Source organism: Gopherus flavomarginatus, chromosome 2, assembly GCF_025201925.1.
Source record: "Gopherus flavomarginatus isolate rGopFla2 chromosome 2, rGopFla2.mat.asm, whole genome shotgun sequence".
Taxonomy (NCBI): Eukaryota; Metazoa; Chordata; order Testudines; family Testudinidae; genus Gopherus; species Gopherus flavomarginatus.
In genome coordinates, this window is record NC_066618.1 from 112287879 (window position 1) to 112431722 (window position 143844).

Genomic DNA, 143844 nt, shown 5'->3' on the forward strand with positions numbered 1-143844 from the left:
TATATTTTAAAATTATGTTTTTCATTGAACAGGGTTAAGTTGGAAACTACATGGAATAGCCTCAGCTCTTATAGATCCAGGTGGGAAGCAAAGAAAAATATCTTTTCAGTTCTGATTTCTTCAGAGCTGGTTTGCTTAGTGACTCTCAATTTACTTCTGGGATTTTCCTGTTCTTAGATTGCTTTTGGGCTCTCATTTCTGCTTTTTCCTCCAGAAACCAGAAATTTTGTTTCACTACAGTGACTTCTTTCTCTTTTTTAGATTATGGTTTTGTATTGTAGTGCACAACATGCAAAGACTGGTCCTGGGATCTGCCTATTTGAGAAACTGACTCTCTCTCTCCCCTAGCCTGGTTGTCACAGCTACTGTCATCAAAGTTGCTCAAGACAGAGCTATTTCAGTAGAGAAACAGGGAGTTGCTGGCCACTTTCTATGAAGGAGACTCAATGCTGGAACTCACTCGCCAGACTGAAATAGCCTGTAACAGCTGAATTTGCCAGCATGCTGCAAGACCCATCTCTTTACCCAGGCTTTTTTTTGGGGGTGGGGTGGAAGGGAGTGGTAAGGGCTGGAATTTACTAGTTAGGGAAAGTACTGTTTGAGATTGATTTGGAGTTCTCTGGTGTGGGGATGAGCAGAAGCAACTGGCTTTATCTTTTATACCAGGGTCCTTTTAATGATAAAAAGATATTTTTATAAATGGAAAAAAATTGTAAAAATTAACAGTTTTTATAAATAATTGCTGAATTTAAGGAAATAAAACTGGTCTTGAGGTAGGCATGAAGCTTTCATTCAGCTCTTTCTAATAAAAACAAAATTCAGCTTCCATACTGAGTAACACACATCCTACTTACCAAATGATACCTCCTAGATGCAAGCAGATATCCTATCTGATCAACATCTGGCAGCACAAAGCATTTGTCTGATAAATGCCATAGGAAATTCTCATTTACAACACACACATATACACACACACACACACACACACACAGAGTAGCATTAATTAGTTGATCAATTACTGACAGCACTAATGGGAAAATAACTTGTTCTAGGTATGGCTAAAGCATAATTGGCAAAGCATTTTTCAATTTTCCCAGCTGAGAAGTATTTGCAAAATGTAATTTTGAAGTTATGAAAGTTTTTTTGTTCTAGCTGGAAACTTTTTTTTAAGATGATCAGGACTATTAAGTTAAATCATGCATTTGCTTGCTAGGGACTGGAGGGAATTGGGGGGAAGAGAAACCTTGAGAAAATGAGTGAAACCAGACCCCAATCAGGCCTTATCTTGCAATTAGGCCTTTCCCCACTCCTGCATAGGGGTGGTGGTTTCTTAATATCAAATATTATTTTCAGTGATTTAACAATCCCAGAAATGTACTAGAACTAAAAGTATTTGGATAATCTTTGGATATGTGTCTGAACTTAGTAGGGACCTGCAAAACTTTCAGAATTTGGTCATTGTTAACTTAATCCCTATGGTCAGGGTTACAGTAGAAGTGAAAATAGTGATTCCCACTCTGTACCTCCAACTAGGACAGGGTTGATATATTTTCAATTACAAAGGAAGAGGTCAAAGTTTGGGGTGGGGTGAGGAGAGTGCTTGTGATGCTCTGTACCTCAGGGGGACACCCTACACCCTCATGTTCATCTTTATAAAATGATTGTGTGGTATCCAGTGCAAAGTTTGTCATGTTGGGCGTCTTCGGAAGGCTCAAGATGCACTGAGCATGGTTGTTATAATAAGGTTATAATAATTGTTACAGTAATGTTATAGTAAGGTTATAGGTTGTAATATCATGTATACAGTTATGAGGCTGAAAATGTATCCTCATGGCCTAAAACAAGCCCATGCAAAACCTCTCCAAGAACAGATAGGCAGTTCACACCTCATCAGGGCATGGATGGGACAAACCCAGGCCAGCCTCACAGGAACAATCTACACTGGTTTAGGCAGGAACAGAAGAGTCTGTTAGACCCTCGAGGGTCAGTTTGGAACTGTGATGAGGTAATACTCACCTGACTCTGAAGGGAGGGTGAGGGGAAAAAGCCAAGAGGAAAGAAAGGACATGATAAAAGGGAGTGACATTTTGCCATGCTCTCTCTCTTCCACCTACATCTACAGACACACCACCACCACCAAGAGACTGAAGTGCTGATAAAAGGAAAGAGCCTGACTGAAAAATAACCAGCCAGCCTGTGGTGAGAAGCATCTAAATTTGCAAGGACATTGAAAGTGTTAAGATCAGCTTAGAATGTGTTTTGCTTTTATTTCATTTGACCAAATCTGACTTGTTATGCTTTGACTTATAATACTTAAGATCTTTCTTTATAGCTAATAAATGTGTTTATTCTACCTGAAGCAGTGCATTTGGTTTGAAGTGTGTCAGAGGATCCCCTTGGGATAACAAGCCTGGTGCATATCAATTTCTTTGTTAAATTGATGAACTCATAAGTTTGCAGCATCCAGCAGGCATAACTGGACATTGCAAGATGGAGGTTCCTAGGGTTGTTTCTGGGAATGGATATATTGGCTAGTGTCATTCGCTTGCAAATAGTTGGGAGCAGCTTACATGCCAGAGGCTGTGCATGAACAGCCCAGGAGTGAGGGTTCTCACAGCACAGCAGGGTAAGGATGGCTCCCAGAGTCAAGGATTGGAGTGGTCTAGCAGATCACTGGTCCAGACAACACCAGAGGCGAGCATCACAGTGCTGTCTGCTTTCATCAGAATATCTGGTGTTTTTCATAGAATCATAGTATATTAGGGTTGGAAGAGACCTCAGGAGGTCATCTAGTCCAACCCCCTGCTCAAAGCAGGACCAACCCCAACTAAATCATCCCAGCCAAGGCTTTGTCAAGCCAGGTCTTAAAAACCTCTAAGAATAGAGATTTCACCACCTCCCTAGGTAACCCATTCCAGTGCTTCACCACTCTCCTAGTGAAATAGTTTTTCCTTATATCCAACCTAGACCTCCCCCACTGCAACTTGAGACCATTGCTCCTTATTCTGTCATCTGCCACCACTGAGAACAGGCAGGCTCCATCCTCTTTGGAACCCCCATTCAGGTAGTTGAAGGCTGCTATCAAATCCCCCCTCGCTCTTCTCTTCTGCAGGCTAAATAAGCCCAGTTCCCTTAGCCTTGAAGCAAACTTTCTCTCAAACCCAAGCTCCATTCTGGCAGCAGTGCCAGTTAAGAACAGACCATCAGGTGGAGAGTGCTAAGTACTTATACCATGATAGCAGATAATGAGGACAGACTCATCAGTATGAGGACATTAGGTGACCATACACTGGATTCTCAGGGTTGTTATGGGTTAAAATGAGCCACTTAACATAATGACACAAGAGATCTAAACTTAGGAAAATTATCCCTGATGTGCGGTTGTCCCTGCTATACACAGCCAGCTTCAGGTTTCAAAAACATTGATAGCAGCCATTGGGAAAAACTTCAGGTCATTTTCAGTGCAAGTCATGCAGCAACTGAGAGAAAACATTGAGTGCTTGGGGTCAGCCAAATTTCCTGATGATATCAAATGAAAGCTGCTGGCATGAACCTAGTACCTATGAGCCCAGTAGAACTGATGGAGCCCAAGGCTGCTGGAGCCCATCATTTGTTAAACAAACAAAACAAGCAGTTCTGGCAATCGATACCTCACTATCCTGCCAGGCTCTTCTGACGCCATTTCATATTCATAATGCCCAAATGACTTTGACATGCTATCTAGCGTATCCATGACAGGAAGGGTTGCTGAAATCACAGTTGTTGACTGTGAGCAACTTAAGGCTTGCCCTAACAGGCAACATTGGATACTATATATGGTGGTTGCATTTTGAGAACCCCAAAGCTTAAAAGCATTGTTTCATTTTATTCAAATATGTATCCAGGTCTTTTTCGCTGGCAATCTGTTTTATCCATAAGTAATGCTAGAATTTTGGAGGATTATGCACAAATACAATGCTGATCAATCTTTTATAAAATGCTCTGAATAATGTAGAAATAGCAAAAGTGAGAAAAGTCAGATGAACTGTATGTCACCATTCAGTATTTATCAGACGGGGAGAGATTTTGAATTACTACTGACCAGTCTTGATTCAGACTAGCAATCTGTAAGTAAATACTCTGTATCCCTACCTGTTTTTATTTGAATATTTTGAATGGGTTTTATTCTCCACTGTGCCTACGACTGCTCAGTAAAAGGAAGGCTGACAGACAGCCAGTCGCAGCTGCTTGATTCTCAGCCAAATCTCGGTGTTGCAGGCCCTAAATAACGATTGGAGGATTAATGTGAGTGAAGTAGTAATAAAATAATAATGAAATAAACTAAAGGTGCAGGGAGCAGCTTTAGTTTATACCACTGATGTAAGGTCCCTCAGGGATACACACCCCTGTGACACACAGTGACTGGGGCAGGCAGGCAGCAGCAGAGCTGGTGAAGGAGGTACTCAAGCTTCCGCCACCAGTTTTACGCCAGTGGAGATTCCCCAGACAAAGAAAAACCCAGACCTCAATGTTTTACCAGTTTGAATCTTTAATACATTCTAATTTCTTGGTCAACATTAAAGAGGTTTCTACCAGAAAACAACATAACTGCCATCTGCTTCATGTGGGTCAGTAAATCACACATGTGCACTGTTTAAAAATGCTGTATTTAGTAGTATTAAGAATGTGAATTTATCCCAACATTTTGAAAATACTGTAAGAGATTTCAGCACACAGTGCCAAACAGTGACAGAAGGAAGTTGCATAACTAAAGCACTGTGTAGCGCTTTGTAATTTTGTATAATGTTCTGACTTCTGAGTGATTTTGTCTGATATATGTCTGTAAAATTATAACATATTATGACATTCATCAGTCACAGAGACATATAGTAAAATCTATAGACACAAAGCAAATTTGTTAGCTGACCTGTTAGGATTTCCATTAACTTTCAGCAGTAAAATGCAAGTCACTTAGTTCTTACTCATTCAAAACTTTATTGACCTCAAAGGCTCTTTGATTTCATGATCAAGGGCCCAAACTTGGGAGATCCTGAATGCCCTTAACTCTAAGGCTATGTCTACACTACAGCTTATGTCGGCATAATTTATGTTACTCAGGGGGATGAATAAATCCATCCCCCTAAGTGACATAAGTTATGTCAACATAAGCGCCAGTGGGGAGAGTGATATGTCGGCGAAAGAGCTTCTCTCACTGACACAGATTCTGATCTGGAAAGAAAGTCCCAGCATGCAGCTTTCTATACAGCTCAGTTTTCTGAAAGATGCACGCATCACGCACCTTCCCTGACCACCCTGCATTTATGTCAGTAAAACAGCCACGGTGATCCACCAATGCCTGCAAGACGATGGAGAAATAGCCCTTTCGGTTGATCTACTCTGTTGCAAGATGGTTTGGGGCCAAAATTGGGATAAGCATTCCATCTATTGCTCCAACGCAGTTAGGGAATCCGGTTGCCTCAAAGCCATCAATTATTTCCTGTACATTATACTCCTGAAGGAATTCTGCACCTAAAAATTATGCACCAAAAAATTAAAAATTCTGCACACAATATTTTAAAATTCTGCATATTTTATTTGTTAAAATAACACAATGTAATCACGCCAGTTTCAATTATTCTGATAATTTATTTCAAAATATTTGTCAGTAATTTTGTACGTAATACAGACCAAAAAGAGAGTCTGGTAATTTTTTTTGGCAAATAGATTCCTTACTAGGCATATTAGTACAGAACTTTGAATAATTAATTTAAAATATAATACCAAACTGTATTCCCTGCACCTGTCAGAATCAGTGCAAAGGCTTGGGGGAGTCAGGGGACACAGAGGAGCTGAGGAACTTGGAATGAACCTGGAGGGTTGTTGGGTGTTGGTGGGAGAAGTATGCAACAGGTTTTTTGGGAGGGCAGGATAGTTAGAGAGTTCAGAAGTCTCCCGCATGCAGACCCTTGTTGACCCCAAGCCTCTCTCATTCAGTCAGGCACATCTGCCCCTCTCCCAGCCACCTCCCCATCCTCCTGGTTCTCTGTAGCCGCCTTTCCCATCTCCATGAGGCCTTGCATCCCCACTCCCATTCAGCCCTTGGCTCAATGCTGTCACCTCATTAGCTCCTGAGCCTGTGCCCCAGTCTGCCCCCCACTAGACATTCTGAACCCCAGTCTGTGACCCTCCAGCAGTCCCGTGTGCCCCACTCTGTCTGTCCTAACCTGGCTCCTCAGGCAGAGTGCTGTGATGAGCTTCTACTTCTGGGGGAATTCTGTGTCATTGTGTATGCACAGAATTTTTTTCCCCAAAGAAAATACATTGTCCCAGAAGTGCTGCAGTTCCACCTTTTGCCCACCAGAGGCTGCTGTGTCACCAGAACAGCTGGCTGCGTTCATGCTGTTGGCTGTTCTGGTGACACAGCAGCCTCTGGTGGGCGAAAGGCAGAACTACAGCACTTCTTGGGCAGAATGTATTTTCTGCAGGAAAAAAAATAAAATTCTGCAAGGCACATGAATTCTGTGCATGCACAGTGGTGCAGAATTCCCCCAGGAGTAACATTACTGAAAGTCACAGTCCTTCATAACAGGAGGCTATTAATGGCCCAGCACATTTGCATCACTGCAAACCCCATAGTGAACTTTCCAACTCCAAAGTGATTCGCGACTGACCGGTAGCAGTCTGGAGTTGCCAGCTTCCACACAGCAATCACCACTCACTTTTCCTCAGTGAGAGCAGCTCTCCTTCTAGTGTTCTTGCACCACAGTGCTGGGGTAAAATCCTCACACTGTTCTAGGAAGATGGATTTTCACATCCAAAAATTCTGTCACCACTTCTCATCACTCCATACCTGCATCATGATGCAATCTCACCACTCAGTGCTTGTGTTGCTAGCCCAGTAACAATGGTCCACTGTGTGCAGCTGTTCCATGAATGCCAGCAGCAATCTTGAATTATTTGTTTCCATGGCAGACAGCAGGGCAGGCATCTCGGATTCACTCTCTGTTTTGCAGCTCATGGAATACTGCAGGACCAGTCACATTGTGTTGTGTATTTAGACATAACCCCCAGAAATCAAACTTTAAAGAAAGGCTACACCTTTTTTTTAGAAATTGCACAATTTAGAAGGCAAGTTCATTATTTTTTTGGAACTGAATCATGATTTTTGAACAATAGCAGCCACCAACACAAGAAAGACTGGATGTTTCAAAGGTACTCCAAACGGAGGTAGATCTACTTGCTCTACCACTTGCGTTGAAAAAAATCGACATTTGGAGAATTTCAGCCATCTGTACTTAAAATGTTGCTAGTTGGGTGGTGATGATGATAAAAATTGGCTACATAAGAAAATAGTTCTATAACCTTTAACTAAAAAAAAACATACTAGGATTGCCATCTACACACGGCAGCATTTCTTTGACGTACAGTAGTGCAAACAAACACAGGAAAGCTGAACTCAGCTTCTGGCTTCTCAGTTGGGGTACAGTTTCCTGGAGAGTAGTGACTCTGAAAAGACTTTAGGGTCATGGAAGATAACAAACTGAACATAAACTCCCAGTGCCAGTGTGATTATTGGGTTGATAAACAATTGATCATTGAGCAGAGCAGGGTGTGATGCTATCCTGGCATTACTGAGATCGTTACAGGTATACTGGATCCAGATTTAGTGTCCAGGATTTAAAAAAGATGTTAAAAAATTCAAAAGGTTTTAAGAAAGAGTTATAAGAAAGATACAAGTCTGGAAGATATGCTCTTATAGTGCAAGATTTGAGGAGCTCAGTCAATTCAATTTATTGATAAGAAGATTAAAGTATGACTTAAACTCAGTCTATAAGGTTCTACACTTAGAAGAGAGCTCTGATATCAATGGGTTCTTTGATTTAGCAAACAAAATCATAACAGGATCCAATGGCTGGAAGCTGAACATTTTAAACCGGAAATCAGACACAATTTTTAACTGTGGCAGTAATTAGTCACTGCAATAGTTTACCAAGTAATGTTGTAGATTCTCCATCAACTGAAATCTTTAAATTAAGATAGGATGTCTAAAAGATATGCTATTATTCAACCACAGGAAATTGGACTTGATGCAAGAATTATTTGGTAAAATTCCATAGTCTATGTTGCTCTAGTGTTCAGACTAGATTAGCATAAAGATTTTCTGACCTTAAAATCTACGCAACATTGCCACTGACTTCCTTGAGCATTATGCACATTATCTGACTACAGAATTTGATCCGATGATAATAGTGAGTGTGCACTATCTGGAGAATGTACTTCTCCACATTTAAAATAATAGGCTATAAAACAGATTCTTATTTCAGTTAATAGAATTGCTTTGAATTTTACTCCAGTGTAACTTAGATCGGAATCTGAGAGTATCCTATTGATTGATACACAGATCTCCACTTGATGCTGGGCTAAGAACTTCCATGAAGAAAAGTATGTTTCCACTTCGAAGTTGTAGAAATTTACCCGTTAATCCAAAGGCAAATCTCATCACCTAAATATAATCCAAAAGAGGGGAAGGATATGCAAACAAGCACACCAAGCATTCCTATCTTTAGCCTCTATACTTTTATTATAGGTGATGCTGGTAGTACAACTTATTATTAAGGCTATATTTACACTTAAAATGCTACAGCTGCATTGCTGTAGCACATCAGTGTAAACACTCATTATAGTGATGGGAGGGATTCTCCTGTCACTGTAGTTAATTCACCTACACAACAGGCAGTAACTACGTCAATGGAAGAATTCTTCTGTTGACCTAGTGTTGGCTAACCAAAGGTTGGCTTGGCATAGCCACATCTCTCAGGGGTGTGGATTTTGTAGCTATGCTGATGTAAGCTTTCAGTGTAGGACCAACCCTAAGATTGCCTTACTTGTCCCATTATAAGACCCTGTTTTTAGTTGCTTATATCATTATCAAACTTTAATTGTTTGTGCTGAAATTTTCCATGCTAGATGTTTGCCTCAGGCTGATATTAATTTATTTTAATTTCAGTCAAAACAGTTTGGCTGTTTCTAAGAATGAGGCTAGGGAAAAATACATTGTCATGTCCATGTTAAAAAATTCTGTTGACCTTTGTTTTTCAGAAGCTTTAGTGGTCCCATGCTTTGCAGCAGGGACTTGAAATGTGGCAAAGGGCGGCCTTTGAGTCAGGGATGTGCATTTTGCTGATCCCATGAAAATCTGCCCAAATATGCCCAAACTATAAGCCTTTGAAAAATCACAGCTTGCACATTCTCAGTATAGACTTGTTAGAGCTTCACAGTTAAATTTCCCAAAGATTCCACTAGCACAGAGTATGCTCCAGCCTGGGGCTGCAGTGGGCTGAGGACTATTCCTGGAATAGCAGCTCTTGATAGCTGAGGATTGGGGCTGGGACCAGGCACAGGTGCCAACTTTCTTCTTTCCAGGTGGCTGCTCCACCCCGGCTCCTCCTCAAAGCCCTCCACCCAAGGCCACGCCCCAGCTCTTCCTGCCTTGGCTTCATTCCCTCCCCTCAGTGCCTCCTGCCTGCCACCAAACAGCCGATGAGCACCCACTATTTTTCTCCATGAGTGCTCCAGTCCCAGAGCACCTACAGAGTTGGTGCCTATGGAGTCAGATACTGGGAGTCAGAGTAGGGAAACTATTCTCTTCTGTGCTCTCAATGACCTCCCTGCTCATGCCCAGGGAGTGAGAAGGAGGAGGAGGCCTCATACAAACAGAGGGGACAAGAGCCAGACCTAGGGGGACAGGGTGAGTAGACTGGGATAAGAAGCCTGTGTGAGGAGACTGGAAGCTGTGTGGGAGGGGTGAAGAGGGAAACTGGGACTGAGAGTGGGCAAGGAGGCTGAGGGAGACTGAGATGGGGAACCAAAACAGGAGACTAGGACAGGCTGGGCAAGGGAACTAGGTCTGGGATGAGAGGCCTAAGGATTGACAACTGGGACTGAGTAGGTGAGGAGAATAGGACTGAGATGAAGAATCATAGGTAGGGAAGAGAGAGGTCTGGAGGGGACGGGGTCATGTTGGAATGGAACCCATTATTACAGACTCACCATTTCTCTGCTGTCAGCAAATAGCTGTGAAACCCACTGGCAAAGTGTTCCATCTCCTGCTAGTGCTGGTCCACATAGAGGATGACAATCTACTACTGCTATCAGTTACACCATTGGCTTAACTGGCAAAGCTTAGTGCAGTGGATTGAAAGGTCCGAACCCTGCTGATGAACCATGCGGGTGTTAATGTGATGCCACATGATGGAATTTGTTGTTGTTTTTTTAAACATAGGAAATTACACACAAGAACCCACATTAAAAGAACATTAATAAGATTGCAAAGTCAAGCAATCAAAAGCTAGGAAATGCTAGAATGATGGTTGCCAGTGCAGCCTTAATTCAGTTCTGTTGTGTGTATGCATTATAATATAGTCTTTAGTTACATGATCACATGTGTAATTATGTATATAACTATACTGTTTGTACTGAAAAAGTACTATGGAAATATACCAGATTAGCACCCTCCAGCAATAAATAAGAAGCCAAATTCTTCTGTCAGTTATACTGGTTCTAATCAGTGCAGTTACTCTGGATGTTCATCATTGTAATGGAGAGTAAAATTTGGACCAAGCTGTTCAGTAAATAATTTTTAATGACTTTTTTGTTTTTAAAAAAAAATTGGTCTCATTTACCTTGTGCACGACCAGAACTGAGTAATCCTGCAGCAAAAGAAAATAGATGGGAATGAAACTATTGCAGCCACATCTAAACCACTAGTGACACCTAGTTTTCATCAAGAAGGTAGGCAGCTACAGTATTACTTCTTTAACAACTCTGAGGTCTTTGGCAATGTTCTGTTTAATGTGTTTATAAAATATGAGAGCAATGTTTATTGACACTTGAGCTAGATTCAGCAATGGGTTTTACTGGCTGAGGGTGTAAATCACAGAGCCTCTGGCGACATCAAAGTGCCCAGCTAAATCCCAGCTCTAGCACAGGCTCCTGTTAGTGTAGCCTTTCAAGTGGATGGAACTAGTGGGTCATCCTGGATCCCTCTCTCAGCAGGATTTCTCTAGCCCCCTTAACATTGCACTACCCATGGAAGCCACGGGGGTGAATAAGTAATGAAAACACTGCCTGTCCTTCCTAGAGGTGAATCTTCCTTGAGAGACAGTGGCCCCTGCTGGAGCAGGGAGGTGAATCAGCCCATTTGCTGTTGTTAAATTCAAGCTTAAACTTGCATTTTCCAGAAGTTCTCAATAGGATTTCCTTATGGTGCCTTGATGCTTTAAAGGGTGTTTACTTCTTTAAAATGCTAACATTATTTATTACTAGGAATGTGCTTTATTATTTTTATGCTATGGATAAAAGCTGTACACACTCCAGGGCATATATTAATGGCCTATTAATACACTATTCAGAATGTTAAAATTCATCTAAAGCTTCATGCCTCTCAACACACCTGAGTTAATACATACCCCTGAGTGTCTTATTGCCTAGTTACAGCTCTCCCTTCACTCAAAAAACCTGGAACTTTATTACATCCATATATCAATCACAGTGCATGTTTATATAGTATGATTTGAGTGAATAGTTTAATGATGAAAGGGCAGGATGTACTTAACTGGCTCTGGCTGTTCGCCTGACTCTTAGGAGAAAAGGAAGGTTTTATGCAAACAACCTTATATGTCCTGCTACAAGAGAGTCAGAGAAAGGATGAAACCCTAGTGAAGATTCTAGACTGTGCAAACTATTCTTTTGCTTTGAACAATTGTGACAATCTGGATGGCTCCAGAAAGAGTTGATCTTAATATGAAATGAAGCAATTTATTTCCGTCTTTAGTTAATTAAATTAAAACGTAAAGTGCTTGAAGTCAGGAATATATACAAAAAAAGTCTTTGTCTCCAGCATACAGCTTGGATAGATGGCTTCAATATGGACTTTTCCTTCCGTTTAAGCTTTCTTCTGCTGTCTATCCTTAGGCTGATTTGGTATTTTATTTTTAGTCTGTGCCTGGGATACAGCCTCCCTGTATTCAACAGTAAATGGAATTTAATTCTTCTCCAGAATAGCTAATCTAGATGAATCCCATCTTTTGAGGTCAGGAGTTAATTTGGGGTTCCATTTTCAAAGCCTCCCTTTTGTGTTTGTAGTACAAGATATGGACAAAAGAACTTATCCAACTTTGTATAATTTTGAACAAGTCAATTAATCTCTCTGTGCTTCAGTTTCCTCATTTGCTACATTGGGAAAATGCCTGTCTACAAGATATATTCTTGTTTATAATGTCCTTTGAGATTCCAGAATGAAAGGTGCTAAGAAATACCAAGTATTATTAATTATCACTATAGTTATTTACTCACTAACTGTTACTTCCCTCCGTCTACATACCTTCTTGTCTTCTACCTACTGCTTGGAGGTGAGGTATTGACAAAACTATACTTCAGCTCCCTCTTCTATTCAGTCTTGTGAGTGGAACTGTCTTGTGAGTTGTCAGTCTCTTTTTCTATAGATGTTTACAAAGGTTCAGCTGTAACTTCAGAATAACTCCCTAATAGGCAGCATGAATTAAGAGTTAACTACTGAATTAGTATTTATCAATTTCCTACTTCCTGTATATCTATCCATTCAATCTGTTTCACCTGAGTAGTCACTTCTGAATTATGCCAACAGTGTCCTCTGCTGTACATAATAAAAATGACAGCATTCTTTTCAGATCTCATTTCACCCATGCTGACTCAAAACACAAATAATCAGTGATGAATTGGATCTCCAAGTTTAAATTCTGCCACCAAAATGAAAGAAGGGTTGGGATGATTTCCCTGGCTTTTGTGAAGCTAGACCTCCCATTTCTGAATCTTGCTACCTCATCCTTGCTCAAGGTTACTTATTCCTGGGGTTCAGAGAAATATTTCTGAAGAGCTAACATTTTCTCTTGGGAATGGACCAGATTGTCCCAAGAAACGTATTTTAGAAATATTCCCCAGGGAAGGATACCCAGGAGTGTGTTCTCTGCAATCCCCTTTGCAAGTGCCCACATCCCACTAGCGATCCATGGTATTTAGCATGGGGAAGGGGAAGGGGGAAATGTGAGAGTTTTCAAGAATCTTAAATATGTTTGTTGCTGCAAGGTTATTGCTGTTTGCTTATTCATGACAGAAGGCTAGTTCTGGGTATAGTTTATTTCAGGGATTCTCAGTGGTGAGCTGGAGCTGGTTCCCACCAGTTCCCAAGAACTGGTTGCTAAAATTAGACCTCTGTGGAGAACCGGTTGTTAAAGGGCCAAGTGTGGGCAAAGAACCCCAGTCCGTGGGCCGGACCATCCTGTTGCTACCAGGACTCCCAGCTGGGGAGGCTGAGGATCCCCCAGCCCCTCCCCTGCTTCCCCCCAGCTGCAGTGTGGCCAGCTACCGGCACCAGCTGGGCAGCTCAACTGAGCTCCGGAGTCATCCTGCTGCCACTTTGTGAGCGGCCCAGCAAGGTTGGGGGGCTGCTGCAAGGTCCAGGGCTGGCTAGGGAGGGGCCAAGTGGGGCAATTGGCCCGGGCCCTGCAGGGGCCCCTGACCCCATGAGGATGTCTTCCCTGGGCCCTCCCCGACTTCTCCCACCTCGCAAAGCTGCAGCATGGACAGCAGCTGGGCAGCTCAGCTGAGCACTGGGCTGCCAGCAAGGTAAAAGGGGGGGGGAAGTGGGGCAATTTGCCCTGGTCCCTTGAGGCTGTCTCCCCGTGGCCGCTTCTGCAGACCTGCAGCATGGCCAGCAGCTGGGCAGCTCAGCTGAGCTCCTGAGTCGTCCTACTGCTTTGAGCTGCCGGCAAGGTAGGGGTGTGTGGGGGAGGCAAGTGGGGCAATTTGCCTCAGGCCCTGCAGGGGCCCCCGGCCCCATGAGTATGTCTCCTCCTGACCCCTCCCCCGCTTCACCCCCCTTAAATCAGAACTTTTTATAGGAAACCAGTTGTTAAGATTTTGGCAGCTCATCACCGGAGGTTCTCAAACTTCATTGCAACTCCCTTCTGACAACAAAAATTACTACAGGATCCCAGGATGGGAGACCATAGCCTGAGCCTGCCCAAGCCCTGCCATCCCAGGTGTGTATGTGGCAGGGGGGACAAAGCCAAAGCCCTAAACAGGGGGCCTGTAACCTGAGCCCCAGGACCATTCCTAGCCATTTGGGTGCCCTATGCAGCCCCCCTGAGGGCAGGCCATGTAGGGACCCAGGCTTCCCCCTCCCCAGGGTCTGGGAGGCAGGAGCTGTGGGGAGGCACTTTTGGGGGTCCCACAGGCCCAGAGTGGCCTGGGGGATTAGTGGGAGGCCAGGAGCAGCCCGCTCCACTTCCCTCGCCCCGGCCCCAGCTGTGTCTCTTGGGGGCAAGGGGCTTGGGGGAAAGAATCCCCCACTCACCAGCAGTAGCAGGAAGTGAAGCAGCTCGGTCCCAGCCCGCTCTGCTCTACTCCACCGGCTCCCAGTCGCAGCGCTCTGCTTCCCAATGCCTGTGAGAGCCGGGGACGGTCCTTTCTGTAACCTGAGCAACATGGATGGGGCTGGGTTAAGGGAAGCAGAGCAGGCTGGGGCCACATCTCTCTGCTTCCTGCTGCCAGTGAGTGTGGGGGGCAATTCTTTCCCCACACTTACCAGTGGTGAGAAGCAGAGCACCGTGGCTGGGAGCTGGCGGAGTAGAGCGGGCTGGGGCCAGGTTGCTCTGCTTCCTGCCGCTGCTGGTGAGGGCGGGGTCACTTGGGGAAGAGGTGGAATGGGGATGGAGCAGGGAGAAGGGTAAGAGGGAGGGTGGAGGGAGTCGTCCAGGGCCCCACACCCCTCTAGGGATGGCCCTGCCCCTTGCAGGGGGGGCCTCCCGAGGGATAGGGCTGGTTGCTGGGACTGGTGCTGCCGTGTATGCAGCACACAGGGAATTATATTATGACATGGTGGCAGCGGTTCTATTGTTTATAAGTTGAAAGACCCTGTAACTGTTTACCATCTAAAGTGAAGAGATAAACCTTTTACTTTTTCTTTTTTTATTAAAAGCTTTGCTTTAAAAAAAAAAGAAGTAAAAGGTTTATCTCTGCACTTTAGATGGTAAACCGTTACAGGGTCTTTCAACTTATAAACAATAGAAAGAAACTTTCTCCAGCAGAAACACAATTTAAGCTACTTCCAGCAAGTACACATATGCAAATGAAAAAGAAAACAAATTAAAAGGCTATGACCGCCTTTTCTACTTACAATTCTGAACAGATAAGAGACTGTAGCAGGGAGATTGGCAGAAACCTGATTACACCTCTAGCCCAGTCCAGGACTCAGAGAGAACAAAGCCAAACCCAAAACCCACAAACAAAGGCTTCCCTCTGAGAGATTTGAAAGTAGCTTGTCTTCTGATTGGTCCTCTGGTCAGGTGTTTGCAGGTCATTGTTTGTTAACCCTTTATAGGTGAAAGAGACATTAACCCTTAGCTATCTGTTTATGACAACCTGGAACTGGGAAAAGCCTTTCTGATGTGGTACTACATATGATTTTATGAAAATATGCTGATGAGTGTGAATATAATGTAACTGGAATATGCTTCACGCAAAAGGTCTCTTGTAAGGTATCATTACAAAGTTTATAATCTACTGCGTGTGGTCATCCTGTTTGTATAACTGTATCATTCTTGTATCTGAAATTAGAAATATGAAATGTAACTCTGAGGTCCTATTGTAATTATGCAAAATGTGGGCCACTAATGGTAGTTTGGAATCTTCATGGCTCCCATCAACTAGGGCAATTGGTTGTAAATGGCTCTGTTTACTTGCAAGCCTTCCTATGAGTCAGGCTGGGAAGAATGAAGGCTTGGGGTCTCACTGTACATGTGACCATGTCACCTGATACTGGAATCCATCTTAAACCTGGTGCTTTTCCATTTAGAAGGAGGGGTGGGACCCAGAGAGGCAAAAGATTCCCACCTTAATGTGGATATGGAAGTGGATATTACTGCAACTGAGGTAGAGGCCGTACTTGAACAGCTTGATGGGTCGAAGTCGGAGGGCCCGGACAATCTCCACCCGAGGATATTAAAGGAACTGGCGCGTGAAATTGCGAGCCCGTTAGCGAGAATTTTTAAGCAATCGATAATCTCGGGTGTTGTGCCGTATGACTGGAGGATTGCTAATGTAGTTCCTATTTTTAAGAAAGGGAAAAAGAGTGATCCGGGTAATTATAGGCCTGTTAGCTTGACGTCTGTAGTATGTAAGGTCTTGGAAAAAATTTTAAGGGAGAAAGTAGTTAAGGACATAGAGGTCAATGGTAATTGGGACGAACTGCAACACGGATTTACTAAAGGTAGATCGTGCCAAACCAATCTGATCTCCTTCTTTGAGAAGGTGACGGATTACTTAGATAAAGGAAATGCGGTAGATATAATTTACCTAGATTTCAGTAAGGCGTTCGACACGGTTCCGCACGGGGAGCTGTTAGTTAAATTGGAAAAGCTGGGAGTGAATATGAAAGTTGTAAGGTGGATAAGGAACTGGTTAAAGGGGAGACTCCAGAGGGTCGTATTGAAAGGTGAACTGTCGGACTGGAAGGAGGTCACCAGTGGAGTCCCTCAAGGATCGGTCTTGGGACCGATCTTATTTAACCTTTTTATTACTGACCTTAGCACAAAGAGCGGGAATGTGCTAATAAAGTTCGCGGATGACACAAAGCTGGGGGGTATTGCTAACACGGAGAAGGACAGGGATGCTATTCAAGAAGATCTGAACCACCTTGTAAACTGGAGTAATAGAAATAGGATGAAATACAATAGTGAAAAGTGCAAGGTCATGCATTTAGGAATTAATAATAAGAACTTTGGATATACGTTGGGGGCGCATCAGTTGGAAGCGACGGAGGAAGAGAAGGACCTTGGGGTACTGGTTGATAGCAGGATGACTATGAGTCGCCAATGTGATACGGCTGTTAAAAAAGCAAATGCGATTTTGGGATGCATCAGGCGGGGTATTTCCTGCAAGGATAAGGAGGTGTTAGTACCGTTGTATACGGCGTTGGTGAGACCCCATCTGGAATACTGTGTGCAGTTCTGGTGTCCCATGTTCAAGAAGGATGAATTCAAACTGGAACAGGTTCAGAGACGGGCTACGAGGATGATCCGAGGAATGGAAAAACTGCCTTATGAAAGGAGACTCAAAGAGCTTGGCTTGTTTAGCCTGGCCAAAAGAAGGCTGAGGGGGGATATGCTCGCCCTATATAAATATATCAAGGGGGTTAACGTTAGGGAGGGAGAGGAATTATTTAAGTTTAGTACTAATGTAGCCACGAGGACGAATGGGTATAAACTGGATATTAGGAAGTTTAGACTTGAAATTAGACGAAGGTTTCTGACCATTAGGGGAGTGAAGTTCTGGAATAGCCTTCCGAGGGAAGTAGTAGGGGCAAAAGACTTTCCTGGCTTTAAGACAAAGCTTGATAAGTATATGGAGGGGATGTTATGATAGGATCGTCAATTTGGGCAATTGATCTTGAATTACCACCAGACAGGTCTGCTCAATGGTCTGCGGGGAGATGTTGCATGCGATGGGTACTGAGTTGCTGCGGAGAACTCCTTCTTGGGTGCTGGCTGGTGACTCTTGCCCACATGCTCAGGGTTTAGCTGATCGCCATATTTGGGGTCGGGAAGGAATTTTCCTCCAGGGCGGATTGGCAGGTGCCCTGGAGGTTTTTCGCCTTCCCCTGCAGCGTGGGGCACGGGTCGCTTGCTGGTGGTGTCTCTGCAGCTTGAGGTCTTCAAACCATTTTTGAGGATTTCAATAACTCGGTCCTGGGATAGGGGTTGTATAAAATTGGATGGGTGGGGTTCTGTGGCCTGCCTTGTGCAGGAGGTCAGACTAGATGATCAGATTGGTCCCTTCTGACCTATGAGTCTATGAGTCTAAAGCTATATAAGGGGTGGAACCGAACAAAGGAGGTTCCAGTCATGAGAAATCCCCTAGTTACCACCTGACCTGGAGCTAACAAGAACTGTACCAGGGGAAAGGATTGGACCCAGACTAGGAGCAGTCCAGTTTGTGAAAGAAGCTTATTGGAACATCTCTGAGGATGAGATTTTTATCTGTAATCAGTTTCTTAATGTATTAGGCTTAGGCTTGCAAGTTTTTGTTTTATTTTGCTTGGTGGCTTACTTTGTTCTGTCTGTTATTACTTGGAACCACTTAAATCCCACTTTTTTATATTTAATAAAATCACTTTTGCTTATTAAGCCAGAGTAATTAATTAAAATGGGGTTGAGCAAACAGCTGTGCATATCTCTCTATCAGTATTATAGAGGGCAGACAATTTATGAGTTTACCCTGTATATGTTTTATACAGAGTAAAATGAATATATTTGGGGTTTAGGCTCCCAGATTGACTGAATACTGGGTGATGGGAAAGTCCCGGTTAACTGAGAAAACTCTGGGCTAAGTGAATCTTAGTTTCTGTGCACTGCAGGGAGGCGTGGTTCAACCTCTCATCTGAGCTGTAGTTGACTGGAGTGTTTAATTCAGCAAGATGGGAGTGGAGGGAAACCTTCTCTGGCAGGAGGGTTTGCTCTCACTGGTATCCCAGCACATCTAGTGACAGTTTCTGTGACCGAACCCATTACAACCTTAACAGGGATTTCTTTAGAAAGACTATGGTTGAAAAGGATACTCTGAAGTAGAAGTAGGGAGAGGTTATGGAATCAGAGTTACAATCCAATGAAGTGCTGCTTGCCTATCCAAGGGTTCTAACCATTACATTTGAGCACTGCTGTCTCTCTTAGGTAAATCACATGGAAAAAATGTTGGCTGTGCTTGTTGCCTTAATTAAATCTCTCCTAGTCCAAGAATTCCCAATGTTGTCCCATAATTCGGGCAATACTTGCAAGTGAGGAAGACCTATCATATAAATTTTCTCTCTGCTGTAGTCAGCCAAGAAAAATCAAAGTGTAGCCCTGAGTGCTGCAGGGCTATTGCTATATTCAAAATGTGGAGTACTGCTTTAAACAATAACAGCTAGGAACTACTCATCCAAGGAGCTCTGCCTCATATCAGATCAGTTAAGAGCTAAAAATCTAAAATATAATTATAATTCTGACTGTTTCAGCCCCATGTGATTCATTTCGTTTGCTCCTCCTCGTTCCCTACTTTTTAATCACTGCACACCAGCTATTGGAAAAGATTCAGGAACTTGCCCCAGAACCAAGTGAAAAACATGATCCTGTTCTAGAACTTATTTGATTCCTGTAGCATCTCCATCAACTTCAAAAATTTTAACTCATAATTCAAACCCTGGTGCGAGAGAAATATGTGAAAATGTTGGGGAAATCTGTGGGAGTTTAAAAAAAGTTTTGGGGAAAAAACATGGTAGGTTTCTCAAAAATTGTTTTTCTCAATACCTCATAAATGCTCCTTATTCTGATGCAAGCAAGAGTCACTAGCTAGCACCTTTCAGGGAAGGTAGGGTTGCAGCACTGCCACCTCACACAAGAATCATGAATACAAGTACGATTCTGTGGCTTTCCGGGACCTCCATGACTACTTCTGCAGCAGCAGGCCTGGAACAGCTGTCAGCACCGGGGCTGCTGGAGCAGCGGCCAGGATTGCATCAGCCCTGTGCAGAAGCAGTGGTGGGGCTGGAGTAGTTGCCAGAGGTCAGCCCTAGCAGCGCTCCAACTGTTAGTCCTCCCTGTTTTACTTAAAAAAAAAAAAAAAAAATGCAAGGACAGGTTGTGAGCTTCCATGAATTTTTGATTGTTGTCCATGAGCTGTCCCTGACTCTTACTAAAACTTCCTCAAGACAGAAACTTAACCTTAATTATGAGTAACAAAATATGGCTGGAGCCAGTCTCTGAATGACCTGAGAAGCTCCAAACCTCTCATAAATTTCAGTTGTGGGGACACCCTCTGATTGGTGACTCTTCTCCAGAAGGCAAGCAATTGAGGAAGAATGGGGGGGGAGGGATAGCTCAGTGGTTTGAACATTGGCCTGCTAAACCCAGAATTGTGAGCTCAATCCTTGAGGGGGCCATTTAGGGATCTGGGGCAAAAATCTGTCTGGGGATGGTCCTGTTTTGAGCAGGGGTTGGACTAGATGACCTCCTGAGGTCCCTTCCAAGCCTGACAGTCTATAACAGTTAATCAGAGCTGCTGTAGGAAGCAGACAGCACTCCCCTTCCCTGACAGAAACTAAGAGGACTTTAGGTAATGAGGGAGAGGGAGCAGCTGATACTACTTTTACAGGACAGGGTGGGGGGAGAAAGATCCCCATAGGTTAGGGCAGCCTCCTCTCATTCTGTGAATAATGGGTCAGTCTGCTCTCTGCTTCGTCCTCCTCCTGACACTACCAGGCCTGCAAATGAGAATGAAGAGTCCCTCCAGTTGACCTCATCAGAACCTGGAATGGATGAGAAGAGGACCCTGCTTCATCTGTCTCTGTCTCCCCCCACCATCTGGGAATGGATGAGGAAGACCCCCTGGTGCTGCACTATTGAATCAATTGCACCTCCCCCAGGAGCTACAGCAGTGGAGGCAGAATTGATGTAGGAGTGAAGGGATCAGGGTTTTGGGATACAGAATTATGTGAGGAGCTATGTAATTAACTTCTTGGACAGGGGATGGCAGCTGTGGGGCTTGAGGTGCAGACTTAAATAATTAGAATTTTAAGGTATGAGAAGCTGGAGGCTCCATGCCAACAGACAGCCATGGAGCACCCCTGTAGTGGGAGTCTAGATCACCTGAAAATCAATACATTTGGGAGAACAGGAGGCAACACTAATTGTCACAGACATATGCTGAGGTGGGTATGGGGCATTCAAAAAACAGGAGAGCCCAAAAGACAAGCCAAAACCCTAATTTATTTTCAAAAAAATCCCATGACTTTTGGGCTACTCATATCATTTTGGGGGTGTGGGCTCCGACACGATGGTTTTTAACTTTCAGGTTAGCAGTAGGTCGGGCGCTTGTTCTGTGTCAAAGGCTGCAGAAAATGGCTCTTGGAGGGCTGGCAACTGCCAAGGAGGGCCAGGTATGACGTCAACAATGTAAATAATCCACGAGGCAGGTCCAAATGTTCAGACACCCCCGTGCTCCCTGATCCAACTCACCAGCGTCTCAACGTTTCGTATCAAACGCGCCCCCTCCCCCCACAGTCGGTGTGCGCAGGGAGGCTGCTGCCCAGGCCTGGGGGGGGGGGCGGGGGTGAAGCTGCAGCTCCGGACGCGACAGAGAACACACGTGCCCCACACGGGTCAGACTCTCCCTGTGCCCTCGCGCTTTGGGCTCCTCCTCTCCCCGGGCAAGGGCGGGGCTTTATCTTTCACCCGGATGTCAGAAGGTCGCACCACCCCCCCCCCCCCCCGCTCCGGACCCGCCCCGGTAGTGACGTGTGGAGGCGGGGCGGAGAGAATCGGGCTCTGGACCGCCGCCATTTTGGTTTCGTGGGGCCGGGGCCGGTGGGTTGGTCGGGCGCGGGCCCTGCCGGGCGGGCGGGGCGGGATGGCGGCGTTCTCGGAGGCGGCGCTGGAGCGGAAGCTCTCGGAGCTCAGTAACTCCCAGCAGAGCGTGCAGACGCTGAGCCTCTGGCTCATCCACCACCGCAAGCACTCGGGGCTCATCGTCACCGTCTGGGAGCGGGAGCTGCGCAAAGGTGAGGTCGGCACCGGGCAGGCCGGGTCCGCCCTACGCTGCTGGCTCGCCCCGGCCTGGGGCTCACCCCTCCCCCGGCACCGGCGGGCGAGCGGAGCCTCGGGGGCAAGCAGGAGCCCTGAGGGCCTTGCTCTGCCGGTGGGGCTGGGGCTGAGGCTGAGGGGGCGGCCGCTCTGTGCCTTCTCCGCCTCGCTGCCCCACCCCCCGGAGGGCTGCATCGCCGGCTCCTCGCGGCCTTTCCTCGGTGACCCGCCGCCTCCGCTGCCGGGAAAACAGCGCGTTGTGTGGGGAGCAGGCCCGGGGTAGGAGCTGCGGCTCTGCCACGGGCTTGGCAGCGATCCCGGCCCTAGCGCGCTGCGGGAAGAAGAGTCCCGCAGGTGGGTCCCCGGGGATGCGCTGTGCCAGGGTCAGTGTTTCTAGCCGTGCGGTGCCTTGCCTGGCGCGGAGACTTCGTCTAACAGCGTCAGCGGGTTTTTCTCTTTTCAGAGAGCATTAGCGGGGAGGACTAATGAAAGGGACACCGTCAACTTTACAAATAACGGTTTTTTAACCTGTGATGGTTTTAGTGGTACTGGAGATCAGTATAACAAAAGCTAGAGATTCGTTTCCCTTTTCGCTGTTTACTTTCAGTTTTGGACATTGTTTTGTGTATAATCAGTTTTGCACTGTAGTAGGCAAATTGCTGTTTGTGGCTCTTTCAGAGCAGTAGCCTGGAGTAAATACGTTAAATAGAAACGTGATGTGTAAACGACGAAAATGGGCAGGAGGACTCAGATGAGTGTGAGAACTAAAGCTTTGTTTACCTGGCTTTGAAAACTGACTATATTTCAGACTGACATTTTTCAACTTTGAGGTTGTCTCCTTGGTAATAGGTGTTCATCCTTAATTTAATATTTCCTAGCAAAGAAAATGTAGACTTTCTGCTGCAATGACAGGAGCTGGCCTATCTGCCATAGTACTAGAAGTCACCTTAGCTGATAACTTGCTCTGCCTGGCAACTTTTCCCTTCACTCTTCCCATAGCTACCTTTACACAGCAGAGACATTTAGGGATTTGAACAGGAAGAGTTTAGGGGTGAGTTTTTCATTGGAGAGGAGAAGCTGATAGGCAGCAGCCCACCAAAATGGACAGGACAAATTTGGCTGACCTACAAATGTGGGCTTAAAATTAAATAGGATTAAGTTAAAAGGAAAACTTTAGTATTAGTATCTTATAATTATTTTAGCCTGTATTGAAACAGTATGTAAGTTTTAACATCTTACATTACGCTTTCATGTGTTTTGTATTAGCAACATTTAAAAATACATTTTGATTTAAAATACATTTTAGTTCACTTCTTGCAGAAAATGGTTCTCTTTTGAACTTTGAAATCACTAGACTGAACAGCGTAAGTAGAACTGAAAAACAAACTCAAAACTTTTGGATTTTGGGTAGAAACCATGGAATGTCAGAATGCACAAACTGAAGAGTTAATTGTCTACTACACAGATATGTAGGTTTCACTATTTTATCTAAGTTATTTTGTAAAGGAAAAGTAACTTCCCTAGAACAACACTGTCTCTGGAGCAGTTTGTCTTGTTTTGAAAATCAGTGCGTGGGTTTTCTCCTACGTGTCTAAAAAACAAAAATCCTAAACACACCCCAAATAAATTATTTAAGATCACTGTTTTGAATGACCGAGAAGTTTGATGAACAGCTGATGTAGGAGCCTTTTTAATTGGTTTTATTTTCTGTCTTCATCAACATACATATGAGTTTGAGGGTATAAGGCAGTCACTCTAGTACCATCCGTATATTGCTGATATCCAGCTCTTTAATTCCTTATCAAGTTCAGATAGTATAGTTAAGGCTATGTTTTAGTCACAAATATTTTTAGTAAAAGTCATGGACAAGTCACGTACCATAAACAAAAAATCATGTGGTTTTGTGCACCACACCATACCTGTCCATGGCTTTTACTAAAAATACCTGCTGTGACTAAAATTTGGGTGGGTCTGGAGGTGCTGGGGGAGGGGGTTGGCCGGGACGCCCGTTGGAGGGGGATGGTGGGGTGCTGGGCTGCGGCCTGGGACCCCCGCGGTGAGGGAGGGTTGGCGCGGCTGGTAGTGGCTTCCTACATGGCTCTGCGTCCCTGCAGCTCCTAGGAGGCAGGGGCCAGGGCAGGAACTGCTTCTGCCACAAGTGTTGGTTGCTGAAATTCCCCCAGCATCAATTGCTGCAGAAGTCTCAGAGGTCACGGAATCCGTGCAACTCATAGCCTTGGGTATAAGTTGCTTGACTAGGGAAATGGATGAAAAATAGATGGTTGAAACTCAGTCTGTCAGTGGTTTCAATCTTCTTTGATCATACCCCCCCTTTATGTCTGTAGTAGTTTTATGCACCACACCATACAAGTTTTTATACTGATTAAAAAAAAATCGATATGTAACTCACTAAATATTAAATATAGTAAGGCATTGATTCAAACATAGCAAACAATCCATTATAATAAAAGCAAAACTGCGATTGTGGTTGATGCTCACAATTAAATGTGGACACCACATTGTAGCAAATTAATGTATAGATGGCAACAACTTTGTATAATTCTATGCAAGCTTAAACAAATCCGTCAAAGTACACAGTGCCCTCTGAGAATCTGTATGGAGGAATCAACGTTGCTAATTATTCATTGCTGTGGGTAAAGTGTGTGCAGTAAGTCTCCCCCTCTCCCCGGCCGCTTTCTCTAAGGCTTCTCATACCTCTCCCAGAATACATTCCACGCTTTGACAACCTCGGCTCTAGGTAAATGAAGGTAGTGTTAATTGTCAGGATGAAGCACTCTGAAGAATCGACAGCAGTGTTTGCTGGTAACATCTGTCTCCAGTTGTCAAAGTTGTGCTCTCTTGGGGGAAGAGGATCTGCATGGGGTTCTTAGCAGAAATACTATTATTTTTATCTTCACCTGAATCAAGATTTGGCTACAGTGTTGCATGCCTTTGCCACCTCAGACTAAGATGGTGCAATGCTTCTGACATGTGGCAGTCCAGCTCCTGTCTGTCCCTGCTGGCAGGTATATGGGATATTGGGGAGCAATTACCACACAAGTGGGGTGCCAATTAATTTCTTTATTAAAGGAAAAAGGAAGTGGTGGGAATTTAACAATGAAATACGATGGGATGGGGTGTATAGGGTGTTTACAATAGACCATGATGGGGGGGTTCTTATTGAACAGTGTAGGGAGTTCTAACAGTGGGGTACAGTAAGTGGGGTTCAGCACAATGGGGTACAGTACAGTCAATAAGCGTATCAAAAAGAAATGCAAAATGGTCAACAATTTTAGATAGAATATATTAAGTGGTTGGTGGCCTTATACACAATGTAACACAATGGTATCAGTGCAAATACAAAGTATATTAGAAAAGTGGAAGCAACCAATGGGGTGTTAGAATTACAAGTAAAATGTGAATATAAGTGAATTTATGCAATGTAACGGTATAAAAGAAAAGTAATAACTTAATTTGTGAGGCTAGGATAGCAGATAATCTGTCAAGGAGCAGGAGGGGGGAGGGGAGTGAATGATTAGTGGCAACTGATGAGAGTGCGGCTGGAAGCAGCGAGGGACTCTGAAGCCCTGCAAGGTAAGGACAATGGAGCAGTGTGATGGTGATCTTCGGTAGGGGAGGGGCAGCGGAGAAGTGTAAAGAAGGGCTAGAGAGAGGTTTAAGCAACAAGTAGACACCAAAAACAAGGGGTAAAAAAAGCGGCAAAGGGTTTGGGAAGTTTCACAGGGGGAGAAGCAGCAAGGAGTTCGGGAGGTTCGGAGGGTGATGCAGAAACAGCCGGGGTGGGGGGAGCAGCAAGGAGTTGGGCAGTTCGGAGAGAGTGCAGATGCGGGGGAAAAAACAGCAAAGGGTTGTAACAGGGAGACACGGAGAAGCACACAGAGGGGAAGGTTGGAGCAGGGGAAAAACCAGACATGAATTCAAGCAGCAAAAACCCTATCTGTAGACACGGAGAAGTACACAGAAGGGGAGATTGGAGTGGGGGGAAAACGGACATGAATTCAAGCAGCAAAAACCTTGTCCATAGACACGGTGAAGTACACGGGAGGAGGAGGGGATTGGAGCGGTGGAAAAACAGACACGGGAAAGTTCAGGGAGAGATCGGGACAGCGGGAAGACAAATTTTAAGCCGCAAAAACCTTATCTATCTTAACCAACGACTAGGCAAAACAACAAATATCACAATTCTAAGCAAAACTATAACAAGCAACTATACGGAGCAACAAAACAGTAAACTATAACAAGGCAGGTGAACTTACAAGCTCTACAATCTTAACAAACTATGACTTATTAAACTAAAGAAACAAAACCTATGGTGCACCTTATGCTATGGGGAAGTCACAGAGGGCAGAGTGGTATGTGCCCAGGATACAGCTCCCAAGGAAGCCAAGGGATGGTGGCTGAAGCCAAGGGATACAGCTGAAAGCAGGGAGCCCCGAGGCAAAGCCCACAGGAGCAGAGCTTAGCAGCGGTACAAACTTATTTTTAGCAGCAAAGCGCTGTGGAGTTTAAGAGAGGTTTTAAGACACAGACCAAGGTTTAGCTTGAGTCTGTGTGCTGGGGAAACAGAGCCAGCGGCTAAAATAATAAAATAAAAGTAGGGAAAGTTTCACAGAGGGATTCTTACCAGTCCCCAAGGCAGCAGCAAGAACATCAGAAGGCTCGGTACAGTCTCAATAATCAGGAGATCTCTCAGGTAGCAATTCGTTCTTCGTGGGGGGGTTTTCAAAAAACGGGAGTACACTCAAAAAATAAAACGAGAGCGGAGAAAGGACCCCCCGGAACCCCTGGCTGATCAGACCAGGCAGCAATGCAGGAACCTTTCTGATGTTTGTTTCAAAAATGTCTGTTTTTAAAGGCAAACTCAGGCAGTTTCCCGCCAGTAATCCTGATAGGCTCCCTCTGTCACAGGGGAGGAGGCACAGGGAAAAGCCAGGCAGGTGAGCACAGAAACATGTCTGGGCAGAGTTCTGTGCAATAGGTGACTCAAAAGCACGTGAGGCCTATGACTTATGCCCAGGATCTTAAAAACACAGTAGGTCTTGCAGCTCTGGACATTGCCTGCCCTACACCAAGCCCAGGTTCAACGAGGTGATAACAGGACTAACCCTTTGAACAAGGCAGTGGTCCCATTTAGCATGCAGCACAAGTGGCCCTCCCTTTGAGAAGGGCAGTGACCCTGGTAACCAACTCAACAGCCAGGGCAGGGCGGCCAGGAGGAGGAGAACAAAAACAAAATGGAGTATGGGGACAGCTGTGAGAAACAAAATGGAACAGACACTGTCTAAGAAAAAAAACACTGAGATCACTTCATGCTGCTCTGTCCATTTCGAGGCCCTGGTCCTCATTTTTTAAGCTATAGAAATTGCCTTTTGTTCCACATCCCAAGCTGCATTTGAGGATGCTGTGGCTGACAAACCCCAACCCTCTATCTTAACTATTTGTCTGTGGTCACCACAGTACTTGAAAGCTTCACAAAAGTTGTAACTTATATTTCAGTAGTGTCTAGAAACCCCAGCCAGGATCTGGGCCTCATTGTGATAGATGCAGTACTATGCATAGACAGTCCCTAACTCCAGTAGTTTTCACTCTAAATGAACAATATAGGCAAAGAGTGGGAGGGAAACAAGCACAGAGCAAAGTGACTTGCCCAAGGTGAAACTGTAGGTCCCTGATAGAACCAGGAATAGAATCTAGGTCTCAGGAGACCTAGTTCAGTGCCTTTTTTATCAAACCACATGAATACATCTGCCCAATTCCCCCACCCTGTGAGATAAAGAATTAATAATAACTTCATTTTAGAGAGTAGGTGATTTTGCCAGTGTTACGTAGGAATTCTGTGGCAGAATTAAAAATTGAACCTTTATCTCCTGAGTCCCAAACCAGTGCCTTTAACCATAATGCCATCTTTCATCTCATAATTCATTCTTGTGGAAGGCCCTTAAGAGTGGAATATGCCATCACTAGGGATAAGCTGAGCAACCTTAAGAGCACAATATAATGCAAGACTAACTTCTCTGGAGCCTTTCACTTAACTAATGAGTGGAATGGCCACGGATGTGTGTCCTGGACAACAATTTGCCTAGTTTTTAATCTTAAATGGCTTCGGTATTAAGGATAGGAGCTCTAGACCCTTGTTCCTCTTTGTCAGTGGCCCCTGTATTTCTAAAATTGTGTAATGGGAACTAGACACTATGTTGAAATTGGGGTCAGGAGGTGGTATTTAGACATGCATATACTATTTACTGTCTGGATAAATTAACATATTCTAAGAAGTCTATTCTTCTGGAGCCTAATCCCATGAGATTCTGGTTCTGACAGTGAACTCTTGCAGTTTGCTTTCAAAACTAGCAAAATGAGTGACAGAATACAAACTTCTGGAATGTGAAAACAAACTTTTCAACATGTCTTTTTTTTGGGTTACAATTAGCTAAAATTCTCATTTTATAATTTTTTGTCCTCTTAAAACTTGATATTAAAGCATAGATCTTTTCTTTAATGTTTTGGATTTTATTTTTAGCTTATTCCTATTTTTTTTTTCCTTCAGACCCCTTGTCCAGAGTACCTTAGGTAAATTTTTACCTCACTTGCTTTTTGTTAATTATGTAAAGATGGTTACAGTAATAGGAGTTGTTCAATTCTATGATGCAGCATTTTTTCTTGCCCTCTTTCTCCAGTCACCAATAAGGAATGATTCTTTAGATCATGCTTTTAAGAGTACAGAAACAAATGGTATCAGAAAGATTTTTTTTTCTGTGCTGATGGCTACAGTAACGTAAGGGGAAATGGCTGATCAAGCTGAATTGAGGTAATTCTGAAGTAATCTCCCATCTCTAGTTTCATGTTCTTAATAGTCTTTGGACTGAAATTTTTGATTAGAATAACTTTGTACAGTTGCAGAAGAGTAATCATTTTTAGTTTTTATTTTAGTTTTTATTTCACTTTGTCTAGATATGTGTGTACATAAATTCAAAGGAAAACTATTAAAATGGAATCTGAATTTTTCATGCAATTATATTTGTAACATTTAGAAGTATGTAAATTAGAATTATTTCAGAATAGGATGCTGAATTCGCTGCAGTCTTATGGCATGTAATGACTTTTTTACTTTTATTTGTCTTAGTTGTAGCCAGCAGCAGGACAGTAGGATTTGTCGATGAATTTACAGTCCCTTAGTGTAAACAGCATCTGAGTTTTTTGTAATCATGCATTACAGTTCATAAACTGTGATATTTGGACCTTTCTCCTCAGGTTTATATAACAGACTTTTTACTAATGTTTCTTGACTGTAACTAATGAAAATATTAAATGTGTATATCGTAGAATTCATCACTCTGTGAAATTACAGATACTGTGGGTTGACAGTAGACTTCTGGCATCTGTCATATGATGAATAGTCATCAGATGAGTCTGCTCATTAGAGACTTTCTTTTAAAGGTTGGTTGGAACATACATGCTGAATGTGTTCCACTCATTTTCTTTTTGTTTTTTAGCTAACCTATGAGATAATATGCACATACATATAATTCTTAAATTTTAGAATTTTTTTCATAACTGTCATTTAGTTCATGCTCTGGGTATGTGCTAGCATATTGATGAAAATATTTTTATATTAATGAAAAGAGGTTATAGCAATTTGAAGCATGACACCGTTATTATTCAGAGATAAGAATCTACAGTGATTAGAGCCCAACTATAATTTTAATAGCATTGTCATGAGATTGAGTTGAGATTGACCCATCTAGGTTTGTAGCTGTTTCTTCAATGCATGTTCAGGGTACCTCAGCCTCTTGACGTGACAGTGTCATGATGCATTGTATTGACTCCAAACTGTGGCTTGCTTTTTTTGGTAAGAAAAAGTTGCCTTTCTGTTTGGTTATAATCTTCAGACTTAGCCACCTGGATCAAAGCATCTTTCTCTCTGTGAGGCGGTTGGGGATGGATGGCATTATCTGAAGAGGTCAAATCAGATAGAGAGAAAAGTATTGATACTGTCCCAGTTCCACCCATGAGACACCATTGAATAGACATTTGTATTGTGATCTCCCCTCTCCTTCCTTGTACGTTGTAATCAGCAGTGTAATAGCTAACAATGCTTACATTTAAAATTTTCGTTATACTGTACCTTAGTTAGCCTGTTAAAATGAGTGAGGCAGTTCACACTTCTCCGAGCTGTTTCATGTCTGTAGGGTCAGGTAGATATTAATAGGGAAAAGCTATATCTTTGGAACTATAAGGGCTACACACTTACAAAATGAAAGTGTAGATTTTAGAGCCCAGAACATCAGCCATCAGAGAAAAGTACCAGTTCTTCAAACTGCCATGAACTGCATCAGTCTGACTCCTGATATAGTGGGTTAAAATTTAACTTTCTCTAAATATGTGATCTGTGCATGATACTCCTGTGTTTTAACTCTAGAGTGGAGAGTTGGTAGAATCTCCCCAAACTCTTAACCTCTAAGGGCTGTGGTAACAAAGAATAATGTGAGTCAGGTCCCCACTAATTATTTCGTGTGACTCCCTCTGCTGTATGTATTTGCTGCCTTGAAAACAATTCAGTCAGCTCCTCCTTAACTGCAGAGGAGCTGTGTACCACATCAGCAGTTGTAGCTCTTCTCTGGATCCCAGTAATTGCTTGAGGTATCTTTTCTCAATACCAACTTTGTCTTTCAGTCAAGTCTGGAACTTATTGAAGTTCTTATATCTTGGCTTCTGATATTTGGTGCAATTCTTCAGTGCTTGACTTTTGTCAGTATTTTGGCACTCGGTGTCGCTTGTTTTGTTTTTTTTTGTTGGTGCTTTGGTGTTCTGACACTTACTAATTGTTGGTGCCTGTAGTCCTCATTGTCATGCTGCTTTTTATTTTGCCACCAGCTCATCAACCTGCTGTTTCTTTTCCCTACTGAAGCAGCTTTTGTAGTCTTCATGGAGATTACTTGAGAACCTGGGTTAGTTAAACCTTCCTGCAAGCATCCACGCTGCTAAGCCACACTTGAGGCATATCTGGTAGGTGCATGCATCCTGGTTACATGCTAGAATTTCCAAGGGCATATCCCATGGTTCATAGTGCAATACCACTCCATGAATTGTTTTGTGGTGTATTTTGGAAGAAATTATCTGTCCCTCCCATGTCCCTGTGTTGCTTACCAACACAGAGAATTTAAACACTTCTGGCATTGCAAACTCGTCATTTCCATCTTCACCTCTGTTCTATCCACTGTCAAGGCATTGATCCAGATCAGGATAAAGACCTATTCTAGTAGTTGTCACTGTTAATCCAATGCCTGTTTTCAGAACTGGAGGCAGATAAAGGGCATACGACTTGGTAGAGAGCATTTTGGAAGCAGCTAGTGGCCGTCAGAAAGTGGCAGCAGGCCTTGGTGCGGACGTTACAGAATTGAGACAGCTGATGCAGGTTGTAATAGCTGTAGATTCTCTTATGTTGACCTGATGTTGGATCAGGAGCACAAGTTCAGAGAGGATATACACTGTCATGCAGACCCAACTCTCCAGTGTCAGGACATGGAGACGAGGGAGTCCAAAAGTAGGCTCTTACCTCAGACTGCTGCAGGTTGGTTGCTAACCAGTTTTGTCAACTGTGACCATCTCCTTCCCCCCAAAAGGTGCAAGTGAAGTTGTACCCTGATGTTAGAGTGCACTTAGGAGAATTTGCTTACTAAGCAGTTGCAGGATGGTGGTAGAATGTACATTTGGACAAGTGAAGGTAAGTTGGCACTGCTTGCAAATCTGTTTGGATGCAGTGTGTCCATTGACATTTGTGTTATTGGGACTGCTGTGCACTCCACAAGATACATAAGCATAATGGGGAGAACATTCTCCAAGAATAGGTTGAAGATTGGCTGCCTGTACACCAGAACCTAAGAGTGTGCCTTTGATCATTGGGGCTGGGATAACAAGGGTAGTAAGGGATGGCTTGTGTGCCTACATCCTGCTTTGTGTGGGGAAAATGTGAGTCTGTAGAGTGTTGTACTGTGTAGACTTAGACATGTTTGCTGTTCTGAGAATTAAAACCTTTTGATTTAAACTTTCTGCCTCTTATTTCCCAGATACGCTCACCTGTGGATTGTTCAGTCAAATACTTTAGTAAAACCAAATGCAGCCAATCCAGCTGCTACTGTCCAGAGTGAAAATGTTAAGAGTGAAATGTACAGTGAAAACAAAGTAAATCAGTGTGATGTCACTGTTGATAGAATTGCACATCACCAGTGTTCTTGTACTACTACTCCTGTTGTTGCACGGTGGTAGAATGAACAGAATACATATATATGTACTCGCTTCTGTCCTAGGAGTTTGATTGCCAATCTCACTCCAGAATTGTCAAGTGGTGCATTGACTGCTGGGTATGTTAGCATGGAGGAGAGTCCACTGGCAAAGGTACTGGTCATCAGGCTAAGCAGCTGCTTGAACATTTCCTTCTGCTGCTGCCAGTCATGCTCCATTTTCCTGTCCAGCTCCAACAACTGCCTCTGGAATTCTCACTGGTGGTGTGACTTGTGGCTAAAGTCATTTTGTATATCCTGCAGCTGGTCTTCTTTGGAACATTTTTTTTTTCTTTCTCCCTGCTAGTTCAGGGCCCTCATCCCAAAAGCCATTGGAGGGCTGCTTGGTGCAGCAGATGTGGACAGCCTTGCAAAGGCAATAAAAGGCTGTTGTGTTTTTTTTGTTTGTTTTTTTTGGTCTAGGGAAATAAAAATATCTCTTAACATCGTGTCACAGGAAGGCCATAAAATTGATACTTTTATTTTCTCCATATCCACATTTATCTCCTTTCTCCATATTTGCCTGTTGATAAGCACCTGCAGCTTAGGTCACCAGCCCACCAATACAATGGAAAATCTTGGAATTTTTTTAAAATAAAATAAATATTTTTTTTTATCTGGATGGGGGTGGGTTTGGTGCCCATAAACCCAGGGACCTTTTACCAGTGCTGGTCTTAACACTATTTCAGGTAGTGGTGTCATTAGAAGATGTTAATCTGCTGGAGATTCAGGATTGGAAGAGGGAACTTTTCCAGGCCTGTGGTAGATGACCATCTGTCTATGTCAAAGAAGTATTTACTTGCCTGGTGACTGATCAGTGAGTGATGACTAGAGAGGACTTGTAAGCTATGGGGTGGGGAGGGTTTGTCCTTCATAGGCATATCCAGGACTGTCTTGAGGTTTTCCTATATGAAAAGTTCATAAGCATAATCTTCAGGGGGCGGACCAGAATTTCAGTGAACACAAAAAGCATGCTGAAATAGGATGCAAGAACTTGCTTACCATGAATATGCCTTTTCACAGCCCCTGTATATCGGCAAGAGACTTTCACTCAGGGTGGATTTGATTTAAATCACTAGTCAGGAAGACTCGATTTAATCATGGATTTCTACATGATAGTGCATTCTTGTTGGTTGTTATAACCTTAATAGATATTCTTCACAACTTGGAGATAGATGTCGGTTTCATTTGTAGATGGTACACACTGTACCTTTTTAAAGTGATTTATTTTGAAAACTTTTCAGATTAGTTTTATAGCTGTATCAGAAAATGAATGATTGGTTATTTCATTTATCAAAGATAATTGAAGCAGATATTTATGAAGTCATTGGGACATGAACTATCTCCCATTCAACAGGTTAATCACTAATATTTGGAGAATTTCCTTGTCATGCTGTATTAGGAGGAGAACATCACCAGACAGACATTTTAAATTGTTTTATTTAACTAAAACAATGGTATGTATTCTGGATTTTTTTCTTCAACAGCAAACATGTAATATTTTAACACAAGAAACATATGAATTTTTGAATTTATTTAAACATTCAAGGCTTGTTTTTGCTAAAATTGTTTTTAACTAAAATAGTTAAATGAAATATTTAAAAACAAAAACAAAAATTGACTGTCAGCCAGGTCAACATGAGACACTTAAAATTTTGGCTTCTGCAGCTAACTCTGTCATCTTCACCTTCATTTTCTTGTTTGTTCATAATCTGGGAAAGAAAAACAAGCTTTCCTGCTTTTTCAGGTCCCAAACGATTTCTCAGTTTGGAATAAATTAGTCCAAAGGAAGAAAATATTCTTTCTACACTGTCAGAAAAAGCTACTGCTGTTAAAAGTGCAATTATCACTTCAACAGTCTCTGAATCCGAGTGCTTAAGTGACTTCCACCAGTTGACTGGTGTGACTTTTTTTTAAAACGTCAGCAGGAAACATATTTCTTGAATGGTTCTTATTCCCCAACTGGATTTTTTTACAGCCTACTGCCATTATAGGTTTTCCCTTCTAGTGAGAGAATGGTATGGTAGCCTTCATTGATTTGAGATCTATGTTCAGAAAGACCTCAAGACTTCTGAAATATGCTGCTCAAACAGCTTCACTTTTGTTTCTACTGCCTGTCCCTCCCTTCTCACATTTATCTCCAAACTACTTCTCCTTGTCCAGGTCTATTCTGCCCCCAGCAATTTTCTATTCCAGGGGTTGGTAACCTTTCAGAAGTGGTGTGCCAAGTCTTCATGTATTCACTGTAATTTCGTGTTCTGGTAATACATTTTACATTTACAGGGGCCGGCAGATGGAACCCCAGACTGGCAGCGGGCTGAGCGGGGCCAGCGACCGGGACCCAGGCCAGCAGTGGGCTGAGCCGCTCAGTCTGCTGCTGGTCTGGGGTTGCGGCCGCCGGCCTTGCTCAGCCCACTGCCGGCCCGGGGTTCTGTCCATCCAGGCCGGAATTGGGCTAAGAGGGGCCGGTGACCGGGACCCAGGCTGGCGGACGGAACCTCAGGCTGGCAGCAGAGCCCTACTGAAAATCAACTTGCTTGCTGCAGATTGCTGACCCCTGTTCTATTCATTGAACTTTTTGAAATGTTGCACTTTTAGAGAGAGGTAAGGGATTGACTCTGTGTACACAAATTTGCAGAGGGACAATAGGGTTGAGATCTGTTATCTCTCCTCTGTATGTATGTATGTTAATATTTTTTGCTGTTAACAAGCATGTTATCTCTGGAGACACAAATCCACAGTTTGAGAACTGCAAAACTAAGCATCTCTGTTATCTTCTAGACTGAGCACCGAGTCCCATTGAGTAGATAGAAAGATTATCCTAAATAATCTGTACAGAAGCCCCTGGAACCTCATAAGATTGGGTCCGTAGTCCATGGACTATTGGAACTTATTTACAAAACTTTTCTTAAACATTACATGAATATATTGTCTCATGCTATAGAATTAGAATGTATAATCCCTATTCCATGATGAGGTATCTGAGCTATAATGCATCTTAATTAAAACTGTCTTTAGATATGCTTTTTCAGGAAAAAGCATTTTATCAAAAAATTCAATTTGAACCCCCCTCCCCCTTTTTATCATTGATTTTTATCCACCCTGCTTTCTCTTAATATAGACACAGCTCATACAGTAGGACTTAAAATCCTGACTGTCTTGGACAATGCTTTAATACCGTGCAGTGTGTGTGTGTATACATAGCTATGCATATGTGCTTGTGCTCCATGCATCCCTGTGTCTGCAGGCATGACTCATTTTGTAATCTCAGTTGTGAATAAATTGCTTAGCAGCATTCAGTTACATCTCAGAATAAATAACTAGTTGCATATTTACGTCTTTTTCTCTTTGATTGGAATCCATCTTACCAATGTGGACACAAGAACAAATGGATATAAACTGGCCATCAGGAAGTTCAGACTTGACATTAGACGAAGGTTTCTAACCATCAGAGGAATGAAGTTCTGGAACAGCCTTCCAAGAGGAGTAGTGGGGACAAAAGACGTATCTGTCTTCAAGACTAAGCTTGATAAATTTATGGAGGGGATGGTATGATGGGATAGCCTAATTTTGGCAATTAATTGATCTTTGACTATTAGCAGTAAATATGCCCCTTGGCCTGTGATGGGATGTTAGATGGGGTGGGATCTGAGTTACTACAGAGAATTCTTTCCTGGGTGTCTGGCTGGTGAGTCTTGCCCACATGCTCAGGGTTTAGCTGATCGCCATATTTGGGGTCGGGAAGGAATTTTCCTCCAGGGCAGATTGGCAGAGGCTCTTGGGGTTTTTCGCCTTCCTCTGCAGCATGGAGCACGGGTCACTTGCTGGAGGATTCTCTGCGCCTTGAAGTCTTTAAACTATGATTTGAGGCCATCGATCACTCAGAGAGAGGTTGAGAGTTGTTGCGGGGGTGGGTGGGTGAGTGAGATTCTGCGTTGTGCAGGAGGTCAGACCAAGTCTATGACTCTATCTTAAATTACATGTGATGGGGAGGAAGGTGGGGGGAGGTGGCTGGGGAAATGGTGTGGCTTCTGCACTCAAGTGGCCTAAAGGTCACCCCATAGTACATAATATTCTTCATAATTACATTGGCCATAAACCAGCAAAATCCTATCACTTATATTGCAGTTTCTCACTAGGAATAACAAAGATGGCAGCAGCCTCTTACCTGTCAGTAGCTGTGATTCTGATGCTGTTTTCTCTCTGTTCCGTTCCCTGTCCTCGAGCAGGTCTTATGGACTCTGGTCTGAGGATGTCCTCGGGTTCATCTGGCCATAGGGCCTGCTGGCCCTGGGGTATGTTTGATTTCTTCCAGTCCTCCTACTGCTGGGTTCTCCTCTATTTCTTCCAGTCTCTGTCCATAAGTACATTTGCTCTTAAAACCCCATCAGGCACAACAGGGGGCTGTTCCGTGCTTTGGATAGTGTTGAGCAACTAGTCAAACTCTTTGTAGTAGTAGCAGGTTGATAGTAAGTTTCTAGATTTGTCATTGGTATTTTTTGTAGTGTTTTTTTTAATTCTCTGTGCACTGACTTTCCCTCCATATAATCCTCTTCTCTGCCAGGCTCTCGGAGATGCTCTTTTAGAGGTGTGATTTTTGGTGTGTATCTCAAAATTGCGGTGCTTACTACACTAACTGTTCAAGTAAGCTGTGTAGAAATGCAGAAGATCGGGTGTAATGTGTTTATAAACTTGCCAGATGTACCATATAAACTAATAGATGAGTTCCAGTGCAGAGAAAGGGAGCAGGTACAAAGGCAGGAAAATATGACCCCTACAAAGCCATTAGAGGACAACCACCTGGGTTACAGCTTCCTTCACATGCGGGATAGGGTCGGGGGTAGGGGCTAGAACCTATCTTACAGTGAATCGTGTACTGCCAGCTAGGTAAGCAAGCCTGACAAATCTATATAAAAGGCTTTTTATGCATGGAAGAGAGGCTTGGGCTAAAACCAAGGTAAGGGTATGTCTGTACTAGCCACTGGATCGGCGGGTAGTGTTCAATGTATCGGGGATCGATTTATCGCGTCTCGTCTGGACACGATAAATCGATCCGCTAATTGATGTCTGTACTCCGCCTTGGCAGAAGGAGTAAGTGCAGTCGACGGGGGTGCCGCTGCAGTCGACTCGCTGCCGGGAGACAGCCAAGTAAGTCGAACTAAGATACTTGGACTTCAGCTATGCTATTTGCATTACTGAAGTTGTGTATCTTAGTTCAAACCCCCCTGTTAGTGTAGCCCAGGCCTAAGAGGCTGGGCTAAATGAGTAGAGTTAAGCCAGGTTCTCACCTGAGTTTAGTCATGCTTTCAGCCCAGGCCAGCTAGCATGGCAGGGGGCATAGGGAGTGTGGATTTTGGTTTCACTTGAGCTAGTAGTACTCCTCTTGTGCTGTGAGAATGCAGACTAAATCATTTAGCGTGCTGATAGTCTTCCATTGTCTTCTCTGTTTCTTCCAGTGTGCCAAGGAAGATGAACACATTCTCCCACAGTTCATTGGGAAAGAATCGGGTGCGCAGTTTACTGCAGCACAGAGAACTATGGGACGTATCTCCAGAAAGTCCTGATGATGTACATGAGGGAGTGCACCATAACTTGGGTATGGTGTTGCAGTGTAGCTGTTCATACACAGACTAGAGTAACGTGGTTCCTCGTAGCATACATGTAACACATAATGGACATTAAACTGTCTGAATGCCTGCCATATACCTTTTGGATTAGGCTTGCTTTCAGTGTGTCTAACTACTGGTTTGGTCTGAACTGTTTCAGCTAGCACTGGTTTAGTGCCAATATGAATGTCATTAAAATGGTTCAAACTGAAATGGTCCAGATCGTCAACTACTCCCACAGAGCACCAGTAGCCCTTTGAAGTGTTCCAGAATCCATTGCTTCTGGGAGCTGTGCCAGTAACTGGAAGTAGGTAACCAGAAGGCCTTGCAAATGAAAGTTCAGAAGTGTTTGTGTGGGCATGAGGTAAAACTGCACCTTTTCAGAATGAGTCAATATAGATCCAGTGCTAACATCCAATCCCTTCCTCTCTATTCACCTGGTGCAACGTCTTAGTATAGCAGTGATATTGGTTTTTACCTATTTTTGTACTGCTCCCTGTGTCAATAGTCACCACCTAGCCCCTGCCTTGAGCCAGGAAAACATGCGTGATCTTAAATAAAACCTTAACCTGTAAATTGTGGCAGACAATGCTACCAAAACTTGAATCTAACACTGTGTCTTACCAAACGCCGAGGAAAATCTGTATAGTTCCCTGATCCCATTCATATATTTTTTAATGGAAATCCAGACTTCCATATCTCTTTGAGACCTGAATATGATCGGTCATTTCCGAAGATAGATGCTATAAGAGGTAGATAAGTTTTCAGACTGAATCCAACAGTTGATTTTGGAAATCAATATGCATAACTGTTTCTGAGAACATTTTACATTGAAGTCCTTTGTGTCCTTTAATTAAAATCTATATAGAGCAGAATACATTAGCAGGAAACGCTAAGGCAGGATTGTGTGTACTTCCTGAATGCAATGTAGCCCAGTTTGGTACAGTTCTATTGCAGATCAGCAGGGGTTCAGCAGTGAGGTCTAGATACAGAAACACACATAGGTGGAGAAGTTTAAATGTGCATCATCCAGAGAGAGGCACTGAACTGGAACCCAAGAGACCTGGGTTCTAATCAGTGTTTCATTATTTTAGTAACTACAGAAAAATCTCTAATAATATTCCTCTCTGCCTGTACTCCTTCAATGCTGGTTGGTTCTCTGCCTCAACTGCCAAAGGATTAAGCATAACTAAACCAGGCAAATCTATAGATTGGATAAATCAGTGGTTCTGAACCGGGGTCTTGGGGCGCAAGCAGGTTTTTTGCAGGGGGTGAGGGGGATGCCAAGCAGGGCCAGCATTAGACTCACTGTGGCCCAGGACAAAAAGCTGAAGCCCCATTGCATGGGTCTGAAGTCCTAAGCCCTGAAGAATGTAGCTTCACAGTGCCCTTGTGGTGTGGGGCACCAGGTAGTTACCCTGTTTACTACCGCCTAACGCCTGCTCTGGCTTTTAAATGCAGAAAACCAGTTGTAGCATAGCTGGGCTGTGGAGTTTTTATAGCATGTTGGGGGGTGGGGTTCAGAAAGGAAAATGTTGAGAACCCCTGGGCTAGATTGTGGGGGGAGACTTTTTTAAAAGGCATTACATACACCATTATATATACACCAATATCCTGTATGTTGCTTAAGACAATTGGTAAATGTTTACCTGCAAATGGACAAGGAAAATACCTGGCTTTGTAATGTCTGTCATCTCAGTACAGTGAACATGAATATGGCTTATTGAAATCTTATCTCTGACAGCTAGAGAAAACATTAGCTTTTTGATAGAGATGTGGGGAGACTTTTTTCCTTCATCCATTAATGGTAGTTCCTTAGAAAAAGGTGCGCGCTCGCGCTCTCTCTTTCTCTCATATGAGCACTGTGAGGAAGGTGGCTTGCTGTCTATGGGATTTCTTTCAATTCTTTCCATTGGATGGACTCCCTTGTGACAGAATGGCCTCTTTGTTTTTAGTGTTCCACTTCTTTTAATTAGAGTTTCTGAGCTTGTTTATATAGGGACACCAACCCGTCAGTATTGTTGGCACTGCTACCTGAGAGGATATTTTTGTTTCAGAAATCCACTATATTTCTCAAACTTGACTATTTTGGAAACTGAATAGCTATAGAGCCATGTCGGACATAAACTGTTCTCACAAGTATTTATTCTATGCAGCTATCAAGATAATATGTCTGGGCTGTTTTATCCACTGTGTATGTGTGCATAAAGAGATTTATGGTTCAATATTAGGTGACTTTTCAGAGTTAACACATTACAGCCTCCAGATATCTTGTTTTGGGGAAACAATGTATCAAACTGATATTTTTTTCCTGTTAGTGACTGAATCAATAATAGGGTTCAATTCAGAGGATAGCTTTACAAAGGCTCCTACAATCTCAGATCATCTTACTTGATTGCTCCATAGTTTGTCCTCAAAACTCAGGTTTTGCTTGCTCTCATTTCAAGGGACACGCCAAAAGGGACAGTATCTCAGAGCTTGTTGTAGAGACCAGCATGAGTAACTTACTTATATTTGATCATTTTCAAAGAGTAGCGTTATTTTCTCTGGATTCCACCTATCATGTGGTGTCTCTGTGCCTGGCCCAGATTACCAGTCTGGGCTTTTTCAGTGAGAGGATTTTGCATACCGTTGTCCCTTAGACAAGAATCTAACTTCATGTGAACAATGTGTCTGTTTTGGATGTTGAGAGCTGTTGTAAGTTCTCACTGTATGGACTGGCATGTGAGGGATTTTGTATAAGGAATATAATTAAAACAGTGTTCTATTTACATTGTAAAAATTTAATATTATCACCGAGGGGATGGGGTGCCACAATGTTACTGGATTCTCCTTCCCCAAAGCGTAGATGACACCTGACACCAGCATGCAAATATACTGGGCTGGTGACCAGTACAGAGAGTGGATTAAGCGTCTCTAGACAGTACAGGAAAACCAGAGACCAAAAACACACCTCTGGCAACTTGCCAGCATTGTGCCTATTTTTTGAGCAGTTTGACAAGCACAGAGCTATCAGTGGTGCATGATGAACTAGTTAGCTGGAATGGTGCCCTCCTGGCCCCAGAATCCAGCATGGGGCCTGATGGGAACCAGCAGCAGGTGCAGAGAGAGGCCCACAAAGTGATGCTGTAGCTGAAATGAGTCCCAAAGGAGCTTTTGATGCAAGAGCAGCACATCCTGCTGTACTTGAAGGAGCTGTTTGATGCCCACTCGGGGAACAACCTGGCCGCAGAGCCTACGGACGACAGACTGGACAGAAGCTGCCTTGGAGCCTGGTAAGTTTCTGCTCCGTCTAATGTTTAATATAGGAATGGGATGGATTTCAGTTCTGTGTAGCACTGTAAAAATTACTTAAAGCCCTGGTTAACAGCATGTGCATCAGTTGTGCACCCATTTCTTTCCCCCCCTGCCAATGTGGAATTCAATTTGGTGACCAGGAAATGCAAACAATAAAAACTCCTTGAAAGTATTTTACTAGAAAGGCACAGTTTTTTGTTAAGGCATTTTTGTTTCTTAAAAATAACCTTACTGCCATACCTGTAAGTATGCCACTCTATAACCAGTGGTGTAACAAGCCTTCTGGAAAGAGTGAATGGTACAGTGGTGGTGTGTTCCATTCACAGATCTAGTCCATTTCAGGTAAAGGTAGTCCAAGCAATACATAGGTGACACAATCATTTTTTCTAACCCGTTCAGATTTGAGACATGCATCCAGAAATATGCCAGGGGGTTGGGGTAATGGTGTGGAGTTCTGTGTGTTGCATGTAATTATAACTGGCTAAGACACGTGGAACTTATGCAGCATCCTGTTGATTCCCTCATGAATTCTGACCCAGTCTTAGATGCTGATAGATGCAGACTTTTCCTGAAGCCAGAACTACAGATAGGTAATCACTTTTTGGTGAAGTGTGTATTTTTTAGGCCCACCTTGGTAGCTCACCAGGCCATTCCACTCACAGATGTGCTGTTCATCCATTATATGTTTGAATACCTTCACTGCATACATTGCAGGTTTCTCACCGGTAGCTTTGAATATCCTCTCCTTTTGCCAGTCAGGCACCATAGGAACAGTGATGTCCTCCAAAATGTGGAAGGCCTGAAATGATAGAGAGCCTGTGTAGCAAGGCAACTGACAGACTTCCCTCCCCCGCAAGTAATTATGCATTTTTTTAGAAAACAAAAAAAAGCTTTGAATTTTTAACTTACCAGTGTCTCAGTATTAGTGTCACTGTGATTAACCAGGCTGTGTTCAGGGAGCATCCCTCTGACAGTATACTGAAGTTCAGTTTGAAAATGTAACCCTTTGTCCTTGGAATTCCGCAAGAATTTTTTCTGTGCTCCTGCAGTGAGCTGTTTGAGACAATAACTCTGCGTCTTGTCCTATTCCAGGCCCCTCGACCTCTAGTGACTGCAGAACCGCAACAGCTCGCCTGCTGTGTAATACAAGCCTGGCTCAGCTTACTGTCAAGGACTGTTCCAAGAGGAAGCATTTCTGTGATGAACTTACGATTGAAATTCTGGATAGGGTCCACAAGCAGGTCCAGTAACAAAAACGGACGGACTTATGGCTGAAGGCAAGACATGGCGAGAGTCGAGAGGAAAGGCTGAGGCAGGCCGCACAGCTTGAGAACAAGATTTCAGTGCAGGAGCAGGTACTTGTTTCACTGTTCCTGGAACAGGAGCATTGGCTAAAGGAGGAGGACAGAGGTCAGCAGAGAGGACAGTTTGAGTTGCTGATGTCAGTAATGGCTGAAAGAGTACCAACTCCTGCTTCATCACCCACATTACAACCTCAGACCTCTGGGCAGTATCCTGGGATTTAGTCCAGAAACAGTTTGGAAAACTTCATGACTGTGTAGCCTATGCAGTAAGGCCCCAATAGTGGCTGGATCAGGCAACTTAAACCAATGCGGTCCTCCATATTGATCTCCTTCCTGTGGATGCCTCCACCTCACTTGTGTGCGGCAAGAAGGAAAGGAAACCTGAGGGTCAGGGGGTTCTGTTTTGTACATAGTTTCATTATTTGCAGTTTTTCCATGCACTTTTTTCCTCTTCTGGTTCTGTTGTTACTAGGGTGTTGGTGTAGCAGTGTCAGCTGGCCTGCCTGGTAGTGGGTGGGTGTTGTAGTTTTCCAAAACATGTTTATAAATAAAGCTTTTTGTGTCATTAGGAGAGTTTATTTTTAGCACTGTCATATTGTACAGTGTGTGTTTTTAAAATAACAAAGGTAAACACATGATCAAGGACGATTAGGAATTAGTAAGCAAATGACATTCCTTTATACAATCCTCACTTCAGTTACTACTTTATATTACTCCTGGGGGAAATTCTGTACAATATTTTAAAACTTGGCATATTTTATTTGTTAAAATAGCACTATATAATCACACCAGTTTGTTGTTTTAGTAATTTATTTCGCCATACTTGTTCGCAACAAAGTCTAACAATACAGATACCAAAAAAAAAAACTTCCCCAAAAGTAGTGTGTTAAAGAAAGCCCTACCACAATCCACTTTGTTTCTCTGCCCCCTCCCCCCACAGAGCCCAACCTGGGGGCCAGACACCCTCTCCCCCAGAGCCCAGGGATCCAGAGGGAGAAACAGCCTTATGCTGGGTCCCGGGTTTGTGTGAAGTTTCCTGCACGCAGTCTCTTTCGGGGTGTACAGCTGTCCGGAGCCTTCCAGTTCTCTCTCTCCTCTCTTCTCCTCCTCCCTGCCCCAAGTATTTTATTTGCAAACTGGGGAGCTAGACTTGGCCAGGTCCAGCTGCTCTGCAGCCCGTTTCTGCAAGGGAAAAAGGAAATTCTGCACAAACATTCATTCTGTGCAAATTCTGCACTGCACAGTGGTGCTGAATTTTCCCAGGATATTATATGAATCTATACTGTGAATCATACCCCACCATTTCATAAGTGGTTATGTCATTCAGAAGTACATTGCATGGCAATCAAGTCCCTACTCTCCCCAAGCACTCACCTCAACCCCAATCAATAAGCACTGTCCCCACTCCTCCAAAAGGACATTCATAAAGTCCATAATGTGGGAGCACAAAGCCTCCCTGACTACTCTTGCCTCGGTGCATCTAGCTCAGGCACAAAGTAGAAAGCTATCTACTTTCTGCCTGAGTAGACTGGTTCAGTGGCCCTTCTCGGTCATAGGTCCATTTAGAAGGAAATGGCTCACCTCTGGCTTCACAAAGATTGTGAAGAGCACAGCAATCTACAGTAATGCGAACAGCATTGGTGACTTGTACATCCAAATGGTCTGTAGACATCTCCAGCAAGGATTTCAGTCTACCAAATGCACATTCAACAACCATTCTGCACCTGCTGAGAGTGTAATTAAGAGATCTTTTTCCAGGGCCTCCTAAATTAGGGTATGGTTTCATAAGCCAATGCAAAAAAGAGCTGTGCTGGGATCCTCAAAATAATGGTGGGGTCAGTAATGCTATTGATAGTGTCATTTGATGGGAATAGTGTTCCAGCCTGTCCATGAATGTAGACTCCCACTCATCACAAAACCCTGGCATCGTGAACTTTCCCAGTGCAGCCCATGTTCACATTCATAAATGGACCTCAGGGGTCCATGAGGGCCTGTATAGCAATGGTGTAATGCCCTTTGTGGTTTGTACTCGTGCTCTTTGAGGAGGGCAAACTAGGGGCACAGGAGTTCCATCAGTGGTCCCAGGTTGGAAATCCCATTCTCTCAAATGCAGTTACTTCATGAATATTTTTTTAAACCACATGCCTGATTGCCACAGAAACTTCCACTGCCACTTTACCCAGAGTCGACTTCCCAGCCTTAAACCGGTTGGCAATGGACCGGTAGCAGTCTGGGGTAGCCAGCTTCCGGATGGTTATAGCAACCTGCTTTTGGATTGGCATGAGTAGGTTCATGCATGTGTTTACACTAGAGAATTGGGGCAAGCTGTTAAGAAAGCTCCAGAAATGTAGTTTTCTTCATGTGGAAGTGCTGGACCACAGCTCGTCATCCTATATCACCATGACAACTTGATCCCCTCAGCTTGTACTTGTGGCCCTGTACCAGAAGTGCCGGTCTACATAGGGGGCATGAGTGACTGTACCGAGTGTCATGAGTTCCATTAGCCAGTTGGAGTCTGCCGTGCTTGGGTACTCTGCTGCCGCCTCTTCCTGTTTCATCATAAGCTCTGTCAGATGCCTTTGGTGGGTCAGAAGATGCCACCAAAATATCCACTATCATTTCTCAGAAGCTCTTCCCGTTTCCCAACACAGAAGGGAAAGTACAAGCAAGAGAACTTCTTCTGTAGGTGCTGCCTCCGTGTTGCTGGTTCCAGTAGCTGGGGGCACACGGACCAAAATGATTGCTTGGCCGGATGTGTTGTCAGGCTGTTTAAACTTTCTATAGCATGCAATGTAGACAGTCATGCTTTCTCACAGTATGCCAATGTTGGGGCTAGACCAGCCACATTTCAGAAGAGTGTTTGAGAGTCTGTTATATGGCTGATTTCACCTTGGTCTGTGTGCTGCAGTGTCAACTTCAGAGCCCCAGGTTCAAGCCTGGGTTAGAAAAGCCTTAATGGCTGGGTAATAATTGTAAACACTCAAGCCCTGGGTTTCTGTAACCCAGAGTCTGCTGATTGGAGTCCCATTAACCCTGATCTTGTATAGCAGTGTAGACATAACCCAGAGCACTTTTGAAAATGTTACCCTAAGATTATAGTTACAAGATCATATTAAGTTATGCTTTCGTGATTCATAATGTCTTATTTTAAATACACATTGCGCTTTTAAATTTAAAATTAAAATATGTAAGGTTCTGTGTGTGGAAAGAACAACAACTTGGGGGACTAAGTTGCGTTGTGGAGGAGAGACTAGGTTGATGAGTGTGGTGGGTAGGGACTGTGTGTGTGCTGAAATAGCAGATGAATGTGGTAATGTGAGAGGGGGAGAAAGAGGTCAGAGTAAATTATGGATTGGCAAAACATGAAGAATGCCCAAACTTCAAATTAGTTGTTGCTGAGCCTGTACTTAAAATGGCAGCGGGGGATAGCGGATTGCTATGACTTTCTGTGTCTGGGTTTTGAGGGCTGAAATTTATGCAGACCAATTTTTTTTATAAAAAGTTACTTTGATTATTTTGTATTAATAGCATGAGGTGCTAATAGAAATAGTGAACTTTTGTATTTTTAAATAACATTTATATCTGTTTTTATCCTCCACATAAGAGATGTGGGAAGAAACTCAACTGAATGTTAACCTGGAAAATTAGTTTTATACTACTAACTACTTTGGATTGTTGCATCTCTCCCTTCTTTTTTCTTTTATTAGCAAAACCAAATAGGAAGTTGACATTCCTATACCTGGCCAACGATGTCATTCAGAACAGCAAAAGGAAAGGACCAGAATTTACAAAAGACTTTGCACCAGTTATAGTTGAGGCCTTTAAGCACGTATCAAGGTACAGTAAACTGTAATGTGGGCATTAATGTCTTATTAACTATTATTAAGCCAGTGTGTGAGGCATTTTCCTTCCAGAACACTTCATTTGTTCTGTCTGGATCAGCAGCTTTCATGCACCCTAATTAAAAGAAACGCCCTATCCTAGATCTGAAGCTTATTTTTTTTCAGTTTCTTCCGTGCACCTCTTAGTTTAAAATATCCTTTGATCTTGCATACATGTCAATCTTCTTTAGCATATGCCCAGTGGTGCTGGAACACTGTTAATAGTGCGGGTGCTGAAAGCTAGACCCCTTACCCATGTTCGTGTGTCTCTCCCCCCCACCAAGTTCAGACCCAGAGCAGGACTGTGTCTCTGGGATGCAGGGACCCGGAAGGGGTAAGTGGCCTGAGGCTGGGGCTGGCAGCTGGGAGCCCGGGCGCAGGAGGGCCGGAAGCTGGGACCTCGCATAAAGGCTAGAGGTGCTGCAGCACCCCCCACACCATAGTCCCTGTGCTTGTGCGTGTACCTCAATCAGAATAAAGTTTATTAGCCTGATAATCATCTTTTCACATTGGAAGACTGTCGGTTGTGTTTTTCTTTTGTGTTAGGTTCAGGGTAAATGTTTTTTTCATTCATTCAAGTTATTGTATGTTACAATAATTCCTTATTCCTTAATGATACAGGGCTAGCATATGATTTCTCTGGATGCAATTCACCTGTTTAGCACTTACACTGGAAGGCATATCTGTAGATGAATCTTTTGCATCTTCTTATGTAATAAGACTTCATTGTAAAAGAGATGGATTGCTAATTAATAGAATAAGGGCGAAACTGATCTATCATGTTTCACTAGGTTTAAAGGCACTGTGAAGCATTCAGTGGTTGAAGTGGACTCCAGGGCTAGTAGACTTGACCTTTATTTCAATGTGACATATTGTGAGGTGACTTTGAACAAGTCAAAACCTCCTTTACCCTTTCTGCAAATGAGGATCTTTATCTCACAGAGGTGTTGGGAGCTTTAATTCTTTGATATTTGTAAAATACTTCAGATCCTTGGATGCAAGATTATACCGGGCTGAATTGTTTATTATTGAGTTGTACCTCTACCATTTTTATTGATGATTGTACTATTTCCCCCACAGTGAGTCTGATGAGAGTTGTAAGAAGCACCTTGGCCGAGTGCTCTCTATTTGGGAAGAGAGGTCTGTTTATGAAAATGATGTATTGGAACAACTTAGGCAAGCTTTGTGTAAGTATTCTGTGTGTATGTGTGTTTCAGTCTCTCTTAAATAAATGTATTGTTTCCTGAACTGATTTTTAGGTCTCTACTTTGATTTTTAGATGGTGACAGAAAGGCCAGGAAGCGCACATTTGAACAGATAAAAGTTGATGAAAATAACTGTTCAGCACAAAGTTCTCCAAGTGACCCTCCACAGGTAGAAGTCTCTTGTGTTCATAAACTTCTATCATTTCCTAAGGTTTGGGATATATTTAAAAATAAACCCTTCAGGCACTGAATAATACAGAACCAACTCTGCATTGTAATGAGTCCCATTTTAAGGGCCAAATTAACACTCAAAGCTAGAAAGTTGAGTAAAGGTGGCTTTATGCAACCTTTATTCTTCCTCAATCCTTGGATTATCATGAGCAGAACAGCCTCTGGTGTAACTTGGGGAGGCCTCAGTGCTATCAGCTATGCTGGCTGCAGAGGCCTCCCATAGGGAAGGACTGCTGTGCACTCCAACTCTACTTCAGGCACTTCCTTATATTAGAGTGGTTCATAAGTATCAAGTGGGTTATACCAGATTTATGCTTCCAGAGGCTTCCGCCATGCTGATGGAATCTTTATTGCCCTCTTTGGAGCTTGTTTATGGTCTTTGTGGCTCTCCAGTGGAGTAAAGGAACCTCTCTGGGGCAGAGGTACTGGCCCTTAAAGCGTTGTTATAAGTAAATATCAAAATTTTGGGGGGAGGTGGAATATTAATTGAAGATTTACAATTCCTTTAATTTTTATTTTACAATACTCATTACATCAATCTGTTGTGTATGTCTCACTTTTATGGGTACTAAAATATCTTTCTTAGTTACAATGCTTCTATATCTTGGCTACAAACTGCATCAGTATTTTAGTATTTTATAATTTTAGCAAATATGACACTTTTTAAAAAACATTTTAAAATTGTAGTGTTTATATATATATTTAAAATACCAAAAATGTTTGGCTTTCAAAATTAACAGTGAAGAAATAAACATAAGATAGGACTATTGTAAATGTAAAATATTGATTATACAATTATATCAAATCATTATCTATAACAATGTAATATTTAACACAGTTTATTTTACTCTATATGCGAGGACTTTCATAATTTACATGCTTGTCACTATGTTGTGCTTATGGCTTTTTGTTATGTCACTTTCTCTCAGAGAGTTTTTAAAGTTATAACTGGGGATGCCAGAACAGTCAAGTGTGGAATAGGTGGTTTTTTTTGTTTTTTTTTTTTGTTTTTTTAAGAACAGGGCTTTGGAGATAATCAAAATTTAGTGCACCCTATTGCAGCAAATAATTTCTTTTTACTACTTTGATTTAAGCTCAACTTCATGAATATGCCTCCATTGAAATTACTGCTGTGCTTTTATGGTGTGATGTGCCTACCAGGAAAAAGTTAAGCAAGAAGTAATTTAATGTTACATTTAATTTAAACAATTTAGAAGTACAGAGTAAAAATGAAGAATATCCTCAGGTAGTCATTACCAATAAACCTTGTACTTCATATTTAAAAGTTGTCCTGCAAGAATTTAAAGGAAAATGAGACCATTTTTAGCAGGAGGATCATTCTTAACATTTGGAACATTGCAGTGCTGCTCCATGGGGAGTTAAAGCTGTTATGTTGATGTTTTACGTCTTTTGGGTCAGGGAGGGAAGACGTTGGTAATGCTGACTTTGGCAAAGCAGTTTTTAAACTGATACTGTCAAATTGCATCCCGTAAACTCATTGTGAAATGATGCTGATATTATTCTGTGTCAAGGTCTGATGACTAAACCAGTTCTAAGGCTGTGTGCTTTTTCAGACTACAGATCTCATTAGAGCATTACAAGAACTAGAAAATGCAGCCTCTGGGGATGCAGCAGTTCATCAGAGGATCGCTTCATTGCCTGTAGAGGTCCAAGATGTGTCCTTACTAGACAGAATAACAGGTGAGAGATGGGGATGCAGCAACTGAAATGTGAGCATAAGAGAGCCTGACAAGATTTTGTAATGTATTGCTATTTTTTCTTCTCTTTACTTTTCTTTTAGATAAGGAATCTGGAGAACAGCTTTCCAAGATGGTAGATGATGCTTGTATGGTACTGGCGGATTACAATGGCAGGTTGGCGGCTGAAATAGATGATAGAAAACAATTAACTCGAATGTTATCAGACTTTCTGCGATGTCAAAAAGAAGTCCTTGCAGAAAAAGAGCATAAGTTGGAAGTGCGTAATATTTTCTTCAGTTAGTCTATGTTTTTCATGAAATTAATTTTGATATGTTATAAATGTTTAGTTGGTTTAAACTTTCTCTCAAAGGTAAATATTAGGTGCCCGCTTCTAGCACATGACTAGCAGGAATTTCCTAGCTTCAAAATTCTAAAACCATTAAGCCACTTCCACATTAGGTGGTATGTTGAGGGAAAGTTCTCCCTCTATATCTAGCTCACTTCCTTTTTTTACCTCTGATATTGAAAAAGTTCTTTTGGTTGTTGTTTTACGCTTGATCTTCACTGAAAAGCTATATTGGTGTAGTTATTTTGGTTCGGGTTTTTTAAAAAAAACAACCCCCCCCCCCACACTGTTGGCTCGCATAGATACGCCAGCAAAAGCCCTGGTGTAAACACAGCTATGTCAACAGGTGGTTCTACTGCTGTAATCTTCAGTAGTTGCTCTTTTTTAAACTCTGTTCACAGCTTTCTTTTTTGTGGGTGGGCTTATCTAAATTTAACAGAGCTTTCTTAGCTGTGTTGTTCACACAAAATAATTTGCTACATGGGATCTGGGAGCTTAACTCTTCACCCAGCTAAGGTCTTGCTTGATTTTTCTGTTCTGAAATAAGACTTCATTATTGCTTGAATTTTTAAGTTATCAATCACAGTAGTACTGAATTACTAAATTACATAGTTTTATGATGTATCGTAATTTCATATAAAGAGCCATGTTTTCCTCCCATCCCTCAGAAGTGCGTAATGTTTTTGGAAAAAATGTCCAGACTTGTCTAACTGCTTTGGGGTGCCCCAGCTGTCTAAGATGTTTTAAGATGGATTGTGAGTTAGCTGATTGTGTGATCGACATCCACGTGTTGCTGCAAGCCCTCTCATCCCAGAGTTACCTTTGTTGGACTGACCAAAAACTTGCATTCAGTCCAGCAAATTAACAAGAAAGATTACAAAGCACAAGTCTTAAAGTGCTTCAGAATCTAGCAGAGCTGTCATAACTTCCAATGTTACCTACTTTGACACAGGGTCCAGTAAGATTGGCCATACACTTTTTCTTCAGCACCACCCATGAAGCCAAGTACCCACCTTAGTATCCAGAGTGAGTTGAGGTTTTGACATAGAGGATCTGCATACATCCTTAAAAGTGCTCCGTGCTTTCTCTCAGTGCAAGTCAAGGTCTGCAGCTGGAGAGGCCACTCAACTCCGAAAGTTAACTGTCTGTCCTAGACTTCTGCCTTTGACTTGTCTGTGACTTGTATGTGACTGACTTAGGCCTTCTGTTACTCAATCCCTTAAAAATGGGGGTGGATGAGTCAGACCCATGGGTCCTGTCCACAACTGGGCTTGTCCAGCCTGATGAATCTCTTGGGATTTGACTTTGGCTTTATTAGTGATGTATGACGCATAATTTCTGGCCGTCTCAAACTTTGTCTCGAAGGCTAGCCCACTTGAAAGTTCCAGTGCTCTAGCAGCAGTTGGTTCCTTGGTATCTGTGCCCCATATGTTAAGACACTTGATGTTCTTGCTATCTGGGAATGATTCTGTCTCAGCTAGAAGTGGTCACTGTGCATCTGATGAATGTTTATGCTCATATAGCAAGAGATGCATATAATACTGTATGCGACCAATTTTTTTATACTGGACAGTGTTTCCAATTCACTGCTGTCTTCTAGGCTGCTGTCACACCAGCATGCATTTATGAAAATACTTAACCATTGCAACAATATATCCAAGAAGATGAAAGTAAATATTTTTGCCTGTTTGGATGATTGACTTATGAAGTATGTCTCGTGGAAGAAATGAAAGAATTTGGCTGCAAGTCCCAGCTTGGCTTTAAGGGACCATTGGGAGCAAATGGTCCCTGTTTGACACAGCTTGTATTAGTTTGCAGTGTTTTGGACTTGTATGGCAAGGGAAGGCGTTAACAAAAGACTTCAGTTATCAAGAACCAAGCTGGAAATCTCAGTCCTTATTATGCCAATAGTATTCGTGGTATCCATGGCACACTTTCACCTGAGAACCTCAGTATATGTTGAAGGATCAGTGAACAAAAAAACCCTCTTCATCCTAATCTGAGGACAAACACCCATCATGCTGCTGTTGATTTGGTGGGGTCCTAAGACACATTTCCCACATGCCTACTTTCTGGTGTGGAAGAGCACTACTGCAATTAGGCCATGCTGCTATATAATAGACCCTAGTGATGGAGCCATTCACCAGAGAGTCATGAGAAGTTCTTTCATGTGGACACCCCAGAAAGACTCACCACACCCTTTAAATAGTCAGTGGTTTTTGCACCAGAAAATGCATTGGTACTACAGTTGTGCATAGATATCTTTTGTTTTGTTGGGAAATATCTTGGCTACCAAAAGGAATGAGAAGAAGCATGCAAAGGTCTTGACCAAACTCAATAGATTGTACATCTTGCCACATTTGATCTCACAGAACCAGGGAATTTCTGCATTCCAATCTAAGGTCTCATTCTGTTGTTACGGCTCCTGACAAAGTAAAGCTTGGGTAGCTGTGTTAAGTCCTTGTAATTGCTCTTGAGTTTGTCTGAGCCTTTAACTTTAAATGCCAGTGATATTTGGTCTGATGTGAACAAGTTTGCCAGGATCTTCTGCCTGGTCTCATGCAAAATATCTTCTCTAATTATAGACTGAGTTTGCAAGTTTATACACTGTTCTGTTTTTCTTTACACTCATGTAAAAGGTAGCCCACTTTTTGTTCAGTTGCTATAGTAATCTGTTTCTTGATAAATTGCTATTAAAAATCTCTGGTTTCACAAGATGTTCAGTTTGTAAAGACTTTGAGCCACTGACTATATATAAACTCAAACTTCTTATGGAAAACATTATGGACCAAGATTTTTTTTTTTAACAGTCTAAAGTTAATCCTATATCCTCATTGAGACACTTAAAGAAGAGGCCTGAGTTTCAGAAAGAATCATCATCCAACATCTGTTGATTTCAGTGGAGCTGCTGGATGCTAAGCAATCCTTAAAATAATCAAGCAACATATTTAAGTGCCTGAGTATACACTTACATGATAGATCAAGATGTTTTCAAGAGAACTTGTACATATGGCTAGCTGACTGAATTTCTTGTTGTTTCTCAGATGCCAAGGTATAGTTAGAATATGCACGTTATCTGTAGTCCGCTTCCAATCAGTTCCTGTCAAACAGCTTTGTAATGCAGCTGCACAGAGTTTCTGCATGTGCATATAAATCACTGTTGCTTGGACTCAGCTTTGCGTCTTGAGTTTGGATTTGTCATAAATGTCTAAAAGGACTTGTTTCCAGGCTTGTAGGTTCTCAGGTAAGTATGTATGTTTGAGTTGTTTCTAGAACTGAGTTTATTTGGATTTTACCCTTCAAACTTAAGGTTTTTTTGGTATTGTCACCATTGTGAGGCTTTGAAATTCGACAGCTGTATTTTGCTTTTTGTAGCCAGCTATTGCTACTGCGCAGTCTTTTGATTAAAAATTCTGAAGCTTATGGCCTTTAGAAGGAGATGATTTGTAAAATGAAAACTTACCCCTCGCTTAAGAAAGTACATTTATAACATCACCTTCCTTGCAGAGTTTTGGGTTGTTATGTTTTATATAATTTCTACCTGGTTACTTGCAAAATAATTTGACATGTAAAAAGAGTAAGGAGCTATATTCTCAGCAGAAACGGATGCATGCCATCTGCTGCTGAAGTGGTTTGATAGCATTAGAATTTGAAAGTCTGGGGAATTCCTGCTAGCCATAAACTGGAGGATAGGTTTAAATGTATGGATCTTTTATCTTTTGAAAAGAATTACAGGTAAGTTTCTTTCACTTAAGAACAATATAGCCTTGTTTTGCATGAGTATATCTACCTTTTCTAAATAACGGGATTTATAATGGGTATTTCTCTAACTTAACAGCTTGTTAAAATCAAGGTATAGTATGCATCAAAATTAAAACTTGATAAATGAATTTTGACAACTGGTTAAGTTTTTTTTATTGGTCATGTGTATTTGTATCAAAAGCTAACCCAGTTGTTTGTTAAAGTGACTGTCATAACACCACTATAGGTAAGTAGTGTTGTTTATAGCTTTAAGTATGATTTCTTTAACATCTATCTAGCTTCTGTTGCAGGTGGTGGACATGGACGTATCTTCTAATGATGTCACCATCCATTAGTACACACATCCTGCTAAAAATAAATATCAAAATCAAAATCCTGTATTGTCTCTCATTTTTGAAAATTGAAAAGATATTAATTTAGTAACTGCTTATTTCAAAATGTGCTCTTTGCCTTTTCACTGATACTTTCCATTGTTTCACAAACCACAACCTGTCTTTTATACCTGAAGCAGAAAATAGGTGTTTGTTCTCCCTGGAAATTAGCAGCTGCAAATTTTAATCTGCTAGAATGAAATATGCAGCAGCTGTGCAGCTAGCATTCAAGCATTTTCAATAAATTCAACATCTGAAAGCCCTTGGTCTTGTTAAAAGCACTTAGAATGTGGAACCCTTAACCAGAGAAGTCAACAGTTTGACTTATAGTGAAGTTGTAATTTCAACAAAAAAGCTGTGCAAGTAATGCCATTATTATTTTTTACTGCCAGTAACTCGGTGGGCATGTTAGATTACATCCCAATGGGATGTGATACAACTTGCAGCATGTGTCCTTCACATGTACAGTAGTGAATTTTTCCCCTTGTCTTCTCCACCTATCTTTTACACTTGGTGTTTTGATAGCATAGACATCATGTATTTCAAGGCCCTATTCTATATTCCCCTTAGAACAAACACACTTTATTTCCCTTCCTCTTCTACAGGAAGTCATTTTGCAGAACATTCCGAAAACTAGTGACTACTGCTACTTATTTTTCCCCAAGAAACTTCTCTTCATATAAAGAACTAAACACAGGATGAGATATCGGTTAATCTTCTGACTCTCAGTGCAGCTTGAGCTGAATCATATTTTCTGGTTGTGCATAGTATAAAGTTATACACAAGTTGTATATAACATTTTAGTAGTATGGTCTATTTCTAGAAAATCTGTAAAAGTGTTTTATCGGATGGATGTTAGGGTTGCTGCAAACAAATCCATGGTGAAGGCTGTGGGTGACAGAAATGAAAAGGCTTGACAAAAATAAAAAATAACAATCTTCATTGCCCAGACTTACAAACCACTGCATTCCGATGTTTGTGGAGTAAATCTCTCTCCTAAATTTTACTTCAGGACTGCTCTGAATATCTTTTCGTTTGGTGTGGTAATATGTTAATGAGAAACCCTGATATTGCTAGTAGTCCTTGCGTACTAAATGCTCCAGTTTCATTAACTTATCACAGCATCAGTGTTACCTCCTTGAATTTGGGAAGGCGAACAGAATGTTCCCACTTCCTAATAATTGAGGAATAAATAAAAAAGAAAGTTAAAATGGCCTTTGGCTTTTTATAAATCCTGTAGCAGCCCTTTTTAGCTTGTACCTCTTTTTAAAAAAAAAAAAAAGAAAAAAAAAATTCACTCCCTTTAACCTTAAGATTAGTTTAGTATTCTGTCATTGCCTTGCTCCATGAGAATACGGGCTTGTAAGAGGTGCACATTTGTTTTATCAGGGGCCTTGTGTAAGGAAGATGTCCAGAGTGATTACCCTTAAGCATATGAGTAGCTTGGAACATCATGCCCTATATAGACAGCCCTGTGTACACTACATAATTGCCAGAGTCGTGAAACAGTTCATAGTGGTTTTTTTACTGCTTCAGATAATTTAGTTGTGCCATATGGCATGAATGGTCTATAACTCTTCTGAAAACACTTGTTGAAAAACCTAGTTTCAACAATTGTTTTTTAATATTAGCTGATATGTTTTCAAGAACTGGTCACAAACTGCTTCCAAGACACTGCCTATCCAGTAGTGTAGACAGAGCTGTTGTGCTATTAGATGTGTGCGCAATAGTGTAAGCCTCTGAACTCAACTGTTTTCTTTCACATGGGCAAATTTGTGTATAAACTGATAAATCTAAAACTATAGCACGTGGTTAAGATTGATTTGCGAATTGAATCTTAAGTGTGACCCATAGAGGGTTGAACTAGTGCACTGTATGAACTAGTGCACTAGCAAATCAGTTGTTTGAGAAGACATTTTTTCTTTCATTATAAGGTCATCTTTTTCAACTTTTTTTTTTTACTGATTCAGGAATGCCATGACTTTCTCATCTCCACATATGAATCTTTACAAGTTAGCATAGTATTGCTTGGTTGCCTGGAATTGAGGTGTGTGATGCAGGGCCGGGGAAGGCTTTTCTTTTTTGGCTGTTCCCACAGACTACAAAATAAGATTGGCAACATTGAGATCCCAGTAGTGAATATTGGGGGATGAAAGAGAAATCAAGAGAATTAAATGTGAAAGTTCTAGGTAGTCAGTGAATACATAATAGCAATAGTAGTTCTTTTTTTTAACATATTGATGCTCAAATAGTTATAGATCATAGATTAAACACATTATCAACAATGGGAACTGTTGTGTAAATAGGCATTTCCATCTCTAAAATAAGTATTTCAAATAGTTCTCCACATCTTGTTTATGGATCTCAAGCTTCTAGTTCATAGGAGCCTTTGAGTTTTCTTTAGTGTTTTGGTTTAAAAAGAACTTTCTTATAAAAAATGGCAGTTGTATGTGGCCTGTGAAGAGGCATAATATGACTTCATAATCTGTTCCTCCCTTGCTAATTGACAGTGATTAGCTCTGTAATCCTTGAACTGCTTAAGTAGGAAAGTGAATTTTGAATAGTCTATTGTTTTTAAAGATACTATTTCAAATCAAGACTCAAATCACTAAATTTAAAGGGTTTTTTTTTTCCTATTTGAGAAGCATGACTTTTGGGGAGTTTCCTGATTTTTAACCACTTCCATCTAGTTGAGGCTTCTATTCAAGTTGCCCTTCTCTTGCATTAGACAAAATTTTATGTTCAGGGCCAGCTGAGTATTCCTCATTTTATATATTTGTCCTGATTATATTCATAAAATATCTCTGCACAAGCACTTCTGTTTTTAATCCTGCTTTGTCTCATGGACAGGTATGTCTATTGCCTTGACTTCTATGCCCTCTAGAAGCTCTTAGTAAATAATTTGAGATCAGCTTGTCTGTAAACAAGACTTCTCTACCCAAAAGGATATTCTTCACTGTCTCATTCATTTGGATGTTACGGGGAAGCAGCAAAACATCTAAAGGCACTTCAGAATTTGTAGAATCAATGAAATTGTGACACCTTTTGGAAGAGAGGCATCAATAAGCAATCTGCACTAGCATATCACTAGTCAGACCATTTCTGGTGCAGAACTTTCCTAGCTCCAATTTGTGTGGGTTTGAAATAAGATTATAATAAAAGTGACACTAAAAATCTTCTCATTCTTATTAAGGTGGCAAGGAGTACTTGCCTCTATATACAGAATAATTCCCTTTTCTACAGAAGTCACTTAAGTTCAGACTTCTTTTGTAAATGTGAACTCAATATAATACTTGTCTGGTGTTTCTATCAGCTGTAGCGGTTCTGGGATCAAACATTCTATTTCATTTCTGTTGTGTGAGCAACAATTGTAACTACACGGCTAGTGTCTCTGACTTGTCGATAGGACAGATTTTTTTTTTTTTTGGCTTGATTGGTAAACTACAAGACCTGGAAGATACACTGGGCACAGACATAGCTCAGTCATTTTATCACTTGTCTGACCATGTAGACACTTGAAATAGGCCAGGGATTCATGTGTTCAGGGCCTCCAACCTGAACTATTGAAATCTTCTCTACCTGCGTCTGGATACAAAATTTGTGAAGAAATTCTATAATGCAGAGAGACTTATCTGCTGAGTTAAAAAAAAGAATATACGCCATCCTTTTTTCCACTACAGGGAGTCTTTTAGTTCTTTAAAAGTGAATTGTTCCTTTTCTTGCACTCCTTTATGGTAATGGCTGCATTTAATTATTTTAAATTCTACCTTTTTCACTGGCAAGATCAGGTCTTTAATTTAAACCTCTTCCTTGGAAGACTTCAGTATTTTTTTGATGGACTAGACTGAAACTTAGACCTTCAGTTCTCCAAACCCTAGAGAAGGATGATCCAGTGGTTAGAGCATTGGCTTGGGACACAGGAGACCCCGGTTTAATTCTGTGATCTACTTGTGACCTTGGGCAAACAACTGAAGTTCTCTGCCTCAGTTCCCCATCTGTAACATCCGGATAATAGTGCTGCTCTGTCTCACTGGGTTGAGGATAAATAGGTTATATATTACGCTTCCATTTACAGCTCATAAAGGGTTAATCAGTTGTTAGAATCCAACAGCAGTAGGTTTCTTAACATGACTTATAACCGTGTATACCATTTTCGCCTCATGTCTGTAATATGCTTATAAAGTCTATTAATCATTTATTTATTTATCCTTTATAAACAACATATAAATTTAACCTTGGCACAGGTATGAAGTATAATCAATAAGCATATTAAAATGACTTGAGTTCCTCAGATACTATGATAATGTGGGCCATCAGTATATAAAACCCTCAGTTGAAAACACATTAGACTTGGTTTTAGCCTTTTGTGATTTGCCCATTCCAGACCTTCAGCAAAAATAAGATCTGATATTTCTAATATTTAAGTGGTAAAAATGAAGCCAGCTTTAGAATGGAAGGATGGGCTGTGGCCTAAAACACAGGACTTGAATATACAGAGACATGGGTTTAAATCCTGGCTTTAGTACAGTCATGCATTGAGAGCTCTGGCAAGTCATTGTGCTGTCTGAGGGTATGTCTAAACTGTAGTGAAGGGACATGATTTGAAGCTGAGTAGACAAGACTTAAGCTAGCTTTAAAAACAGGCTGACGTGGGTATTGGAGCAGTGAAACAATGACAATGCTAGCTGCCTGAGTAATTGCTCCAGGTTCTGGATGGATTTGTATCACATGTGCTGCTGTGGATTCACTGTTCCAGTACCTGAATTAGCTGGATTAAACCTAGCTCAGGTATGTCTATTCGAGCTGTAGTCACACCCATAATTGCAATACAGACATATCATACACCTCATTCTTCTCTCTTAAACAAGGATACATCTCTACCATAATTATCATTGGTAAAATATTAGAATTCTTAGGTTGAAAGTCAAAAGTATTACCAGAAGGGAGTGGTATAGAGTAATCTCCCCCTCCCTTCCAGTTTTATTTCTTTGCAGTTCACATTTTTAAAGAAACCTTCTTTAGTTGTTTATAGACAATAGTAGAATCAAATTTAGAGTTACATCTGAACTTTTACATTGTGGCTTGACTATAGCCTTTAGGAAAAGTACCGTAGTGTATTTTAAATAGGTTCACATTTTTCCACTATCTGCACTAGATTGGGATGCTTGTATTAATCTATATAAAGGTGCCTCAGTGCTAAGAAACTAAGTGAGGACAGTAGTCTGTTACGTATATCTGAGACCTGCTACTGCTGAGTGGTGAGGCTTTTAAACAGATTATTCCTGGCTGCTGTAAGCCAAAAGCTTGAGATCCCTAAACCAAAGTGAGTGGATCTATCTCATACATCTTCAGAAGAACAACATTTTCAGGTATGTAATGTAATGGATTATTTTTGTATATACTTTGAAAACTGAAGTGATGCACACTGAAAACTTCAGTGACAGCATTTTTTTTTTCTTGGAAGTGTTTGCTGAAGCATGAGTATGACAACTGTCAAAATGAATAAATATGGATTACATATTTACATAAAAGGGCTTCCTTTTTGCTGGCATTGCTCAGATGCACTGGTTAGTCAAAATACATTGCAATAAGTGTATAAACTGGGTTGAGAGACAATGGGAAACTTCAATTTAATGTTCTAGTTACACTCTAAAGAGCATAGTTTTAACTATATAAAATGATTCTGTTACATGCTGTTAAGATCACTATCACTTTGAGTAAATATTTTGCTCATTCATAAAGAAAACACCACGATTCTGCATCTAGAATCTAATTTTTGTTGAAAATGGTGCTTCAGCAGATCTGATCTGTTTTGGTCATATCTACTAACTAATAAAAAAAAAAAAGGGGGCCTTATTTTAGAGGTACTGAGAACCTGCAGCAACTGATGTCAGTGGGAGCCATCTCTGATTACTGCCTTAAAATGAGGCCATGCATTTTTGTAAGTCTTTTCACCTATGCAGAAACAATACTGCTCCTGTTGTTACTCACATCAGTAGAATTGTTAATCAAGGTCCAATTGCAGTCAGTTGTGCAACCTGACTTTAAATGACAACTTCCCCTCGCTTTCTCTCCCAATTAAAATTCATGCTGTGTATGTAGTTATACCTGTGTGGCCAGAAAGGCCATAGAATTTCATAGGTGTAACAGATGGATTCATTTGAGAATCAGTTGCAAAATGTAATTATTGGTAGTCATGTGCTGCCCTACCTTAATGATATGATATATGAGCTGGAAAGAACACAACTTTGGTTGATGAGCTTATTTCACAGGAGCAGAAATTGAGCTGTTTTTTTTTTTTCTTTTTCAAATGTTCTAAACTTTTGGAAAGAGATCAAACCTGATAAACTTCAGTCCAAAAATTGAAAGTTGCCATATGAGAAGTGAAAAGGGAATGAAATGGGAATTTCTGCTGCTTTAGTGCTTTACAATAGGAATATTAGTACATATTTTGGTGGGGGGGGGGAGAGTGTTTTAAACACTTCTCCAATTATTGCCTTTTTCTCAAAAGATTATACATAAAAGTTTTTTTTCCTGCAACCATACAATTTAGAAACATTTTAAGTAGAACCTCAGATTCATGCAGAAGTTTTATAGGACCACCAAAAAGGTAATAAATATTGTACATCTGTGACAGCTCAGTCTGACCCATGCATGTAATTAGACTATTAATGTTATTTTGAACACACTGGAATTTTATTGCACCAGAAAACACTGCGTATGTCATGTGTGAACTGGATACTTGGAAGGGCTCAGCAGACCTTTGGTCTGACCCGGTACGGCCGTTCTTATGTTCTTATAAATCTACTGGCCCTTCCAGTGTCAGCTGAAACTTGATGGGAAAGTTGATGCTAGAACTTTTTGCTTTTGCTTTACCCTCTTTAGCCTTTGTGTCATTGAAAGATATCAGGCAGGTTTGATAACATTTCTCTGCCTCAGCCATTCCATTCAAACGTAGTGTGCACTTGTAGTGTTAATAGAGCGTACAAAATATGATTTTCACATAGAAGCTAGATATGTGCATAATTAGTTAACTGCATGAGTACATTTCTAAAGTGATGCAGGATAACCAAAGCCTTTCTAAGCCCTTTCCCTTCTATCAGGCTTGACAGGCTTCTCGCATTCGCTCTTCTTCCAGTGTCCACCAGTTCCTGGAGGAAGTTGTATTTGTAATCCATATTTATTCATTTTGACAGTTGTCATACTCATGCTTCAGCAAACACTTTTTCTTTTAAGAGACTTGATGCAGACTTGTTAAGATTGACAACTTAAATGCACATGCATAAGGAAAAAGAAAAAGCTAATACAGTAACTCCTCACTTAAAGTCGTCCCGGTTAACATTTTCATTGTTATGTTGCTGATCAATTAGAGAACATGCTCGTTTAAAGTTGCACAATGCTCCCTTATAAATGTTTGGCAACTGCACCTTTGTCCACCACTTGCAGAAAGAGCAGCCTGTTGCAGCTGGCTGGTGGGGGCTTGGAACCAGCGTGGACCGGCAGCTCCCCACTCCTTGAAGTTCCCTGTGCAGCAGCTGCCCAGATGGCTGTCAATTGCCAGCAGTTCAGCTGTCCCTCCCGCCACTGCCATGTGCTGCTCCTGCCCTCTGCCTTGGACCTGCTCGCAGGAGCCTCCCGTTTGCTGTGCGGGGGTTGGGGGAGGGATGCTAATGTCAGGGTGTCCTCCCCTCTGCTCATGCCCCCACTTGTCCCCCCTCCCGCTCTATGGAGAGGGGGCAAGACAGGGCTCAGGATGAAGGGAGCTTGCTAGCAGCAGCTGCTGTCTCAGCTTAATGATCTACTTAAAATGCAATGTACTTAAAGAATGTGGACAGCATACTTAAAGGGGCAATGCGCGTCTCTCTCTCTCTCTCTCTCTCTGCGCCATGCTGTCTCCCCTCCCTCCATTTGTGCTGTCATGTAGAGTGAGGCTACATTAACAACCATGTGTTAATCTTTGAGGGCTCATCCGAGTGCTAGTTCATCATTCAGCACTAAGGCATTCCCTGGGAAATATTCCAACCTCTGAATCTACCACCTCAACCAAGCTTCACAATCATCATCGCTGTGTACAGTATTAAATTTCCCTGGAACCTAACCACACCCCCCCTCCATTTGCATTAATTCTTATGGGGAAATTGTATTGGCTTAACATCATTTCTTCTAAAGTCGCCTTTTTCAAGAACATAACTGCAACGTTAAGTGAGGAGTTACTGTATATGAACCTTAGGCATGTTGCATAGCATATACAGTAAGTAATACTTAATAGCATGTTACATGTGCAATTTGTCTGGATAAATATTAATGTGAACATTGTCTCCATGTGTTTAAAATTTCAACTTTTAAGATTTGTTAACCTGAATGGAAAATCTAGTTTAATTTAGGTGACAACATAATCTCTGGAATCCAGTGGAAAAAATCAAATTACATTTTCTGCTTATAGTCATGTTTTAAAAACCAATTCCTCTTGCTCCACATTACCATGTAGGTGAGGGGAAGTAATGAAGCTGCATCATGAGAGGAAATGTCATAATTAGTATTATCAAAAAGTAACAAATTTAACCTTGAACTATCGTTAAAAGCAAACTCTGGAGCTAAGGTACTCCCTGCCAAATAATTAAAATACTAGGACTATTCACAGAAGTCTTCCATAGGTTCTCAGTTCAGGCTGGTGCATACAGGAACAGCTGTCTCTAATATAACTAGGACCAAAACTATGTAGGATTTTGTAAATCAAAAAACAACTCTGAATCACATTCAGACAGGTACCTAATACAGGCCATGACATGTCATGTCCTTCACACAGGACATGCCACAAACTAAGCAGGAAGATGCTGTCAGCACTAGTTGAAGTTGTATGAGAAAAAGATAAGGGAGAGCATTGCAATAATCTAATCAAAGTGACAAATTCATGGAGCAGTGGCACAAGAACTCCAGTGGTGAGAAGAAACAATCCCTTTCCCAGCTACTAGTAAGGAAGATAGAAACTCCTTTCTCCTGGATGTCCTGGTGTCATGAGGAGCCTACCCAAAAAAATGACCTTATATCCACATTTGAGGGAGCTGATGTAACTTGTCGTAGCTGAAGGATGTCTCTCTCCAGCTTGCCACTATGAACTCTGTTTTAGCGGGACTGATCTTAAGATCTAGGTCACCAGTGCACATGGCATCCTCTAGCTGCAAGGAAAAGCAAACTTAGAAGAATGGGCAATCTAAACATTGGAATGGGTTGCAATGTGGTCCATTGCCTCTACACCTTGAAATGCATCCAAAGGACCAGTGACAAATTAGGAAACAATGGAAGCCTAAGCCTGTGTGTGTGTGCTTGCTGCAGATGAACGGCTATCTAATACTAGCAGTTGGGTGGACTGTAGGATTTGAAAGGGGGAATGAGCTACTTGAGTTTAACTCTTCACTATTGCTGCAATGACCTATAGTTGAGTCATCAATACCTTATGGTCTGTGATATGAAAAAGACTGTTGGTCTATCCAGCAGTAATCATGGACACCTGAATATTGTCCTAGAAGAGACTTGGTGCAGAGTGTATTCAGGATCTACAACTATATCCAGATTGAAAGGAGTTGAAATCCCAAAGCTTTCAGATGGTGCCACAGCTGCCTTAGAGCAACCTAAGGCTTCCTCTCCGCCCCACCCCTTAATTAAAAGTCAGATTAGTGCTTAGGCCTATTTCTAAAAATCCTATGTTAGGATGGCATCTTTTCTTTCCAAACTGAAGTATTCCCAACAAGACTTCCAAAATAACTTCCCAACAGATCTAGACCGTCGGTGAGATCAGCTCAGCTGAAACACAGTCACAGAAGACTTTCCGTTCGGTATATAAATCTACCACAGAAATGGAGTTCATTTCAAATACTGTCCTTTCCCCCGGCTAGTTCTGTTGAGACTGGAAATTCTGATAAAGAAAATGTGGCTGAGGGATGTAAAAACAACTCAGCATCTGAAATTCTTTCCTGGGGCTAATTGAACTGCATTCCTGGTGCTTTAGTCTTCTGAATTCTCTTGCAGGTTGTGTGTGTCTACGTGACCTAAGAAAATAATGGAAAGAGAGAGAGAATGTAAAGAGCTATTGTAGTGACAAGTGAGGCGAAAGAGTGGCTGTTCCTTACAAGACATTCACATATACTGTGATATTCCCTTAGACTCAGTCAAGTTGCCTATTGATTAGGGGTGAACCAATGGAAGAAGTCCTTTGGCCATAAAGAATAGCACTGGCCTCTCTCTGGAGGAGTTAATGTGCTAGCCAAGACAAGAGTGTGGTCTTATCTTCACTCTCTCCCGCCGTCCAAAAGTAAGAACTAGAGTATGTACATCCGCATTTGTTCAGCCAAGAACCACATAGGGCAGCTCCCCTAATTCTGATAGCAGTTCAGTCCTGAGTTAGTCTACATTGTATAGTTGTCTGTGTGGAAGTTAGTTTCCCACATCATCATCTAGGGAACTCTACCATTACAGCAGATGAGCTTGGGGATTTCAGTCATGGAAAGAAAATCAAAGCGGGGTGGCCTGTGTACAATCTACTGAGACTTGCGCACTAAGTGGATGTCTTCAACCACACTCCATTTGGGAATTTGTATATTCCAGGGGTTCTCAAACTTTATTGCACCATGCCCCATGCCATGGGTTGGTGGGCCAAAGCCCAAGCCTCACCACTCTGGGCAGGGGGCCTGCAACCTGGGGCCTGCTGCCCGGGGCTAAAGCCCTCAAGCTTTGGCTTAAGCCTTGTGCAGTGAGGCTCAGGGCTTCAGCTGTGGGCCCCAGAAAGTCTAAGCCAGCCATTCAAAGGAGGTTGCGACCCACTTTGGGGTCCCAACCTGCAGTTTGAAAACTACTGGTATATTCCTTTATGAGTGTATCTATCAAAGATAATTAGACATATCCACCAGTTAAGCCGTCCCCTTGAGAAGAATCTTTGGTACTCTTTTCCCTAATTTTAAAAAAATAAAATCTAGATCCCTTTAGAGCTCTTGCTCTAGAATTTCAAAGCATAACTGAACCCTAAGGCTATATTTGCAGTAGCAATTTTAATCTTCACTGGTGCTAGCAATGTGGGAGTGGAGAGAGGGAATGTTAGTGTGCAGTGCCTGCAGGCATTTGTACAATTGTGACATCTAATCTCGCTCAGAAATGGTTTAGAGAGCATGGTGGTGAAGTCATGGTGCTATACTCCGACCATTGGTAGTACCTCTTGAACTGTAGTTACTGGAGAGTCCCCTAAAATTGCTAGCCCAGAGATCTCAACGTGTTGAGCTTCTCTCTAGCTGGTCGTGGTTTTTGTTGAGCTTTACCACCTCCTTGCATCTTCCTTGTGACAGAAGAGTTCTTAATGCTCACTGTGAAAACAAACTCCTAAAAGTTGAACAGGATTTGGACTCTAATGGTATGTGATATTAATACAAAAGTAACTATACCTTTTTTCCCTTTGTGATGTAATCACCTGAGATGTCTGAGGCATAAAATACTTTATACACACAGCTTCTTTCTAGTACTAATTCTAATGAAAAAATGGAAGCACAGTTGCAGGCCATAAGTTATTTCACACCAATGGGAGCTTTCATTAATCTTTCTAGGTTTTGTTCCTATCATAGGCAGAAATAGTGTCCCCTTTTCTGATCAACAAGCTCCTCTTGTGCAGTTTCTTCAGTAATATCAAATTCCATTGTTTGATAATTTAGATTTGCTGCCCATGTGTGTGAAATCGGTCATTTGCTAAACTGTTTTTAGCTTATCTACGTGGCAAAGAAAATCTTAATGGCTTGATTTTTCCTGATTTATATTCAATTAAAAAAATATAATTGCTGGAAGTGAAGGATTTGTAGGCTAGGTCCCAGCAACCAACTAGTGCTATTCTTTCTTTTTATGAGAATGAATGACTGGGAAGAAAAACAAACTGCAGCTTCTCTTAACTAGTAAACTTAGCATAACATCAGTCCCTGGCCAGATACACTGTTTGGGTGCTTCCTGTGGATCAGAATAGCCCACCTTCACAAGCCCTATTGTGCCTAAATAATTGCCACATCTGGCCCCAAGCCGCTATCCTTAATCACAGATTACTACCCTCAGCAACATCATCAATTTTTGTGTTGAGAAATTGAATGTTGGGGGCAAGTCCCCACCCATTTGGGCTTGTCTGCTGCTTTGCTGAAGTTAATTTGAGGGTGGAGAGATGAGAAAATACCACTTTCCTTCTAAAGCTGTAGCTCAATTTGGAGTGAGGTAACTGCTGCTAGGAGAGCAGAAAACCTCTTTTTTTATATTTGGAAAAAGGCCCAAACTATTTGAAGTGACTCCAGTGAGACCAAGATTAGATTTAGGCCTAAATGCCTAAATTAATTGTAAGCTTCAGTCACCCTAAACACCATAGAAAATTGTTTTTCTGTGACTATCCAGTGAAATGTACATGGATTTTGGGCTGCTTGGTTCCAGGCTGATAGCTAAACCATGGCTTGGTGTGGATAGTGGAATTTAAATGGGGCACTAGCTGCTTTAGGTTGCAGATATGTTGCAGGAGAAAGGTTAGAATCCTCAAGAGCACCTCAATCCCATTTTCAAAAGTGATTTAGCTACTGTTGAGCCGAAGTTCCATTGACTTTTAGTGAAACTTTGGTTCCTAAGGGCTAGATCTTAGGCATTGCAATGGCTAACTTCTAGGGCCCTGCCACCTAGTTGGATTCTTAGCACTGAGTTAGGAACTCAGGCTCACTATATGATGTCTGGAGAGCATTAAACACCTCTGAGATCCTCAGAAGCCAGCAGGCTGAGTGGGAAACCACCTAAGATTATCAGGAGCAAAAAGTAGGGGAAAGAGGAGGGCTTATGACCTAGACCTTCAAAGGTATTTAGGTCCCTAACTCCCGTTGATCTAGGCCTTAAGTGTCTACTCTGCTTGGGGCTCTCAGCTGTAAACCGTCTCTTGGAGTTAGATCTGACTTAATTCAGGCACTTTTCTGGTTTGATTGCTAGGGCATTCACATGACGTGGGAGACCCAGGTTCAATTCCCAATTTGAACCTGAGTCTGTCACAGAAGAAGTAAATGCCCTAAGTGAGCACTGGGCTGCAGTGTTATGGTCTCTCTGACCCATGAATATTTTAATTATTTATACAAAGTAGAATAGCTTCAACAGGAGAGATTGAGACACCCACCCCAGGCTATGCACTAGCCCAGGGGTGGGGAAACTTTTTGGCCCATGGGCCACATCTGAGTGGGAAAATTGCATGTAGGGCCATGACTGTAGGCAGGGGCAGGAGGTTGGAGTGTGGGAGGGGGTGTGGTGTGCAGAAAGGGGCTCAGGGCAAGGGGTTGGGGTGGAGGAGGGGTGCAGGGTGTACAAGGGGGCTCAGGGAGGAGGGTAGGGGTGCAGCAGGGGCTCAGGGCCGGGAGTTGGTGCAGGAGCGGTTCCAGGTGCAGGCTCCAGCCCAGTGCCACTTACCTGGAGTGGCTCCGGGGTGGCAGCGGCACACATCGGGGCCGGGCAGGTTCCCTGCCTTCCTGTCTGCCCTGGCCTGGCACTGCTGCTTCTCCCTGTGGCCCCTGAGGACAAGGGGGCGGAGGGCTGCGCACGCTGCCCTCGCCTGTGGGTATCTCCACCGAAGCTCCCATTGACCGCAGGTCCCTGTTCCCAACCAATGTGAACTGTCGGGGGCAGTGCTTGCAGGTGAGTGCAGCAGTGCTTGCAGGCAAGTGCAGCATGCAGAGGCTCCCTTTCCGCCCCCACCCCCACCCCCCGGGCCACAGGGATGTGGTGCCAGCCGCTTCTGGGAGCAACATGGGGCCTGCGGTGCCACGGGGGTGGCAATCCTGCAGGGTGGATGCGGCCTGCGGGCTGTAGTTTGCCTACCCCCCTTGCAATAGCCCAATGCTTAGGGCACTCATCCAGGAAGTGGGAAACCTGCTCCAAAGTGGGAATTCAACTCTGAGTCTCCCACAGTTCAAAGGAAGGTCAAAACTGTTGGGCTACTGGATATTCTGGGCCATTCCCTCTTGTGCAAGGCATCATCCAGTAGTTGTAATGTAAGAGCATGTCTATGCTACCTACTTTTGTTGACAGAACTTATGTCAACACCCACAAGTTGACAAAACAAAAATCACCAAAGGGTGTTCACGCTTGCTCCCTCTGTTGACAGATCTTGTCCGCATTGGGGACACCATCATCGACAGGGTGAGCAATGCATCTTGGGTCTGTATCCCACAGTGCAGAGCTATAGGAAGGAAGAGTTGATCGCTGCGGATCTTGGGATTCTCTGAATTCTCCCCCAGCCTCCTCAGCAGCTTAGAGCAGCATCATGAGTAGCTCTGTGAGTTCTCCATGTTGAGGAATGGCAAAACAGCACAGCATTCTGTTCCCCTCCTCCAGCAGCAGCAGCAGTCTGCCTGCTGCTCTGTTCCTAGTGCAGGGCAGACAGGAGCATTCCAATGATTTGCTCTTTGTTCCCCAAATGGAGCAGTACACAGATACTTTCTGGGAGCTTTGAAAAGGGATAGGGACGTGTGCCTGCATGGCAGCAGAGATCAAAACACTGAGCAGAACACTCAGGGCAGGCATTGTGGGATGCTGGTGGAAGCCAGTTCTGTCGACAAAACAATCAGCAGTATCTATCCTGGCTCTTTATCAAAAATGGAGGGGGAAAGACAAAAGTCTCTTAGGGGTGGAAGTTTTTTGTCGCCAAAACTGGGTAGTTTTTGTGACAAAAGTCCCATTGTAGTATGTACACTGTTGCTGTTTTGTTGCCAAAAGGCAGTTTTTGGCAACAAAACTTGGTAGTATAGACAAGGCCTATGACATTTGGTGACAGAGGCAGTGGAATGGCTGGTTTTAAAATGATATTGCTTTGCCTTGTGCTAGGGCTCTGAGCAGCTATTCAGCTGTGAGGTGGCATCAGGATTTAGGTGGCTAATGCATATATCTACTGGTAGAAATTTAGGGTGCCTATATGGTTAGGCAGCAGCTGAGCAGTACATCTGAGAATATCAGCAGTGCCTAAATAGCTCGGTAGATCTGGTCTTAAGCCTTTTTAGTAAATGGGATGTAGGCACTTGTGAAAATATTATCCCTGGCATTGTAAAGAGGGTCAGTGGGTAAAGGCCTAACTCTAGTTACATGTGGAGGAAACTGCCTCTCTTCCCCAGCCCTTCTCCACTTATAAAACAAACAAACCCCCTACTCAGCCTTAGAGAAATTAAGCCTCTAGGAGACTGATAGAGTCGTATCTGCATCAGACCAGGTATTTTTGCCACCAGGTTTCTCATGAGGTAGAGGATATCTAACTGTAGGCCAACTCTCCCATCATGGAGATGATAAAATTATTGCCAGGGTTTGGGTCACAAATGCATTCTGACTAAAAAGATACTGCTTTAGTGAAGTGTATGAAGACCTGCAACAATGAAGCTTTCAGTCTGCTGCTCGGGGTGTAGCCTGATGGGCAGTAAACCCCACAGAAGAACTCTCCATAACTCCCAGATATCACATCCTGTAAAAGTGTTTCAAACAGATGTTAAGGTTCTGCTTGCTTCAGACCAATTTGCTAATACCCTTCTATCTGAAAATGGAGTGAATGAACAAGGCCGTGAGCCATGCTTGAAAGGACAATAGACATAAGATAGCAAATAATGGAGAAGAAAAAATGCTAAAATTATGTCCCCTCCTCCAAACCCCATTGGTGGACACCACCATCTGAATCAAGTCACTCCAAAATAATTGCTGATGCCTGAGTATAGCAGAATAACTGAGTAAAAGCACCATTCAGGGCAGTAGGGTGAAACCTTGTTAACCTTTAGAATACTGGAGAGTCACGCCAGAAAACTATGCTAACTTTTCAAATAATAGATGTCTAATGCATATGGTGAAGATAATAGGCTTCAACCGTTGCTGGAGTGAGACACTAACAGAAAGTTTGGACAAGACACTGCCTTAAAAGCAAAAGTTGATAACACTGTGAGATGATTGAGTGACTTTCTTTCACATATCAATCACCATCTTCATGCCTACTTTATACTGGAGCATTGAGTCTCTCTGGTGATAGTAACCAGTTCCACACCCTGAAACGTCAGAAATCCAATTTAGTTTTATTTGCTGGAATACATCCAACAGACCATCTGAGTCCCTAGAGTCCTTATGCCTCCACCTTCCCAAACCCAGACATGTAGGTATTGTGCTATTGACAGTAAACCAGTCTCCCCGATCACCCACTAGGAAAGTACTGAATGTTTAGACTGCAGGAGACAGAACAGCCCAGGACTTTGTAAAAATAAAAGTGATTTTCCAACAAACACAAGTTCATTCTGGAGGGTGTGCAGTTGGTGTTTATGCTGTTAGTTGCCATATAGGGCCCCACCTTCACACACCATGTCTAGGCTGATCGTGTTGTCAAACAATTGATAATTCGCCATTCCATCCTTCAGGTCAGGTCAGTCCCTGTACTCTGTCTCTCAAAGGACAGATAATAGATTAAACAATATTCATTGGGTGTCACTTCTGAGAGACAGCCCCAAAGGCTAGGCATTCACTGAAGAATCCAAGACCTGGGGAGAGTTAGACACAGCCTCCAGGGCTGAAAATGAGTCCCTGTCTGCAGCTAATCCTACTAATCAGCTATTTGAGTTTTCTCCTTTGCTGTGGGGACTCCAGCATTGTCTGATACCATAGCAGTAGGTAAGACCCTAGTTGTGATACACATTTCTTTTTTGGAGGAATCAAAGTATCTCCTGAATGGGATCATCATGGACCTTCTGTCCTCCAAGGCAGAGGGTCCATGGAACGGAGGAGAGGCAGACTAATAAGGGTTGTATCACCCCAAAATAGATACTGTGCCCAAGTGTTCTGTCTCCTGTGGATATGAGGGTCTGTCTCTGGTAAACCTTAGCCATTCCTGAGTATTCTGCCAATGTGGGTGGGGTTTTCCTCAACGGAACTCCAGTTTTGTCTGCCTTATGTGAATCCAGGCCTCTAACAGAGTACTTCCCTGGAGCCACCTAGCCTGTGCCCTCCTTTTTCCCTGTGTATTGTTTGAATGTAGCAGTATCACCCCCAACTTCTTGCTTCTGTCTGTGTCCTATCTGCTTTTGGGCTGTCCAGATAATCCATCGCTATAACCTCTCCTCATTGTCATACTTGCTAATGACCCATAAGTAATTTATATGGGCTGGCAAGGTATGGCATGCTACTTTAACCCTGTATGGTGTAGGTGTGAGTGTTCACTTTAACATGTGGTGCAGTCTTCAGGATCCATATGACTTTCTAACTTATTGTAGTGCATAAGGTCCTTGATGTGAGACTAACAGTTTTGGCATGTGCTCAACTTGCACAAAGCTGCCTGTAGAGGAGAGAAAATGATAGCACAGTAGGGAAGGGAAACAGAACAATTAACTTTTGCAGGCAGTTCTTTAGCCATCTTTTCTCAACATGTCCAAAAGAAAGCACCATAGTATGCTCGTGTGCTACAAGCAGGGTTAGTGCTTCCCTGGGCTGATCAGTGTCTTGTACCTTCTAGTGAGAGGAAGGAGAAGTGAACGTGTTGTGTGAGGAGCAGAGGAGATCTTCCTCTGTATCCACTGCCACCTTATGCTAGTAGTGACAGCTCTCTAGCTGAACTGTGAATCCAGTGGGATCTTCATTGTTCAACCAGTGCTGGCCCTGGAAGAATGCTTCTGTACTTGGCTACTCAGGGCCAACTGGAATGTCCTCCAAAAACCCCCAGGAAAGTGTGTACCAGCCAGAGGGCTAGAAAGTGTTCTCTTGATGCATATGCATCACTTCTAATGACACTCACAGAAGGTATGTGAATGTGTTGGAAGCAGAATATATCCATAATATAGGCAGATGTGGAGTAAATTGCACCACAAATCTCTACCATGCACCTCTGATGACAGGAGGCATTTCAGTTATTCCATTCGTGGACAGAGTCTGCCTCATGGGGCTGGAGGGAGAAGGAAGAGGGTGGTGGTGGTTTGGCACATATTCTAGTCAGAACCCTTTCAAGTCATGCTGAAAAAAACCTGCTGCCAAAATAGCTGACACTGATTCGGGTTCTCTTTCCAGTCAGTGAGTAGGATCCAGAGTAACTGAACACACTCTGCAGCTGTTGGAATTTTTAACCTACATGTCCTCATTCACCAGCAGAGACATAGCTCTCTCTCCAACCCCTGAGAAATCATTCACATTGAGTTACAGAACAATTTTGATTATTTGAACTTCAGTTACATAGAACATTATAGAATGGAACAAGTCATATCCTTGAATCAAATTAAAAATTCCTTGTTGTTTAAAAACTGAATTGCCAAAATTATTTGTTCTTTTGACATTAGGATAATCATGGTATTGTATTTTAAAATTTGTGTTGCAGGCACTACTAGCCAAAAAGTACCGATATATAAAAATTAAAACATCTATCGTTAATATAAGCAAATGTGGATTAGGGACTATGCTGAGATTAGCAAAATCTTTTACTTAGTTCAAATCTGGATTATTTTCAATTATAAAATGCTGGAGCACAAAGGCAGGACAGAAAATCTGGTAATTGGCCATTTAAATTAATGTAAAAAGTAGCATTTAAATATAATTGTTTTTAAAATGATAACTTAAATGGTTAGATCAAAAGGTTCTTTACATGGGCTTGAAGCAATGTCTAAATCTGAGTAAGAGAAAGCCACTGAAGCTCAATTAGATCTTCTTGGTAAAAAGCAAGTCATTGCTGAAAAATAATTACAACAGCTGAGATGGACTTTTCTGAGGAAGAATCTGAATACTTATTGGATGCAAGTTACCCTTAAAATATTGCCAGTAAAAGGAAGCTCAGGCCTGGATCTACAACTTTTAAATAATTTACCCACAAGACAAATTCATAGTATTCCTCTAAATCTGTCATGACAAAACTACTCCTAATAATCTGTTGCAAAATGCTTTATTTGTTTATTGAAGTAGTCTGTCCATCTTTGCATAATGCGCTTTTCTAGTTCAATAATATGTTTTCTCTGTCCTTTTAATATTTCAGTGAACAGTCTGTTTTTGTAATATTCCATGCCACTGTTGTTGTTCATTGCAATATCTATTGCTCCCTCAAAACTAAACACACATTTATTTAAATTACAGTTTACTCTGAAAAGTAAATATGTAAAAATAGCACCTTCTTCTTTGAGTGATGGCCCCTATGTATTTTTCACATGTGGTATGCATGTGCGTCATGCACCTGAGTCTGGAAATTCTTCAAAGAAGTGTCCATTGACCTGCAAAGTCACAGTTGTAACTCCCCTCATGCTCCTGACCAAAGGCATAAAACGCAGGGTGGGTTGACGCTGCTCCAATTCCTCCTCTTCAGTGCCATAGCAGGAAGGTTGCATGGGCAAGCCATATCCTCCCAGAGGATTTCTAAGTGGGTTTCAGGGGTATCTTAGAATGTTACAAAATACCAAAAAATTACTCTTCCTGGGGGTATTACAGCTCACTTCATGCAAGCACAAGCTGCCTTTCCTCATCCCTATCAGGTGTACTGCTGCAGGGCAGCAACTTGGAATTCTGTCCACATGGGTGAGACACACTATGCTCTAGTCCAGGAGAAGTCAATTATTTTTTGTCAAGGTCCAAATTTCTTGGTCAAGGTATAGTCAAGGTCCAGACTGCAGATAAAATATTTTTTTAAAGAACAGTAACAATAATAAGTAAATAAAAAGATTTTGGGATCTGATCAAAAGTGTCTGGTGGTCTGGATTTGGCCAGTAGTCCACCTGTTGACTGTCCCCGCAAGTAGTGACTGCAGATACAGCTGTAGGAATGGCAGTACTATAAGCAACTCTGCTGCCACCTTCCTCACACCCTTCTCCAGTCACCCATGTGTGGAATACACATAGGGATCATCACTCAAAGAAGAAATGGAGCTTACGTACTGTAATTGGAGGTTCTTTAAGATGTGTGGGCCCTATCTGTATTCCACTACCCATCCTCCATCCCCTCTGCTTCATATCCTATTGGATTGCGGTAAGAGAAGGCAGTGGAGAGACGTTAACCGACACCACCTTTCATGCCATTGGTGAGGGGCATGAGGGGGAACTGCTGTGCATGTGTGGATCAACGGATGCTGCTTTGAAGAATTTCCGAACTCAGGTGCATGGCGTGCATGTGTGCCTATGTGTGGAATACAGGTAGGGACCACACATCTCAAATATCCTCTGTTACAGTAAGCAAGCTTCATTTTTTCACTCGCAGATCTGCACTGTGTGGGTATTCAGTCATATAGGTAACTTTAGTGACCAAGCAAGTTTTTACTTCTGATTTCTGTTATTCAGGCAGAGGTTCCTTCTTGTGTACCATCAACAGAATTGCTAAGTTTCAATTACAGGGCTAGTCAGTTATACCTGTGGAATCTCACAGTATACGAAAGTTGTACAGTTTTGTAGCCCTGGGTTAGCACAGGTGTCATTGAGGGCCTAATTTGGCCTGCCAAACATTTACAACTGAGGATTGTGTGTGAGGAGGAAAGAACCTGGCTTGACTTTCAAATCCCAGTTTCAATTTGTGGGGCTACCAGTTAGAAAAGTAATCTTTGAACTTGTAAACTGAGCACTTGTGAAATGGGAAATGTTGAGAGACCCTATGAGGTCACTTTTACAGCACTTTTTAGAATAAAATTGTGCATTATACTTGAGGTAGACTTTTATCAAAATCATAGTAGAATTACTTAATTTTGTGTCAAATGCTTCATGATATCTTTGTGCTCCGTATTGTAGGTGAAATCTTACCTTTCCCTGATGCAGTTGCACAAAAGGGTGAAAGGAAAGTGGCAAGTCACATATATAATACTAGAGCCCTGGCACAGGGTACATTACCTCAGGTAGGCTCAGAAGAATGTAGTGCTGAGCACATTTTATTGTTCCCTTGCAAAGCAGCAGCATACTTCCCCCCACCTAGTATGTCCTGTATGTTGCGGATTTCTTGCCATACCCTTGAGCCTGGACATGTCCTTTTGAAGCATCTGCTGGTGTAGAAGCCAGGCCTACCTGCTAGCACTTCCTTGAAAACCAAGTACGGGGTTCTGGCTTGCTGCTTTTGACGAAGATGGACAAAGAGACTTCCTGCACCACAGACAGACCAGGAGGAGACTAAATTATTTTTTTCTTTTTCAATTTTAAATTCTTTTCATGTGCATGAAAGATGTGGTATTGAGAGCCTGTAGATTGATCAACCTTACCTCACCACAGAACAGGAAAAGAAGACAAATCCAAAATTTTCTAGATTGCCCCACAAATGTGTGTCTAATCTGGTGAGCTCACCTCTAAGTAGCAGCGAATAACTGAGTCCCCATGCCTGTTCAGTTGCTGATTTCTCCCTTGAGACTTCCAAGTAGTGACACTCGTCAGAGATCATCAACTTCATTTAAATAGAGGCCAACTTAAAGCTATTGTTTGGTAATAACTTTCAGCTACTGGTATCATGGATTGAATATGAAACAAGTATTTAGATGGATATGGCTCTTTACTGTATTATCCATTTTGGGTATTTATATTGTCCCCATCACCATGGTATCTGAGTGCCCTACAGTCTTTTTAATGTATCCTCACAAATCCCTGTGAAGTAGGGATTTGTGAGGATAAATCATCCCCATTTTTCAGAGAGGGAACTGAGGCTCAGCGGGATTAAGGATACGTCTTCACTGGAGAGTTAGCCTGGGTGATCAACATCTAGGCTGGCCTAATCTGGATGCGAGCAACCACAGTGTAAAGCCCTGCCCAAGTTGCTGTGTGCTCACAAATACTATGCACCCCTGTGTATCTTGCTAAGACTTCTGGGGCATATTCCATGGTCTTTAGAGCTGTGGTAAGTTGATCTGCTCTTTGATTCTTTCCAAGTGAAGTGTGGGAGAACTTGTCTGTCTTTCTGGGTAGTTGGGGGAGTTGTAGGAAGGCATTGGAAGACTGTCAGCACTCCAGTGATTTAGTCTGAATCCTCACAGCATAGTGGGTGGATTATGAGCCTGAGTGAAAGTGGAACTCAAGCTCTAACCCCCACCCAGCCTTCCCAGTTAGCTTGGATTTAATGTGGGTGAGGAGTTTTGTGTGAGGATGGGTGGGGAGTTAGGGATAACATCTGAGTAAGAGCCTGGGCTAACTTTTCAGTGAAGAATCTATGAGATCTGCTTATCAAGAACATTTTTGTAATACTACATTTCACAAACACATTTCTTTTGTTTCCCTCTACTGCATAGTCACTTTTTTTAACATTCAGATACATGGCTTTTAGAAGGACTAAATAATTTTCCCTTACCATGGGCCTATTTTTTGGTCTTTGAAATGTCTATTGAAGTACACTTTTATGAACAACTGTGAAGAATCATAGCAATAAAAACACTGAACAATATCTAATTTGTTGTATTGCCATAATAGCCTGTTCTTCAAAGGCCAGATCATCCCTAAGGATGAGTGTAAATCAAAACCTACAAACAAAGAAACAACCAAATTCAACCACAGGAGATTCCAAAGCCTCTGATAAACTGGGAAGGTCAAAGTTATTGTAAAGACTTGTTAACAAGCTGAATGTAGCTGATCATCTATTATTGACAGAGAAACATTAAATTAGAACGCAATAGCAGCAGAGCCATTGTATATTGAACTACTCACATTTCCAGAGATATCCTTCATGTCATGTAGACAGTTCTACAGGTGTTGGGCTATATTCACTGCTGGCAATTTTTGAATTCATTGGAACTGCATCCGCTTACAGCTGCAGTGAATTTGTCATATTTATAACCAGTGTGTTTGTGTATCTGTTGTGCGCTTTAGTGACCATCCTCTGCTCTCTTGCACCAAACTTTGACCAACAACATTTTTGTAGATGAAAGAGTTAAACATTCCAATATTGAAAAATAGCACTATTTTAAAAATGATCACTGTACCCTCTTTAATATAGCTGGAAGCCACAATAGGATGTGCCTGAGTAGGCCATTATTGCCTAGTTCAGGTGTGTTTTGGGGAAAATAGTTGGGAGGAAAAGTTATAAACACACTTTCTCTGCTATTTTGAATATATTTTCATTTTTTCTACCTTCTGTTCTCTTTTTAAAGTTCCCTATACTGTTTATATCCCTAAAGCTGAACTTCCATCAGTAGGTTATGGTTCAGCAGCCACTTTTATCCCATCTTATACTGTAAAAACAAAATTCAGTCTATTGAACAGCTCCCAGTTTAGTGGTTCCAACAGGAAGTGAGTCTAAAGTGGCCAGATATGCGCAAACTGCTTCTGTAAGGTCAGTTTGACACTTCGGGGCAATTGTGATGTGATCCTCCAGTGCCCTGCCCTCCCCATTCCCTCTAGCTGCCTGTCTTTACCCTCACCATCTACAGCTCTCTTATATTTGATTTTAACATTAAGGATAGTGTTTTTATTTTTCAAGGAGGGGAACAATGCACAGTTGGGAGTTAGGCACAAATCCTGCCTTGATAGCTGTGAAACTGGTGCAGTGACTGCAGAGATCCATATGAGAGACATGAAGCCCATGCATTGAGCATAGCTCCTTCTTAGTAGCATATATGTGGAAGGGGGGGGGGGAAGGGGGAGAGGAGGGAGCAGACTCAAGGCCTGGTTTAGCCAGGGGATCTGTCGCTGTTGTGTAGTATCTCCCTTTCTTCCCACCTTTCTCTCATACTCCCAGCGCAGAGCCTACTTCAGTCAGTGGGATAGGGAAGCCTCTTTGGAAGAGCTCTGCAGCTGCTGTGTGGCCTGATGAAAGGCTCCCTTCCCTCCTCTTAGACAACTGTATTTGTTCCTCGATGCATGTGTGAGATGTCATCAAAATGGTTCATCTAGCTAGTCAGAATATGGCTTTGGACAGTGCCACTAGCCAAACTCTAATTTAAGTTTTAAAAAGCTGAAGAATCAGTTACATCAGAGTCCCTAAGGGCACTTATTTTGTTCCTGAAAGGGGAAATAGGATAGCAATAATCAGATTTAACGTAGGTCAAACCCTATTTGCTTTGCACACAGAAATAGATTAATTAGTTAAATCATTTATAGCTTGGACCCTATCAAATTCACGGTCCATTTTGGTCAATTTCATAGTCACAAGATTTTAAAAATAATAAGTTTCATGGTTTCAGCTATTTAAATCAGAAATTTCATGGTGTTGTAATTGTAGGCATCCTGACCTAAGAAGGAGTTGTGTGAGGATGGGGGTCACAAGGTTATTGTAGGGTGAAGGGTTGAGATACTGTTACCCTTGTGTGCTGCCTTCAGAGCTGGACAGCTGGAGAGCGCTGGTTGCTGGCTGGGAGCCCAGCTCTGAAGGCAGAGCTGCTGCCTGCAGAGCTGGGCCCTCAGTCAGCAGTTCTGACTGATCGTTCTGGCTGCCCAGCTCTGAAGGCAGCAGCACAGAAGTAAGGGTGGCATGGTATGGTATTGCCATTCTTACTTCTGCGCTGCTGCTGGAGGGGTGCTGCCTTCATAGCTAGGCACCCAGCCAACAGGAGCCACCCTCCAGCTGCCCAGCTCTGAAAGCAGCGCAGAAGTAAGGGTGGCAATACCACAACCCCTCGAAAATAACCTTGCAACCCCCCTGCAACTCCCTTTTGGGTCAGCAGTCCCAATTTGAGAAACATTGGTCTCCCCCATGAAATCTGTATAATATAGGGTATAAGCACCCAATAGTCCAGATTTCACAGGGGCAGACCAGATTTCACGGTCCGGGATGCGTTTTTCATGGCTGTGCATTTGGTAGGACCTATTTGTAGCCTGATTTTTAGAGATGGTCAGCACCCATATCTACCACTGATGTAAACAGGATTGTGGATGCACATCATCGTTGAAAACCAGGGTGTAATGAACTCTTCTGTCTTGCTATCCCCTCACCTAAAACGGAGATATATCAACCTACTCATCAATGAAGTCATTATTGTTAGGTAATGTGTGTAATCATGAGACTGGAAGGGACCTCGAGAGGTCATTTAGTCGAGTCCCCTGCACTTATGGCAGGACTAAGTATTATCTAGACCATTCCTGACAGGTGTTTGTCTAACCTGTTCTTAAAAATCTCCAATGATGGGGATTCCACAACCTCCCTTGGCAATTTATTCCAGTGCTTAACCACCCTGACAGTTAGGATTTTTTTCCTAAATCTCCCTTGCTATAATTTAAGCCCATTGCTTCTTGTCCTATCCTCAGAGGTTAAGATAAAAACAATTTTCCTCCATCCTTGTAACAACATTTTACATACTTGAAAACTGTTATCATGTCCTCCACCTCAGTCTTCTCTTTTCCAGATTGAAAAAATTGGGTTTGTTTAATCTTCCCTCATAGGTCATGTTTTCTTGACCTTTAGTCATTTTTGTTGCTCTTCTCTGGACTCTCCAATTTGTCCACATCGTTCCTGAAATGTGACGCCCAGAACTGGACACAATACTCCACTTGAGGCCTAATCAGCATAGAGTAGAGCGGAAGAATTACTTCTTGTGTTTTGCTTACAGCACTCCTGCTAATACATCACAGAATGATGTTTGCTTTTTTTGCAACAGCATTACACTGTTGACTCATATTTAGCTTGTGGTCCACTGTGACCCCCAAATTCCTTTCTGAAGTACTCCTTCCTAGGCAGTCATTTCCCATTTTGTATGTTCAACTTATTGTTCCTTCTTAAATGGAGTACTTTGGATTTTTTCTTATTGAATTTCATCCTATTTACTTCAGACTGTTTCTCCAGTTTTTCCAGATCATTTTGAATTTTAATACTGTCCTCCAAAGCACTTGCCACCCCTCCCAGCTTGGTATTGTCTGCAAACTTTATAAGTGTACTCGCTATGCCATTATCTAAATCAGTGATGAAGATATTGAACAGAACCAGACCCAGAACTGATCCCTGCGGGACCCCGCTCATTATATCCTTCCAGCATGACTGTGAACCACTGATAACTGCTCTCTGGAAACGATTTTCCAACCAGTTTTGCACCCACCTTATAGTAGCTCCATCTAGGTTGCATTTCCTTAGTTTGTTTATGAGAAGGTCTTGCTAGACAGTATCAAAAGCTTTACTTAAGTCAAAATATACCACGTCTACCTCTTCTCCCCTGTCCACAAGGTTTGGTACCCTATCAGGTTTGTTTGACACGATTTGTTCTTGACAAATCCATGCTGACTGTTACTTATCACCTTATTCTTTTCTAGATGTTTGCAAATTGATTGCTTAATTATTTTGCTCCATTATCTTTCTGGGTACAGAAGTTAAGCTGACTGGTCTGTAATTCCTTGTGTTGTCCTTATTTACCTTTTTATAGATTGGCACTATATTTGCCCTTTTCCAGTCTTCTGGAGTACTGTAAGTGGTAACATTTACCAGAATGCATACACACAATCCTTTAGTAGCTGGGGGTCTGGTGGATCCCAGGCTGTGGTCTATTTTGAGATCTTTTTCTTGAAACTTTTTTTGATATATTTTTGCATAGACATCAGCACAGACAGCTGGCTCTGTTTTACCTGGAGTAAGGGGTTAGTGATGACACAGAGATTTCCCACACAGACTTTTGTACATACAATGAATTGGTTTAATTGAAGGAAGCCCTAACAGACTCTCTCACTGAATCTTCCCAGAATTCTCTGGCTGTCATTGTGCACAGTAGTTCATGGTGGATAGGAATTATTTATGATTTAGAGAAAGAGGAGTGGGAGGGAGCAAAAATTTGTTTTGAGAGGCCTGTCCAAAACTGATAAAATGAGCTCTGCATTGACATCAGCATGGCTACCTGTAGGCAAACAGGATTGTGCATATCCATAGCAGAGAGCTAAGGAGAAATTTATACCCTTTTAGGAGGTATTTTAATTAGTTACATTTATTTCAACCTAAAATATCCCACTCTTGAGTCAGAAGGATATTGTTGAATCAGACAGTCCACCTCCTTTCTTCACCTCTTCCTCTGTTGTCCACAGGTTAATTTAAATGGGAGAAAATAAAATTGGTACTTCATAAATTAGGCTTCTTGGGTACTAAGGGATAAATTCCCTGACTAGTGACCTTAATTGCTTCTTCAGTTCTTTTTTTTTTTCTTTTCTTCACAATAGTGAATGTTGTTCGAGCAATATATAGTTTCTTACTTTCAAATATGCTACAGTTGTCTCTGCTAAATGCTCAATTTAAGTCCTGGAGCTAATTTTTACACTTGGACACACAAGCATAACATTGCTTAAGTCAGAGTTATGTGCATGGATCTCAGGGTAGAATTCAGTGCTTCATGAGAACCTGCAGGAAACACCTTTTGAAATGAAGTATATATGTCCAACAGGTGCAATTTTAAAGTTCAGCTAATAGATACAGCAAAGAGTCCTGTGGCACCTTATAGACTAACAGACGTATTGGAGCATGAGCTGTCGTGGGTGCATCCACCCACGGAAGCTCATGCTCCAATACGTCTGTTAGTCTATAAGGTGCCACAGGACTCTTTGCTGCTTTTACAGATCCAGACTAACAGGGCTACCCCTCTGATACTAATTGATACAGTAAATATTTGTGCCTGTATTTCATGCAATTATTCTTAAACAAGTTTGTGAAAACCTGCTTTTCTAAAGGAGAAGAACAAATTCATCATTTTGAATATCAAATCTACTTTCAAGCTGGCCCACTTTAGCTTTCAGAAATTCATTTTCTTTGAATGGCTCCATTGTCAGTAGGTCACAGATTTGGGAAGCTGTCTCTATGCTGCAGGCAATTTCCTTTTCATTGCTCTCAATTCCAAAGTTTGCTGACCTTCAGTGGTTGTACCTGTCTCTTACTGTACAGTGCATCGGCGTTAATACTCTGTTCCAGCCCATTTACTCAGTACTGTTCTTCCATGACTAATCCTGTGTTAACTATGATGTTTCAGAACTTCCCAGTGGTTTTGACGGGGGATCAAGGCTTGAATATTTAGTGAAATTAAAAGCATCTGTTGGGAACCTGTCATTCTGGGATATGGGATTATATTTATGGCCAAATTCTTAACTAGCATAATCTCTTCAAAATACAGATAACAGAACTATAGGAAAAGAGACACAATTCAGTCACAACCAGGAGATTACTTATGACCTATTCTAGTGCCACTGGTCACATGACTGTGCCAGTGGGCAGGGGAGACCGTGCTGAGAAGGAACTGTTATCTGGGAGGAGAACTGGATCTAGTTGGGCAAAGAGTGGGACAAAGAGCTGAGGGAGGGAGCCACTGAAATTGGACAAGGAGCCTGGGAGTGAGGTTGGAACTGGGAGCCAGTGGAGAAGGGAATGACTGGAGGCCAGGCTAAGAGAAAAGTAAAAATTGGATGAGGAGATGGGAAGTGAGGAATTGGGGCTGGTTGACAAAGAGACTGAGGACAAGGAGCTAGTGGTAGGGGAAAGTGGAAATGACGGGACGAGGAGACTGGGACTGGGAGTTGGGTGGACATGGACTGGGACAATGGGGTGTTTGGAGGGATGAGACCAGGACTTGCTGGGTAAGACGACTGGGTTTGGGATACGTAAGCATGAGGTGTGGAAAATTGGGCTGGCTAGGTAAAGAAAATGGGTCTGGGACCAGGAGCGAAGGGTATGAAAGAGACAGGAGTGAGACAAGGATGGATTGGAGGGGATGGGGCAGAAGAGGTTACGTTTGGAGGAAATGAGCAGAAGAGTCTGCTCCCATTAGGGCACAGTCCTCTCCAAAGCCTGGAATGGAACCCCCAGTTCCTGAGTCTCACTATTCCTCTGCTGTCAGCAAATATCTGTGAAACCTACTGGTAAAGTGTCTCATCTCCTTCTAGTGCTGCTCCACACAGTGGATGGCAACCTACTATTGCTGTCAGTCACTCTTTAGTTCCAGTGGCAGAGGTCTGTGTACTGGATCTAATGTTTCCTTCAAGCCTGCATAAAGCCTACTTTAAAAGAACATAATTAAGGTTGCAATGTCAAGCACTCAAAAGTTAGGAAATGTCAGAATTAAGGTTGCCTACGCAACCTTAATTTACCCCCATACTTGTTCATGTGCATTATAATATCGTCATTAATTACATGATCACATATTTTTCCCTTGGATTCTCGTATCTCTCAATGTTTTTCCTGGCATTTCCTAACTTTTTAGTTCTGGACTTTTCAAGCTTAATAAGATTCTTTTAACATACAGTAGAACCTCAAAGTCATCAGCAGCATCAATACGCTACCAATAGAGAACCTCAGAGAGGTTGTTTGTACCTCTGAAATGTTTGTAACTTGAACAAAAAGTTATGGCTGTTCTTTCAAAAGTTTGCAACTGAACATTGACTTAATACAGCTTTGAAACTGTACTATGCAGAAGAAGAATGCTGCTTTCCCTTTTTATTAGTAGTTTACGTTTAACACAGTACTGTACTGTATTTGCTTTTTCTTTTCTTTTCTTTTTTTTGTCTCTGCTGCTGTCTGATTGAGAACTTCCAGTTCCATGAGGTGTGTGGTTCACTGGTCCCTTTGTAACGGTGTTGTTTGTAACTCTGAGGTTTCACTGTACTTTTTTTGTCTGTAGTTGTTTGTATACAACTTTCTAAAAATACCAAAACTCAGTTTAATGCCCTAAATTTTCGGGTACTTCAAGAATTGATTTATGTTAAGTGCTGGAAAGCAGGCTGATCTTGACTCTTGTCAAATTTCAGACACATTGATTTTTCTGATGGCTGGTTAGGGTAATCTCACTCCTCTAACCCTGAAGTCTCCCCTTTCTAATAATAAAATTGCAGTAGGAGAGGGTGAAGAGTTCTGTTTCAGTTGGGATGCAATCCATAAATAAATGTTTTGTTTCCTTTCTGAAGGTGGAAGGCTATACCGCAAGTGTCCAACCCTTGTTGGCCTTCATAAGAATCTTTGAAACCAAGAAGGGATCCAAACGCTTTCAATATTGACATCACTAATGGATATCTATCTTGGACTTTGTAATTAGTGGTGTATAAGATGAAATACTCCCTAAATGTGGCTTTTAGGTAAAAGTTAAGGATTTTTTTTAAGTACGGTTTAACAGAGGCACTCAGGGTTATGTGATTTGTGCAGTGTTTCTAAGCTCAGTGACAGTGTCAGGAATAAAGCCCAGAAGTCCTGACTTACCTGATCTTGCTTTATCCATTAGACAACACTAAAATGAATATCCTGACATAAATATAACGTATATGTAAGTGTACATACCATTAGGTTCTATGATAAAATAGCAAATGATTGTGTTTATATAGTAGTAGTAGTAGTAGTTTATTCTGCAGGTTTAATATGCCCTAGTAGTTAATTCTGGGGAAGTTTTGTGGTCTGTGTTACACAGGAGGTCAGACTAGATGATCACAATGGTTCTTTCTGGGCTTGGAATCTATGAATATCACTCTGATAGCACTCCAGGGATATGTATGTACCATTATGTAATATGTACTATGATAAAATAGCAAATCATTGTATACATGTTTAATAATAGTTTATTTTTCATGTTTATTATCAATCTTACAGCACTCCAGGGGTGCTTAGATGACTGCAGTTGTGCAGAAACATTCAGAGTACAGAGGCCAAGATGTTCAGAAGTGATTAGTGAATTTGAATATCTCAATTTTGATTTCCCAACTGGAAACACCTTCATAGGGGTTGTTTTTCTAGAAACTGCTGAACATGTATGCTCTGAAAATTGGCCTCCACCCCAATTTGGGCACCCAAAATCACTATGAAAATTTGGACAAATTCAGAAGTTTAGTTGACTGTGTTAGGGAAATACATGAAAAATTAGGTAATTGGATTCCACGATATTTATTGCTTCATAAAATCTGTTCTGTGTAATGGAAATTCTAGTCCTACATGAGGTTTATAATGGAAAAAAGCTTTTGTTAAATATTCCTGAGATGGATGTTAATATGGGAATGCTTTGTTACAAGCGGAAGGGAATTTTAGTGTTGTCAAGCAATTCTTTCCTGCTTTCGGGAGCAATTTGGAATTAGGCTTTATCCAATGCTAAGCCCATTAGTTCTCTTTAAGGAAAGATTACCATTAATATTGGCTAGGTGGTGTTAGGCTTTTTGCCAATTTTTAGCTCCTTTGGACAGTTTGGTTTTGCATAGGATTCCATTGAACTCTCCTGCATTGTTTTATATCATTTTTATATCATTACTGAAGCCAAATCTACTGGCTTCAAGCTTTCTGTCAGCTCCTTAGAATCTGGTACCTTAGGGTTGGACCTCTAGCCATTTGTGTTCCGAAACTAGTGAACCTAATGCAATGAAATGTTATACATATTGCCAAATTATTTGCCTTTGTGAACCATAATCCTTATTCTTTCCTTTAATTGGATGTTTCTGCCACCTACATCACCAAAGAGTTCTCAAGCGTGTGTTCATGCATACTGGATTAGAAACAAATGGAGATGAGAGCATAAGATTATTATCAGATGTTTAGATTTTAAGATCTTTGTGGCAAAGGACCATGTCTTTGTATCTATGTGTGTACAGAGTCAGTCCAATATGGACACTACTGTAACATAAAATATTAAACAGTACATTGTATTGCTGTAGTGTCCAAAGGACCCAGTCAGGATTACATTTTCCACTTCCAGAGCCTCTTCCCAACAAAGGTGATCTGGACAAATATGACCACTGTCTTTTTTTCCCCCTTTCAGCAAATGATATGCAATTCTATAGAGCTTTCTTATAATTCATATAATAGAAACATAGTAATGTGAATACAGCTTTATTCTGTATAGAGTCAGCAAATGTTTGAAGCTCTGTTTCCTAGCTGTAGATCATGTATTATTTGTTCTGCATTTAGTACCTCATGGGACTCTGATTGAACTGCTAATGATCACTTTTGCTTTGATGACATTAAGAACTATGTTTGTTTTCTGACCCTCTTGGGTTACATGAATCTCACATTGCCTGATACGTCATTTTGGATGGTCTGTGACTGTGTGTCAATTAATATAAACAAAACAAAGGATTTGCTGATTGGGGCCGAAGGCCAGTATTTCATCTCCGTGTCTCATTATATTGAGGTTAACTCCTCGCACCTATGTGTTTAACTTCTAATTAGGAACTTGGGATTTCTCTTTGGCACCAGTTTACTTGCCACCCATATTGGTGTATTAACAAGGTCATGTTATTACCAGTGGTTTAAACTCTCTAAAATCTGGAGATCTTGGATTTGGTCAGTAGCAAAAATCTAGGTCCGTGTGACTGGACTGATGGTCTTTGGATCAGACTTCTTTATTCGTCCATCTCCTGTTTAGGTACTATTCAAAATACAGAGATGTGTTTAAATTTATTTTCCATACCTTGTAAATGTCATGATCAGTGTCCTGTGTGGACATGTATATGGTGTATATAAACTTTGCTCCTAGCTGGCAGTTGCAACTACAGTCTCTGCACTAGTGACTCATGGCACTTTTAAAGCTTATCTGCAAATGTTTCCCACCCTGCTAGATATTTTAGAAATTGTATATTACTGTGTGCTGTTTTAAAGCGTTAAATATATGCCTTGTATAGCATCTTGCTTCATGTGAAGAGACCTCACAAATCAGTAAATAATTGTATGAATTACAAATGGTTAACCTATATTCAGGTACAGAGTCAAAATCTAATTACTTTATTCAAAACATTCTGAGGCACTCAGATACCTCAGTGATGAGTGCTGTTCTAAATACATATCAATAAACAATTGCATAGGTAAGGTGAGTACCGTTTGGCCTTTATTGTTAACAACTCTTTATCTTGTGGATATGTGCTTAATATAATAATGGAAGATACACTTATGGTATTACAAATTACTTTGAAAGTAATCCTTGTAATGGAGTGATTAGAGAAATGTCTCAAATAATTATGCCTATCTGTACAGAAGTCGGATGTCATTTTTAGTGTAATTGGACAATTATATGTACTTAATATATATGCAGTACAGATGCTTTTAATGTATACATTTGGTTATACTTCAAAACACTGAATTCTAAACATTTTACCTACCTGCTGTAAAAAGTGTTATCAAAATGATAGTCTAGGAATATGCAGCAGTCATTAGCTGCAGTTTCCAGTGTTTTCATGTAAGAGCTGTATAGTGTTTAGAGCACAGCAGGGAGCAGGAAAGATAGGTTCTACTTCTTGCTCTGCTCTAATTCCCAGTGGCATGTTGGACAAATCATTCAACTTCCCTGTACCTCAATCTAACCATTTTTTACATTTGGCCAATCCCGCTTGGCATTTCTCGTGCTTTAATTGAGAGGAATTGAGCGGCTGCAGCTCTCTTGCTAGTGTAAATGACAAGTAACTTTCTGGATGTCAGTAGAGTTAGGGAGCAAGTGAGAAGAAAATCAGTCACAAGTTGCTTTAATACCATGTCTCAGAATAATCCCATACTATTAGTCACATGTAGACATTTCTACAACTGTATTATCTAAGACTGGCATCCTTCTTGTTTAGGACAGGACAAAGAAAAAGCCCCAAAAACCAAAATGTACAGTGACCTAAATCGATCTCTTGAGCAGTATTGTGATTCCTGAGCTATCTGACAATCAAACACTGGTTCCAGCAAGTGATGAACTCTACTTGGAAAATATCTGGTTGTCTAACTCCTCATCTATAAAAACATATTTAATTACCTCTCTTGCTTCAGGGAGTCTTTATCAAGGAAATGTCAGTTAAACACTATGGAAGAGATTTTGAAAATCCCACCATGAAAGCAGCAGTGACTGAAAAATAATCTAACGTCAACTACTTTTGCATTACAGGAATACAAGCGCAAGTTAGCCAGAGTATCCCAGGTGCGAAAAGAACTCAGGTCACGCATCCAGAACCTTCCTGATCTGTCTCGACTTCCCAATGTCACAGGCAGTCATGTGCACCTACCATTTGCTGGAGACATCTACAGTGATGATTGATTATAAGATCCTCTATTTCTATAGCCTCTGCTCTTCTGTGGAGTGAGGGGTAGGTCAGACTGATTGATAGTCCTGTAGTATTATTTTTGTACATTGTTGGAGAGTGGCGGTAAAAAAAAAAATAGCTCCAAATAATTTATAAGAATTGTTTAAAATATTGGTTTGTTTACTGTTTTATTGGCAAGTGAACATATAGGTACATTTATAGAAGGTGGCACTGTATATTATTACGTTAAAGAATGAGTAATTATCTTAAAATATTCTTATCTTTTGTACAGATTTTGATCAGGTGCCCTGTAAGAAACTGATCAGTTTTCACTTTATTTTTTTTTTGCACCCTCTACTCAGTGTAGTTCACTGTATAATCAAAGTATACATTTAAGTTGCCACATTTCAATGGCTAGTGAGGTAATGGAACATTATGGAAATCACAATCTGCTGTTTATAAGAAGACTACTACAATTTATTTTTATGTGGAGAGTGATGTTACTGGTTATTTATTGTTAATTTACTCACCCCCAAATAAAACTACTGCTTTATTTTAAAGTAAATGTCATTAACCAGCTTTGAAAGTGGAAAATATAAATCATGTTAAATTGAACATCTTAAGTGACTCAAAATTGTGCATAATTTTAATATTTAAAAGTACACATTATAAATACTGAATAAAAACTACACATATTAATTAGTACAATAGAAATGCTTTTTTGCTGACAACTTGGTTTGTAAATTGAAGGCCCACTTCTTTGTACAATAACCGCTTTCTGCCACATCTGTCTCTATTAACAACTCTGATCCCAGAAATGGTTAGTCATTCCACAGCTTTAACTATAGTATACAGTGGTTACTCAGGACCATACCTATTTTTGAATGGCCATTATTAAAATTTGAATGTACTCAAGTACCGTTTTACTTATACAGCATGATGATACCACAAGTAGAATTTTGTTGTCTGCGGAAACTTTGGGTCAAAGCATCCTCTCCTATGGAGAAGGAAACCTGTCTAAAGAGGCAAATGAGCACCACAGGTCCCCTGTCTTTAAGCCTCCCAGTAAACATCTTCTAGATCTTGGTCTCCTTTTCTTACAAGGAGGGGACTTTCTCCCAAAAAATCTAGACCACTATGTGTATTAAACTGCAGAAAAATGTTGCTGAACATGTTTAAAAACAAACTCTATCACTGTATAAATGTGATATTTGTATATGAGTAACTAAACTTATGAAAATAAAGTTGTTTACCTCTTGCCTTTTAAAAACACTACGAGGCAGATGTTTAAGGGTATTTAGGAGCCTCAAGATGCAGCTAGATGCCTAGTGGGATTTTCAAAAGTGCCTTACTTGCCATTAATAGGAGTTAAACACTTAGGTGCTTTTGAAAATCCCACTAAGCTCCTAGCTGCATCCATAGGCCCCTAAATACCCTTGAACATCTGATCTCAAGTTTTTGAGTTTGTTTTACCATGTGAGACTTTATTAAGTGTTCTAGCAAGAGATTTGCCTAGAGAAGCTCTTTCATTGTAAACATTCATAGCAATATTAACAAATATCCACCTTTACTCATACTTGTCATGCACACTAAAACGTTTTATGTCAGTGTAAGCATAAATAAAGTTTACAGCCAATTAACACAGTACCGCTCCCCCCCCCCCCCCATTACATACTTTAAAACAGTAGTTTTTAAAATAAAATAGACTGAGATGACTCAGTATAGTCCTGGAGTGAAATCCTGGCCCTACTGAAGTCTGTGAAAGTTTTGCCATTTACTTCAGTAGGTCCAGGCCCTGGAATACTTGTTAACTATCAGCAGGATATAACAGCCTTTTTTAAAAAAATTCATATTTGGACACAAGCACATAGAGTCAGACTTTCCTCTTTTACAAAAAGTACCGCAAATGGGCTGTAGTTAGATGGAAAAATGTATGGAGTGAAATTACAGGGTTTTGCACAGCATCATTACTTCAGAATAGGGTTTGGCGGCCCACAGAGGGTCTCAGATAGTTTGGCCTTTCACCCATGGATTTCTCTGTACATCTGAAGGTAACAAAGAAGTTGGGTATTTACAAAGAGGGCCAGACTCGACGTGATATTTCCTGGGACTGTTCCTATCCTCCCTAACAACATACCGTCTAGACTGCTGCTGGCGCAGCCTCTCAACCCACACCTGGTCCCAAAACACTCCAAGTCCCTCTCAGGTTTACTTGCATGAAGAAGGAACCTCCGGTAATTAAATGTGACAGGATCAACATTCATTTTTGCACGCTTTACCCCATAATTTGCAAGAAGACAATACTATGCAGAGTTGTTTTCATTGGGAATTTCCCACCCAAAAACCAGATTAAGGGGTGGGAAGATGCTTGATGGTCTGAGCTCACCAGCTGTCAACAGATTTATAGCCATTTGAGTGGGCTTTCTATCTTTTTATCATTCCACAGTGAAAAAACCGAGTGGGAAGGATATGGACCATAATTAGAACAAAGTAAACTAGCTATGTTTTCTTAAGCAGAGTCAGGTATATAAAAAATATCTATAGTCATCTTTTCAAAAGTTGAAGACTATTTGAAAATTTAGACCTAGATTAAGACTTTCATGGTTTAAATGTGTTCTAATCCATTAAAAATGTAGCTGTATAAATGTGTATGTACACACACATTATTGCTGGAAAGAAGAACTCTCCTTTTGTAAAGCATAGTACAGAATATCTTATAAATTAAAACCAAAAATCAAATCAGTTATTTCATGAATCATAAATGCACAGAACAAATCAGTAGTCTCAATCCGTTCCAAAGCAGGGGGACAGCTGCTGCCATTGAAGTCACTAGGTGTAGAGGTCTACTGGTGTAGAGTTCATTGTAAGGTCAGAGCCTGGATTTTTAAAATATTTTGTTGTAAAAAGTTTAAACATTCATTCCTTCTCCACCTGCCTGATTCAGAAAAAGGGCAGAAATCAATGTGTAAAAGTCAAGGAAAATTGGCATTCAGCTCCTCAAGGACAGAGAGAAAGGTAGACACTGACTTCACTCTCTTATTCTCTTCTTAAGTTTTAGTAATGTTGTGTATCTATAGATGTATATTTAGAAGTAGTTAAAGACAAGATTTAGGAAAAATATATTGAAAAAAATCAGACTTTTCCTTGAGATGAACATTAATTTTGATATAATTTTAAAGTGTAAGTTTGAGAACTATACTTTTCCTTGGATAAAATTTGCTCTATCTCACTGTTAATGTTTTTACCTCAGAGGAACTTTTACTTCTGCAGTGTGCTTTGTTTGTTTGGGCTTTTAATAGCTACTCAAAATTAGTTTGAAAACAAATTTGTTTGTCACTAAAAGTATCTCATGGTAGTGGATGAATGGTGCCCCAACTGTCTGTTTTCTATGGAAGTGACATCACAGTATCAATGAATTTGAAGGTTTAATACTGTAACACGATTCACTGGAGGACACATACTATACAGTAAGACACAACAGCAACCCCATAGGGTTGGCAGGTATCCTTAAGTTGTCAGGTACCAAAATGTAGCATATATACCTGTGCACAGGATTGTTCCCAGGTAGATAAAATGAGGTGGTGTAACCTAATCTGGATAAAGTTGTATTTGGGTAATGTGACACAACTGCACTGAAATCCAAATCATCTGCCCAAAGAGAGGTGGATACTAGATGCAAATTTTTTTAGCTCAACAAATGTTACACCTTGAAGCGGTTTCTAATAATAAAAAATTAGATCCTTCAGGTGAGAGAGAGACATTTATTTACTGAGCTATATTCTATAGTTATCAGTTTTTAGTGAAAAAGCATGGACATAATCCTGCAGCCCTTATCATATGAATAATACCTACTTGCAGATAATTTTGCTGGTCTCATGAAGTAATGACTTTGAAGATAAAGCCATATAGCTGTAAAACTTTATAAAAAATATCTGTCTAAAAATGCCTATTCTCCATGTTTTTGTGATCTTACAAACAAATTTAAGATTCTTGGTTACAGAAGAATTGTAACTGTTGAAAAAGATAAATTGCCTCCTCTGTAGAAAGTTAATTTCTAGATTTCAGTAACATTAGCTTGTCTGTTTTACATTCACCTTCAACCTTTCGTATAGTAAACCAGTCAATCTTTCACGATTCCCCCTCCCACCCAACACAATGAAAACTACATGCTTTAAAATCTAGAAGTCAGTGGTAAAACACCCATGAATTTCAGTGTCTGCAAATGTGTCCTCTAGTGATCACCAAAATTCACCCTTCCATAGAGGGCCATCAAAAAGCCTATGCACCACGTGGAGGACTTAAATGAATATAGCTCATGCATAGGCCTTTTTCTGGCCCTCTGCCTGTAGGTAAAATTAAACTTGTAGTACATATGGTAATAGAAAGTTATAGAGTTATTGTTGAAAGATTAGTGAATCAGCTGCAATGGTACTATTTTTAATGGGCTGGTTTTCTATTAATACAAACACTTGGGATTAATTCTTGCTTACTTTTCTCATACCGCTATTCCCACTATTTGTGTGAATAAAGCAGTTAGGATCTGGCTGTCAGCAATACACTCTTAAAGAATCAACTTAAAAATCTTAATAGGAATATTGATTATCTTTTTTTAAAATGGATGACCATTCTGTCTTTGAACCTGTCTCAGTGTGTTAAATTATCTTAATAGGTCAGCGTTTCCATCTTACTATTTAGAAGTTGAATTCTGATTTAATCTTTACCACATTAAAAAGTATCCTAGTAAGCATGATCCATTTTTTGTGGGAATTTTCAAAAATGCAATAACAGCACTTTGTAACTTGTTTGCAACAGAAATTTACTCATTTGTTGAAAGCTGACAAGATGTTTGAAATGTAAAAATGTTTTTCATTATTGTGCACTGCTCACAGAATGTGTAATTCTTGTGTAATTTGTCCTCTAAATAACACCTCAATGTATAATGTTTTCATATTTAAAATAATAAAATGTAAAAACATCGGAAATCAATATTGTTTAATGCTTATATGCCCAACCTATGTTCTCTGAAATGTCTATACATAGCCTCCATATATTGTTCTGAGTAACCCGAAACCATGCCACCATTTTGACTGCAGCTAGTTTATACTAATTTTAATGATTACATTACTCTTTCTCAGTTGAATGAAATGGCACTTTTAAATGAAGGGTGGAATTTGTTCTAAAGGAAAAATATATAGTTTTGTGGTGAGTGCCTCTAAAAACTGTTTAAAACTAAAGAAGTTATCAATTGAAGCGACAAAAGAATCCATTATAAAAAGAAAAATCCATGACAGTGATTACACTTAGTGTCTTCTATTTTGAAAGATTTACCAGTTTGAGAGATTCCCTGTACTTAAAATGGGGACCATAATTGCTGAAACTGGGACTATCTCAAAATGGAAGAAAGTTTAAGCATGATTGCTGTACCAAACTGATGATTGTTACCATTTTTTCTTATATGCAGTGTTGTCATAGCCGGGATTAACTTCTATTGGTGAAAGATACAAGCTATCAATCTTAGGATGAGCTTTGCTTTAGGTCTGGGAAATGTACAAGGTGGAACAGACTGTTTAGCACTTGTAGTTAACACATATTTCAAAGGACTATTCAAGGTGAAGCGGCCAGTTAACACCTCTCCAGTCATAGAAGGATGGGAGGGGGAGAAAAAATAGCTGGGAGGGGATTAGCAGGTTACCAATTGTTGTAATAAACCATAAATCCAGTGTCCATATTCAGTCCATGATTTTTAGTGTCTAGGAAAGTTATGAGTTTAAACTCCCAGGCTTGTCTTTTGAAGGCTTCCTTTGAGGATGAGGATTGAGAAGTCAGATATAGAGTGATCTCTTTGTGAAAAGTGTTCACACACAGGTGACAGGGTGTTTTTGTCTGTGAGAGTTCATTTGGAGTATACTGATTGTCTCATTTCACAAAGTTGTTATTGGGGCATTTAGTACACAGGAAGAGGTATACCATATATTGTGATAGGCACCTGTAGGACCCATCGATCTTGAAAGATATGTTGTGAGGATTATTGATCATCGTAGCAGTTGAGATGTGTGAAGGTTTTGCATCTGTTGTTCTGGAAGGATCAGGTGGTTTTTAGTTGGTGTATCTTGGTCTGGGTGGAGCTACTTCTGATGATGAGCTTGGAGAGGTTGGGAGGGTTATTTGAAGGCCAACAGAGGGGGTTCAGGAAAGATTTCTTTAGGATGAGATCCTCATCAAGTATGGGTTGAAATTGTCACAGCGGGGGTTATTTCTGTGTTGAAGCAGGTTCTCTTGAGGTATTTGAGTGGTCCATTTCATGATGTGATCTACTTCTCTAGTGGAGTGTCCTTGTTCGGTGTAGGTAGTTTTAAGTGTGTTAAGGTGTATATCCCAGATTTTCTCCTCAGAGCATATTCTGTGGTATCTGAGTGTCTGGCTGTAGCTAAATTTCTGTGTGTGTTTGGGGTGGTTACTGGATCTGTGAAGGTAGGTGTGAACTGTAGGTTTTTTTGTATATAGTTGCCTGTAGGGGTCTATGGCTGAAGCTGATTATGGTGTTCAGAAAGTTGATGCTAATGTGGGAGTGTTGTAGAAAGAATTAAAAAACGAGGAGTGATTGTTGAAATTGTGGTCGAACTCTATGAAGTAGTTTAGGTCATATGTCCAGAGAAAATATCATTGATGTATCTCAGGTATTTCACTGGTTTCATTGTGTATTTGTCCAGAAAAGCTTCCTTAATGTGGCCTGTGAAGAAGTTGGCATAGTTGGGAGTCATCCTAGTACCTATGGCCATTCCCATGATTTGGACCAAGTGTTTGTGTTGAATGTAAAATTGTTATGGGTGAGAAATAGGATATAAAAAGGGATTTAACAGATACAAAGATACTTGCATACAAACAGGATAATCATATTGGCTAGATTGTGACTTTTCCATTGATACCTTACATGACATACTTTGTATAAGATTTGTTGCACTTGTCTAACAGTGGCAATATTAATTATATAAATGGTCATGTTTCAATCATACAGCGTCACAGCATCCAAAAGTGGCACATACCTTACTTTTACAACACAGATCCTTTTAAAATACTGCTTTACAATATACGTTTTTCTTAACAAAGCTCAAGAATTAGGCATCAGAGGAGAAGCCATAAAGTGGCCCATGTAAATAAATACAGAGCACTACAGTGAGGAAAAACAGCAGAGTGCATTGTCAAAGCATAGTTACCAGAAAAATTGACCCTACATATACTTTAGTTAAATCTAAAGTGAAGGAAAGGCTTTCTAAATCACTTTTACTATATACTTCAGCCACATTATCCATTTCCAGAAGATTCATGTGAATATTACATATTTATCAGCCCTTATGAGATTAAAACTAAGATTTGCAACAAGCTCTGCGCTCCCTGAAATGTTTTTTTTTTTTAATATACCAACTTGTATTTGTTGGAAAGTGATCTTTAACTGGATTTTAAAAAAGCCAGATGCACTTCAAGGGACAAGTGGAATAATTTTATTTGTCACTTTACTGGTGTCAATACAAGAATGAGAACTGGAACGGAAAGGAAGTAACTTTATATAACTTACAGAAAGCTTTAAAACATAAAATTTGTCTATCTGTATGTAAAAAATAATTTTCTTTCCAAATGGAGAACTGGAGCCATCAACTTCAGAAATTGCAGAATAAGACTTACTTCCACTGAATACCGTTAAGTAGGAATGTTTCAGAATTACTTTGTCAGTACATTAAGATGACCACACAGATTTCCTTTGGAAATCAGTTTTAGTCACAGAGAAAGTTCTAAGTAAAACTGACAAGCAAACCCACACCATTCACAGCACAGATCTGGAAAGAATTCACAGCACAGATCTGGAAAGAATTAGAGAGAAGCAGATCCTCTGCAAGTTCTACTGTGGTACAGGATCCTATTTTAAAAATCATTACACTGATTGCTAGAGCGCAAGCCCATCTGGTCCAAGAACAGATTTTGGCTTTTAATTCCTGAGCCATTAAAGATTGTGAAACAAGTTCAGACTTCCAAGGCTTGTCTTATTACCTTATTATTCCAGCAATATCCTCTGGATATCCATATAAAAGTACAGAGACTGTTTCCAAACAATGTATTTAAATCTCCCCTACATGCTGAAGGCCTTAGCACAGCCAGAAATTAAACCAGTATTAACAAAAATTGTTTCTAAATTTATAAAAAACAATAAAGCAGCCACTAATTTAGTTCATTTACTGGCCCAATTTTAGCCACTACTACTGTAGCCATTATCATGACTATTATAATTATTCAGTATTTCAGAGTGAAGACAAGAAATTTTTCAGGTCCATCTTCTTCTGGCTCTTTTGTTCTTCTTCAAGATTAAGCAACCATTTTAGCTGAGCAAAATGAAATTTAGTGTTTTTGCGACTCTTGGGGAAAGAACTGGATGGTGAATGTCCAGACATGCATGTTCTGAAAAGCAAAACAAAACAAAAATCAGATACATGTCTTATTAAAAGAAGTGAGGCTGGAGGAATAATGTAATTTTATGGTCTGATTTTGAATATGGTTGTGTACATAAAATTCAGGTGCACAATTACTTAACTGCAAACATAACTTATGCATTGCATGTGAAAGTGAGCTGTGAGAAGCACAACTACCCAAATATGTTTGCAAGTACTGAGTTTGTGCACACAATTACATACATGCTTAGAAAATAAAACCTCAAAAATGGTATCTCACACTACGGCTAAAGTTTATTTTTTTTAAAAACACCCAGAAGTGATACTTTTTACCCCTAGTCACTCTTTATTAGACCCTTTGGACTTCTGCAATTTAAAAAACAAAACAACCACTGATTTTCCATTTCAGATCCCTGATAACAGATAATAAATATTTTATCAGAGAGATTACTAAATAACTTGTCTGAACTCCCGTTCCTGACTTCTAGTTCTGTGCCCTATTCACTACTGCCTCTTTAGGTAAAATGGAAATAGGCACCTGGAAGTTGATGCTGGACTCTTGCTTGTAGATCCAGATTTACTGTGGTTTAAGGGTGTCATTTTGTTTGCAGATATCGGAATCTTTGGGTCTGGTTTACTCTTCAGAGCACCAGAACGGCTTGTTGCTGTTGCCAGAAAATCTCTGCTTTTACCATGATGTCTTGTTGTTTTGTTGCATGTGTTGCAAGTAACCAACTATGAAGAGAGGAAAGGAAATGTTAGCTCTTCTGTCAGTCTTCCCCAATTTAAATGTACAAGGCATTCGTGACTAACACTTTTAGACTTATCTAAACTGCTCTTCAAAATTACAGTGAATCAAGCTGCTTAAATACTTATTTGTGTGAAGCAGAGACAAAAAGCAACATCAAATCCACATCTAGCTTTCTCCTTTAAACCACTTAAGCCATCAAATCCCCAAGGGTCTGACTAGAAATGAGTCCAATCCCCTGGAAACTAATTTCAGGGGACTTTTAATTCTGAATTGCAAACACATGGAGTGAAACATGAAAAACAACAAAAAGACTAGACAACATTAAAGGTGGCTCTGACTGTACAATACTCTGAATGTACCTCAGTGGGATTCATGTTTCACCACAAACATACAAGAAACCAGAAAATGATCAAAATGTATTTTAAAATTCATTTACACTTGAATATACACTTTTTTTTAAAAACAACGAGGAATCCTTGTGGCACTGTTGAAGTGGGTTATAGCCCACAAAAGCTTATGCCCAAATAAATGTGTTAGTCTCTAAGGTGCCACAAGGACTCCTCGTTGTTTTTGCTGATACAGACTAACACAACTACCCCTCCGGAACACTTTTTTGGTGAGTCTTCAGAGAAAAAGATACTAAAAATCCAAAATCTTCAAAAATAAAAAGATGGACTACTGATAAAAAGAAACAAGGTAGCCCATTGGTATGGAGCGAAGGAGAACCACACAGGGAGAGTGGGAACACTTTTTTGGTGAGTCTTCAGAGAAAAAGATACTAAAAATCCAAAATCTTCAAAAATAAAAAGATGGACTACTGATAAAAAGAAACAAGGTAGCCCATTGGTATGGAGCGAAGGAGAACCACACAGGGAGAGTGGGACTAGAGAGTATCTACTAAAGTTCAGTGGGGTCAAAAGGGGAAGCAGCTGAATGGGCAAAACCATATATTAATAGAGAGACTGACTGAGACACTGCTCCCATCACATACCATCTCTTACAAGTACACCAACTGCTTTCACAGAAAATAGGAAAGCTTTTAAATTTACTTTAGCTTTTTTTTAATGGATTCAGCTAGAAACAAGGAGAATCAAAACAATGTGACCTGCCAGCTCTCCACAGAAGACCACTAGTGGTCCACAACCCAAAGTTTGGGAACCAATAACTTATGCAAACATCTCTTTAACAGCTGATCTTCCATTAACTGATGAAACATATCTGCAAAAAAGATGTACAGATGATACCTCTAGGAGTTTTAGAACTCTGCAAAATAGAATAAGGTAATTTTATGCAAGTTGCAAAGTTAGCAGAATGCTCAAACCAAGATATAAAATATTGCTAATGGCTAAGAAAGGTCTTGTAAACATAGCCTGTCAGCTTGTTGGTTTTAAGTCTCAGGCCATGTCTACATCTAAAATTTTGCAGCGCTGGTTGTTACAGCTGTATTAGTACAGCTGTATAGGGCCAGCGCTGCAGAGTGGCCACACTTACAGCAACCAGCGCTGCAAGTGGTGTTAGATGTGGCCACACTGCAGCGCTGTTGGGCGGCTTCAAGGGAGGTTCGGGGAACGCGAGAGCAAACCGCGGCGAAGCTGGTCTCCTTTCCCGGTTTGCTCTCGCGTTCCCGGAACCACCCAGCAAACCTCAGGGAAGGAGACCTGCTTGCTCGGGGTTCGGGGAACGCGAGAGCAAACCGCGGCGAAGCTGGTCTCCTTTCCCGGTTTGCTCTCGCGTTCCCGGAACCACCCAGCAAACCTCAGGGAAGGAGACCTGCTTGCTCGGGGTTCGGGGAATGCGAGAGCAAACCGGGGAAGGAGACCAGCTTGATTACCAGAGGCTTCCTCAGGTATGCTGGGATACCTGCTTATTCCACGGAGGTCAAGAAAAGCGCTGGTAAGTGTCTATATTTGATTACCAGCGCTGGATCACCAGCGCTGGATCCTCTACACCCGAGACAAAACGGGAGTACGGCCAGCGCTGCAAACAGGGAGTTGCAGCGCTGGTGGTGCCCTGCAGATGTGTACACCTCCTAAGTTGCAGCGCTGTAACTCCCTCACCAGCGCTGCAACTTTCTGATGTAGACAAGCCCACAGTCAACCTTGCTCCTAATGTGTGATTTTCTACAGTAGGAGCTTATATGGCTCTACAATGATAATTTTGGGAGCTGTCAGTTCCTGATAGTATTTTAAGTACACAATACCAGAAACATTTCAAGCATAATCCAAGTAGCAAATTGCACACCAAATCACAGTAAATATGTAAGTCAATCTTGATCTTAACTTGGACAGATCTTAATGAGACTGTCAGTCTGTCTGAAACAGAGCAGACGGTATTATTACTATGTCTAAATCCCAATTCAAGGACATTGCATGGAGATTAGAATGGACCACAAACTATAAACTCACATTTATATGGATGCCTGCTACATTCTGAGAATCTGTCCAGCTAACAAACAAATGTATATTTTTGTTTAAAAACCTGCTACGGCTCTGCAGGTCACAGTGCACACCAACATTTGGTTCTTTTGGGGAGGGGTTTACACACAGCAATACATACACATCTTGCCAACTACTCCTTAGTTTCATTACTTAAGTTTGTTTGGGTAAGACCACTCACATTATTGGAACAGGAAGAGACACACTGAACATCAGCTGTCTAAAATGACAGTTCCTCAGATCTATCCTAAACATTTGTAATATCACACCAGTGAATAATAAAAGCAAAACTTCCAAGTTCATAGTGGTTTGTAAGCCCTTCAAATGGAAACTAAAATTTCGAGGGGAGGGAATTTGCTTCATTTTGTTGGTTTTGTACTGTGTCTATCTAAAGTGCCTATAGCCTTGACATATAAGTGATACTAGTTAATAATTATGATACTTCCTCAACCCAATCTTGTGTTCTCGGTGCTTCAGATTTCTATTGTTGCACATTCTGGCACAGAAAATTATAACCAGTAGTTTCCTCATTTCTTAGAAAGCTGTCCAATCTGACAGCAGGATGTGCTCTGAAGAGTCAATGTTGTGCCCAGTGGGATGTCGTCTTCATTTATTAAGACATCTGTCTACATAATTATTTTAAGAGATTTGTATGTCTCTATAGCACTACATTAAAGGTGTGTGTATATATAGTTACACTCTGTATGACAGCTTCAGAACTTGACCACTTCTCCATTTTAATCGTTCTGGAATACAATGAAGATCATGCAGTAAAGTGAAACGTGCTAGCGCTGTTTACAATATTTTGTGTTAACAAGTGTCTTCTCTTGCCCCTTAATGACTATTTCATTATTTTACACATTGGTGTAAATGAAAGCAAAAATCGAGTCCAGAAAGCATTCTGAGACCTCCCCTAATGCACACTGGTTTGCGGCACTGGGTAAAGTGCTTTTTAATGGTGATAAAGCACTGTGCTCTGGGGTAGAAATGTATATTTTAACCCTGTAGATAGGGGAAGCCGTTATTCATTTTTCCTTCTTAGTGGATCATTTCCACTTTCTACTCAGCAAACAAGAAGTCATTGACTAGCTATCCAGTACTGAATATTAAACACTGGTCAGAGAAGTTTCACACAAAATGGCCACCCAACCCAAGATTGTTTGGGCTTCCTCTTGGAGACATCAGAGGCTGCTCAGGCAGTTCACACTCAATCTGAAAAATGATGACAAAGAAAAAAAACAAACCAACAAAAATGGTCTCATTGTCGGACATGTGAGACTACTTGTCACTATGGATAACCTCGCCCTCAAAATATAAGCAACTGGGACAGTGTTAATGTGTTACTAAGCATTTTGTGTATGAACTTTTGATCTCTTCCAGAAATAATTTACTCTCATTTAGATACACAGCTTCACAACAGACTTCTCAACGGGAGACTGGTGACAAGCGTTTCCTCCAGGCACAGCTGTCCTTGAAATCTTCAGGCCTCCATGAGTATGTCTACACAGCATTTTGCAGCCTACGGGAGTGAGCATCCCAGCCCAGGTTGACAGATTTGGTCTAGCGGAGCTTTCACTAGTACTCAAAAAACAGATGTCTAGACAGAGATTCGAAGTGTGACTCAGAGTATGAAACACCCCGCACTCCCTAGGTTTCAGCGCCTGAGCCACAGCCTCAAAGTCCTGTCTATACAGCTATTTTCAGAGCACTAGTACAAGCCCCACTATCTAAGTCTATCAACCTGGGGTGAGAAGCTCGCTCCCAGAGGCTCCAAAACACTGTGCAGACATATCTCAGATGGATAAAGACGACAACAAGAAGTCCGGCAAAAGAGTTAATGTTCCAATGGCAACCTTAACTGGGCTTATGTTACACGTGCTGTATGCTTTACCATAGACATTTCATGATAAACAGTAACATTCAGCTTATACACACACACAAAAAAAAAGTCCATCACAGCCAAATTAGTGTAACTGCTGGAATCTTAACTTTTAACAGGCTTTTCAGCTTGATTTCCCTTTTTTTTTTTTTTTAAGTGGGGGAAAACCTACCTCTACTTAATGATGTTAGGATTTACCTGGCTCCAATGAGGCTCTGCAGGTCATAACACTCTTGAGTGAAGAGAGTGAAAAAAGACGAACATCTTTGCTGCTGCTAGTTTGTCTGGAGACACTTCTGCAAAACCGCACACATGGACTAGCAGTACACTTTACACCGGGAACATTCTCAACAAAAAGTGATGTTCATAATAAAATGACAAGTGGTTTGTTTTTTAGATTAAATCTTAGACTATGCAGATTGCGGCTTCTGTACATTTTTGCAGCCATGTGTTTGAGGTTTGGAGATTTTTCCACCTGCCATTTTCTCATCTCCTGGTTGCTAGAGTCAGTTTTTTTTTGTTTTAAAATTCCTTTTGGGTGTATCTGAATAGAAGTTATGCCAACAGGAAAGTTACATAGAGAACTTTGTTATGTTTTGATGAAAGAATCTTATGGATTGCAAGCTCAATTTCTAAACAGAAAAGCTTCCTATTTTCTTTTATTCCCTCTCTCTTTGAGGGAAATAAATGGTCCAGGAATGAACAAATCCAGTTATCGTGTTAATTGGAATAGCAATCTTACCAGAACGCTGCTTGAATCCTTGTACTTTTTCAAAAGCTTTGTCTGTTTCAAATTGAGTTTATGGTTCTTTGCCTCCCGATTAAGAAGTTTCTGTATCCGTGGAGTCAGTTTCATCTTGGGTTTGAGACGTACTCTGTGGTTATCAGGAACCAGAAACTGGAAACAGTAAGGGCATATCCTTTCTCTGTCGGGTTTTTTATCTACAGACGAATAAAGGTAACACAGTAAAAGCCTAAATGAACTTCTCTCTGTAAGTATGTTTTAGAGGTGAACATATATTACAGCTAGTAAGCCACTAATTTATAGCATACTGTAAATTGTGCATTGATAAGGGCATGGCAACCTTTTCTCTAGCATTTTAAAAATCTTATTCAGGTACAAGTACTTTGTTCAAACCGTTCTAAGTGTTCCTATGTCAGCACTAGATACATGATTAATTTGATTCTGCATTTCATACTCATCAAAAACTCAAGAGGAAGCCAAATGCTAAAATGTTAAAAAATAATCATATAGTACTGGGTGTACAGTTACATTAAGAAGACACTGTCCAATAGGTGATTGTACCAGAAAAATACATTCCATCTTTCTTCAAAATCTTACATTCTGAGAACCACATTCCTGCAAGGAACTCCATGAGGCACACTCCTGTGTCAACATAAAACCCTACTGAAGTCAAAGGTTGCCAAGCTTCTTCCAAGACTGAGATTTAGTTAAAAATATAACAGTGTTAGAATCAAAACAAGCTGATGAAAGGCCAAATTCAGGCTTGATGTGAATGGATGCACCACGGAGAAACGGTCCCACATCAGCCTCACGGCATCCCTTTACGGATAACATTAAATCAGACACAAGTGATAGCCACAGAAGATTCTACCAAAGGAAAATATTTCCTAATGCCCTCTGATAAAGAATTTCCCTCTGTTACCCTGTTTTTGAGGAGGAGAAGAAGTGATCATGTTCTAAAAGTCACATCACGTGTTCTGAGCAGTTGAAAAGCTGTGAGTTGAGCTAGCCTGCCTGGCTCCGATTTAAAGAACCAAACCCACTGAACTGTTTAAACTTGCCTTTTTCAGAATGAAGCGACCACCTGCGGGAGGAAAGAGAACAGGGTTACTGACCAACTGACACGTCCCTGCACATCAGTCACTGAAGCTCAGGGCAGCAGAGGGCACCGGCTCCAGGCCCAGCCACCCCCCGTGTGGGCTCCTGCCCTGCCTGTGTGCGGGAGTATTGTGGAGAGAAGGTGCGAAGCCAGGAGGGGCAGCAGGACAGACGGACACTGGCTGCGGGGGTGGACAGGTGTCAGCCCGGTGCAGGGCACGTCACAGCGTCTCGGCCCACACGTGCGGGGCTCGCGCAGCCACCGCACAGCCCGGGGCCACGTGGTGGCTGAACACGAAGCTGCGGGACCTTCATTACGTCACAAATCACCATCGCGTAGGTCTTCTCCCCTCCCCCTCGGAAAGGGGCAGCGCGCGCGCCAGGCTCTTACATTAGGAATCGGGCCTCAGCCGGGCACGTGCCCATCAGCGCCCGAGCCGCCCGTTTCAGGAACCGCCAGCGCCCCGGCATCCCCACGAGAGCGAGAGGCGCGCGCGCACCCGACTTTCCTTCCAGCGGGAGAGCGCGGCGAGGGGCCGGGCGGAAACAGCAGCCGCGGCACAAACGTTCCGGCCTCCCCCGCGGGCGGGAGAAAGAGCCCGTTGGGGGGGTCGCTGCTGGGCCTGGCCCCTCCCTCGGCGTCGCGCGCTCAGGCCCGGGGCGCTGTCGAAAATCGCTTCATGTGCGAGGCGCAGGCGCCACCCGGGTTCCTGGGCACGCAGAGCTGGGCGGGCGCGCGGCCGGGCTGCCCTGGGGCGCGCGGGGTGTGTCTCTCTAGCTACTCCCCCGGCCGGTGTAACCTCAGTTTGAGCAACCCTCCCGTTTTGCAACTAGCTGCAGTTTCTGTCACATAGGAAAACCATCTGTGCTCCTGCTCAGGAATTGCTGCCGCCTGGTCCATGAGGTTGCAAATCGGGAGGGATGGAGTTTGTGGTCGAAAACACTCAGGATCTGCTTCCTCCACTGGTCCTTGGGGTTGCAAATCGGGAGGGATGGAGTTTGTGGTCGAAAACACTCAGAATCTGCTTCCTCCTGGCTAATGTGCTTTTTTGTGTGTGAATACGTGTAAAGGGAAGTAAGGTTTGGGGGTAGAGGGCACACCCCTGACCCCAAGGTGATAACCAGAGTGGTCCCTTTCACTGTTTCCACTGGCTTCCTCCTTGCTTAGTTCCAATGACATGGCTGCCTATGCACCTGTCACTGGTCCAGGGATGGTTGCAAATCGGGAGGGATGGAGTTTGTGGTCGAAAACACTCAGGATCTGCTTCCTCCACTGGTCCATGGGGTTGCAAATCGGGAGGGATGGAGTTTGTGGTCGAAAACACTCAGAATCTGCTTCCTCCTGGCTAATGTGCCAAATTGACCAATTGGGTGATCGAGGCATGCTCTTTCGCGTTTTTGTGTGTGAATACGTGTAAAGGGAAGTAAGGTTTGGGGGTATAGGGCACACCCCTGACCCCAAGGTGATAACCAGAGTGGCCCCTTTCATTGTTTCCACTGGCTTCCTCCTTGTTTAGTTCCAATGACATAGCTGCTCGAGGCACGCTCTTTCGCTTTTTTGTGTGTGAATACAGATAAAGGGAAGTAAGGTTTGGGGGTACAGGGCACACCCCTGACCCCAAGGTGATAGCCAGAGTGGCCCCTTTCATTGTTTCCACTGGCTTCCTCCTTGCTTAGTTCCAATGACATGGCTGCCTATGCACCTGTCACTGGTCCAGGGATGGTAGCAAATCAGGATGGATGTAGTTTGTGGTCGAAAACACTCAGGATCTGCTTCCTCCACTGGTCCATGGGGTTGCAAATCGGGAGGGATGGAGTTTGTGGTCGAAAACACTCAGGATCTGCTTCCTCCTGTCTAATGTGCCAAATTGACCTATTGGGTGATCGAGGCACGCTCTTTCGCTTTTTTGTGTGTGAATACGTGTAAAGGGAAATAAGGTTTGGGGGTATAGGGCACACCCCTGACCCCAAGGTGATAACCAGAGTGGCCCCTTTCATTGTTTCCACTGGCTTCCTCCTTGTTTAGTTCCAATGACATGGCTGCTCAAGGCACGCTCTTTCGCTTTTTTGTGTGTGAATACAGATAAAGGGAAGTAAGGTTTGGGGGTACAGGGCACACCCCTGACCCCAAGGTGATAACCAGAGTGGCCCCTTTCACTGTTTCCACTGGCTTCCTCCTTGCTTAGTTCCAATGACATGGCTGCCTATGCACCTGTCACTGGTCCGGGGATGGTTGCAAATCGGGAGGGATGTAGTTTGTGGTCGAAAACACTCAGGATCTGCTTCTTCCTGGCTAATGTGCCAAATTGACCTGTTGGGTGATCGAGGCAGGCTCTTTCGCTTTTTTGTGTGTGAATACATATAAAGAGAAGTAAGGTTTGGGGGTACAGGGCACACCCCTGACCCCAAGGTGATAACCAGAGTGGCCCCTTTCATTGTTTCCACTGGCTTCCTCCTTGCTTAGTTCCAATGACATGGCTGCCTATGCACCTGTCACTGGTCCAGGGATGGTTGCAAATCGGGAGGGATGGAGTTTGTGGTCGAAAACACTCAGGATCTGCTTCTTCCTGGCTAATGTGCCAAATTGACCTGTTGGGTGATCGAGGCAGGCTGTTTCGCTTTTTTGTGTGTGAATACATATAAAGAGAAGTAAGGTTTGGGGGTACAGGGCACACCCCTGACCCCAAGGTGATAACCAGAGTGGCCCCTTTCATTGTTTCCACTGGCTTCCTCCTTGCTTAGTTCCAATGACATGGCTGCCTATGCACCTGTCACTGGTCCAGGGATGGTTGCAAATCGGGAGGGATGGAGTTTGTGGTCGAAAACACTCAGGATCTGCTTCTTCCTGGCTAATGTGCCAAATTGACCTGTTGGGTGATCGAGGCAGGCTCTTTCGCTTTTTTGTGTGTGAATACATATAAAGAGAAGTAAGGTTTGGGGGTACAGGGCACACCCCTGACCCCAAGATGATAACCAGAGTGGCCCCTTTCATTGTTTCCACTGGCTTCCTCCTTGTTTAGTTCCAATGACATGGCTGCTCGAGGCAGGCTCTTTCGCTTTTTTGTGTGTATACATATAAAGGGAAGTAAGGTTTGGGGGTACAGGGCACACCCCTGACCCCAAGGTGATAACCAGAGTGGCCCCTTTCATTGGTTTCACTGGCTTCCTCCTTGCTTAGTTCCAATGACATGGCTGCCTATGCACCTGTCACTGGTCCGGGGATGGTTGCAAATCGGGAGAGATGGAGTTTGTGGTCGAAAACACTCAGGATCTGCTTCCTCCTGTCTAATGTGCCAAATTGACCTATTGGGTGATCGAGGCACGCTCTTTCGCTTTCTTGTGTATGAATACATGAAAAGGGAGGTTAGCTTTCGGGGTATGGAGCACTCCTATGATGACACCACTTTCATTTTTTAAAATTACTTTTAAAATTTTATAGTTTGCATTATATATATGGACAGAAATACAGAGAATAATTTATTTAACATCAAGAACATTTATTATAATCTGATGTATACATAGAAATATATTTCTTTGGGTTGCATTATGTTATGAACAAGAGGCAGTTAAACAATGGGTTTTCTTTATTGCCTTTTTTCTTTTTGTTAATGAAGTGAACTATGCACATGTCTTGCAGTTGTACTCTTTCTTCTCATATGTCAGGTTTTCTTGATTGATTCCTTCTGTAATGCATGGTATGTGTGCCCACCTCTTGCAAGAAACACACTGGGCCTTTGATAAGTAAGAATTAAGAAATTAAATCACATACGTTATGTTATACATACTTTGCATTGACTCATCCTATTCCTTCCACATGTGAACATTACCTAATATATAACTATCAGCATGAAGAAAATGTGTAATGTTGTGGAATTTTTACAAGGATCATGATCCTTACGCAGTTTATGGCATATATTTCTCATGTAATTCTATGTTTCTTACCATCGTGCAATCCTCACTTTCTTTTTCACAGTCGATAAGGTTGCAGTATATGCAGTAGTCCTCCACGCTTTCTTAAAAATAAATATAGCATTACGAAATGATGAATACGTTACGACCAACACTGAAAATGCTAATCTTGATGTATTAATTGTCAATTATGTAATCCAGTCAATGGTTTGAACACACATATCTCTTCCTTTTTTTGGAATATTTTTTTCCAATTTTAACTTTACTGCACCTGTATCTAAAAATTCAAGTTTCATTTAACTGGTCAATCAATAGTAATCATTCACCCCATTCAAATTTTTGTGTACTTAAAGATATTATTGATTCATAGTCACCATTTCAGAACCAAACCTGTGAGATATCCCACTTTAGGGTTATTAAGATAACTGTCTGTTATGTGACAAAATTCCACTCTTCATGTTATCCTCACATGTGCCTAATGAGTCCACAATACATGGTAGAAAGTAATTACCTGACTCCTTCATTAGAAGAATTGCTATATGTCTTCTAAACGCAGTATTAGCCTTCTGTGTTGTTTCCACCATACTGATGTCTTTGTGCTGCAAATATGTTTCTGCAAACTAACAACACTGATATTTAGAATAAACCTCATACTTACCATAGGTGAAAGTGGGCTGGTCCAGTGTACCGGTAAGAATTGGCCACTGGTTCCAGACCATACATGGCTAACATTACACTTCTGATGTGGCAGTGCTTTATGATTTAACAGCACTGCTCCCTTTATCCCCTCCCCCCCCCCCCGCATCTGCGGCCCTGCCATAAGGTCTGGCAATGCTGTTACATGCTCCTGGCAGGGGTGCCTACTGTGGAGGACCAAAAGGGGCTCTGGGTTACAGTGATTTACAAGGGCCTGGTGCTCCTGGCCACTGCAACAGCAGCTGTCAGGAAGGGCTGGATGGTAGAATCTGATTCCCCAGCACCGCACCTGCCACTGGAGAACCCATCCCTTCTTGTGGCCACAAGCCCACCCCCATACACCTTGGCAAGGACACCAGTGCAGTGCCCACTGGTAATCTCTGGCATTTACTTTCAACATGGATAATTAAACATATATAACCAATAATAATGCCAATTTGGTATTCAATACCTTTAAAATGAGTGGTCCACAGTTGTGGCCATCACTTTGTCTGGGATGCTGCATAATTTTACTGTTCCAATCAGATGAGGATTTACTAGTTAATCGTTTGATGAAGTTTCTGAAATTTTTAGAGAGTACATTAGCAGACTGCATAAATGCGCTTTGCTTTCCGTTTTTTCCCACTCTGTTTTCTGGACATAGATAAAAATCCATTCTCTCGGTTTTTACTTAGTCATTGAAATGACTTATTGCTCACATATAGACACACTTGTTTTCATATTATTGTCTCACACTTACACAGTGTGTCACCTGAGTTGCTGTGCCCCATGTTGATGATAATACATTCTCAATCATGCAACATGCTACTGTTTCATGTGTGTCCACATTCTGTGCAGTCGTTCCCCAGAGTCACATCACACAAGTTCACTCAAAGTCCATTATTAAGTACATTCAGTACAAGATAATGCTGTTTCAATGTTTATTTGTAGCTAATAGGAAGACATTATTCTCATTATTGTAACATTCCCTTTAAAAACAATTTCAATGGAACAGTTAGTGTCCACTGTGAAAGTAAGTATCTAATAAATCACCTCCAATTCCTCAGGCATGTTCTTTCATATCTGATCTCATCACACAATGGGTCAATTATTAACAATTCCTTTTTTTTCATCAAGGCTATCTGTAAGTTTAAATATATTCATAAACTGTATTGGTAATGTGATTATCTCAAAAAATTAATATATATTCAAAAATATATCAACAATCAGTATGCAATTAACATATAATCATTTGTAATGTAACAGAAACACACAACATATAATCATATTGTAAAATCAATCAACTCTTTACAGAATGTATTCTTCCATGTTACATGAACAATGTAAATTGACAGTATCAATGTATTTTTAACAATCACATTCCACTTTCCTTAGCATGCACTGCACTCCCAGAAAACCCACAGCATGGCAAAGTATATCACCACTACCATATTTGTGTTACAAATCTCTTATTTATTGCGACATTTATTGCCCATAATCCAGAAGCACAATACAAAACATCTTACCACAAGAACCCAATGACCTGGTGTGTGGTAAGGAAGCAATAATATATCATTTTGAAGTAATTCACTCTGTATTTATTTAAAAGAAATTAGAAATGTAATTATAGTTTCCAGTGAGGCAAACCATGAAATATACATTATACTGTATTTCCCAGATTCATTACATGTATTACTATTGGACTACTCCCCCACATCAAACATATCATAGTTTTTGCTGTTTCACACTGTGTTTAACTCACTGACTGAAATTGGTTTTTTTTCATTTTATGTATGAAAGTGTGTTAACATTTACCTTCACTTTCACTTGTGTAGCTCTGCCTGAGAGAATGACAGTGGAAACTACTGATGAGATGGCTTGTACCTGTTGACAGTCAACAAAGCTATTAATGCATTAATAATTATGGCACGTCAAGAACATAATGAATTTAATATAGACAGACATGAAACGGATCCTTAGTGTTACAAATCAGATACGTATATGTAAGAGAGTCCCATAAAAACAAATGATTTGTAATCAATGTGCTCTGAATTACTTCCTTTAAAAAGTGACTAAGCTGTTCACATACTTGTGTTCAAGTAATGGACCCACTGAACTGTACAGCAGAACTAATGTGGCCCTCTGTTGTATGTCCGATATGCACCTCCAAATACATTTTAGTAAATGTTTCGCAGCAGTATATACACAGAAATGTTGACATTTCAGGTGTCTGTTGATATTTCAAGGGCATTTGGACTTAAATATGTTGTGCCACATATTCCCGTGATTGTTTACTTAGTGCATCAGTGTATTGTGTCATGTATCACAGTAACTAGCCTACCTTTCCATCTGCTTTCTCAACTACACAGCTCAAAAATGCATCAATAACCTACAACACATGATGGAAGAAAAGCACAATTACAATGGTCTTTGAGTAATCAATCACATCAACAAATACATGTTTAGCGGTACTTAAATGTACCTCATCACTTATCCAGCTTCTCGGTTTCAGGCAATGAAATGAAGAGCCATACAATTTTATGTTTCTCACTTTCGCCTCCAGTCTCTCTGTGTGTTTGCTGGTCATTACCAATTTTACTAGGAAAAAAATATTAACACATATTACATGCATGGTAATACAGTTTCCTTTTTCTCTGCTTTAATACTGTCAATGCCGCCACTTTGTACATGAAAACCTTTAATATAGTTCAAGTTATAAAGTATGTTAATCTGTTTAAGAAAAAAGCGGTAACCAATTACCTTTCAGAAGCCATTGCTTGTCTTCCACTTCCTCTGTAAGCATGTCATCAAAACTGTCATCAGCATCACTTGTATCATTGTTTGACACATCTTGCCCTATATATTCCTCTTTTTCTATTGCTGTGACCTCTATGTTTTCCACTTTGCTGTCATGAGATACAGTGCCATCCACTTCTCTAATCTCTTCCGTGGGTGTTTCTGGTTCAGCGTCACCAACTCCAATTTCAGTGCCAGTTTTTCCCTCTGATGTGCTTTCAGCAGCTAATGTTGTTGGCTCTTTTACTGGTTTTAAGTGTGCAATACTGTACATGGTTCCTAACTGTTTCCCTGAGATGGTTTGTAATTTCACTCTCTTACCTTCTACACTCATACTTTTGTATGGTCCATGATATTTAGATTCCAATACTCCTTCTTTTCTTGTTCTCTGTCTAGTATTCAGTAATAGTACAGAGTCCCCAACTTCAAATGTTATTTCCCCATATTTAGAAGTCTTTTTAGCATAATGTCTTTGTTGTTTTTCTTGTGCTTTAGCAATGTTACTTAGTGGCAGTGCAATGTCAGCGTCATGTCTCGATTTCATATTCATGCTGTTCTCTTTGAAGAAATCTTCCGCTAACATATTCAGATCTGGGATCTTTGTAAACAAATGGAGAAGTGGTTGTATTTGTAAAATGAAGGCACACAGAATGCCATGTGTACATGAAAGGTGCTGGGAATAACATACACTTACCATGTAATTCTCTAAGACATCTTCTGGAAACAGTACATCATCACCAAACATTAGTCGGAAAGGTGAAATTTTTGTTGTTGCATGTATTTTAGTTCGCAAATAAAACAAAATGGGTTCAAGTAATTTATCCCAATTACTCCCATTGTCATCAACCATCTTCCGCAGTGCTCTGTAACAAAGGCACATTGATTTGATTGTTTAAGAAAAGAAAGTCACATGTACGGTCTTGTTTGAAACAGATCATACACAATCAAAAAGGTGTAATACGTAATGAAAAAGATCTCCACGTAACACATTGCTTTTGAAGATTTTTTTGTGAGTTGCATCTTCTAATATAGCACATTCTACTTGCCATTAATACTGTACGATACCCACCCATTCACTTACCTTTTTATGGATTTATTAGCGTTTTCAGCCAAGCCATTGGTTTGTGGGTGGTATGGACTGGTGAAGCTACGTTCTATTCCCAATTTATTACAAACATACAAGTTAAGCTGAAAGAAAAAAAGTTACACCATAAACGTACATATAGACTTCTGTTGAGGAATGTTCCTTTGCGTATCTGCCACTACTTTTCTGTGTAATTAGCAACAGGAATAGCATGTCTTCTCATATTTGTTTTGGAAACAAATAGTTGTTCGTTTCTTTGTTAGATATGAAGAAAAATAATTTTATAGCAACACTGATGGGGACCAACAGCAGTTTATATATATAAAAAGAAAAGATGGTGGTTGTTCGAGATCTGTGGGTGACCTGACAGTGACTTTGAATAAATAGTACAAATAACCAGAAAAAAAGAAATCATTACCGTATTATTGAATTCTGCACCACGATCTGTCAGTATCCGCTGTGGGCATCCACGTCGAAGAATCATGGTGAACATGATCTCTACCACCTCAGATGACGACTTATTTCTAAGTGGAAAGGCTTCCACCCATCTTGAAAGATAATCTATGGCTGTAACTATGTACTGGTATCCATTCTTTGTTACTGGAAACGGTCCTATTAAATCCATTCCCACCAATTCCCAGATCCGAGTGACCTACATAGAAGGGTACCAGTTAACAGTCATATTTCACATGTTTATTAATAAATGTTCTCAATGAACCCATATGTGAGAAGCAGAGTACACAATGTAATATGGTTATAACAGCCATAGAATCCAAATGAAAGCCCACTTTTAAATGCAGAAGAAAAAGAAAGAAAGACTAAACAAACGAAAAGAAGTGCAGGAATGAGTGATTGAAAACAATACCAGAGTAAAGCACAAGAAATATCCCCAGCCAGTGCGAAGGCGTATTAGAGGTAATTGCTGCACTATGCTGTGCCACTTACATGCATTGGACTTGTTTCAAAATCAAAGCCTCATTGTATTGCAGAAATAACCATGGATAATGATAAACAATAACGTGTCTGATTCAAAAATTCACCTCTATGCTTTTCAAGGTGGTATCCAGATTTGATTGCTGTCCCTCTTTCTGGCAAGTCAGACACTGTGCAACCTGCTTTTGATGGAACAATATGATGACATGAACATTTCGTTATGGAAATAGTATCACAAGGGAACAGAGTTCACATTTGCACACCAAATATACTTTTATATTTCTTTCATTCATTTTGTACTTCTATTTCAATTGTAAACACCATTCATCAGGATTTTGTTTCATTACTTTACATACCCAATTGGCAATGTCTTTTGTCATCCCTGGCCAATAGTATTTTGATGTCAGCGCATTCCTGGTTTTGAATATTCCTAGATGTCCACCCTCTGGACTGTCATGATACCTTTTAAAGAGTTGCAGGGCTTCTTTCATGGTATGCACAACGACAACCTTTCTTCCTTTTGCTGAATGGAACAATCTCCCCTCTGTTGATCATAGAAGATGGAGCACAGAGGATGATTAAAGTTTATCTGGGCCCTGGGACAGAGAAATTGTTGGGCCCCTACCCACCCTGTCCACTGGCTACACCACCTATGGCCTTATCCCTTTTGTCCTCTTCCCCAGGATTGCAGCCATGTTCCACCTGGGCTCCCCACCATTTTGCTGGCCCCACAACTCCTTGGCTCATTTCCCACCCACCCTGCTGTCCCACACAGCACCGGGACTGGAGAAGCCCTGTCCCTGTGTCACGGCTGCAGAAAGGAGTGAGAGCTCCTCCAGTCCCAGGGCCGTGGTGGAGTTTTGGATCCTGTGGTTCTTTAGGGGACTAGGAGCAGGGTGCTGTGTAGTCTCCTGCCCCACCAGGCATGTCTCCTGGAGATAGGGTCAGGCATAGGGGCTTCCCCTGCTGCCTTGTGGCTTCTGCCAGGGCTGGGGTGTGGAAAAAGTATTTAACTTAAGCTATAAGTGGTCATTGGCAAAACCATTAATTAATTAAAAGGCATATGCCTATAAAAGACATCTGTATACAGTCTGGTTCATAATGCCTTGAGTACAAGGGGGAAATTTCAGTGTATAGCGGGGCTGCCCAGAGGGGGGGCAAGTGGGGCAATTTGCCCTGGGCCCCACACGGGCCCCCACAAGAGTTTTTCAGGGCCCCTGAAGCGGGGTCCTTCACTTGCTCCTTGTGCCCTGGAAAACTCTCGAGGGGCCTGGGCCCCCAGAGCTTCTTCCACTCCTGGTCTTCGCCAGTGGGGAGGGGTCCTTCCTCCAGGGCAGAGTGAAACCCCATGGCTGAATTACTGCTGAAGCAGGGCCCCCCCTGGCACCAGAGACCACAAGCCCCAGAATTCTCTGGGCGGGCCTGGTGTATAGTTAGAAGTTTTTGCTCATTGAACATATAGTGATTGGTGGTGGTGCTTGCAGCAGACCGGATAACATAATTAAGGAATGAAACAAAGGCATCATTTTTTTTTAAATAAATTTTAGACTCGCTTCTCACGCAACTCCACAGCACACTCCTTTTGTTGCACCACTGGCATAGACAGATTTTATGGAAAATTTTTATAAAAATAGAGATCCAAATTCCAGTCCCATTGAAGGTAAGGTTAACACTCCAAATACTCCCAGTGTTGGGACATCATGACCATAATTTACAGGCTGAAGTTTCCTGTGTTATGTATCAGTACTATCTTAAAACAAATAATCCTTACCTTCCAATGAAAAGTTGACAGCATATCGACGCAGGTTCAGTCTGCCTGCTTTATTCATTCCTTCAGGATATGTGCTACTCCTTATGTATGCTAAAACATTTGCAATTTTTTCTTCAAAAGATTTCCCTGATAATTGTTTACAAGAGAAAACAGTTACTTAAGTGCAAACATGGCATATCAATTCATATAAGACTCAAAGTTGAGTTAGAAGGTAAGCGATGTACATTGCAAACCCATAAGCAGGGTAAACCTAAAGAAACAAGACATCATTCATAGGCCAGTGACATGACAGACATAAATAAATTGCAGGCATGTGCATAATTCTGAAATATTTGTGGCTTGCAAATTTTGGCTGTATTTGCTCAATGAAGAGTGAATGTTATCAGAGATAAGGAGATCAGTACAAGATTGTAACAATGTATAGACATAGTGACTCAGGACAGTAAATGTAAATTAAAAAAATGTCAATTAAAAAAAGAAGCAGAGTTGCTTGAAGATAATGGGTTTTTTAAAAATATGTAATATATAATAATATATGGGGATATACTTATGTCACAGAACTAGGTCATTGAGTCCAATCCCCTGCGTTCACTATCAGGACCAAGTACTGTCCCTGACAGTTTTTTTTGGCCTTGCTTTTTTTTTTTTTTTTTTTTTTTTGGCCATGATCCATAAATGGTCCCCTTAAGGATTAGGCTCACAACCCTGGCTTTAGCAGGCCAATGCTCAAAACACTGAGCTAGCCCTCCCCACCATGGGAACACATGGAAAAATTCTACTAACTTGCCATTATGTGTATTGAGGTAATTTTTTGCTTGGTGCAACTTTTTTGGAGAAAATCATTGTCTGGAAATCTGAAGAATCTCAAATAGAGAAACCCCTATAACATACACATATCAGTATCACCTCATTCTCAGCAATGTGTTTAATCAATCGTTTTAATGTAATTAAACTAACCAATCCTAACATAATGTTACTTGATTATCTAAGAAATTAGATTGCATCATCTAAATTGTTTTACACACAGCAAAATTACTTATATGTCAGCCTAAGAAAGTAAAGAAAAACAAACAGACACCACACAGATAAACAATATAGAAATTAGGAGCAATAAAGAAATCACCATGATTACAGGCATGCAAACCATTTAAGAAATGATTATACAGTTATTGTAAAGATTCTTTATTATTCAGGCAGTTAGCCAGGAATACCTTTAGTATTTCTGTACTTTTACCAGATTTGCCCATTACTTGGGGTATGCTCATTTATTGGGCTTACTTGTCTGGGTTCTCCCCCTGATAATTCTACTGTTCTGGAGAGGGGTGGTTGTGTAACTCGATCAATGTACTGGTTGTGTGCCCAATGGAATGAGTCAAACAGCACTTTCAGGCTGACACCTTTATTTGTCCCAGATGTAGCATGTCCCTATCCCCATCTTTACATCACAAGGAGAGCCTAAACAAAGTAAGTTACATTTTTACAGTTTAATACCTGAGTTAGAAAAGGAAACAGAGAGAGAAAATGAGGAAACTCACCCACTCCAGGAAGCTTGAACTCCTGAGTCTTCACTGATGATCTTAGCTCACAGTCCTGAATCTGTCAGGAGTAGATGTGGTTACCTAAGGAAGTGGTTGAATCTCCATCCTTAGAGGTTTTTAAGATCAGGCTTGACAAAGCCCTGGCTGGGATGATTTAGTTGGGGTTGGTCCTGCTTTGAGCAGGGGGTTGGACTAGAAGCCTCCTGAGGTCCCTTCCAACCCTCATAGTCTATGATTCTATTCTCTGATTCTAACTCAGGCAGAATTTGGGTCTATGCATGCATAAGAATTCTTACTTAAGAGTGAGCAAATGGTTTTGTAGAGAAAATATGCAATAGGTTGAATTGGTTGAAGGGAGAACAGTAGATTTGTTTATGGGTAAACCGATGACTGCAGGAATTTCTTTAGGCTAGATAGTAGGAGCTGATCACTTCTTACTATGGGTGATGTTCCTTCAGGGGGCTGACAATGAAATGTGTCTGCTTCAGTATTTTGGATATCAGTCAGATATCAATCTGAGTTTCAACACTAGAATTTGTCTAAATGCTAAGGTGGGTGTGAATGAGGGTAGGGGAGTTTCCTCAAGCTTGTCACCATGGTTGTAGGTATGCAGGTATGTCTCACACCTCCATTGAATGCTCCATGCAAGTTTTTTGTCTGATCACTTTTGGTTTTGGGGAACAGACAGGATACTAGTTACCAAAGAAGACAGGTATTATCTGTGACTGCTGAGTTCTTAACAGGATATTGATCATAAAATATTTAACCATATGTTGTGACTACTTACATTAAAGAAATCCATTCCGTCTTAGTTTAGGAGAGAGAGCAGTGATTGACCAATAATAATCTGGTGTTGCAGATCCCCGTAGTACAGTTGTTTTTTCTTCTCCACTGTCAGTGCAGCTTGTATTTTGGTGAGTTTTGCACAAAGATGCAGAAATGTGGACCATCCAAAAGTTCTGCAGCCACTGGTCATCAGCCCAAGCCTTCATTGTTGCAGAAGATTTTTGCACTTGGGAAGGTTCTAAGATGACACCATATAATAAACTTACTGAATATTTGTGAATCAGTTTCTATACACAAGCAATGACATGTGAAAATAGGACTGTAAGAGCTGAGTTAACAGGCAAGATAAATGCAGCAAAAGGCAATTCTAAAATTTGTGAACTGTTGTGAGACTTCACATAGACAAAGAAATATGAGAGAGTCTTTTAAATACTGAAAATGTGTGATGCAGAGGTTGATGGAATGTAGGGAAATAATTTCACTGTATCATGTCTCCTGTAGAAAGAAAGTAGCACTGGGGCAGCAGATTCGAATATTTTTTGGTGGGATCCAGAAAAGGTCCAAGGGCGTTTTGCTATGGGAGGGGGCTTGAGGTCAGTACTGAGTTTACAATGGTGCCAATGGTGCCATGGCAACAGGCCCATCCTGCATCACGTTGCAAACACAGTGCTCAGAATTAAGCGATGTTCTCAGGACTATTGTACTCTATACTAGTTTTCAATTGCCTGCTAAATGTTTCAGCCATGCCACCTTTTCACTCAGCTATATCCTGATTCGTGGTGACTGGGAATGGGGAGACAGGGGCAGGGAGTGTAGTAGATGCCAATTTGAGGTGAATATTCTCTTGTCCAGACTATACTGGGTTTATGGTGCTTTGTGCCGTGGACAGGAGCAAAGTGGCTGGTGAATAACCCAGAATCTGGTTAATAATTGTTCTCTAAATTCAGCTTTCTTCTTTCTCTCTCTGTGAAGTATCACTAATTCAAAATACTACTGTTCAAATAGACTGGATAATGGTAATAGCATAATCTCTTCTTATAACATTGTATACCCTACTACCAAATTTTTATATTCAATACTTACTATTCATAATACAATAAATCCAACATAAACAAAACATAAGAAAAGCTTTTTTTCTGCATCTTCTTTAAACTTTACCAGTTATCTCTTGCTTCAGAATGCCTCATGCGTCGCCCATATTGTTTACAATAGGATTCAACATGTGGCTTGGAAGCTGACTCTTTACTGATTCCTGAAGAGCTGGGAGCTCAATGTTCATCCCAGATAGATACTATATGCAGAAGCACAGCTCTGTATATATCGGGGGGAGGGGAATTATTTATCTTTGTGCACATGTAATGGTGTTCGGTGTTTGTAAGACAAGGTATCATAATGAACTGTGTAAAAGAGAGGTTGGGAGGCTCCAGGAAGGTGTGTAAAGTGCTGAGATGTCAGGATCCCGGAGGCGCTCTCACCCCCACACTAGGGCGGTGTTCAGGGCTGGCTTTAGGAAGTGCAGGGCCCAATTTGAACATTTTTGGTGGGGCTCCGTCATGGATGACAAAAAAAAAAAAGTGTAAAATAAAGCCATTCATTTCTTAGCAACCGGTTCCCTATAACAAGTTCTGATTTAAGAGATGTGCCACAGTATGTATTTTTTGTACCAATAAGGTTACCATACGTCCGTATTTTCCTGGATGGCGATTTAAGACCCAAAAAGCCTGACATATCTGGGAAAATAGAGATTTATGTTAACCCTACCTAAAGTTCTTTTTTAAATAGATGGGTCTGAACTAGAAATGAGCTCTGTTTCACATGTGTGGGTCCCTGCCACTCCCTGGGGGTGTACTAGGGTGACCAGATGTCCTGATTTTATAGGGACAGTCCCAATTTTCCGATCTATTTCTTATATAGGATCCTATTACCCTCCACCCCATCCCGATTTCTCATACTTGCTGTCTGGTTACCCTAGGGTGTACACAGGTGTGGGTCCCAGCTGCTCCTTGCCCCCCTCATTGAAGCAGGTGTGCAGGGTTACTACCCTGGGAACTGCAGGGCAGCAGTGGACATGGGGCTGGCTGGAGGCAGGGCAGGGTCTGACTGGAGGAAGGGTCTGGCTGCAGGCAGGGCAAGGGGTGTGGGGATGGCTGGAGATAGGTATGTGTGGGGTGCGGTGGGCTGGCTGGCTTCAGGCAGGGCCACAGGAGGCTGAGGCATGGGTTGGCAGGGCTGGAGACAGAGGAGTGCAGGACTAGCTGGCTTCAGGCAAGGGTGTGTGGCAGGGGTTGCCTGGAGACAGGGCAGGGGATGGTTGGCTCGAGATAGGGCAGGGGATGCAGGGCTCGCTCCAGCCCCTGCTGGGAGCCCCAAGCCCTTTAAATTGCCCCCTGGGGAAGCCGGACCACCCCAGTACAGCGCACTCGCTCTTGCTGGTACAATGAACCGGGGCAGGGCCTGATTCAGTGGAATTGGTTGAATTGGCCTAAAGCCAGCCATGCCAGTATATCCAGGACATTACTCGCACACTTTTCCCCCATTGATACCTAGTAGTTGCACTGCCATTTCCCATAGCTACTTATGTTGCAGCATTTTTGTTAAAACTAAATTGGGAAGAAAGATGACTGATTCAGAACCTGTATAATGCTTACGTTATTGCTAAAGGGTGTGGTGAGATGTAAACTTGGAGAGAGGAAGGTTTCTGTGATATTGCAAACTGTACTACAGTCATACAGTATCTCAAATGCCAAGCTGCATTTCAGTGATCTGAGGTCTGAAGAACAGTGTGGAACTAGCTATTTTATGGGATGTCTACATTTCATCCTGTAGTAACATAACTAGTGATAGGAAAGCAGGGAGAGAGAAGTGTGTGTGTGTGTGTGTGTGCGCGCGCGCACGCACTTGGCAAGGCTGGTGGCCACGGGGCCAATGGGTGTGGGTGGGCTGGGTGGGATCTCGGGAGTCATGTCTCAGGGATCTGCCCTGCTCCCCAGCAATGCTCCAGCTCTGAGCTGTCTCCACTGCCTGGGACCTGTGAGGCCCCACCTGCCTCCCCGGGGGAAGAGCCACCTGGGACTGGTGCAGAGGCTGGGCCAGTCTTGGCCAGTCACAGGGGACAGTAGGGGGTGGGGAGAGGCTGAACTGGGTCCTGAGGGAGCTTGGCCTGGGTAGGCTGTGCTCCAGCCTGGCTGATTGCACCACTCCCAAGGGGCCGGAGTTTTCCTGCCCCAGGACCAGCTCTGGCTGCGCTGCCAGCTCAGCCTGGCAGACACAGTCACCTCCCATCAGGGCTGGCTATTGTGGCTGGGGGTTAGGGTGTGGCCAGTGATGAGCTGCCAAAATCTTAACAACCAGTTCACTATAAAAAGTTCTGATTTAAGGGTGGGGAGCTGGGGCTGGGGGAGACATACTGGTGGGGCTGGGGGCCTCTCCAGGGCCCGGGCCAGTTGCCCCGCTTGCCCCCTCCCCTCTCCTCTGGCCAGCCCTGGAGCTTGCAGCAGGACACACACACCCCCGCCACCTTGCCAGGCCTCTCAAAAAGCGGCAGCAGGACAACACTCTCAAGCTCAGCTGAGCTGCCAAGCTGATGTCGGTGGCTGAACACGCTGCAGTGGGGGGAAACGGGGCAAGGGCCAGGGGAGCCTCAGCCTCCCCAGCTGGGAATCCTGGGAGCAACAGGATGGTCCAGCCAGGGCCAGCGCTTCCATTTAGGTGGCCTAGGCAATCGTCTAGGGTGCCAGGATTATTGGGGGGGGCGGCATTTTGCCGGGGGTGGGGTGGCAGGCGGCTCCGGTGGACCTGCAGCAGACATTCCTGCGGACAGTCCGCTGCTCCCGAGGCTCCAATGGACCTCTCGCAGGCATGCCTGCGGCAGCTCCAGTGGAGCCGCGGATCAGCGCGCGGGATGGCAAAATGGCCGTGCGCCTAGGGCGCTAAAAACACTAGTGCCGGTCCTGGGTCCAGCCTGCGGACTGGAGTTCTTTGCCCACCTCCTGGCCCTTTAACAACCGGTTCTCCACGGAGGTCTGATTTTAGCAACCGGTTCTTGGAGCTGTGGGAACTGGCTTCAGCTCACCACTGCATGTGGGAGGGTAGGTCTCTAGTGGGTCTGGGGGGATGCTGGTCAGTGGGGGCGTGGGGAGATCTGTGTGTGTTGGGGCACTGGGAAGTGTGGGGTGTCTGTGCGGGGCACTGTGCAGTTGTGGTGGTGGGGCAGTGAGGGGATCTGTGGGGGGGCTCAGTTGTGGAAGGGCTGTGGGGGATCTTCAGCTAGGGGGTGACTGGGCAGTAAGAGGATCTGTTGGGGGGTTCTGAGTAGGTGGGGAAGTGGTCTGGGAGGGCACTGGGCACGGGGGTTAATGGGGGTCTCTGGGTGGTGTGGCACTGGGCGTAGGTAGTCAGAGGGGTGCTGGGCAGGGGTGTGTGTGGGGGGGTCTCTGGGTGGTGTGGCACTGGGCGTAGGGAGCCAGAAGGGTGCTGGGCAGGGGTGTGTGTGGGGGGGTCTCTGGATGGTGTGGCACTGGGCATAGGTAGTCAGAGGGGTGCGTGGGGGGGGTCTCTGGGTGGTGTGGCACTGGGCGTAGGGAGTCAGAGGGGTGCTGGGCAGGAGTGTGTGGAGGGGTCTCTGGGTGGTGTGGCACTGGGTGTAAGGAGCCAGAGGGGTGCTGGGCAGGGCTGTGGGGGGGTCTCTGGGTAGTGTGGCACTGGGCGTAGGGAGCCAGAGGGGTGCTGGGCAGGGGTGTGTGTGTGGGGGTCTCTGGATGGTGTGGCACTGGGCGTAGGGAGTCAGAGGGGTGCTGGGCAGGAGTGTGTGGAGGGGTCTTTGGGTGGTGTGGCACTGGGTGTAAGGAGCCAGAGGGGTGCTGGGCAGGGCTGTGGGGGGGTCTCTGGGTAGTGTGGCACTGGGCGTAGGGAGCCAGAAGGGTGCTGGGCAGGAGTGTGTGGAGGGGTCTCTGGGTAGTGTGGCACTGGGCGTAGGGAGCCAGAGGGGTGCTGGGCAGGGGTGTGTGTGGGGGGGTCTCTGGGTGGTGTGGCACTGGGTGTAGGGAACCAGAGGGGTGCTGGGCAGGGGTGTGTGTGTGGGGGTCTCTGGATGGTGTGGCACTGGGCGTAGGGAGTCAGAGGGGTGCTGGGCAGGAGTGTAGGGGGGTCTCTGGGTGGTGTGGTACTGGGCGTAGTGAGTCAGAGGGGTGCTGGGCAGGAGTGTGTGGAGGGGTCTCTGGGTGGTGTGGCACTGGGCGTAAGGAGCCAGAGGGGTGCTGGGCAGGGCTGTGGGGGGGTCTCTGGGTAGTGTGGCACTGGGCGTAGGGAGCCAGAAGGGTGCTGGGCAGGAGTGTGTGGAGGGGTCTCTGGGTAGTGTGGCACTGGGCGTAGGGAGCCAGAGGGGTGCTGGGCAGGGGTGTGTGTGTGGGGGTCTCTGGATGGTGTGGCACTGGGCGTAGGGAGTCAGAGGGGTGCTGGGCAGGAGTGTGGGGGGGTCTCTGGGTGGTGTGGTACTGGGCGTAGTGAGTCAGAGGGGTGCTGGGCAGGAGTGTGTGGAGGGGTCTCTGGGTGGTGTGGCACTGGGCGTAAGGAGCCAGAGGGGTGCTGGGCAGGGCTGTGGGGGGGTCTCTGGGTAGTGTGGCACTGGGCGTAGGGAGCCAGAAGGGTGCTGGGCAGGAGTGTGTGGAGGGGTCTCTGGATGGTGTGGCACTGGGCGTAGGGAGTCAGAGGGGTGCTGGGCAGGAGTGTGTGGAGGGGTCTCTGGGTGGTGTGGCACTGGGCGTAAGGAGCCAGAGGGGTGCTGGGCAGGGCTGTGGGGGGGTCTCTGGGTAGTGTGGCACTGGGCGTAGGGAGCCAGAAGGGTGCTGGGCAGGAGTGTGTGGAGGGGTCTCTGGATGGTGTGGCACTGGGCGTAGGGAGTCAGAGGGGTGCTGGGCAGGAGTGTGTGGAGGGGTCTCTGGGTGGTGTGGCACTGGGCGTAAGGAGCCAGAGGGGTGCTGGGCAGGGCTGTGGGGGGGTCTCTGGGTAGTGTGGCACTGGGCGTAGGGAGCCAGAAGGGTGCTGGGCAGGAGTGTGTGGAGGGGTCTCTGGGTAGTGTGGCACTGGGCGTAGGGAGCCAGAGGGGTGCTGGGCAGGGGTGTGTGTGTGGGGGTCTCTGGATGGTGTGGCACTGGGCGTAGGGAGTCAGAGGGGTGCTGGGCAGGAGTGTGTGGAGGGGTCTCTGAGTGGTGTGGCACTGGGCGTAGGGAGCCAGAGGGGTGCTGGGCAGGGTGGTAGCATGGTGCAGCATGGGCCCACACCAAAGGGGAAGAAGCAGGATGGCAGCACAGGGCTGGGCTGGACAGTGCCCGTCTGGCAGCTCCCGGGTTGTAAACAGTGCCCTTGTGCTGGGCTGGGTGTTTGAGTGAGGGGTGCAGGCTCTGACCTGGGGTATAGCAGGGGGTGCAGACACGTGGGCTCTGGGAGGGAGTTAGCAACTCAGCACGTTGTGTAAGAGAAAGAAGCTGCAGTGATTTCATATAGACATAGAAACTGACAGAAGACACTTTTACAAAGTCAAAACGTGAGAGGCAGAGTTTGAGGGAGGGAGGGAGGGGGCGTCTGTACAATATTTCACGGCATTCAGCCTCCTGGCTGGAGCAGTAACAGCCCTGCAACACTTGTGTGAGACAGAGAGGAGCTGCGGGGTCTGAGCTTTGACAATGTAGGAATTGGGAGGTCTGTGCCTTTAAGACCCAGCCCCAGGAACCCGCCCCCTGCTCCGGGGCTGACATGCAGCGTCCTGGGAGCAGAACGAAAACAGCCTCTGCCCCCCCACAACCCCCGACACCCCCAGATTTTCGAGCACAGCGGATGTCTCATCCCCAGGGGTCGCTGTTCCCCCCTCTTCCCCTCCTTAAACGGGGGGTTTGTCCCCGCACAGGGTCTGGCAGCGTCTCCCCCCCGGGCTAAACCCCGGCTACCACCCCCCACCCCCGATTTTCCCCCTTCAGCCCCTCTCCCGCCGCTACCTACAGCAGTTTGATCCCCCCTGGCCAGTAAATTTTTGCCCCCTGCTCAGACCCTGGCAGCCCCCCCGCTGCGATTTGCCCCCCTTGGTGCTTTTAAACCCCCCCAAAGAGGAGGCAGCAAATCGTACGCAGAAGTGAGGGCAGAGAGAGGGCAGCGGCGACAGCAAAGGTTACTGCGCATGCTCAGTTCATCTGCGCATGCTCGGTGCAGCCAAAGTCGCGAATCTGGAGCGGTCACTGTTTCCGTCGTTACCCCCGAGGGACTCCCCTGGGCTCGGACTCACCCTGCGCCAGGCCCCCTTGAGCAGCCCCCGGGTCTCTCACCCCAGGGCCCGGGTTACACTGCAGAGTTTTGGCCTTTGTAGCGGGGTTGTGGCGGGCCCCAGCAGCCGTGAATCCCCGCAGGCGGGGGTGGGCGGCCCCCTGCCCTGCAGTTGGTCACTGTGGCACTGATCATGGGTGTAATGAGCTAATGCCCAAAGATCAGGGTGAGGAAAAGCTGAGCACGCTCACCACCTCCCAGGAAAGGCCTGTCAAGTGCAGGTGCCGAGTTAATTACCCTGAAGCCCAGCCGCAGTGAGGTGGGTGCAATAGCCACCTGCCCAAAAATGGAACTAGTTAGCTTAGCAATATTGCAGTGAGAGGCCAAAATGTGTTTTAGGGGAGCGTTACCACAGTGCCTGGCTGCATCCCTGTGTCACATGTTCTACTTGTCATTTCCAGCAGTGAGACAGATTTTGGCAAGGAAATGTGAGAATGAAGCAAAAGCACATTTTAAAAATCATTGAATGTTTTTAACAATAAACAGTCATCTAGTATAAATGGTAAGCATTTCTATTTTTAGTTGCTTTCCTTAATATTAAGCATGTTTAAATGTGTGAGTGACCTGTGCCCCATGCTGTAGAGGAAGGCCAAAAAAAAAAGGGGAAGGCGGTCTTTGCCAGTCTGACCCAGCAGAAAATTCTTTTCCAACCCTAAATATGGTGATCAATTAGACACTGAGCGTGTGGGCAAGACCTGCCAGCCAGACATCTGGGAAAGAATTCCCCATGTAGTGTCGCATTACCAGCCATTGCAGATATTTGCTGCTAGCAGTTGCAGATTAGTTACATGTTATCAGCTGAGGTTCTGTGGCCTGCAATGTGCAGTCGGTTAGACTAGATGATCATTCATGATGGTCCTTTCTGACTTTAAAGTTTGAGTCTCTGTTCTGGAGCCATCTGCAGTGAAAATCCCTAGTATGGATACTTACTGTCTTAACAGAATATCTCTGGGTAGCACAGAGTTCTCAATAATGGAAACAGGATTCTGTTGTTCTTATATCTGTTTTTCTCATTGCTGCTGTCCTCTAGGATGCTGATTCTGGGCCCTCTGGTTAGTAACTACAGATCATGGCTGGTGCTCCTTTTGATCTGCATAGCTGGTGGGCTTCCAAACTAAGTGGTTCTAGTGTCTCATCTATCTGTTGTTTCTTGTTTTATACTTCGGTTATAAACTCTTTGGGATAGGGACTGTCTTTTTGTTCTTATTTGTAGAACACTTCACACAATGTGATCCTGGTCCTTGATTAGAACTCCTAGGTCTTATGGTAATGCAAATAATAAATAATAATAATTCTCCAGTATCTTTCGTAATCTCAGTCTCCTGTTCATATGTAGAAGAGGAAATCATGGCTCACCAATCTTTTAGAATTCTTTGAAGGGGTTAACAAATATGGACAAGGGTGATCCAGTGGATATATTGTATATAGATTTTTAGAAAGCCTTTGATAAGGTCCCTCACCAAAGATTCTTAAGCAAAGTAAGCTGTCGTGGGATAAGAAGGGAGGTTCTCTCATGGATCAGTAACTGGTTAAAAGATAGGAAACAAAGAGTAGGAATAAATGGTCAGTTTTCAGAATGGAGAAACATAAATAGAGGTGTCTCCTCAGAGGTCTGTACTGGGACCAGTGCTGTTCAATATATTCATAAATGATCTGGAAAAAGGGGTAAACAGATGGCAAAATTTGCAGATGATACAAAACTACTCAAGATAGGCAAGTCCAAAGCACACTGTGAAGAATTACAAAGGAATCTCACAAAACTGGGTGACTGGGCAACAAAATGGCAGATGAAATTCAATGTTGATAAATGCAGAATAATGTACGTTGGAAAACATAAATCCAACTATACATACAAAATGGTGGGGTCTAAGTTAGCTGTTACAGTCCAATAAAGAGATCTTGGAGTCATTATGGATAGTTCTCTGAAAACATCCACTCAATGGGCAGCAGCGGTCAAAAAAGGGATACAGAGTAAGACAGAAAATATCATAATATCTTTGTGTAGATCCGTGGTACGCCCGCATCTTGATTACTGCATGCAGATCTGGTCACCCCATCTCAAAAAAGATATATTAGAATTGTAGAAGGTACAGAGAAGAGCAACAAAAATGATTAGGGGTATGGAGCAGTTTCCGTATGGAAAGGTTAAAAAGACGGACTTTTCAGCTTGGAAAAGAGATGACTAAGGAGATATAATAGAGGTCTATAAAATCTTGACTGGTGTGGAGAAAGTGAATAAGGAAATGTTATTTACTCCTTCACATAACAAAAGAACTAGGGGTCACCCTATGAAATTAATAGGCAGCAGGTTTAAAACAAAAGGAAGTACTTCACACAATGCACAGTAAACTTGTGGAACTCATTGCCAGGGGATGTTGTGGATGCCAAAACTATAAGAGGGTTCAAAAAAGAACTAGATAAGTTCATGAAGGATGGGTCCAACAATGGCTATTAGCCAGGATGGTCAGGGATGCAAAACCTTTCTCTAAGTGTCCCTAGCTTCACTGCTGGAAGCTGGGAGTGGACAACAGGATGGATCACTTAATAATTGACTGTGCTGGTCATTCCCGCAGGGGCACCTGGAACTGGCCACTATCGGAAGCTGGGATTCTGGGCTGGATGGACCAGTGGTCTGATCCAGTATGGCTGTTCTTATGTTCTTAAAAGGACACAAGCAACATTCCCTCTAATCTTTCCAACCATGTGCAGAGTGAATTTTACGTGCACCAATATCGAGGTGATGTGCACCATCAGTAGAAACAAAAGACCTGATATAATATATATTTTTAAAAAGTTACCATGCGGATAATGACTCTGTCCAGGACAGGTTAGGCATTTTAGAACTCACTACTCAAAAAATAAAGCATAAGAGAGAAATCAAATTATGAAATGCATAGATCAGTCAAAAAAATTAAAATAGCACTTCCAAAAAATAAAATTACAGTGAATATATGCGCATTACAGGAAGTACCAGAAGTAACAAAAACAACAGCAATAATACAAATATGTGTTGGGAGGTGATTGTGAAAGAGACAGAGTGTGTGTGTGTGTAAGTGTGCAAGACAGATTGTGTGTGTGTGACAGACAGAGAGACACAGAGTCTGTGTGTGAGAGAGAGTGTGTGAGAGACTGTGTGAGACAGTGTGTATATGTGTAAGAGAGACACAGAGTGTGTATTGTGAGAGAGACACAGAGACTGTATGTGTGTGTGTGTGTGAGAGAGACAGAGACAGAGTGTGTGTGTGCTGGCTGCTGGGGAAGTCTATGAGAGACCGTGCACTGTCTCTTTAAGCACAGTGACACTCACCAGAAAGCTCATTGTTCAGACAGCAGCAGCTGCCAGCAGCCCTCCTGCTCCTGAGCCCTGTCCCCTAATCCCCGCTCTGATGGGGTACATGGATGGGGGGAGATGGGAGGAGGGGAACACCGTGACATCAGCACCCCCACTTCACCCCATCCCGCTCTGCACAGCAAGCAGGAGGCTCCTGGGAGCAGCTGGCCAGAAGCTCCAACGCAGAGGGCAGGAGCAACACTGCTGCAGAGCAGTGGAGAAAGGGGCACCTGAACACACGTTGCCGGATGTGCACAGCTCTGCTAATTGAGTGCATGGCACTTCATTGACTCTTGAGCGTCTGCGACACCATGCAGCGTAGAGAGAACACAGGACACAAGGTATGAGGGGTACAAAGTGAGCTGTGCCTTAAACCCCTTTGCTGTCTCAACTGCACTTCTCATGTGAAAAGATTCACTGCCTTCGCCCCTCCCTGGATGGAAACATGTGATCCTACCACCCTTAGATAGCCCCTTGTTTAGCAACCATGGTAAATCAACAGGCCTAACAGTGTTTGACGCCTGCAAGAAATTTCCCTCCAAAAGTATGTGGCCAGTGGCTGATTGAAGTGAATCAAACCAGCTGCTTTAAAACAAATGTAAGTATCATTTTGAGAAAAAGGTTAACACAGTAAAAGTCTATACTTATCTGGTCTTGCATAAACTTTATTTTTTCCTTGCAAGTTTAGGAAGGTTTTGCTTAACCCAGATATCTGCATAGGTGGCGGCTTATAGTGATCTGTGGTGCCCGTGGACCCCCAAAGTGCAGGGCCTGGAGCGTTTGCCCTGGTCCACCTATGAACAGGATGGCTCTGGGTGCAGGGTGGCCTGGGGAGGTAGCGGGAGGCCTGGTGCTGGCAGCAGCGAGAAACCAGCCCCAGCCTGCTCCTGTTCTGCCCCCTCCCCACACCCCTTCCACCCCTCCCCGCAAGCTCCCACCTCCCCCCTGCCTCTGGCTTCCACGCCCTCCCCCGAGCGATGCTTGGAGCCAGTGGAGTAGAGTAGGCTGGGGCTGGGTTGCTCGGTGCTGCTGGCTCAGGCCCCCTGCTAACATCCCTGGTCGCTCTGGACCCTGCGTCCCCCTGAAGTGCGAGGCCCCACAAACCACAGGGTCCGGAGCTGTTGCCCTGATCCGTCCTATGGATGGGACCACTCTGCTTGGACCTGTTCTAGGCACCACCAAAAAAGGCATTCTCAGGCTCTCTCTCTGTCTGTCAGCATCACCCCTCAAGTAGCTGCTGGAAACTCACCTCCCTTTTCTTTCGCCAGGAGGGTCCCTTTAACTGGTCTTGGGCCACTTGATCTCTAGGATGTGGCCTTGGTAAAATGACTAGGAGTTGGAGCCTGGGAATAGCATCTTGCCACTAAATAGTCCAGCCATTGTTCCCTTACTCCCTTGAAGTTGTTTTCTTTTATGTGTCCTATCTATGACCGTTGTTTCATTTCCTGCTTGCTCTTCCTAACAGGCCCTTTTGGTCAACTCAGGGGCGGCTCTAGTGTTTTTGCCGCCCCAAGCACAGCAGGCAGGCTGCCTTCGGCGGCTTTCCTGCGGGAGGTCCCTGGTCTTGCAGATTCAGTGTACTCACTGCCGAATTGCCGCCAAATCCACAGGACCGTCGGACCTCCCACAGGCACACTGCCGAAGGCTGCCTGACTGCTGCCCTCGCAGGGACTGGCAGGCCACCCCCTCTCCCCCTATCCTCCCCACGGCTTGCCAACCCAGGCACGCGCTTGGAGTGCTGGTGCCTGGAGCCGCCGCTAGTCTAACTCCATATATTCAGAATAATATCAAGCAGATAAACTACTGTACAAATATTCATAACAAATAATTCCAATATCTCCTGTGTTCTCAACATAAAGAAAAAAAACCTTCACGCCCAGATCAACTGGATTCGTAAGTGTCCTTTTGTTCTATGAAACACTAAAGTGGGATTCATCTGACCTCCTGTATAACGTAGATCACAGGACTTTCCTGAATTGTTGTTGAACTAGAGCATATCTTTTAGAAGAACATCCACTCTTGATTTAAAAATTGCCAGAGATGGAGAATCCACCACAACACTTGGTAAGTTGTTACAGAGGTTAACTACCTCACTGTTAAAAAATTACACCTTATTTCCAGTCTGAATGTATCTAGCTTCAGCTTCCAGCTTTTGGAACTTGTTCTACCTTTGGTAGCTTGCTGGATATGGAGGCTTTGTCTAGAGATATTACAGTCCTCATTAGCATTCTTACACATTGTCATTCCTCAGCTTATAGTATCTAGTCTTAGTTGTATAGTCTTATCTACCAAACACTTAGCTGATTTCAGTATCCCATGCCATGTACTTTATTTTTACTTTCTTCTCTATATTTCATCATTCCAAATGTCTTTCTGACACTTCAAAAGGTATCTTTTGAAGATATGTGAAGTGTGAGCCAGCCAAAAGGATTGCATCTCACTGCTAATGGGTTTTGATAAACATAACTGGTACAATAAGTCTTTCAATATTCCAATGAATTCCATGCACAGGGAAGGGATCTTCTTGTACAGAAAGCTTCAATTTCTTTGCACAGTCTTGTTTCTTTAGGAAAAATTGCATGCTAAACAGAATGTGCAGAAAATTAAAACTCAGAAAACTGGTATAGTTCTTTATCATAGAACTGACCATATTTACAGGGTGCACATCACATGCATCTTAGATAGTGACTTTATTTTTATGGTTAACCCTGAAAATATACGTAACTTCTAAAATCCAAATGACAAAGTTAGATTTAATCTCCACAGAAAATTGCTTGGAAAATGTTTATCGCTTCCTGATTTATTCACTGATGATCTGCTACAGATGCTCAGAAGGAATGACAGTAGAATGATAAAGGGACATAGGCCCATGTCTATACTAGAGAGCTGACAGTGGCACAGCTGTACCAATGCAGCTGTGCTGCTGTAAAATCTTTTGCGTAGCCGCTCTATGCTGATGGGAGAGAGCGCTTCCTTTGACATAATTAAGCGACCCCAATTGAGCAGCAGTAGCTATGTCAACAGGAGGAGCTATCTACAATGATGCTTATGTCCATGTAGCTTATGTCACTTGGGGGAGTGTTTTTTCACACCCCTGAGCAACAGAAGTTATACTGACAAAAGTGGTAGACTAGACATAGGCCTTATCTGCACTATAGAGTTTTGTCAACAAAAGGCAGCTTTTGTTAACAAAACTCTGAATGCATACACACTGCGATGCGACTTTTGCCAGCAAAAACACCCTGTTTTGGCGACAAAATAAAACCACCCTGAGAGACCTAAGGTTTTTTTGTGCAAAATTTTTGTCAACAAAGTGCCAGTGTAGATGCCACGCTTGATTGTATTGCTTTAATTGGCCTCCAAGAGGTATTCCACAATGTCCATCGTGACTGCTCTGGTCAGCACTTTGAGCTCCACTGCCCTGCAGTCAAGGTAAACAACCATCTGCTCCATCCCCTTAGAAACCCTGGGAATGTTTGAAATTCCCTTCCTGTTGGCTCCCCGTGGAGAGGTCTCATTGCATTTTCCCAAGGGACCATGGGGTCTTATCACAGCAAACACTCTCTCGCTTGGACCACTGTGGAGCTGCTGGATCTGCTCAGTATATGGGGAGAGGAGGCTGTGCAGTCCCAGCTGTGCTTGAGCTGTAGGAATTTTGATACCTAAGGGCAGATTTCTTGAGGCTTGTGCGATAAGGGCTACGATCAAGACACGCTGCAGTGCAGAGTGAAGAGAAAGGAGCTGAGGCAGGTGCACCGTAAGGCAATGGAGGCAAATCACCGCTCTGGTGCTGCACCTGAGACCTGCCAGTTCTATCAGGAGCTGGACACTATCCTTGGTAGCGACCCCACCTCCATTGCCAAGAGCCCTGTGGATACTTCGGTGGGCCTAGAGATGGTGGAAAGAGGACCTAACCTGGAGGATGAAGTCATTGATGACGAGGTGGAGTTAGATGATGATGTGGAGCTCCTGGTGGGGTCGCCCGGTGAGGCAGGCAGCCAGGAACTATTCACCACTCTGGAGGTGTCTAGCCAGTCTCAAGCCACAAGCATGTAGCAGATTTACCCTCGCTTCCCTGCTTACCCTCCGCAGTGGGACTCAGATATCTGCTACAATGACCCCTGCCTGTGGAAAAGTGTGGGAGAGTTTTAGAATTTTTTCTAAATGTAATGTAACATTGCAGCACCAACCACAGAGATATACATTACTGGGTCTTATTTTCAAAGCAAACCTTTCACCCTTAACTTCACAAAGATTATGTAATGTGGAACACGTGGCTATGGCCATGGGACTATTATCCTCATTGAGGTCTAGCCTGCCATAAAGACATCACCAGTGCGCCTTTAATCTGCCAAAGGCACATTCCTCTGTCATCCGTCACCTACTCAGACTGTAGTCGAACTGCTTCTTGCTGCTGTCCAGGTTTCCCATGTAACGTTTCATGAGACATGGCTGTAAGGGGTATGCCGGGTCTCCCAGAATCACTATGGGCATTTCAACATCCCCCACTGTAATCTTCTGGTTTGGAAAGAAAGTCCCCACTTGTGGCTTTCTATACAGGCTGGTGTTCCTGAGGATGTGTGTGTCATGCGCCTTCCCAAACCACCCCATCAGTGAAATGCCCATAGTGATCCACAAGCACCTGCAACACTATGGAGAAGTCCCCTTCCTATTTATGTACTCCATCGCAAGGTGGTCTGGTGCCAAAATTGGAATGTGTGTGCCACCTATCACTCCTCCACAGTTAGGGAAACTCATTTCTGCAAAGTCGTCCATGATTTCACGCACATTTCCCAAAGTCATGGTCCTTCGTAGCAGGATGCGATTAATTGCCCTGCACACTTGCATTAATGCAGCCCCAATGGTCAACTTCCTGACTCCAAATTGATTTGTGATTGACCCGTAGCAATCTGGAGACACCAGCTTCCACACAGCGATTGCCACGCACTTCTCTACCAATAAGGCAGCTCTTATTCTGGTATCCTTCCACTGTAGTGCTGGAGTGAGCTCTGCATACAGTTCCAGGAAGGTGGCTTTCCCCATCAGAAAGTTCTATAGCCCCTGCTCGTCATCTCACACCTGCATAATGATATGATCCTACCATTCAGTGCTTGTTTCCCAAGCTCAAAAGCAATGGTTCACTGTCTGCAGCTGTTCTGTGAATGCCAAAAGCAATCTAAAGTTGCTCCTATCCATATCACACAGCATGTCGGCAATTGGGAGGCTTCTTCAGTTAGGAACTTTGTGATTAACTGCACTGCCATCCGCTATGTCTTCATGACTGTTCTCAGAGCACAGAGGAGCAGTGTGGGATCCATCCCTTCTCACAAAGATGCCGGGGTGCAGAGCAAAGAAGGGCTGCTGAAAAATGCTGTGAAAGAAAGCCAGAAGCCCATGAAATGCTGAGACAGAAAACAATGCATTCTGGGACATTGAGTCTGGTTCCAAGATGCACTGTCATCTGCTCTGTCTTCCCACAAGATCTAGCAACAGGAGTCCATCAAGACTGTAGGATAGGTACCCACAGTGCATTGCTCACACTGCCGATGGTAGTGTCCCAACTGTGGACATGCTCCACCGACAGAGGGGCGAGTATGAATATGCAATATCGATTTTTATTATAGTGCTTTTTCAGTGTCGACATAATTTTTGTCAACAAAACTCTGTAGTGTATTCAAGGCCTAAGTCATGGTTTTCTATTTTGGAGCCTTGTGCTGATTGCATTAACTTCAGCATGAATCTTCTTCATTCCATTTCAAGGAATTAATTTACCATTGGCCCTAACCAGGCTCCTTCCTGCTTGGGGACATGGGCCTCAGCGGTAATGAATAATGACATTATTGGTAAAAGCACAGTCTAACTGAGTAATTTTCTTGTACTGCTGATATTAAACACAACAATATAGTTTTTGCCTATCCCATACTGTGTTTTGTAGTTTTCTCCTAGTCTAGTTTTCTACTGCTAAGATGAATGTTTTCTTGCAGAGATTCCCTCCACCCCTTCCCTCAATCCTATATTTTTTAACAATATGTTTTTGTGCATGGGGTCTGTAAGCATGGGGACTCACCCCTGCGGTGCCTCCTGCTGGTCTCTCAGGGAATTAGCTCGATTTCCAGCCCAGAGCGCCCTCTGCAGGCCAGTGATCCGCTGCCACTTGCCCCCATGTACCTCCCAGGATCAGGTGCCCCTTTATCTGGGGTGCTGCCCCCTGGCAGTAACCCCTTTCTCTTTGGGTCTCCCCTCCCCAGGGAACCCCCACCCACTATCCCCACCTCATCTCAGTATAAGGCTACTGCCAGTCATCATCTAGCCCCATGCCCTGGGGCAGACTGCAGTATCAGCCTACTCATCACTGGCAAGGTTGGGTTTGGACCTGCTGCCTTTGCCAATCCCTGGGCTGCCCTCTGCAACCCTTGGTACCTGTTGGCCTTATGCTAGGCCCCAGCCTGGGGCTTTCCAGGCAGGAGCTCCCCAGCTCCTCTGCCTTCCCCCAGCCCTGCTCCACTCAGGTACCCTGTTGCTAGCTCCCTGCAGCCAGGCCCTTCTCCCTCTACAGGCAGAGGGAGACTGATTGGGTTCCTAGCTCCCTGCCTCTTATAGGGACCAGCTGGCCCCGATTGCGGCTTGGCCACAGCTGAGCCTACCTTCCCTAATCAGCCCAGGCTTCTTGCCCCAGCCCCAGCCCTCTCCAGGGCTGTTTTCCACCCCGAAGGGCAGGAGCGGGTAATCGCCCCGCTACAGGGTCCTATAGAACAGGGGTTCTCAACCTTTTTCTTTCTGAGGCCCCGCTGACATGCTATAAAAATTCCATGGCCCAGCTGTGCCACAACAACTGTTTTTCTGCATATAAAAGCCAGCGCCAGCATTAGGGGGTAGCAAGCAGGGCAGTTACCCATGGCCCCATGCCACAGAGGGCATCACAAAGCTAAGTTGCTCAGGCTTTGGCTTTACCCCTGGGTGGTGGGGCTCGGGGCCCCGGGCTGCAGCCCTGGGAGGCGGGGCTTTGGCTTTCTGTCCTGGGCCCTAGTAATCTAACTCTGGCCATGCTTGGCATGCCGCATTAAACCTGCTCACGGCCCCCTAGGGGGCCCCAGACCCCTGGTTGAGAACCACTTCTATAGAAAGGACAGCATCTACATTTCCTGTCTCCTCTCTCTGTCGAATTATCCAATACATATTTGACCCTGGACTGTGAAATGTCCCAGGATTAATATGTCTACATTACGCATTGGTCTACATCCCTTCAAATATAATAAAACCTCATGACATTCAAGCAATATGCTTCTAGTACCAGAAGGCTTATGCCTACACTTTCAGATATGCATGGCATTTAGCTCAGTTTATACTGATGTACTGAAATTTCATTCCGGAAAGACTGGATGTGCTCCACTTTACCTCAATTATTGACCATCTCCGCAGTTTGGCACTGAAGTCATCAGTCTCATTCTTTGTGATCTGCTTGTCTTCTCTAGCTTGGCTTTCGTCCTCTGTAGGCTCTTCCCATGGGCGGCGGGTATAATAGGTCAGGAGAGACTCTGCCTCCCCTGGCTGTGATGCTGCTGCCAGACCACTGGTTGAGAGGTTTGGTGGTATTGCTTTATTTTGAACCCATGCAGGTTCTTGGGTGGCTGAGGAGGTGGTATGTGCTATTCACTTTCCTGTGTTCATTAGTAATCTCCCTGGACTCTAGAGAGATTACTGATGATCCCAGGAAGCTGAGTAGCAGATACTGCCTCCTCAGCTGCCCCAGAACCTGCATGGGACACATCAAAAGCTCAGGCTCTTCTCTAGGAGAGGCTCCCCTGGGCAAGTGTGTGTGGGGGTCTTGGCACTCCTCTGGGCACGTGTGTGTGTGGGGGGGAGGGGGGGCCTTAGGGATCCTCCGGGAAGGTTGGTTCAGGGCTTTGGCCAGCTCAGGGCTCCTCCAGGCAGGTGTGTGGGGCCGTGAGCTCAGGGCTTTGGCCAGCCCAGGGCTCCTTTGGCCGAGGGGTGGGTGCTTGGGGCTCCTCTGGGCAGGGGAGACCTCATTGCTCTGGCTGCAGGCGTGGGAGGGCCTGGGGATCTCAGAACTCTGGCTGTGTGGGAGGCAGGGTAGTACAGTGCTCTGGCCTGAGGGGGCAGAAGGGGTGGAGCCAGGGGCTAGTTTCCCAAGTGAGGGGGCTCCACCCACCACCCATGGCCCCATCCTCTTGCATAGACTCTGGATGGAATCTTGAGCCCTTTGAAATAAATGGCTAAACTCACTTCAGTGAGGCCAGGATTTCACCCAGATTATTTACTGCTCTGAGTGGAGGTTGTGGATTCAGTCCACAGGGCACCCTGCTCCAGTTAGCCAGGCAGCCTCAGCATCTCAGGCCTTGTCAACCTTAAAACTAAGGCCAAACTGTCTGCGTTGCTCAGAGGTGTGAAAAAGTAGTTAAACCGTGGGCAAGCAGACCCAAGCCCTGATATAGACACTGCTAGATTGATGAAAGAATTCTTCCATCAACCTAGCTACCGCCTTTGAAGGGAGTGTATTAACTGTAGTGACAGGAAGACCCCTTCTGTTGCTGTAGCAAATGTTTACACTATGGTGTTAGAGTGGCACAGTGGCAGCACCACAGCTGTGCTGCTGCATTAACTGTAGTATAGACGTACCCACAACCCCACGTTTAAAATTCTGTTTAACTGAAGGCAGAATATGGGGTGTAGTTGAAGGCAGAGTGTGACTCATTCAGGTGCTTTTGCAGTGTGTAACATCATATGGACACTGGAGCTGGCAGGAGGATGGAAAATGAAGCAGGAAAAATGGAACCTAGAGTTGAGGGGGACAAAAATATTATTGTTTTGTAATGAGATATTTCCCATGATATACACATATATATATGTACAAGTCACATGAGGGATACTCAGTCTCACAGGAAACTCAAAGATTTCTTTGTCTCTGGAGTGCCATGCAGTGCATGTTAAAGATACGTGCAATCAAAAATACTGTACTGAACTTGTAATCCCCACCAGGTTGGGCTGCAGCTGAGTGTGGTTTGAGAGAGAGGCTGGAGAAAAGGAAATTGAAGCAAAGGGTTCTCTGGGGTAAGAATGCCTTGTGCGTTAGCTCTAGAGGCGGCCGGCACTGCTGGGTACGCGTGCTCTGGTTGTGTTACAGGTTTGTTGGATTTTTGGCAGGTAGTTTTGCCTTATTCCTTTAGAGACCCCTGGTTTTTTAACATCTTTGTCTTGTGCACCTCTAGTTTCTATTTTTTTCTGCTTTATATCCCATCTTCCTATCATCTCCCTTCAGCTTGGTTCTCCCTGACGTGTTCTTGCCGTTGCAGAGCTATTTCTCTTTCCTCTGTCCTGTTCCTTTGTTCATGTGTATTGGCCAGCCGTGGGCTACCCCACCAATCCACTGCTGTGTGGATGCTTCTAAAAGGCACGGTTGCAAGTGGACAGCTTTGTACAGAGTCAATTTGGCACTAAGAAAATGCAGCACTTCAGCTTTGACCATAAAATATGTTTTAAAAAGACAGAGCCAGCTAAAGTGATGACAGAGCAGAAGACTATATTTAAAAGCAGCAGTGGGCTCAGGCTGCAAAATTCAGATCCAGATCCAGACATGTTGAATTCAAACAACCCAATTCTGGGGGTGTTGAACATCCCAGATGATGGGGGTGTTTGCAGCTGTGGTTTTCATTTAGCCAATTATAAATATATGACGATTTAAAAAAAATCATAACTTGATGATAGATTTTGAACACTAAAAACAGAATATTGGTACAGATCCATGTCTCTTTAAAAATTAAAGTAAAATGTGAAGAAGAATGCTTAAAGCAGGCCAACAGAGAAATGTGTGTGTGTGTGTGTGTGTGTGTGTGTGTGTGTGTGTGTGTGTGAGAGTGTGTGTGTGAGAGAGAGAGAGAGAGAAAGTATGTGAGAGAGAGAGGTTCAGAATATGAGCCAAATTCTCCTCTTTATCCACATTTGTTTCATGGACCCTGGAAGCTGGTCTGCACACTAAGAGTTTGTCTACACTACCATGCGGGGTCAATCTAAGATACACAACTTCAGCTACATGAATAGCACAGCTGAAGTCGATGTACTTAGATCTACTTACCGTGGTATCTTCCTGCAGTAAGTCGACAGCTGACGCTCTCCCATCGACTCCGTTTGCGCTCCTTGTTCTGTTGGAGTACCAGACTCAACAGGAATGCGTTCAGCGGTCGATTTATTGCATCTATACAAGACGTGATTAATTGACACCCTCTGGATCAATCGCTGCCCGCCAATCCGGCAGGCAGTGTAGAAAAGCCCTTAGGAACTCTATGCCAAGAACTCTGGCTTATTCTCCTTGCCCCCAGCATGTCCCCTGTGGATGGCTAGCAAAGAGAAATTATGCTGTGGCCAGAATCTGGTCCCTTTGTGCTGCCAGAGTTGTACAAAGTAGCCAGATCATAAATTATTCTTATTTTTTTTAGTAAGAACATTTTCCTTGCTAAATTAATTACCAAGCACTAATAACTAATGCACAAATTCATTAGCGACCACTAATGTACAGGGAAATCAGTTTTCTCTCTCACTTTTATCCCACTCGTAAGCTCTGCTTTTTCCTGCTGCTGCAATCACACCTCAATCCCCTCCAGTCTATTCAAATGCTTCTGCTAAACTTATCATCCTCTTCCATAACCCACCCCATGCCACTCCCCTCTTTGAATCCTTCCACTGGTTTCCCTTTGCCTTACACATACAGTTGAAGCTAGTCATCCTCACCGTAAGAGTGCTATACACAAGCATATCACAGCTCCATTCATACATATCTGTTTGGACTCTTGTCTGTGTGTCTCTCTAATTTAGAGTGCAAGCTTCATGGGGCAGGGCCCATGTTTTCCTTTAGGTTATGTGCAGTGCTGAACACGGTGGTGCTCAGCAAATATAGGTAATAAATGTTCACAGAGAAAAATCTGAGGAAAGAAGGAAAATATGACCAAGACTCCATGGGCTGTAATTCATTGTTCTCTTGAGGCCTAATTCCGCAAGCCCTTCACTTATGGAATTACCATCAAAATCAGTAGTTCTGTACATGCAATGCTTGTAGGACCAAGCCTTAAAATCAGATAACCCCTCAGGTCCACAGAAGAACACATTATTTATGGCATCATTGGGGTAAATCCACCTGTGTTTCTTTTTTAGATAGAATTAATTTGTCTCCACTTTTTCTTATATTTTGTTGACAAAAAAAGCATGTGAGCAGGCCTCTTTTACCAACTGCTTCCTGCCCTGTTGTTAAGTGTTTCGTGCTTACCAGGGCTGACCAACAAACTTTAAATCTTTCCAGGTGCTTTGTAATGCAGGGAAGAAATAGAATGACTTTCTTCTCTGCATTACAGGTGCATTGACTTTTGGTCAGCATGTATCACTATTGATTTTAAACAGGGCAACAAGGAAATGGTACTGTATATTTGTTGCTCCCTGATTCAGTAGTGAGGTTATGTTACCCAATAGCCAGCAGAGGGCAATAGAGAAGTACAGTTTGTGGTACCTGAATAATTTGAAACACTGATTATATGTTTATAAAAAAGAAGAAAAGAAGAGCCAGGAGGGTAGGTTGTTCAATTTACTAGTGGAGACCTGTCTGTGATGGATCACCGAGCAGACAAAATACTCAAAGAAAGATAGGGGAAAAGACCTTGCATTGTGTCTCAGAGTGTTTTTTTCCTCGGGGTTACGTATGATAACTTAGCAAGAACTTATTGCTAACTGGATGGTAAATGGACTCAGGAACGAAGTGGGTGATGCAGGAATGCACTCTTTGGAAGGAACAGAAGAGGAGGCATTTCAAAGATCCTCCAGGTGACTGAGGTGAGCAAACTAAAAGCTTCTCTTTCAAGTGAGATAATAGGCATTCCGCTGACTATATCAAAGACATGAGTAAACTAAGTGGTTGAAATGCTGTGAGATATCTGCTTCTTAAGCAAGCTCTGATGACACCAATATTGTCCTGAAAGTCAGGAGAGCGATTATACAGATGTAAGCATCTCCATCCATGCTTACCTACAATATTCAGGTGGTAAAGCAAGTAAACAGTTATTTCTTTTATAAAGAATATTTCTTGTTAGAACTATTGAAAAGGTGGTTAGCATTTTCCAAGGTTTCTGCATTGATGTACCTCATCTGTAGTTTACAGAGACACATATATAGGGGGAGTGACTATTATTGTGTCTTTGTGAGTGGATTTTTGTTAAGCTTTGTGAGAAATCTGAGCTGGAAGTCTGGAGAAATTCACTCCCATGATTTTGAAGCACAGTGGAAATGTTCTCAGGTTTTACAAATGCTTGCTTTTGAGGAAGGTGCTGGGATGTGAAAACAAAGCACACAAAGATAATGAAAGGCGAGTTAAGTCACAGAAATCAAAGGGTTGCCTGAAAAAAGGAGAAACAGAGGGACAAAAGTTGAGAAATAAACATGTGAAACACTTTTCTCTTGCCACAATCAAGGCTACTGTAACAGTAACATTTGGAAAATAATCCCAGGATTCTAGGAGCCAGTTAAGCAGCACAAGTTATCAGATGATACACTTCCACTTCAACAGCCACCTGTATCAGAGAAGTGACCAAGAGGAAAAATTTGGGATGTGGAAGATCAAGAATAGGAGCATCAGTATTCTAAGGATATCAGGCTAAAAACACAAGGGTATCTAGAGGTCAGGCAGCAAGTACCCATCTGAAACAAGACGGACTCACCAACAAAGAGGGGTAGGAGAACGCTCAGAAATACCCACTAGCTTTGAAGGGCAGGTAAAGCAAAACTATCTAATGTTATATCCCCACTGAACTTGGGTATTAGGAATTCAGTATCCTGCAATTCCTATCAGAGGGAGATGAAACATAATATTTATAAAGTATGTTGGTAGTAACAGTTTATATGGGAATAGCTCTGAATCTGAAAGTTACAAGTTCAAATCCTTAATTTTTTCCCATTTACCTTGTTTCCTGTGCTATAATGCTTCTCGCACAGCCCAAAATCCTATAGTACAGCAGGTAACAGAAATTACAGATGGCTTGAACCAAATTTCAGATGCAAACGCACCTAAACTTTGAGATTCAGGATTTGGATCCAGACTCTGCAGTTCAAAATCTTCTCTAATGGAGGTTACTAGTAATTCATCTGAAACTGGAAGTTCTCTGAAAGTCTTACAATCAAAATTCTGTAACAGCTGATGTTTGTTTGTAATGCAGTTACCATGGTTGCATTGTATTTGGTGGAGGATTTCCCCCAGGGCCAGATTTCTATGAATGTGAGCATGGAGAAATTTCCATTATCATAGAGGAGTGCCAAGTAGTTTAGTTGTAAGAGCTGGGAAATGGGAACCATTGCTAGTTCTAATCCTGACTTGGCTTTGCCAGTGACTCATTGTGTGGCTTTGGGGAAGTAATTTAATCTCTCTGTGCTCAGTTTATTCAGCTGTAAAATCGGCATAATACCCAGACTAAAGGCCAGATTGTAACTAGCACTGTGTGGATATACAAGAAGCAGAGTGAGAATACTAGAAGCCTTCCTCTTCAGCACCACAATCAGTGGTGCTCTATGAAGGGCTCAGGCAATATGGTTGTGAAATCCTGCAGTAGGTGTGAAATTGTCCTATATCAGTGCTAGGTGCGAAAGTGTCTCTGTTGGCTTAATTTGCCTGAGTATTCTAGAAATTTCAGAGACTCCAGCTCAGGTTCCTCTTCCAGAATCTATCCTGCTAATAAATGTATTAGTTGTCACATATACCAGTCTCCTTAACAAGATGTGAGGTAGCCCCTACTGTTAGGCATATGAATGTCCCAAGCATTTGGGGTCATTTACTGCTGTACTGCGGCAGAACTAGGATTGCTGTTTCAGCCTCTTGCTGAAACAGCAATATTCTCCTTTCTTGATGAGTCATGTGTGTTTCTTTCAGATGCCTGTGGATTTCCCAACCCCACTTTTCTACAGTTTATACCCCAGCCCCTACCCCTGAAGGCTCTGCTTGCTGGCTCTCATCCTCCCAGTTAAGAAGGACTGGATGGAAAACTCTTCAGCAGATAACAGTTCCACTCCTTAATTAACTGGAGAGTTACTGTTGAGTGATATGAGGCATTTCCTCCTCCCCTGGAGCCAAAGGTGCTGGCACAGCAGCATTCCCAACCTTTTCTGGCCTGGGACATGACAGACCAGTGCTGGCCACTGAGCCGGAGTTTACTGCAATAGCAACACAGCATGCTTCCACTAGACCACTGGGCTGCAAAGGGAGTCATGTTAATCAGAGCAAAGCAGCTTTACATCGTTTTGTTTGTTCTGCTGCAGGAGGGGGCAGGGGAAGCATCCAGTGCACCTATTTTTTATTATTATTATTTCCCACATTCATAACTTAAACATGTGCTGTCATTTTTGTTGTTGTTGTTGTTCCTTGCTCCTTACAGATTACCCTGGTGAAAGCAATGATGAATTTTGGTGGGGGGGGGTTTCCTCATGCATTATTTTTAATGCCTTGGAAATGAGAAGTAGAGAATAAAATATAGCTACTTACAATAAAAAAAAATGTCAGTGGAATAGAATCCTCACAGATTTATTTTTATCATCCCTGGAAACATTTGGTTAGCCTGCTTAGGCAGTTTAACATTGAGACTCATCAGAATGCAGCAGTTGAGGCCGTTGCAAAGAGAAGCGACCGTTACAAGGCAATAATCCCTGCTCAGACAGAAGAGTGAGTGCTCACAAACATATTTGTATCATAAAGTTTGATCTGGTATCTGAGAAGCCTCCAGTTGTTAATTCCTACAATTTTATCAACAAAAGGTGGCGAGGGGAGAGGGAGAACTTGGAGGAGACTTCAGTTAAAGTATCTCAAATAATCCAAAAATTTGGAAAGATTAAGGTCAGAATCAGGTTCTGTTGTTCTCAGTAGAATAGTTTGACCATCTGTAGAGCCCTCACTGCTGCTGGCACTAGTTAGCAGCCTTGCAGGCCAATTTAGGCTGAGCTTTTCAAAGCAATCTAGGGTGCTTAGACACACATACATTCCATTAGTTTTAGTCATAACCAACCTAGACTATTCTGGAAATCTGAACCTTACATACTACAATGATGGACATAATACAAATACATAGAGAGAGAGTGTGGGGAGGGGACAGGCAACTAGAGAGGCCAGTAAGCTGATGGTGATTATGATGATATAAGAGAGTGAGAGAGAGAGTGCTCTGAGCCGAGAGCACAATAACCAAATAAGCATGGGGCCTGTAGTACCCTCTTACCCACATAGATGTGGTCCTTCTCAGGTCACAGTTGAGACACATAGGCAGTGTGGGAAAGCCTGCAGTGCTGTATCTGTGTTGTAAATCAGTGGTTCTCAACTAGAGGTACGTGTACCCTTGGGGATACGCAGAGGGCTTCCAGAGGGGTACATCAGCTTATCTAGATATTTGCTTAATATTACAACAGGCTATGTAAAAAGCACTGGAAAAGTCAGTATAAATGAAAATGTATACAGATAATGATTTGTTTATACTGCTATCTATATACTATACACTGAAATGTAAGTACAATATTTATATTCCAATTGATTTATTTTATAATTACATCCTAAAATGAGAAAGTCAGCAGTTATTCAGTACTAGTGTGCTGTGACACTTTTGTATTTTTATGTCTGATTTTGTAAGCAAATAGTTTAAATGAGGTGAAACTTGGGGTATGCAAGACAATCAGCCTTCCGAAAGGGGTACAGTTATCTGTAAAGGTTGACAGCCACTGTTGTAGATGGAGCTCACTGTTGTAGATGGAGCTGTGGCACCTTTCACTGACCCTAAATTTCACTTTCATGGTAAACAGTAATTTAAAATGGAGAGGAAGAAATTATTCCATGAATCTGATGCAGCCACGGTAAAAGCAAAGGCACCACACAGAAGAAGAGTCTAATTAGGACAGTAGAAGCAGCTTGATATGGGATGCAAAATCATGTTCTTCTTAGTAAGGTCTTTATTGTGGTCATATATTCTGCAACAATTCCCCATGCTTAACTGAGGTGTTCTTTTTAAACATGGCCTGGCTGTGGAAGCTTTTTTGGGGGGCTTGTTCCTTGAAGAATCTTGGAGTAGGGAGGGTCAGGGAAGAAAACCAGTAGTAGAACATTTAATAGAATAATTCTGTCTGGCATGCCAGCATTCTGCTCAATTATCCTGAACCAAAAAAGGCCCTGAGTAGCCAGATGTGTGTATGTGACATGTACCCCTTGAATTTTCTTGTCATAGTCGATGTCTGAGAGTCAGTTTATTCCAGTGAGTCATCTCGTATGAATGTAAAGCTGATGAGGGATCCACAAGTGCGCCCGCATGTTGGCATACATGGGCATTTGTTTTTGTCGCAGGCAGCCTGTTTTCTTTACTCATGCTTCTCTTTGGCTTTTCCTGTTCTGCTGTTCTCAATGGCTTTATCTGCAGACCAGTAGGTCTGCCACATCCTGATCTGTCCGCAGCAGCAGCAGCTTCCGGTGTGCTGGGGTTGACTTGGCCAACTTTTAGGTGAACTTTGAGAGTGTCCTTATATCAATTTTATTGGCCTCCCAGTGTGCATGCGCCTGTTTTCAACTGTCTATAAAATATGGCTTGGGGGAGTCATGTGTCATCCATATGAGCAAGGTGACCAGCCCAGCTAAGTTGCACCAGTATCATTAGGGACTCGACATTAGTCATGCAGCACTGGTCGAGGACTTCGATGTTTAGTATCCTACCTGACCATTTGATGTTACAGATGAGATGCAGACAGTGCATGTTAAAATGCTCTAATTGCTTCAAGTGCCTGCTATAAAGTGTCTGTGTTTCACAGCTATAGATAAGAGTGCTTAAAATGATTGCATGATAGACACTAATCTTGGTGTGAACTCAAAAACCTCAAAGACTTCTTGGTGGTGGGGAGGG

General features: G+C 42.7%; 3 protein-coding genes and 2 long non-coding RNA genes across 10 annotated transcripts; 3 read left to right on the top strand and 2 right to left on the bottom strand.

The window, feature by feature from the left end:
• The first annotated feature begins 21396 nt into the window (after positions 1-21396).
• On the top strand, positions 21397-92439 carry RPRD1A (regulation of nuclear pre-mRNA domain containing 1A). 3 transcript variants are annotated; one of them, XM_050937790.1, is made up of 7 exons: positions 21397-21607; positions 45842-45971; positions 47096-47202; positions 47295-47389; positions 49026-49152; positions 49253-49428; positions 87322-92439. In XM_050937790.1, exons 1-7 carry the CDS (start codon positions 21457-21459, stop codon positions 87469-87471), a joined length of 936 nt encoding a protein of 311 aa, XP_050793747.1. In that variant the 5' UTR covers positions 21397-21456; the 3' UTR covers positions 87472-92439. The 3 variants fall into 3 exon arrangements, with proteins under 3 accessions (XP_050793747.1, XP_050793748.1, XP_050793749.1); XM_050937791.1 differs by lacking the exon at positions 87322-92439 and adding an exon at positions 53538-53632 and having other exon boundaries at positions 21398-21607; XM_050937792.1 differs by lacking the exon at positions 87322-92439 and adding an exon at positions 53550-53632 and having other exon boundaries at positions 21399-21607.
• Positions 33234-43928, top strand: LOC127043764 (uncharacterized). The gene is made up of 3 exons (XR_007772311.1): positions 33234-34531; positions 37384-40808; positions 41923-43928. It is a non-coding gene; the product is annotated as an uncharacterized LOC127043764 (long non-coding RNA).
• A 2853-nt stretch (positions 92440-95292) lies between the features above and the next one.
• C2H18orf21 (chromosome 2 C18orf21 homolog) lies at positions 95293-103331 on the bottom strand. 2 transcript variants are annotated; one of them, XM_050937818.1, is made up of 5 exons: positions 103195-103331; positions 102767-102789; positions 101703-101902; positions 96434-96630; positions 95293-95905 (listed from the first exon to the last, which is right to left on the bottom strand). In XM_050937818.1, exons 1-5 carry the CDS (start codon positions 103272-103274, stop codon positions 95749-95751), a joined length of 657 nt encoding a protein of 218 aa, XP_050793775.1. In that variant the 5' UTR covers positions 103275-103331; the 3' UTR covers positions 95293-95748. The 2 variants fall into 2 exon arrangements, with proteins under 2 accessions (XP_050793775.1, XP_050793776.1); XM_050937819.1 differs by lacking the exons at positions 102767-102789; positions 103195-103331 and adding an exon at positions 102821-103110.
• Positions 103332-104200: 869 nt separating this feature from the next.
• Positions 104201-105665, top strand: LOC127043758 (uncharacterized). Of its 2 annotated transcripts, none has more exons than XR_007772305.1 (3): positions 104201-104426; positions 104776-104901; positions 105180-105384. It is a non-coding gene; the product is annotated as an uncharacterized LOC127043758 (long non-coding RNA). The 2 variants fall into 2 exon arrangements; XR_007772304.1 differs by lacking the exon at positions 105180-105384 and adding an exon at positions 105458-105665 and having other exon boundaries at positions 104206-104426.
• Positions 105666-106279: 614 nt separating this feature from the next.
• On the bottom strand, positions 106280-110499 carry LOC127043711 (uncharacterized). Of its 2 annotated transcripts, XM_050937785.1 has the most exons (9): positions 110148-110499; positions 109870-109985; positions 109729-109776; positions 109203-109271; positions 108441-108529; positions 107860-107968; positions 107224-107332; positions 106746-106816; positions 106280-106535 (listed from the first exon to the last, which is right to left on the bottom strand). In XM_050937785.1, exons 1-9 carry the CDS (start codon positions 110455-110457, stop codon positions 106422-106424), a joined length of 1035 nt encoding a protein of 344 aa, XP_050793742.1. In that variant the 5' UTR covers positions 110458-110499; the 3' UTR covers positions 106280-106421. The 2 variants fall into 2 exon arrangements, with proteins under 2 accessions (XP_050793742.1, XP_050793743.1); XM_050937786.1 differs by lacking the exon at positions 109729-109776.
• Between the last annotated feature and the right edge of the window lie 33345 nt (positions 110500-143844).

What these genes read in the sequence shown, in the direction of transcription:
- RPRD1A (XM_050937790.1), top strand. Translation starts at nt 21,457, where the DNA reads ATGGCGGCGTTCTCGGAGGCGGCGCTGGAGCGGAAGCTCTCGGAGCTC. An exon ending in CTTACTAGACAGAATAACAG is followed by an intron (nt 49,153 to 49,252) that starts GTGAGAGATGGG and finishes CTTTTCTTTTAG; the next exon opens with ATAAGGAATCTGGAGAACAG. An exon ending in AAAAAGAGCATAAGTTGGAA is followed by an intron (nt 49,429 to 87,321) that starts GTGCGTAATATT and finishes TTTGCATTACAG; the next exon opens with GAATACAAGCGCAAGTTAGC.
- C2H18orf21 (XM_050937818.1), bottom strand. Translation starts at nt 103,274, where the DNA reads ATGCCGGGGCGCTGGCGGTTCCTGAAACGGGCGGCTCGGGCGCTGATG. An exon ending in GCTGAGGCCCGATTCCTAAT is followed by an intron (nt 102,790 to 103,194) that starts GTAAGAGCCTGG and finishes TTCCTCCCGCAG; the next exon opens with GTGGTCGCTTCATTCTGAAA. An exon ending in GTCGCTTCATTCTGAAAAAG is followed by an intron (nt 101,903 to 102,766) that starts GCAAGTTTAAAC and finishes ATTCGTCTGTAG; the next exon opens with ATAAAAAACCCGACAGAGAA.
- LOC127043711 (XM_050937785.1), bottom strand. Translation starts at nt 110,457, where the DNA reads ATGTACAGTATTGCACACTTAAAACCAGTAAAAGAGCCAACAACATTA. An exon ending in CTACACAAGTGAAAGTGAAG is followed by an intron (nt 108,530 to 109,202) that starts GTAAATGTTAAC and finishes TTAAACTTACAG; the next exon opens with ATAGCCTTGATGAAAAAAAA. An exon ending in TCTTCTAATGAAGGAGTCAG is followed by an intron (nt 106,817 to 107,223) that starts GTAATTACTTTC and finishes TTTATTTTTAAG; the next exon opens with AAAGCGTGGAGGACTACTGC.